Below are 102622 nucleotides of genomic sequence, written 5' to 3'. Positions count from 1 at the left end.
CAAACTGGGTTGTAATATCCCATCAATGTGATCTTTTCTTTCCTGTTAAAATTATTGTCTTTGCTTTCTCTCCTCCCTCTCTCATTCTCCCTGTTTCTGAACCCTCTTCCATTACTTTCTCCTTCCATACTAGGCAACCACCCTATGGTGATTAACATGTATAATCGTCTGTATGTGCTTGCAAAATGGGAATTGCTTTTTGTATATTTTAAATTTATATAAATGGTTTTCCCACACATGCATTCCATTTCTTACTATTTTCATTGGGTACTATATTTTTATGACTAAGCCATATGTCTGAAGTATATAGATCTAGTTTGTGGCTTGTTAAGTGTTGCAGAATACTTCATGGTGTACATCCATCACATTTTTACCTGTTTACCAGGGATGCATATCCAGATTGCCTACTACTCTATGACAGCACAAACAATGCCCAACAGTGAACCTGGATGCAAATATCTTTGGGCTATAACATCGCAGAGTGTAATGGCTAGGTCAGAGGATACATGAACACGTGCTTTTGCTCTCGAGACTAGCTGTATCTGTGTGTCTACACTCCCATCAGCAGTGCAGTAGGGTTCCTCTGTGCCCACGTGTCTCCAACATTTTGGTATCATTTAATTTCCTAATTTTTTTAATTCTAAAAGATATGATTAAGTCCAAAAAGGTTTTTAATTCTAAAAGGTGATTAAGTCTTCATTTTTCTGATTTCTAAGGAGTTTGACAATTTTTGTGGGTTTCATCTGAAATTTGCCTTTATATATTTATTGCTAATTTTTCCATTGGTATTTTCCCTTATTGATTTGCAGAATTCCTTCTATAGTCTACATTTAACCACTCACTGATTCCAAGTATCTTTTCTTCCATCTGTCATTTATCTATAGATCTTTTGTGACCAGAAATGCTTAGTTTTGATATAATAATATTTTTCTGCCTTATACTGTATACTTTTGAAGTTTAAGAAGCCATTTACCACCTCTAAATTAGAGCTAGTCTCATTTAAGATCATGGCATCTGGTCCTATCACTTCATGGAGAAAATGCAGCAACAGTGTCAGATTTCATTTTCTTGGGCTTCAAAATCAAGGCAGACAGTCCCAGCAGCCATGAAATTAAAAGACACTTGCTCCTTGAAAGAACAGCTATGACAAACCTAGACAGCGTATTAAGAAGCAGAGACATCACTTTGCCAGCAAAGTCCATATAGTCAAAGCTATGGTTTTTCCAGTAGTCATGCACAGATGTGAGTTGACCTGTAAAGGCTGAGTACCAAAGAATTGATGCTTTCAAACTGTGGTGTTAGAGAAGACTCTTGAAAGTCCCTTGGAGAGCAAGGAGATCAAACCTGTCAATCCTAAAGGAAATTGACCCTGAATATTCATTGGAAGGACTGATGCTAAATCTGAAGCTCCAATACCTTAGGCACCTGATGTAAAGAGCTGACTCATTGGAAAAGACCCTGATTCTGGGAAAGATTGAGGGCAAGTGGAGAAGGGGACAATAGAGGATGAGATGGTTGGATGGCAGCACTGACTCAATGGACATGAGTCTGAGCAAACTCAGAAAGATGGTGAAGGACAGGGAAGCCTGGCGTGCTGCAATTCAAGGGGGCCCCAAGAATTGGACAAGGATTATCAACTGAATGACATTTATCATTTAAGGAATCTAGTTTTGTTTTTCTCTATATAGTAAGCTGCTGCTGCTGCTAAGTTGCTTCAGTTGTGTCTGACTCTGTGTGACCCCATAGACAGCAGCCCACCAGGCTCCTCCATCCCTGGGATTCTCCAGGCAAGATCACTGGAGTGGGTTGCCATTTCCTTCTCCAACGCATGAAAGTGAAGTCGCTCAGTCGTGTCCGACTCTTCGCAACCCCATGGACTGTAGCCCACCAGGCTCCTCCATCCATGGGATTTTCCAGGCAAGAGTACTAGAGTGGGTTGTCATTTCCTTCTCAAATATAGTTAGCTAGTATCCTCTAAATAACTTAATGTAAACTTTCCTTTTTCATTATGTCACCTTTATAAAATATCAGTTCTGTTCAGTTCACTTCAGTCGCTCAGTCGTGTCTGACTCTTTGCAACCCCATGAATCGCAGCATGCCAGGCCTCCCTGTCCATCACCATCTCCCGGAGTTCACTCAGACTCACGTCCATCGAGTCAATGATGCCATCCAGCCATCTCATCCTCGGTCGTCCTCTTCTCCTCCTGCCCCCAATCCCTCTCAGCATCAGAGTCTTTTCCAAAGAGTCAACTCTTCTCATGAGGTGGCCAAAGTACTGGAGTTTCAGCTTTAGCATCATTCTTTCCAAAGAAATCCCAGGGCTGATTTCCTTTAGAATGGACTGGTTGGATCTCCTTGCAGTCCAAGGGACTCTCAAGAGTCTTCTCCAACACCACAGTTCAAAAGCATCAATTCTTTGGTGCTCAGCTTTCTTCACGGTCCAACTCTCACATCCATACATGACCACAGGAAAAACCATAGCCTTGACTAGATGGACCTTAGTCGGCAAAGTAATGTCTCTGCTTTTGAATATACTATCTAGGTTGGTCATAACTTTTCTTCCAAGGAGTAAGCGTCTTTTAATTTCATGGCTGCAGTCACCATCTGCAGTGATTTTGGAGCCCCCAAAAATAAAGTCTGACACTGTTTCCACTGTTTCCCCATCTACTTCCCATGAAGTGATGGGACCAGATGCCATGATCTTTGTTTTCTGAATGTTGAGCTTTAAGCCCACTTCTTCGCTCTCCTCTTTCACTTTCATCAAGAGGCTTTTTAGCTCTTCACTTTCTGCCATAAGGGTGGTGTCATCTGCATATCTGAGGTTATTGATATTTTATAAAATATTAAGTTGCCATATATCCATGCTTTATCTCTATTTATTTGCATTGTTCTCTGGCCATATAGTAGCTTCCCTGGTAGCTGATAAAGAATTCACCTACAATGCAGGAGACCCCGGTTCGATTCCTGGGTCAGGAAGATCCACTGGAGAAGGGATAGGCTACCCACTGCAGCATTCTTGGGCTTTCCTTGTGGCTCAGCTGGTAAAGAATCTGCCCACGATATGGGAGACCTGGGTTCGATCCTTGGGTTGGGAAGATTCCCCTGGAGAAGGGAAAGGCTACCCACTCCAGTATTCTCGCCTGGAAAATTTCATGGGGTCACAATGAGTTGGACACCACTGAGCGACCTTCACTTTCACTTTCACTTTCAAATAGATATCCTGTAATCTTGGTCAATTCTGGGATAGTTTTTAACTTTTGCTTTTGTTAAATGATGTTTGGATTTTTGTAGACTGACCGTCCTCTGGCAACTTCACTGAACCTCTTTATAGTTCAAATAGTTTGCTGACTGTTGGATTTTTCAGGTATTTTTTATTTGCAAAGGAGTTTTTTTCCCTCTTCTCTTCCAATCCTTATACACTATAGTTTTTTTTTTAATCGTTCCTTATAGTATTAGCCAGAATCTGTACTACTACAGTAGGCTTCCTCATTGCATTCTGGTCTCAATTTCTCAAAGAAAATATTTTAAACTAACATTTCTCCACTAAGAATAACATTTAATGCATATTTTTTATATATGAATTTTAACCAAGTTAAAATTATTCTATTGATAGCTTGCAGTTTAGATTTTTCATAAATAGGTATGAAGCCTTACCACGTGTTTTTCTATGCCACTCTTTGTCTATCACTCTGATAGATTTTCTGATGTTGAGTCACCCTAGCATCCCTGAGATAAACCCTATCTGTCATGTTTTTAAAAAATACACCATTAGATTTGGTAGCTAATATTTTAAACTGTGAATATATATTCATAACAAGCAAAATAAGCCTTTTCCTTCATTTTCATCTGATTTTGGAATCAATGCTACATTTGTCAATAATTACATTTGTAAATTCCATTTGTCAATAATTAAGATTGCCACCTAGCTTTTTGGTTCATATTTGTTTGGTGTATCTTTTTTTTTTTTTTTGGCAACAGCTTTATTCAGATGTACTTCACATATAATTCATTTATTTGAAGTGTACAATTTAATAGTTTTTAATATGCCCAGAGTTATGCAACCATAACCACAATCAATTTTTGAATATTTTCATCATCCCCAAAAGAAATCCTATCAGCAATCAGCCATCAACCCTTCCATTTTCCTCCCACCTCCCAGCCCCAGGCAAATACTGTATATATGTTCTCTTTACAGATTTGACTATTCTGAAAATTTGATGTAAATGGAATCATACATATGTAGTCTTTTGTGGCTATCTTTACTTAGTGTGTTTTCAAGATTCATCAGGGTTGTAGCATACATTAGTACATGGATGAATATTTCTTTCCTTTTCATGGATGAATAATATTCCACCATATGCGTACTTTTATCCATTCATCAACTGATGGACATTTGAATTTCCCACTTTTGGTTATTGTGAATAACTGTTATGAATATTCATATACAATTTTTTGTGTGGATTTGTTTTCAATTCTCTTCAGCATATACCTAGGAGGGAAACTGTAGCATCAAATAGCAACTGTTTGAAGAGCTGTCAGACTGCAGCTGTACCATTTTATATTCCTAATAGCAGTGTGTGAAGCTTTCTCTACACTCTCACCAATACTTTTTTTTTTAAATTATAGCCATCCTAGTGAGTGTGAAATGGTATCTCATTGTGGTTTCAATTTGCATTTCCCTACTGACTAATGATATTAAGCATCTTTTTTGTGTGTGTTTATTGACCACTTGTATATTTTCTTTGGAGAAATGTCTATTCAGATCCTTTGACCATTGAAAAAATTGGGCAGTCTTATTATTGTCATTACACTTGACACTCTTGTTGGGCCTTTCAACCTGAAGACAAGTTCTGGGATAGCCTCTTATTTCATATTAATAATTGAATTTTTTCCCACTTACAACATAGTCAGCATTACCTCATATCCTAAATATGTTAAAAACATGGCTTTTCATTTTTACATAGTCCTCTATCAAAAGATCTAAATGTATCAGAGATTTTAAGCAGCATGCTGCTGCTAAGTCACTTCAGTCGTGTCCGACTATGTGTGAACCCATAGACGGCAGCCCACCAGGCTCCCCCATCCCTGGGATTCTCCAGGCAAGAACACTGGAGTGGGTTGCCATTGCCTTCTCCAGTGCATGAAAGTGAAAAGTGAAAGTGAAGTCGCTCAGTCGTGTCCGACTCTTAGCGACCCCATGGACTGTAGCCTACCAGGCTCCTCTGTCCATGGGATATTCCAGGCAAGAGTACTGGAGTGGGTAACCATTGCCTTCTCCGTTAAGCAGCAAGAGGCATTATCAAACCTGTGTTTTTCATGTTCAGTCAAGAAGAGTACAGAAAATGAACTGGAGTAGATAAGAGTCTATAATCTTGGAGAGAAATGATGGAAGTCTTATCTAAGGCAGTAGTGGTAGGGGGTAAAGCAAAAAAAAAGATGACAAGTTTCTACTTCTATTAGGAAGTAGAATGGCACAGGATTTGGTGAGTGATTAAGAGAAAAAGGAAAACTACTAAGTTACCCTCAGGTGTATGGTTTGATAATACCAAGCATAGTTGAATTTCTTGAAATAAGAATCATGTATTTTTAATATGTTTAATAGTTACTTACCTATTGTTTGGGCTTCTCTTGTGGCTCAGCTGGTAAAGAATCTGCCTGCAATGCAGGAGATCTAGGTATGATCCCTGGGTTTGGAAGATTCCCTGGAGAAGGGAAAGGCTACCCACTCCAGTATTCTGACCCAGAGAATTCCATGGACTGTATAGTCCACGGGGTCGCAAAGAGTCAGACACGACTGAGAGACTTTCAGTTTCACTTATTGTTCAGTCTCACTTGAGTTAAGTGAGTAAGTAAGTGAAGTCGCTCAGTCATGTCCAACTCTTTGCAACCCGGTGGACTGTAGCCTACTACGCTTCTCTGTCCATGGGATTCTCCAGGGAAGAATACTGGAGTGGGTTACCATTTCCTTCTCCAGGGGATCTTCCCGACCCAGGGATCGAACCCAGGTCTCCTGCATTAGAGGCAGACACTTTAACCTCTGAGCCACCAGGGAAGATCTAAAACTACGTAAGTGAGTAAGTGAAGCTGCTCAGTCTAAGTTAGATCATATCTAAATGTAAGTTACAAATGTTCTATAAAAAAAAAATTTCCCCCAGTGCTACACTCTCATAGAAAAGGTACAAAACCTTTAGAAGGATCAACTTTTTAACTAAGATTCTTTGGAGAAATAGTTAAAAGGAAGCATGGAAAAATTAGCAGTAAACAAAAATTCAAGTTTAAAATTGTGGATGGAGGAAACACTTTAGAAGAAAATTTTATCACAAAATATTGGAATCTTTAGAAAATAAAAAGTTATTCTGCTATTATAAATACTTTCATTTTTGTATATTTACTTTGAGTTTCAAAACGAATTTTATAAGATATTTTCCTTTTCATCAGTGAAACAACTGTTTAACCAGTAATATTAAAAGTATTGATGAAAATTTACTCAATATATTTTTCTCAAAAGTGCGAATAGTATTAAAAGTATAACTGCAAATTTACTAAATATATTTTTCTCAAAAAATGAAAATCACTATTTCTGAAAAAGTTTAATTCTATTTAGAGTATTTATATTTAAATATGTCAGTGTATTTAAATATAAATAGGACAGAAAGAGTAAAGACCTAACAGAAGCAGAAGAGATTAAGAAGAGGTGGAAAGAATAGACAGAACTATACAAAAAGAGTCTTAATGACACGGATAACTACAATGTTGTGATTACTTATCTAGAGCCAAACATCCTGGAGTGTGAAGTCAAGTGGGCCTTAGGAAGCATTACTACAAACAAAGATAGTGGAGGTGATAGAATTCCAGCTGAGCTATTTAAAAACCTAAAAGATGATGCTGTTGAAGTGCTGCACTCAATATGTCAGCAAATTTGGAAAGCTCAGCAGTGGCCACCGTCCTGGAAAAGGTCAGTTTTCATTCCAATCCCAAAGAAAGGCAATGCCAAAGAATGTTCAAACTACTGTACAGCTGTGCTCATTTCCCATGCTAGTAAGGTTACGCTCAAATCCTTTAAGCTAGGCCTCAGCAGTACATGAACCAAAAACTTCCAGATGTACAAGTTGGGTTTAGAAAAGGCAGAGGAACCAGAGATCAAATTGCCAACATTCACTGGATCATAGAAAAAGCAACAGAATTCCAGAAAAGCATAAACTTTTGCTTCATTGACTACACTAAAGTCTTGACTTTTGTACTAAGTCACTTCAGTCGTGTCCGACTCTTTGTGACCCCATGAGCTGTAGCCTGCCAGGCTCCTCTGTCCATGGGATTTTCCAGGAAAAGATATCAAAGTGGGTTACCATTTCCTCCTCCAGGGGATCTTCCCAACCCACGGATCGAATCCACATCTCTTATGTCTCCTGCATTGGCAGGAGGGTTCTTTACTACTAGTGCCACCAGTCTGCTTTTTTTTGACTGTGGGGATCACAACAAATTGTGGAAAATGTTTCCCTGGTGGCTTAGACAGTAAAAGAATCTGCCCACAATGCGGAAGACCCAGGTTCAATCCCTGGGTTGGAAAGATCCCCTGGAGAAGGGAATGGCGCCCACATGCACTGGAGAAGGAAATGGCAACCCACTCCAGTGTTCTTGCCTGGAGAATCCCAGGGACGGGGGAGCCTGGTGGGCTGCCGTCTATGGGGTCGCATAGAGTCAGACACGACTGAAGCGACTCAGCAGCAGCAGCAGCCAGTACTCTTGCCTGGAGAATTCCATGGACAGAGGAGCCTGGTAAGCTATGGTCCATGGGATCTCAAACACATGTGAGACACAACTGAGTGACTCACACACACACTTAAAGAGATGGGAATACTAGACCACCTTGTTTCCTGAGAAATCTGTATGCAGGTCAAGAAGAAACAGCTAGAATCCTACATGGAACAAATGACTGGTTCAAAATTGGGAAAGGAGTAAGACGAGGCTGTATATTGTCACCCTTCTTATTTAACTTATATATAGAGTAAGTAAGTGTTAGTTGCTCAGTCGTGCCTGACTCATTGCTACCCCATGGACTGCAGCCTACCAGGCTCCTGTGTCCATGAGATTTCCAGGCAAGGATACTGGAGTGGGTTGCCATTTCCTTCTCCAGGGAATCTTCCCGACCCAGAAATTGAACCCAGGTCTCCTGCACTGCAGGCAGGTTCTTTACAGACTGAACTACAAGGGAAGCCCATATATAGAGTACATCATGTGAAATGCCAGGATGGAGGAAGGAGAGTTGAAAAAGCTGACTTAAAATTCAACATTCAAAAAACTAAGATCATGGCATCCAGTCCCATCACTTCAAGGCAAATAGAAGGGGCAAAAGTGGAAACAGTGACAGACTTTATTTTCTTGGGCTCCAAAATCAGTGCAGATGGTAACTGCAGCCATGAAATTAGAAGACACTTGCTTCTTGGAAGAAAAGCTATGACAAATCTAGACAGCATATTAAAAAGCAGAGATATCACTTTGCCAACAAAGCTCTGTATAGTCAAACCTATGGTTTTTCCAGTAGTCATGTATGGATGTGACAGTTGGATCATAAAGGAGGCTGAGTGCCAAAGAACTGACGCTTTTGATCTGTGCTCTTGGAGAAGACTGGAGAGTCCCTTGGACTACAGGGAGATCAAACCAGTCAACTCTAAGGAAAATCAACCTGAATAGTCACTGGAAGGACTGATGCTGAAGCTGAAATTCTAGTACTTTGGCTACCTGATGTAAAGAGCCGACTCACTGGAATAGACCCTGATGCTGGAAAGACTGAAGGCAAAAGGAGAAGAAGATGACAAAGGATGAGATGGTTGGATGGCATCACTGACTCAATGAACATGAATTTGAGCAAACCCTGGGAGACAGTGAAGGACAGAGAAGGCTGGAGTGCTGCAGTCTATGAGGTCACAGAGAGTTGAACATGATTTTGCGACTCAACTACAACGCTAGTGTAATCTACATGTATTAAGCAAGTAGGGGCTTCTCAAATAAAGAAAAAACAGTCTTATTTGGTTTTATAAATAATAAAGATGATTTAAAAAGTTAAAAATTGAGCTTAAAAAACACAACCCAAACCACCTGTTTTTAAAAGTCACACCAGCCGTCTACTTCTAAAAAACCCTTATCAAAGCTATTTCGTCAAACCCAACATTTACTAATTCAACAGATGGGTTTTTAAAATGAGGAATGTAATTTTACTTTCAACTCACTGATTATATACTCAACTGGCAGCTTTAAAAAAATAATTTTAGAATACACGAAGACTTGAATTAAACCATTCTCAGCATTTTCCCAGGATTGTTTGCTAACTGGCTTGTTTTTATTTATATATGAGCTTTTAACATGTCTACTACAGGTAGTACACAGAAATAATTATTTGCAACTATAAAACCTATCAAGTAAACGCCTAATGTAGCATCATTGCTTTTTCCTTCTCTTATAAGAATCATTACTGTGAACGCGAACTCGCTGGTATATAGAGGATGCTATTTTCATGCTGTCTTTCTTTGTAAATGTCTTCTCTACTGCTCCAGGTTTCCAAAGTAACAACTGTGCGTCTTCTCCTCCAGTTAGCAAAGAATCATCCTGCATATTCCAACAGAAGGACCGGACTATAGCAGCATGCCCTCCTTGAAGGCTGGTCACAGGGACCAATCCTGATGTCATACAGCTCATTATGTGAATGATTCCTGTGTTTGTCCCTCCAACAACAAACAATTTGTCTGTCTTTTCATGATATAGGCCACCAATCAAATAGTCCAAAATCCCTTCTTTCACGTTAATTACTTCTCTGACATCTGGAATGTTCAAACGTGTAATTGGTTCATCTGTATCCAGATGATTAAGATCCCACCAACAAAATCCCTCGTCATGTGTCATGCAGTAAATCTGTTTATAATCTTTCCCAGACCAACCAATAAAGCTTACTGATGAAACTGAGTTACAGGTTGTGACCAGTGCATCTTCTTCATTATCCGCGCTAATATCAAATACATTTACCAGGCCATCAGTTGAACCTGAGACTACCATGTTTGGATTACTGGGATGGAAACGTACTTGAGTGATATCATCACTATGTGCCTCTGAATATGCACCAAGTGGGTCTTTGGGAGTAGACAAGTCCTGAGAATTAATTCTTGCATCCCAAAATACCAACAAGACATCATCATCAACTTTTTCTGTACCAGCACAGATGACATGATCATTAGAACTGATATCAAAACTGATAAAAATGTTGGAAGGGTAACCCTTGAACAGCTGGACAGGCTTTCCACTGGCCAGTCGAGCATCCCAACACTTTACAGTGCCATCAGTGCATGAGGAATACACACTGTCATGGGAATTTGCAAACTTGACTCCATTAAGTCCAGGATATCCTCTAAATTCTCGTATTACATTTAACCTTTCTTTATCATATATTCTGATTGATCCATTAGAACATAAAACAGCAACCAAGTTTCCTTTTTCTGTTTGTACAGTCTTTGATGTGTCTATGCCAAGCAGGTAAGTAGGCTCTTTAGTTTCTGAGGAACGTTTAACAATGTTCAAGTTGGCAAATTGTTCTTCAATCTTCTCCATATCAGAAGTGCATCCAAGGGTAGTAAAAATCTGTAATAAAAACAAAAATTGAAATTAAACCCAAAGCATCTCTACATTGTAATTAAATCAAGAACATTTCCCTCTGAGAGCTGGCACAAGAAAACAGAAATAAAATCTAATATTTTAATCATTCCCCTACTATGATGTAACTAAAACTCAGATGCTTCCTTCTAATTCAACCACTTTTTATACACTGAATCTACTGCCAGTAAGAGATTATAAAAATGTATGTACATGTACATACATTGCTTAGTAATTCCTTTCAGCTCAAACCTAATTATTGGTCCTATTCATGGTCCTCAGCATTAGCCAGGATCTCTACTTTGGCATCATCTTCTCCTGGCCCCAGCTACCTTATACAGTTATAGAATCTAACACAGATGTGTTGGCAGAAAAATAGTCCCTCAAAGATGTTCATGCCTTCATCCCAGGAACCTATGAATATGTTAGGTTACATGGGCAAAGACGAATTGAGGTCGTAAATGGAATTAAGGTTGCTAATCAGTTGATATTAAAATAGATTATTGAGGATTATCTGGGTGAACCCAAAGTAATCACCAGTGCCCTTAAAAGTAGAAGCAGGCAGAATATGAGAATCAATGGGAGATGTTCCTGTGGAAGAAAGGTTCAGAGAGATACATTACTGATTTGGGAGAGGGAAGCCAATAATTGGGTGGCCTCTAGAGAGTGGAAGAGGCAAGGAAATAGCTTTCTTTAGAGCCTCCACATGAAAGTGCAACTCTGCTGATCCTTGATTTTAGCCCAGTGAGACCCACTTTGAACTTCTGACCTCCAAAGCTATAAAAAAATTTATGTCATTTCAAGCCACCAATTTTGCAGTAATTTGTTACAGCAGCAATAAAAAAAAAACTAATAGAGGTACCCAGTAGGAACTGCAGAGATGTGCTTCTCAGGCAGGAGCAGCTTGCAAATGGAGGAGCTGGAATTTGAACCCAGGCATTTTGGCTTCAGGAACGGTGATCTTTACCACCACACTAGATTGCTTCTCATTGGTAGGTTGTATATAGAACAAGTTTCAAGCCAGAAAAATATGCATTAAAGTCTAGTGACTTTATCCCAAGTTTTTCTATCTTGGTTTCACCAAATGAATATTCTTGCCAGCTTCACAAATTCACATTTTCATTCTTAAGATGAAATGCTTTTTTTTTTTTTCCTGTTGCTTTAGTGATAGCTTTTTAGCTGTCTTTTCATCTTTACAAGGAGAAATGAATATGAACTCAAGAGTGGTTAGAAAGATTAACTGAAATAATGTGTCTGGCAGATCATGGTGCACATTCAACAAATGTTACATAAAAATGACCAGGATTACCATTACCAATAACCCTAACACCACATGGTGGAGAATTCAAACCTATCAGAGTGGCTCCAAACAGCACAATTAAACCAACAGGCAAAGTATATTAAAAGTTGGATTGAGGTTCAAAAGAAGAATAAGCATCTTCTCCAACTTTAAATTTTGAATATTTTAAAACTTATAAAAGTTGAAAGAATAGTACAATGGACACCCACATACATACACACAGTCTTTCACCTCCGAGGATCACAAACTTGCTTTCTTCTATTTCTATAAACACAAACACACGCATTTTTGATGAGCTATGTGAAAGTGAGCTGCAGACAAAATATCATTTCACTTCTAAATACACTGACACGGAAAACCTCCCCAATCTTCTGTATTTCTTAACACTGAATTTTTTGAAAAGTCCGGCCAGTTGTCTTGTAAAATGTCCTATATTCTAGATTTTTCTAATTGTCTCCTCTTCGAGATGAGATTCCAGTTTAACATTGTTATCAGGGATACAATTTATGTGATGCTGCTGCTACTGCTGCTGCTAAGTCACTTCAGTCGTGTCTAACTCTGTGCGACCCCATAGACAGCAGCCCACCAGGCTCCCCCATCCCTGGGATTCTCCAGGCAAGAACACTGGAGTGGGTTGCCATTTCCTTCTCCAATGCATGAAAGTGAAGTCGCTCAGTCATGTCCAACTCTTCGCTCAGTCGTGTCCAACTCTTAGCGACCCCGTGGACTGTAGCCTACCAGGCTCCTCCGTCCATGGATTTCCCAGGCAAGAGTACAGGAGTGGGGTGCCATTGCCTTCTCCGTTACGTGATGCTGGGGACTTCTTATTGCATCACATCATAGAGGCTCATAATAACAACTTTGATCACTTCCTTAAGTTGTTGGTGCTCAAACTGTCTCTGACCTGACCACTGAGAAACTCCTCAGGCCAGCTTCTGTGTGCTTTTGATATGTCATTATCACAATTAGTCTGTAAGTCCCTATACGGAACAACTCTGTATAAAAATAAGCTAAGTCCGAAAATGGTGAGCTTCCTTTAAGTATTCAGAGACTAGAAGACCATTTACTTCCAGAGCATAACTGTTGATTTTAAAACCAGATAGGTTAAATGGCCTTCTCTCCTTGAACGCGTCATGCTTCTGTCTCAGGAGTGTGGCAGTAGCTGCTTCTCTGTCTGGAATACTATCTGTACATTTTTTGTGTGAGTAACTCCTGCCTGTTATTCAGGTCTCAATATGTTACCTCCCCAGAGAGAACTTCCCTGATCAACCAACCTAAAGCGGCTGGTCACTCCCTATCATATTGCCCATTTTGTTAAATAAAAAATTAAAAATGCTTTAATTATGAACTATTTCAAATGTACAAAGAAGTGTAGAAAAAAGGAAACATACTCAAATACTGTATTACCTAGATTTAACAGATGTTAACATTTTACCACATTTGCCTCAGTTTTTTATTTAAAGAAATGAAACGACAGATACAACTTCTATGATTAAGAAATTCTAAAAATGGCATCACATTGATATGTATCTTTGCTACAATTTGCTCTTTTCACTCAATGTTTTTGAAAAACTTGATTTTACCTGACTTTCTTGCTTTTTTGTTATCAATATGGTTGCTGGATAAATGAATGAATAATTGATTCAGCTTTCATGCATAAAGAGCTGAAGAGCTCCAGGAGAAGCAGAATAAACCTAAAATGATATGTCATATGTCTGTATGTTTGCAGGGAGAGCTCTGCTTATGGAAATTAGTAACATAATGGCATTCTTTAGCAGTACTTTAAATAAAGCACAAAAAGGAAATAAAAAGACTTTATATTTGTGAAAGAAACATTATTTAACATAATTTTTTTTTTTTACTACAAGCTATTAAAATACATCCTAAAATGTGTGTTCACTTTAAGACTATACTGCCTACACACTTCAAGTAAAAAATCCTTTTAAATTCCAGATAAAAAACAACTACTCATTCTTGAAATAATCAAAGTGTTAATAAGATTACAAAAGAAACAATTCTTTGCCACTGTTTCATATTGATCGCTGAATATGAAATATCAGATTGATGAGAATTTTAAACAATAAGGAAGTTGAATGCGACTTTTAAGTTAACAGTAAGTTATAGCACTATGGCTGTGCACTGCTACCCCCAAGCAATATAGCCATGCTGTACTCCTCCACCAAGAGTGTTGCCCAGAGTCTGTTTCGCATTGGAACAGTACCCTGCAAGGCTTTAATCCAAAGGATTCTGGGATCGATGCAGGCAGAGGGGGCCCCAGATGGAATGCTACAGCAAACCAACATTTTAAGACAGCAGTAATGGTAACAATCTCACTAGTGTTCCACCTGACACACTGTTTAAATGCAGTATAGTGCTTCCAAAAAAGAGAAAGATATTAGAAGATAAGTAGATCCCACAATGCTCTCAGTATTATAGAGTTTATATTCATTTGTCCACAGGTACAAATAGTAAAATATTACTTTAATCTCCTTGGGAAAAGATGAAAACCTCTGACTTACGTTTTAACACATTAATATGCCTATGCAAATGAGCCATATTTGAAATATAACTTCCAAGGTTACACAGTTAATCTTAATTTTACATACTAATGAATCATTGTAAAATGATAAATAAACCTTTTTACTTCTATGTATGCCCTTATCTGAAGGTTTTTTTTTTTGGCATGATCCTCTTCCCACTCTCGAGATAAGCCATAGTCTCTCTTTTCTTCTCACTCAGTAACCTCACTGAAATTCATGCTTTCAAGTGCCACCTACATGCCAATGAGCTCATCTATTTACAAGTCCATTTTTCTAAGTGTCAACTAGCCATCTCTCCTTGAATCCCACTACAACTCCAAGTTAAACTGATTATTTATGCTTCCCCTCCATGAAACATTCTCCTTAAAAATAAAACCAAATTATGCTTTTTGATGTTCTCCATGTTGGTTGATGGTATTGGCACCATGACAACACTCTCATCTACTCAGTTACCTAAGCCAGAATCTCTGGGGAATATCCAGTTCTCCTACTCAGGCTCTCATCCAATCCCTTTTCAAATCTTTTGCTGCAGGCTACTAACTGAAGTATAAGGTTCAATCTATTTCTGGAGATCAAAACAATATTGACAACTTCATATGGTTCAACCTAAAAAAAATGTATAAAGAGAACAAATAAGATTAACCATAATTTTAATATTTTCTCTATTTGTTTCTGTTAGATACATAAAAGGAAGCTAAGTTAGCATTTTAGATCTCAACAGGCTAGTGGGAGCTGAGGACGTCTTTCTTATACTAATGCACACACACAAATGAAAAAGAGCACAAATAGAAAACAACAGAAAAGAATACTGAAGCAAAGAATAGGGAGGGGAAAAGAAGAGAAATGAAGATAAGCCCAAAGAGAACAGAACAGAAAAGAGAAGGGAAGGCAGTTACTGCCATCACCTCTTAATTCACACTGCACTTTGTACTTTCCCAATACTGAGATGAGACAAGGAGGAAAAGTCCAGATAAAGGAAGTTCAGTAGAGTCTAAGGCCGTGTTGGCTAAAAGTTTTCATTAAGCCATCTTGAAACACATTAGATAGAAAATGCTCATTAATCTCTAATCTGAGGAACAGTCCTTATATAATAGAGAGCTGATTCACTTGGTAACAACATCCTTAAATATTAAGTATTTCTTCTGGGGCTTTTGTCTTAGTAAGATTTGTTATCTTGATCAATCAAAATGTTCTTTTATTTTACTTCCTATTAAAGTAAACCCAATAAAGTGTTATTTCTATATATAAAGTACATTCGAAATACATCTAACTGCAACTAGGCATTCGTCTTATTCTTGAATTGACCGAGTTTGAATATGAAATCTGAAGGACAGCCTCAGTTCAGTTCAGTTCAGTACAGTCGCTCAGTCGTGTCTGACTCTTTGCGACCCCATGAATCGCAGCACGCCAGGCCTCCCTGTCCATCACCATCTCCCAGAGTTCACTCAGACTCACGTCCATCGAGTCCGTGATGCCATCCAGTCATCTCATCCTCGGTCGTCCTCTTCTCCTCCTGCCCCAATCTCTCCCAGCATCAGGGTCTTTTCCAATGAGTCAACTCTTTGCATGAGGTGGCCAAAGTACTGGAGTTTCAGCTTTAGCATCATTCCCTCCAAAGAACACCCAGGGCTGATCTCCTTCAGAATGGACTGGCTGGATCTCCTTGCAGTCCAAGGGACTCTCAAGAGTCTTCTCCAACACCACAGTTCAAAAGCATCAATTCTTCGGTGCTCAGCCTTCTTCACAGTCCAGCTCTCACATCCATACATGACCACTGGAAAAACCATAGCCTTGACTAGACAGACCTTAGTCGGCAATGTCTCTGCTTTTGAATATACTATCTAGGTTGGTCATAACTTTTCTTCCAAGGAGTAAGCGTCTTTTAATTTCATGGCTGCAGTCACCATCTGCAGTGATTTTAGAGCCCCAAAAAATAAAGTCTGACACTGTTTCCACTGTTTCCCCATCTATTTCCCATGAAGTGATGGGACCAGATGCCATGATCTTCGTTTTCTGAATGTTGAGCTTTAAGCCAACTTCTTCACTCTCCTCTTTCACTTTCATCAAGAGGCTTTTTAGCTCTTCTTCACTTTCTGCCATAAGGGTGGTGTCATCTGCAAATCTGAGGTGATTGATATTTCTCCCGGCAATCTTGATTCCAGCTTGTGTTTCTTCCAGTCCAGCGTTTCTCATGATGTACTCTGCATAGAAGTTAAATAAGCAGGGTGACAATATACAGCCCTGACGTACTCCTTTTCCTATTTGGAACTAGTCTGTTGTTCCATGTCCAGTTCTAATTGTTGCTTCCTTACCTGCATACAGATTTCTCAAGAGGCAGGTTAGGTGGTCTGGTATTCCTATCTCTTTCAGAATTTTCCACAGTTTATTGTGATCCACACAGTCAAAGGCTTTGGCATCATCAATAAAGCAGAAATAGATGTTTTTCTGGAACACTCTTGCTTTTTCCATGATCCAGCAGATGTTGGCAATTTGATCTCTGGTTCCTCTGCCTTTTCTAAAACCAGCTTGAACATCAGGAAGTTCACGGTTCATGTATTGCTGAAGCCTGGCTTGGAGAATTTTGAGCGTTACTTTATTAGCATGTGAGATGAGTGCAGTTTTGCAGTAGTTTGAGCATTCTTTGGCATTGCCTTTCTTTGGAATTGGAACAAAAACTGACCTTTTCCAGTCCTGTGGCCACGGCTGAGTTTTCCAAATTTGCTGGCATATTGAGTGCAGCACTTTCACAGCATCATCTTTCAGGATTTGAAACAGCTCCACTGGAATTCCATCACCTCCACTAGCTTTATTCGTAGTGATGCTTTCTAAGGCCCACTTGACTTCACATTCCAAGATGTCTGGCTCTAGATTAGTGATCACATCATCGTGATTATCTGGGTCATGAAGATCTTTTTTGTGCAGTTCTTCTGTGTATTCTTGCCAACTCTTCTTAATATCTTCTGCTTCTGTTAGGTCCATACCATTTCTGTTCTTTATAGAGCCCATCTTTGCATGAAATGTTCCCTTGGTATCTCTGATTTTCTTGAAGAGATCTCTAGTCTTTCCCATTCTGTTGTTTTCCTCTATTTCTTTGCATTGATTGCTGAAGAAGGCTATCTTATCTCTTCTTGCTATTTTTTGGAACTCTGCATTCAGATGCTTGTATCTTTCCTTTTCTCCTTTGCTTTTCGCTTCTCTTCTTTTCACAGCTATTTGTAAGGCCTCCCTAGACAGCCATTTTGCTTTTTTGCATTTGTTTGCCATGGGGATGGTCTTGATCCCTGTCTCCTGATCAGGCACTCTATCAGATCTAGGCTCGTAAATCTACTTCTCACTTCCACTGTATAATCATAAGGGATTTGATTTAGGTCATCCTTGAATGGTCTAGTGGTTTTCCCTATTTTCTTCAATTTCAGTCTGAATTTGGTAATAAGGAGTTCATGATCTGAGACACAGTCAGCTCCAGGTCTTGTTTTTGTTGACTGTATAGAGCTTCTCCATCTTTGGCTGCAAAGAATATAATCAATCTGATTTTGGTGTTGACCATCTGGTGATGTCCATGTGTAGAGTCTTTTCTTGTGTTGTTGGAAGAGGGTGTTTGCTATGACCAGTGCATTTTCTTGGCAAAACTCTATTAGTCTTTGCCCTGCTTCATTTTGCATTCCAAGGCCAAATTTGCCTGTTACTCCAGGTGTTTCTTGACTTCTTACTTTTGCATTCCAGTCCCCCATAATGAAAAGGACATCTTTTTGGGTGTTAGTTCTAAAAGGTCTTGTAGGTCTTCATAAAACCATTCAACTTCAGCTTCTTCAGCATTACTGGTTGGGGCATAGACTTGGATAACTGTGATATTGAATGGTCTGCCTTGGAGATGAACAGAGACCATTCTGTCATTTTTGAGAATGCATCCAAGTACTGCATTTTGAACTCTTTTGTTGACCATGATGGCTACTCCATTTCTTCTGAGGGATTCCTGCCCGCAGTAGTAGATATAATGGTCATCTGAGTTAAATTCACCTATTCTGGTCCATTTTAGTTCGCTGATTCCTAGAATGTTGACATTCACCCTTGCCATCTCTTGTTTGACCACTTCCAATTTGCCTTGATTCATGGACCTGACATTCCAGGTTCCTATGCAATATTGCTCTTTATAGCATCGGATCTTGCTTCTATCACCAGTCACATGCACAACTGGGTATTGTTTTTGCTTTGGCTCCATCCCTTCATTCTTTCTGGAGTTATTTCTCCACTGATCTCCAGTAGCATATTGGGCACCTAATGACCTGGGGAGTTCCTCTTTTGGTATCCTATCATTTTGCCTTTTCTAAATAATTCCATAATGGAAATGAAGGTCGCTCAGTTGTGTCCAACTCTTTGCGACCCCATGGACTATAGAGTCCATGAAATTCTTCAGGCCAGAATATTGGAGTGGGTAGCCTTTCCCTTCTCCAGGGGATCTTCCCAACCCAGGGATCGAACCCAGGTCTCCTGCATCACAGGCGTATTCTTTACCAGCGGAGTCACAAGGGAAGCTGATAATGGAAGAGGAAGTAGCTTTCTTTCCCATTTAAACAAGATGAAAAAAGTATTAAAAGAAAACACACATTTTATACCTATTTAGAAACTATTACAAAAGGCTCTATACTAAAAATCTTTGGCCATGTATTATTGTGTAGGAAGTCAGAAATGAGCAGTATGTTTAGAAATAGATGCATTTCTATATTTCTGGTATGAATGTTCATCATACTTGAAAGATTTGACAACATACGCAACAAATACTACTACATTTTTCTACTAAAGAATAACAGTTGTATTTAAACTATATGTTGGATAAAGGACTAGTTTTCTTTTGAAACAATTTATCAGACCTGGGTCAGAAAACCAAATTTCCCACAGCTGATACTTAATATTTCCCATTGACCAAAAGGAACTCTGATGACGGTAAAATGCAGAGATTCAGCTAATGTCATAAATGCAGGGAGAAGCTAAATGAGAAAAGTCATTCAGGGATGGTCTTTAACAACAACACAGTCCACATTAATAATGTAACTACAATAATACTGAAACAACTAGCAAGGTGGGCTAGGACGATAGAGGCTTGTAGAAAGGAAAACAATCATAACTGCAGTTCAACAAATGCTAGACTGTGTGCTGGAAACTTACATCTAGTATTTTTTTTTAATCTTAATCATTTAACCCTACGAAATAGGCATTATTATTACCATTTTCCAGAAGAAACTGAAGCTCAGAAAAACTGAGTAACTTGCCAATGCTCTCACAGGTAATAAGCAGAAAATACAGGGAGAGTTTGATCTGAAACTCAAATTGTAACTTCAAAACCTGTGAACCTACGTTCATTTCAATTCTATGCTATTCTTCTGTGTAAGTACTAAAATATTAGTGTTGACTTTAATTAAAGAATATGCCTATTAGGCTTTGAGAGGAGGAATTACACATCAGCATAAGCAGATGGAGAAAAAAAGAGAGCAGGATGATTGCAAACACACACACCAACATGGAAAAAGGCTATAGTAAGTGAAAGTGAAAGTGAAGTCGCTCAGTTGTGTCCGACTCATTGCAACCCCATGGACTGTAGCCCACCAGGCTCCTCCGTCCATGGGATTCTCCAGGCAAGAATACTGGAGTGGGTTGCCATTTCCTTCTCCAGGGGATCTTCCTGACCCAGGGATCGAACCCAGGTCTCTTGCATTGCAGGCAGATGGTCTAACCTCTGAGCCACCAGGGAAGCCTGATACTGAACCACTGGCTAAAATCCATGAGCCTTATTCTTCCATCATGAAAATCAAGAGTGGACAAAGTGCTTCTCTGAGCTTAGAAGGGGACAAATTTACTCTTTTCCATCCCAGCTGGACACACATCAGAATCCTCTGGAGCTCAAATACACAAAACTGGCCATTCTCCCCCACCCCTAACTACCAAATTAGAATTCCTGTTTAAGAGGGAGTGGACCTTTATTTTAAAGAGATTTGTATAGATTTTGCTGAGAACTGCAGATTGAGTCATTCATTAGCTCACGCTAAGAACTTTGGCAGGTATTTCACATACATTATTCTATGTTTTATGACTGAATTCAGACAGGTTTAGTCACAGAAACTATATGATGGACAGGAGAGAGGAGGAGTTCACCACAGGGAGATTCTAAAAGCCTGCCTTTCCAGTGTTCTTGCCCATCCTGATGTCTTCTCACCTTGCCACTCTTCCTAGTGGGCCCTCTGACTGTTCCAAATTAAGTTACATGTGAATCCTCCATTAGCCAAGCACAGAGCAACACAGACACGTGCACAGAACCTCACTGGAGCCCCCCCTCCCCCCAAAAAAGATATTTATTTTTCCATTTTTGTCACTGCAAATTCCTTGTAAACATAAAAATTTTGTAATTTAAACAAAAACCAAACCCATAATTCTCTCCTAGGATGAATTTGATTCCATAAGGATAATACTAAGTAAGTGCACAAATGACACAGATGCAAAATTAACTGAAAACGGTCATTCTTCCTGAAATTTCTCTTAAAACAGCAGAGACGTAAAAGCAATGCTGCCACCTAGTAACCATCACTTTTTATTTTTTCGGGTCCCATTTTTAATCACGGACTTTGTATGGACTAGAGAATAGTAAAAGAACCGCTATGCAACCTGTTATCCACCACAATTACACTCCTCAAAAGTTATTATTAGGGGCAGAGGGGTCATTTATATATCATATTTTATTTGAAGGGCAATTAGGAAAGTCTAGAGGCCATCTAGTATGAGGGAAACCCTCCAACCACCCCTCTTCCCTCTCCATGTGGCATCAACATGGTTTCGGGGTTGACCACAGGCCCAGAATTGAATTCTGATCAACCTAATCATTGCAATGCCATTCCTTTAAACCTGTAATTGGTAAAGAAATCTTACACTGTTGCCAATTCACACATGTATCCCCCTCTCAACTATAATCTGTTCACATGTGAAACATAAATTCTAAACTACACCCAATCCAACCAATGGAAAGAACTTTTATTCCATGTTTATGAGATTCAGCATTTCCTGACTAATTAAGTCAATTTGCAGTAGAGTATTTGTTAATGCAGTCAGAACCACCCAAACTAATTAGAGATAAAATCTTGGGTTTTATTACCAAGACTTCATTGTTCATTATTCTGACTTAGTGTAAGAGGCTTCTAAAAGAAAGACTTAGGAAACATATTTTAAAAAGTCAAATGTCACTCATTTTAAAGAGAGGGATTTTGATCATTTGTTCCCTTTAGAACATTCTATCCTCTCCCTTTCCTACCCTTTTACTTGTTTGTTTGTTATTTTTTCCCAAAAATAAAAGGGAAAAAATAGGATACAAAAAGGAATTGTCAGAAGACTATAAAAATCTATGCCAAGTAATACTGGTAGGACCCTTGATTCTAAAGACATCAACAACAACAACAAAAAATGAACCACTGAAATGATACAATATTTTAAAACTTAATATAAAACTCTATCTGCTAAGTTTCTGTGTATTTTTAAATTAATCTATTTTTGAATATCTAAAATAGCCCCACAGTTCAAAATTCAAAAGGTTCCAAAACTAATGTCTTTCCAGAACATTTCTGTACTTAAGCCCCTTTCCTCTTGCAGGAGGTATCAAATGTTACATTTCTTATGAATACTTTCAGAGATTGTCGACTTGGAAATAATGCAGTGAATTAATTTCCAGCATGTCAATAGTCTGTCAATGTGGTACAATAAAAAAGCAATATGTTTAAGAATAAAACATCCTAAGTTCAAGTCCTTGTTTACCACAAACTAGCAAAGTCATCATTGTACAAATTAACCTAACCTCTGTAAGCCTCATTTTCATCTTTAAAATGGGGATAGAAATGGATATACTTGATATTGAGTGCCTTTTATAGCCAAGTAAAATGCTAAATGATGGAGATTCAGATGAGAAACACACTTGCTGTCTTCAAAAGGTTGGGAGAAAGACCAGGAAACAATTACAATATATAGTGATGATACAAGGACATAAGAAATCACGGAACACAGAAGGATGTAGTGGACATAATTCTTGGCATAAAAAAAAAGCAAATATTGATTTCCTTTCTAATAAATTTTCATTTGATTGCCTTATTTCATTTCACATTCACGTTTTAAAAACTACCATTGTACAGCTTTTTAAAAAAATGAAAGCAGTCTGTTACTTTTATGTTAAAACTATTCTTTAAAAAGTGAATCAATATGCAAAATTTCATGAACACAAATATCAAACCAATAACTCTCAATTCTGAACAAACCATTGACGTATCAAATTAAGTGAGTGTTTTTTTAAGATTTTTTCATTTCATAATGAAAAATACATTTCTAAACAGCAAATGAACTTCAATATGTTTTAGAAGAAAATATACTTTCACTGAAGTGAAACTCAAGTTCTCAGTCAACTTCTCCAAGATTCTTTAAGTTAGGTACCAATTAGAGAGGCTTAATATCTATCCTATTAAAAATATCCTTTGATCTCCTTGGAAAAACGGCCTGAATCTAGGTCTCAGACAGGGAAACTAGAAGATGAGCCTAAAGCAACAAATAGTGCCCAAAAGTAAAGAAGTGATTAAAAAAAAAAGACGCAAGAGCTATGATCTCCCACTGGTCACTCTAGACCAATTTGAGCAGCAAAATAACACTGGGTTATAACCTAAAGAATAAGATAAAAAAGAATAAATAGCCATGAATCGTATAGGGTGGACTTAATTATTTGCTTCCAAAGAACAGAGTAAGGAAAGAGTAAAAAGAGACTAACTATAGAAAACCAGAAGATACCGCCTTAAAAAACCAATCAAGGTTAACATCACTGGTGGTAAATTATGTTGCCCCCTGATGTGATGTGATGACATTCTGTGACATTCTTCTCAAAACTTCACATGTGTCTGAGTGCTCAGTCACTTCAGCTGTGTCCGACTCTTTGCAACCCTATGGACTGTAGCCCACCGGTTTTCTCTGTCTATGGGATTCTCCAGGCAAGAATACTGGGGTAGGCTGCCATGCCCTCCTTCAGGGGATCTTCCCAACCCCGGGGTCGAACTTGTGTCTCCTGTGGCTCCTGCACTGCAGGCAGATTCTTTTTTTTTTTTTAAATTGGAGGCTAATTACTTCGCAGTATTGTAGTGGTTTTGCCAGACATTGACATGCAGGCAGATTCTTTATTGCTGAGCCACTGGGGAAGCCTCCAAAATTCATAAGCTCAGCCTATTCTTGGGAAAACATCAAACTCAACTGAGGGACAACCTACAAATATGTGGCTAGTACTCTTCAAGTTTCAAAGTCATGAAAAAGAAGGAAGGTCTGAGAGATTGATGGTATTCTTGATTAGATTAGTGGTATTCTTGATTAGATTCTTAACCAAAAATAGAAATCAGTGGGAAAACCAGTTAAATCCAGGTAAATTCTGTACTTTAGTTAATAGTATTATACCAGTGTTAATTCTGGTTTTGACAAATGTATCATGGCTATGTGAAGGGTACAGAATGGTGAAGGAGGGCTGCCTACTATATTTCTAAGGTCTCCACACTGAGTTTAGGACATGAGAAGCAGCCCACAGCAATAGATATATCTGGGATTTGGTACAGGACATTCACGGGATCCCAGAAGGGAAAAGAGTCTAGGTCCCCCAGCAAAGATTGCCTCAGCCCTAGCCTGTGATGACTTTTTGCCAGTAGTAGTGAAGCAATGGTTGTATTTGGGTCAGGTGATCAAAAGGTGATGGCTTCTTCACCTTCTCTTCACCCACATGCTGGCTGGATGCAGAGGATTCCAAGGCCCTGAAGAATGATTGAGTCAAGCTTCCCTGGTGGTGCAGTGGATAGGAATCCACTTGCCAGTGCAGGAATCACGGGTTCGATCCCTGGTCCAGGAGGATCCCACGAGCCACAGAGAAACTAAGCCTGAGTGCCACAACTACTGAAGCCCGCACACTGAGAGTCTGTGCTCTGCAACAAGAGATGCCACCGCCATGGGAAACCCGAGAGTCTGTGCTCTGCAACAAGAGATGCCACCGCCATGGGAAACCCGAGCACTACACGGAAGGCTCAGCGCAACCAAAGAAAAAGAATGGTTGAGTCATAAAATGAAAGGAGTCTGATTCTGCCAATCACCACAGAAAAACCTACATCTGACTGCATCAATTAATCAGCAACATGGATGCTACCTGAAAGATGCAGTTTAAAAAACTCCACAGCATAATGACTCCAACTTTTTAATATCATTCATCTTTTCTTTGGGTTAACTCAAAGGGAATTTGCAAAGGAACTCATATTAAAGAAACACCTAAATGCTAGCTATTTCTTTCATGTTTTTGTTAATTAAACCCAAGTTAAATGCAATACTATTCAGAGAAAATATATACTAATAAATATTATATAAAATATATAAATATTATGTTTAATAAAATTATTCCTATTCATGCATGCTTCTGTTCAGCTTATCTGTATTTACACAAGAAAGGTCTTGGAATAATGTTCATAAAATGTATTTCAAGTATCTGGAGTGTGTGTGTGTATGTATGTGTGTGTGTGTGGAGGGAATATGTTGCCTTCTTTTCAGTACTTTTTCTATATTGTTAAAATTTTTAATGATGATATAATCCCATAAGTACTATTATGTTCATTAAACTCATAAGAAAAGCACAGCTAACATGCAGCTAACCTAGAGGGTGGGATGGGGTGGGAGGTGGGAGGGAGGTTCTGAAAAAGCTGCCTTCTGAACTCAAGTATTCTTGTTCCAGAGCCCTACTACTACTACTACTACTACTAAGTCGCTTCAGTCGTGTCTGACTCTGTGCGACCCCATAGACGGCAGCCCACCAGGCTCCCCCGTCCCTGGGATTCTCCAGGCAAGAACACTGGAGTGGGTTGCCATTTCCTTCTCCAATGCATGAAAGTGAAAAGTGAAAGGGAAGTCGCTCAGTCGTGTCCAACCCTCAGTGGCCCCATGGACTGCAGCCTTCCAGGCTCCTCCATCCATGGGATTTTCCAGGCAAGAGTACTGGAGTGGGGAACTCCTATACTATACTATCTTTATCGTAAGCGCTTAGCATTTTAGAAATAGGTGTAGGCTATGTTGCTGCTGCTGCTGCTAAGTTGCTTCAGTCATGTCCGACTCTGTGTGACTCCACAGACGGCAGCCCACCAGGCTCCTCGGTTCACAGGATTCCCTAGGCAAGAATACCGGACTGGGTTGCCATTTCCTTCTCCGTAGGCTATGTTATCTGTATAATAAACATACACTATACTTATTTTTTAAGGGAAGAGGTGTTAGCAGAGAATTTGGAAGAAGTAACTGCTGATATCTCATGACATGTGCTACTGGCAAGGTCGATGGCAAATGGGAAAAATCTAATAGTAGTTACAAAAGTTCTATACTGGACATTAAAGAACAGTCAATCATATGCATTACCAATATGTCCTAGAGAATTTCTTGGGATAAAAAGCAAGCACTGGTTTAATGTCAGGTGAACGTTTCTCAGAAAACTTTCATATAACAAATGTAGAGAAATTTGTGTGTATGTTTTAAACTAACAGAGAATTGGCTTTAAAACAATTTATCAAGAAACCATTTATTTTATTTTTTTAATTTTTTAAAAATTTATTTTTAATTGAAGGCTAATTGCTTTACAATACTGGTTTCTGCCACATGTCAACATGAATCAGCCATAGACATACATACGTCCCTCCCTCTTGAACCTCCCTCCCTCCTAACTCTCACCCCATCCAACCCTTTGGGTTGTCAAAGAACCATTTGTTTTTAATTGGGCAGAAGTGCTACATATTTAATGGAAGGTATGCTAAACTGACATCTGCTACAATTTCAGTGTAATTTCAAATATCACATTCATTAATGACAGAGACTTAATGTCTTGGTAAATTAATCCTGCTTAGTGAGACTGAATATGCTATTCTTACTCACACGAATGTTCAAGATACTGGTTGCAGCAACATATGGTACTACATGCATTAAATACACTAAAATTCTGAGGGAGAGCACAGTTTTTAAAGTGCAGGAATTTGTTACCAAGGGAAAGAGGGGAGGAGGTAGGAAGGAATGACACACATACACTCTCTCAAGCAGTATGAGATTATCCTTCAGCTCCCAGATATAACATTCAAAGTATCTTTTAAAAAAACAGATATTTTTCTCAGTAACATCTTGAGGTATGCAGCTTCTCAAGTAAATCTTCCACCCCAAATCCATCCTTTATAGTAAGTCTATGAACACCGAGCTTCTTTCAAGAACAACAATAAATTGCTTTTGCCTTTCCAGAACAACCAGCTGGTGAACCAAACAGAGAGGAACCAAACTTCCCCAATCACCAGGTGTCTTAACTTGGAACAGACAGTAGCAATGTGGAAGAGTTCAAATCTTGAATTGGTACTCTATGTTTACTACTTCTTTTTATAATTCTCAATAGATGCTTTTAAAAATTAAGTAAACGTTCTCTCTAATAACTGTGAAAAGAAAAAGGAAGATAGGAGGGAGAACAAAAAGAATCATGGCTTATAATAGAATGATGTTAACATCAAAGAATCAGTCATTTGAATACTGTTACAGTTAGAAACCAATAAGCAATATCATTAAATCCTTATTCAGTAATTCAGAAATAATTCTCGAAAGGTTGACATGACAGGCCTAAAACATAATGGATTTAGCAAAGAACACAGGCAAAGTCCCTGCTCTCAAAAGAGCATGGTGAAGAGACAGATATATATAGATATATCAGTTCAGTTCAGTTCAGTTGCTCAGTCGTGTCCAACTCTTTGCAACCCCATGAATTGCAGCACGCCAGGCCTCCCTGTCCATCACCAACTCCCGGAGTTCACACAGACTCACGTCTATCGAGTCCGTGATGCCATCCAGCCATCTCATCCTCTGTCGTCCCCTTCTCCTCCTGCCCCCAGTCCCTCCCAGAATCAGAGTCTTTTCCAATGAGTCAACTCTTCACATGAGGTGGCCAGAGTGTTGGAGTTTCAGCTTTAGCATCATTCCTTCCAAAGAAATCCCAGGGCTGATCTCCTTCAGAATGGACTGGTTGGATCTTCTTGCAGTCCAAGGGACTCTCAAGAGTCTTCTCCAACACCACAGTTCAAAAGCATCAATTCTTCGGCGCTCAGCCTTCTTCACAGTCCAACTCTCACATCCATACATGACCACTGGAAAAACCATAGCCTTGACTAGATGGACCTTAGTCGGCAAAGTAATGTCTCTGCTTTTGAATATGCTATCTAGATTGCTCATAACTTTTCTTCCAAGGACTAAGCGTCTTTTAATTTCATGGCTGCAGTCACCATCTGCAGTGATTTTGGAGCCCAAAAAAATAAAGTCTGACACTGTTTCCACTGTTTCCCCATCTATTTGCCATGAAGTGATGGGACCAGATGCCATGATCTTCGTTTTCTGAACATTGAGCTTTAAGCCAACTTTTTCAGTCTCCTCTTTCACTTTCAACAAGAGGCTTTTTAGCTCCTCTTCACTTTCTGCCATAAGGGTGGTGTCATCTGCATATCTGAGGTTATATATGATTATAACAGAAACTGTGCATGTGTACTAAGGCACCTCAGTCGTGTCTGACTCTGTGAGACTCTGTGAGACCCTGGGGACTATACCCTGCCAGGCTCCCCTGTCCATGGGATTTCCCAGGCAAGAATATTGGAGTGGGTTGCCATTTCCCTCTCCAGGGGATCTTCCCAACCCAGGTATGGAACCCTCATCTCTTATGTCTCCTGCATTGGCAGGTGGGTTCTTTACCACTAGCGCCACCTGGGAAGTCCTAATGGAAACAGTGATAAGTATTATAAAAAATAATGTGTAAGTCAAGACATGAGACAGGAAGTGCCTTTTATTTTAGATTTTTTTTTGATGTGGACGATTTTTGAAGTCTTTATTGAACTTGTTACAGTATTGCTTCTGTTTTACGTTTTGTTTTTTTGGCCACATGGCACAGGGGATCTTAACTTCCTGACCAGGGATGGAACCTGAACCCCTTGCCTTAGAAGGTGAAGTCCTAATCCCTGGACTGTGAGGGGAGTCCCAGAAAGAGCCTTTTATTTTTTATTTTATTTTATTTTTTTAGGAAGAGCCTTTTAGATTTGATCATTAGAGGTAAGCCCCTCTCATGAAGTGACATTTGAGCTGAGACCAGAATAAAATTTGGAAGCAAAGTATTGGACCATGTGAGCCAAGAGCCTCCTGGGCAAAGAAAAACAGTGGGTGCACCGGAGCAGCTAAAGCTGTGTCAGGGAAAGAAAGTGGTATAGAAATTATGGTTGAAGAGGTAGCTGGAGTCAGAGAAGAGCTTTGCAGGCCATGGTAAGGACTTCAGCTTTTACTCTCAGGTAAGGAAGCAAGCCACTGCAGGTTGACAGCAGGTGAGAAACGTTTGTGACTGATTCCTTGGCTGGCTCAGCCTGAAGAACACACCTTTGGGTAAGAATGAGGCAGTGAAAAGCCTTGTTGCACAACTGTGGGCAAGAGATACGAAAATAGGGAGAAGTGGCTGGATTGTGGCTGTAATTATGAAAGAGGAATCAACAGAATTTTCTCATTAGACTTCAAGAGGAGTATGAGAAGAGTCAAAGATGGCTCTTAGGTTTCTGACCTCAGGGACAAGGCGGATAGACCGTTGGCATGTTACTTTTAGGATAATTATAAGCATTTAGGACAATTAAAAGATGATTAATTAGATAATTAATCATCCAATTGTTTAAATAGTCTTTATAAACTGTGGAGCCTATGTGCGTGCTAAGTTGCTTCAGTAGTGTCAAACTCTTTGTGACCCTATGGACGGTAGCCCACCAGGCTCCTCTGTCCATGGGATTCTCCAGGCGAGAATACTGGAGCAGGTTGCCATGCCCTCCTCCAGGGGATCTTCCTGACCCAGGGAAATCTGCACCTCTTATGTTTCCTGCATTCGCAGGCACGTTCTTTATCACGTCCTTTATCACTGCGCCACCTGGGAAGTTCATAAATTGTGGTATTGATATATCAATATAATAGAATTATACACAGCAAAGAAACCAGAAAGCCACAAACCACCAGTACATGCAACAAGGTGGATGAACCTCAGAACTGTTTAATGATTGAAGCCTGGCACAACAGGTTGCTACAGGATTTCACTGATAGAAAGTTTAAGAACAGAAAAAACAAATCTGTAATGCTAGCAACTGGAATACTGCTTATCTTTTGGTGGGATCCAGACTGAGAAAGAGAGCAAGAGGACTTTTGAGTGGTGATTATACACAGATGTGTACAAATTTGAAAAAACAAGCCATCATGGAGGAGAATGACCTTCGGCCTTCATCAAGATTCTCATTCTGAGTAAAAAGGAACAAGTCTACTGCTGGTGGAGGAAGGGTGAGGTGAGAAATCCCCTATCTGGCACAGCACAGCAGTGCCTGCCTAAAGTTATGAGTGGAGGAGGGACAATGAGGAAAGCCCTCCAGCATCCCAACACTGCAGGCTCAGTCCCTAAGTCGTGTCTGACTCTTTGCAACCCCATGGACTGTAGCCTACCAGGTTCCTCTGTCCATAGCATTTTTCAGGCAGGAATACTGGAGTGGATTGTCACACCCTCCTTCAGGGGATCTTTCTACCCTAGGGATTGAAGCTGCATGTCCAACCTTGGCAGGCGGATTCTTTACCACTGAGCCACCTGGGAAATCCCATGGACAGAGAAGCCTAGTGGGCTACATCAGTGGGGTTGCGAAAGAGTTGGACAAGACTTAGCAACTAAACAACAACAACATACTAACTTACAACCCAACACTGCGGTGGCTTATTAATATCAGATAAAGGAGAGGTCTGAATAAGGACTATTAATTCATTTAAAATTGTCATAAACCTAAATGTGAGGGCAAGAACTACAAAACTTCTAGGAAAGAAGTAGGGAAGTGATGACCCTGGGTTAGGTGAAGATTTCTTAGAATACAAAAGCACAAACCAGCAAAGAAAAGCTTGACTTAATTAAAATTTAAAACTTTTGTTTTCTGAAAACTGGTTAAGAAAATAAAATGTCAATCTAAAAGAAGTGAAGCTCAAGTTACCAGAAATCAAGTTTATTTGGGAACAGTAGAAAAACTACAATTCGGGACACCAAGCTGTAGCAAATTACAGACAAGCCTGTTAAGGTTTAGGGTGGGTTGCTTTTATGAACAAAGTGCAAAAGGGGACAGTCCAGCTGGGAGATATGCTGAGAGTTCACTGGCTCAAGGATGGGAAGAAAGTTTTGGAGGATGCTCATTGGTCACAAGTTAAGTAAGTGTTAGTCACTCAGTCATGCCCTACTCTTTGTGACCCCATGGACTGTAGCCCATCAGGCTCTTCTGTCCCTGAGATTTTCCAGGCAAGGATACTGGTGTGGGTTGCCATTTCCTTCTCCAGGGGATCTTCCCAACCCAGGGATCGAACCCAGGTCTCCTGCACTACAGGCAGATTCTTTACCTACTGAACTACAAGGGAAGGTCGCAGGTTAAGTTTCAATAAATCTGTAAATCTGATAATCCTCTATACAGCTCTATACAGTCAGCAAAAACAAGACTGAGAGCTGACTGTGGCTCAGATCATGAACTCCTTATTGCAAAATTCAGACTTATATTGAAGAAAGTAAGGAAAACCACTAGACCATTCAGGCATGACCTAACTCAAATCCCTTACAATTATACAGTGGAAGTGACAAACAGATTCAAGGGATTAGATCTGATAGACAGAGTGCCTGAAGAACTATGGATAGAGGTTCATGACACTATAGGAGGCAGTGATCCAGACCATTACCAAGAAAAAGAAATGCAAAAAGGCAAAATGGTTGTCTGAGGAGGCCTTACAAATAGCTGAGAGAAGAAGAGAAGCTAAAGGCAAAGGAGAAAAGGAAAGATATACCCATCTGAATGCAGAGGTTCAAAGAATAGCAAAGAGAGATAAGAAAGCCTTCCTTAGTGATCAGTGCAAAGAAATACAGGAAAACAATAGAATGAGAAAGTCTAGAGATGTCTTCAAGAAAATTAGAGATACCAAGGGAACATTTCATGTAAAGATGGGCACAATAAAGGACAGAAATGGTCCTTTGGACAGAAACGGACCTAACAGAAGCAGATGATACTAAGAAGAGGTGGTAACAACACACAGAAGAAATATAGAAAAATGATCTTCATGACCCAGATAACACGATGCTGTGATCACTCACCTAGAGCCAGACATCCTGGAATGCGAAGTCAAGTGGGCCTTAGGAAGCATCACTACAAACAAAGCTAGTGGGGGTGATGGAATTCCAGCTGAGCTATTTCAAATCCTAAAAGATGATGCTGTGAAAGTGCTGCACTCAAGATGCCAGCAAATTTGGAAAACTCAGCAGTGGCCACAGGACTGGAAAAGGTCAGTTTTCATTCCAATCCCAAAGAAAGGCAATGTCAAAAAATGTTCAAACTACCACACAACTGCAGTCATCTCACACGCTAGCAAAGGAATGCTCAAAATTCTCCAAGCCAGGCTTCAACAGTATGTGAACCATGAACTTCCTGATGTTCAAGCTGCTTTTAGAAAAGGCAGAGGAACCAGAGATCAAATTGCCAACATCTGCTGGATCATTGAAAAAGCAAGAGAGTTCCAGAAAAACATCTATTTCTGCTTTATTGACTATGCCAAAGCCTTTGATTGTGTGGATCACAACAAACTGTGGAAAATTCTTTTAGTATGTGCTGCTGAAGCGAGCACTGGAAAATTCTTAAAGAGAAGAGAATACTAGACCACCTGACCTGCCTCCTGAGAAATGTGTATGCAGATTAAAAGCAGCAGTTAAAATTGGACATGGAACAACAGACTGGTTCCAAATAGGAAAAGGAGTAAGTCAAGGCTGTATACTGTCACCCTGCTTATTTAACTTATATGCAGAGTAGTACATCATGCAAAATGCTGGGCTGGATTAAGCATAAGCTGGAATCAAGATTGCCGGGGGAAATATCAATAACCTCAGATATACAGATGACACCATCCTAATGGCAGAAAGCAAAGAAGAACTAAAGAGCCTCTTGATGAAGGTGAAAGAGGAGAGTGAAAAAACTGGCTTAAAACTCAACAGTCAGAAAACGAAGATCATGGCATCTGGTCCCATCACTTCATGGCAAAAAAAACAGTGACAGACTTTATATTTTGGGCTCTAAGATCACTGCAGATGGTGACTGCAGCCATGAAATTAAAAGACGCTTGCTCCTTGGAAGAAAAGCTATGACCAACCTAGACAGCATATTAAAAAGCAGAGACATTACTTTGCCAACAAAAGTCCGTCTAGTCAAAGTTATAGTTTTTCACGTAGTCATGTATGGTTGTAAGAGTTGGACTATAAAGAAAGCTGAGCTCCAAAGAATTGATGCTTTTGAACTGTAGTGTTGGAGAAGACTCTTGAGAGTCCCTTGGACTGCAAGAGATCCAACCAGTCAATCCTAAAGGAAATCAGTCCTAAACATTCACTGGAAGAACTGATGCTGAAGCTGAAGCTCCAATACTTTGGCCACCTGATGTGAAGAACTGACTCACTGGAAAAGACCCTGATACTGGGAAAGACTGAAAGCAGGAGGAGAAGGAGACGACAGAGGATGAGATGGTTGGATGGCATCACAGACTTGATGGACATGAGTTTGAGCAAACTCCGGGAGTTGGTGATGGAAAGGGAAGCCTGGCATGCTGCACTCTGTGGGGTCACAAAGAGTCAGGACATGACTGAGTGACTGAACTGAACTGATAATTCTCTAAGTCAGGTATTTATGAGAAATTAGTCTCTCAGTCTTTTAAGTTTTGCTTTCCTGAGGACACATGCATGGGTCTCCATTTCATATCCTCTGGTTCCATTTTAGATTAAAATCCTTTTACTTTTTCCTCATTTGAGCAAGATCTTTCATAGAAAAGTATTGGTGATCAACCTTGGGTATCTGTTTAGCCTGAGATGTTGCTAGATGTTGGGCAGTGTATCCCTTGAAGCTGCAAAGGACCAACCTAGGATGCTCTGTCCCACAGAAGAGGGCATGACAAGTAGATTTTTTGCCTCATTTAAACATGGAGAATTTCAGTCACACTCCTATAAGGGAGTCAATTTGGTTTCATGGTCAATTAAGCCTCAGGATAAGCCTGAACTTTATTTTGTACATATATCTGAGAGAAAGGCATTTGCCTATTGAAACAAGACAGTAGAAATTTCATTAGAAGGATTATACCCAGGGTTAGAAGTCCAACTATAGCTATTGACTGGAACAAATTTCTCAACTAGTTTCCCCAGCTACCTATACTTAATAGCTTGAAAACGTCTTAAGTCCTAGGGCTTGGCCTATTTCAGTTAAGAGACTGATACTATCCATCAGTTTTAGTTCATGCACTGTGTTTCCCTATTTGTTAACATAAAAATAGCATTCTTCCCAGAGCAAGGCACAGGTTCCTCCCTACTGTGCAGTAAGGAGATTTAGGGCTCTGTGGTTTTGTAAGACTACTTTTGCTAGGCTGTCTATCTGGGTTTGCTGCTATTCAAAAGCTCTAAGAGAAGCACTGAAGGTAGTTCCCATGACTATGGAGAAGTTTCGACTTGCTTTTTCACAGTCTATTACTCTAACCCAAGGGGGAAAAGACCACCAAAGACACACGCAAATCCTTTTCTAACTACTACAGGGTTATTAGAGGGCATCCATCCAAAATTATATCCATCCTAGTTTTTTTGTTTGTTTTCACATTGATTTTCACATTGATTTTTTAGTTTTCACATTTTATTAAAATTAAACCCCTATGACAAAGATAATATGGTGTATTAATTTTTTTGCATTGTGAATTACTCAAAGCTTTGCAGATTAAAACAATAAGCATTCGTTATTTCACACAGTTTCCGAGAGTAAGAGAGGGGCTTAGTCGAGTGTTTCTGACCCAGGGTCTCACATGAAGCTACAGTCAAGATGGTAGCGAAGACTGTGGTCAGTGGAAGGCCAGATTGACGCTGGAGGACTTTCTTCCCCAGAATGCTTCCTCACTGTGAATGCTTCCTCACCTCTTTACTGGTTATTGGCAGGATGCCTAAATTCCAGATCAGATGGACCTCTGCACAGAACTGCTTGAGTGTCCTCAAGTTGTGGCAACTGACTTTCCCCAGAAGATGTGATCCAAGAGAGAGACAGAGATAAAGCACACACATACACACACGCAAAGCCACTATGCCTTTCAAGATCTGATCCTGAAAATCACACTGTCACTTTTGACACATTTTACTTGATAGATGAGAGTCACTAACTACAGCCCACTTAAGGTAGGACAATTAGGTTCCACCTATTGAAAGGAAGAATATCTAAGAATTTATGGATATATTTTAAACCCACAACAACTGCTTTACAACTTTAACTGAACAAAAGGTTCACATGCTCCTTTAAGTTGTGAGGAGAAAGAACTCTTGTGGGTTCTTACAGTGGAAGGGAGGGTTTTCCTGACTCTGGCATCAGGAGTGAGGAAAACAACTCTGCAGTGTCCCTTCCATTCAAGGGGGAATGTGGAACGTGTATTCCTTCCACACAGAAAGAAAGAACCACTGTTTTCTGAATAAAGGGCAAAAGTGGGCCCTTTAGCCCAGGTATTTTTTTTTCCTCTGATAAAAGCAGAGCTCTCATGGCCAAAAACAGTCATTTACATATAGCTCATGATAGTCAGCATGGTGGAAATGGCTATAAGAACATCTTAAATTTCTATATATTTGGAATAATGGGAGAGTTGGATTGTTGTGGGTGAGGTTCTGATGGAGGTCTGGGGAATCTCCAGGGAAGAGGTACATTCCTACCACTTACTAGATTTCATATCAACCAAATTACCATTGAATGGAAGGACATCCGCTGTCCATCCCCCAGTACCATTATAATTTTTGTTACCCCACCACAAAGTTTTTACCAGTCCCATTAACGTTTCTGAAACACAAAGGAATATTATGGGTAAGAGTCCAGACTTGAGTGAGGGGTATTCCTTTGTGGGTGGGGGGCACCCAATGGAATGTTGTAATGTCTGGTGTCAATTTGCCAGAAGGAAGAATGTGTAACAGTTCAAAGGGATCAAAGGAAAATACTACATCTCTGCCAGAGAGACATTGCCATCCTTCTAAGGATAATAGCCAGGCTACCAGTTCAGGTTCATCATGAGAGTTATTAGCGCTGGCACAAATCAAACTATCAGTAAGGTTGGTAGAATCTGGGAGTTTTTCTAAGCAGGGACCCAAAGGATGTGCTAAAGCTAAATGTGGGGGCAGCAAAAAATCCAGAGAAAGGACCATTAGAACTTTAAGCAGCATGACACAGGCCTGGTCTGGTTATCTCAGGAAAGCTGTCTATTTCTGATGACATTGGCTTCAGTCATTAGAAAATTTTACCTTTGAATCACCAGTTAGGTTGCAGATCCACTTTTTATAGAAGAGACGCACGAATTCAGGAGTCCACCCCTCGGAGCTTAGTAACACAGGCGTTAGTCAGCAACACCTGCGAGGGGCCCTTCCAACAAAGTTGGAAGGAAACTTTATGGAGATGCCTTTTCCAATAGACCAGGCTGCAAATGTGGTATCTGACATCTTTGTCTCCTGGGAGCATGCCATAGAAAGATGATTTTTCCAAAGCATTATTATTCTCAGTGGATTTAATTATACCTTTGCAAAACTGAAGTATGTCCCCTATTTATTATTTGTAGGTCAAAGTAAGCAGGGACTGACCTGTGATTATTTCAAAGGGTAAGAGCTTATGAATCTTGTAAGTCATCTTACATCTTTCTTCTTACATCTTTCTTGTAAGTCATCATGAGGGGTCAAGAGGTGATCCATCAAAGTCAAAGAGACATGGGGAATTTCATCATTGCAAGAGGGAAGAAGGAGAGCAGGGTTGAGACTGTTAGAGTGAATAAGAGTGACACAAGGAGAGGTAAGTAAGAGGATTTCATAGATGGTAAGATGGCTCGCTGAAAGATGTTGAGTGTGGCATGAAATTTAAGAGAGGCTCAACAGGCTAAGGTACAAAGATGATTAAAGAGGATCCTATAACGATTTCTTCAGTAGCCTTTGCTAAAGGAGTGGAAGCAGGCATAGCTCTCAGGGATGGGCGGGAGGGAGGTATCCTCAGGTCACTGCATCTAATTGTTGGCTGCACAACCTAGAGGTTGGTGATAGCCCCATGGTTTTGGTAACTAATCTGAGGGTATTCCCTTCTTTCTCATATACAAAAAGGGAAAAGGGTAGCTGACAATTTAGGTGTCCAACGGCAGGTAGACTTATTAAGCTTTCCTTCAAGAGCTTAAAGGCCAAGCTATCTTGATCATCCCAAACTATGGGGTCAGGCTGGTGTTCTTTAGCAGGGTATACAGGGGCTGAACCAACAAAAAGAAATTTGGGATCCAATTATGACAATGGCCAGCTAGCCCAAGAAAACCTCACAATTAACATTTGCTTTTGGGAGTTCCCTGGTGGCCTCGTGGTTAGGATTCTGGGCTTTCCCTGCCAAGGTTCAGATTCAGCCCCTGGTCGGGGAACTGATATCCCACAAACTGCATGGCATGGCCAAAAAACCAAAACCAAGAAACATTTGCTTTTATGGTTTGAAAAGTTTAAAAAGTCTTGAAGCCTATCAGCATCTAGGTATAGCACCTGTTTTGAGATGAAATGTCCTCAAGATTGAACCTGAGTTTGGACAAACTGTAATTTCTCCTTCAAGACTGTGTGTCCCTTAAGGGCTGAGATTTTCAGCAAATTCCAAGAAGTATTAGGAGGGCAAACAAAAAAGAAGCTCATCCAAATGTAGTAGTAAGGTGGAGCCCCTAGAGAATTTTATGTCATTTAAATTAGCCTGTCAAAATTGTGAGAAGTAAGAAGGCCTTATTAGAGCCTTGAGGCATGACTGTCCAGACGTACTGTTGTCCTTCTCAGGTAAAGGCAAAGAGACGCTGACTATCCCTTTCAACAGGGATACTAAAAACTCACTGCCTAAACTGATTAAAATGTAAAAGGTGCTTCCAGCATGGATGGATACTAATAGCACGCAGGGATTAGAAAAGACAGGAAGGCAGAGAATTACAATGCTATTTATTGCCCTGTGGTCTTGCACAAATGTCCATTCTCAGCCACTGGTGTTTTTTTTTTACAGGCAAATAAGGGTATTATTAACACAAGGATAGTACAAAGGATAGTAAAGTGCCTGGGCCTTATAGTCCTCTATAATTTGCCTTATGCCCTGTAAGCTTCCTTATTCATAGGGTATTTGTTTATTCTTAGGAGAGGTTTTGCAGGGTCCACCTGGATCATAATGGGAGGGGCACTATGAATTGTGCCTATTTCAGTTAAGGATTTTACCTAAAGATCAGGGAATTCCAGGTTTAATAGAGCAGATGAGCACAAAGTTTGGACTGCCTTGGTTTGCAGAGTGCAAATAATGGCAGTGGGGGTTGAATTTTCCTGAGTGTTGAACTTAAACTCAAGAGATACTTCCACCTTTTTTTTTTTTTAACTTTACACCTTTTGAGAGAAAAAAATGGCAGCATTGTGCTTCTCCAGAAAATCTCATCCCAATAAATGTCTGGGACCCAAATCACTGAGAAGAAGCAGACATTTGCCTTACAAAAGGTCCAGACCAACAAATATGGGCTGAGAAATAGAGACACATTGCAGTTTACATTGCAGTTCACTTAAGACTCCTACTATCTGAACATATGGACTACTCCAGGGAAGGGACTGTTCAATTGTAGTGGGATGCAGCACTGGCAGGAGCAGCCCCTGTGCCAGTGAACACTGCAAGGAATTTGTCCCTGATCTGGAGAGTAGTTTTCCCCACTCTATTTAATGGCAGAACAGGAACAGTCCCCGTGTGTCCCTGAAGCCCCATCATTGTAGTGGATTTGGCCATGGTTCTGAGGTTGTAACTATTTGGAGTTCAATTTGTAGCAATCCTTTCTCCTGGTCAGGTTTTCCACAATGACACATTCTTGTAGGATGGATTTGCTTTGGAGTTTCCATCTATTGGTGCTGTAGATTCAAAATCTTAGTTATCTTTTTTTTTTCTTTCTGGAGTCATCTTATATGGTGTGAGCTAATTTATTAGCCAGATTGACAAGGTCAAGGGTGAACACTCTCTCCCCTTTGATACAGGTTCTTTTGACAAACAAGAATAAGTCCTTATGTAGGCCATTTATACATATGGAATTAAAACCTACCTGAGAGGACTCAACAGCTATAGGGAGTCCAGAATTTCCTTTGGAAATAGTTTGGAGTTTGCTGTAATGGTCATGGAAGGATTCAGCAGGCTTTTGGATGCATACCTGACTTTAATTCCAGTCCACAGGTTTGGGGAAGGCTCCAGGGATGGCTTTGTATAGCCGTTTGGCTCTGTCCTGAGGTTAACCATATAAAAGGACTAATGGTTGGTTTAACTTAAACCCTAGAAATTGTTCAGGGTTTCCCCAAGCTGCAGTTTTAATCTACTGTGGGGCTTGACCTTCTCCAACAAGCAAGTAGACTAATTAACAGAGATTAGAGAGATGAGGTTGGTGGGTTTGGGTTATAGCACTGAATTCTTCAGCAAATACATTGGGATCTTCAGTTACTGAGGAGAAATTCTTTATTATAGCCCTTATGTTGCCTTTTGTCCATGGGGTGTAGGCAATCTAGGGCAGTTTTTAGTAGCATCCTCAGAAGGTCTAATTTTGAAAAAGAAGGTCTTAATGGGTTCTGTTTGGTAAGGAAAGTAAATTCAGAGAAGAGACTCAGGAAGGGTAAAGGGAGATATGGAGGAGGTGGAACAGTGGGGTTAGAAAGGACCTTAGTTAGCCCTGAGGAAGAGACCTGGGATTTTTTAAATCTATCTTTGGTTGTTTATTTGTTTCAGTTAATTTAGAAGAAATAAGGAGGCAATTTTAGAATCATGAACATTTAGTAGCCTCTAGATACCAATTAAAATAACTATCCTACTCAGATTGCTTAATATTGTAGCCATGGTCTTCTAACTAGTTCAAAGAAAACAAGTTTGCAGTGATCAAAGTTTCCACATAATGGCCATTGGAGTTCTGTGTCATCCTTAGTAAAATTGGTCTATTTAGTCAAACATGCACATGAGGAAAGACCATAAATTTTTTTAACATAAAACTGGCTAGGATCCCTCAAGGCGGTGGTTGTGAGGGGATACTTTAGTACCTTCAGTACTAAATGTACCTTTAGTACATTCAGATGACTAGATACAATCATCAGAAACAAGAGTACTTACCAGAAGGGCAATCTGTCTCTATCTAGATCCTGAATAAAATAGGAGAGCTCAAACAAAAGAAGGCAGCTTGAGCTCTGAGGAGACTTACCAAAGTTAGAATGGCTCACAGAAGCTAACAGTGCAAAGACTCAAGTACAGGAAACTCACTTGATTCCAGAGGTTCAAGTGGTTGGTGCCTTCAGATCCCACTTATGACACCATGTAAGGTCAACCTAAAAGAAAAGAGGTAAGCTGAGGCAAACTCAAGATATCAAATGTGTGTGTATGTATGTTAGTCGCTCAGTCATCTCTGATTCTTTACGATCCCAGGGATTGTAGCCTGCCAGGCTCCCCCGTTCAAGGAATTCTCCAGGCCAGAACACGAGTGGATTGCCATTCCCTTCTTCATGAGATACCAAAATCCAGTTTATTCTGGAGTAGCAGAGATATTCGGAGAAGGCAATAGCAACCCACTCCAGTGTTCTTGCCTGGAGAATTCCAGGGATGGGGGAGCCTGGTGGGCTGCCGTCTATGGGGTCGCACAGAGTCGGACATGACTGAAGAGACTTAGCAGCAGCAGCAGCGGAGATATTGTAATTCAGGACACACAGCTGCAGTGATCTATAGATGAGTCCACTGAAGAAGGTTAAGAATGGGTTGCATTCATGGGCAAGGAGTGTGAAAGGGGAGAGCCCAATTAGGGGCCATGCAGAGTTAACTGGTTCAAAGATGGGGAGCAATTCATTGGTCAGAGGTTAAGTTTCAATCTTCTATAAATCAGGCATTTATGGAAAATCAGTCTCTTAGTCTTCAAGTTTCGCTGTTCTGAGAGCTGAAGTGTGAGATTCTCCATTTCATATCCTTTGCTAAGTCACTTCAGCCGTGTCCAACCTTGTGTGACCCCATAGACGGCAGCCCACCAGGCTCCCCCGTCCCTGGGATTCTCCAGGCAAGAACATTGGAGTGGGTTGCCATTTCCTTCTCCAATGCATGAAAGTGAAAAGTGAAAGGGAAGTTGCCCAGTCATGTCTGACTCTTAGCGACCTCATGGACTGCAGCCTACCAGGCTCCTCTGTCCATGGGATTTTCCAGGCAAGAGTACTGGAGTGGGGTGCCACTGCCTTCTCCATCCTTTAGTTTCATTTTAGGTTAAAACCTTTTACAGTTTTATCCACGTCAAGCTGGAGGGACAGGTGGGGGTAGGCAAAGGAGGATGTACAGCAGACATTTGGATACATTAGCTTACACTCAGGAGGAAAGCAGAGAATTGGATCATTGACCTATAGGAAGTAGGCAGTAGTCAAAAACTAGGGAAGTGGATGAACCTCCTGAAGGGGAATTATACGGAATGATATACAACAGCAGGTCAAGAATGGAACCCTGAAACACCAGTTAAAAGAAATGGGCAGAGGAAAAATAAAAACTCTAAAGTTCAGTTCAGTTCAGTCGCTCAGTTATGTCCGACTCTTTGCAACCCCACGAATCACAGCACGCCAGGCCTCCCTGTCCATCACCATCTCCCAGAGTTCACTCAGATTCACGTCCATCGAGTCAGTGATGCCATCCAGCCATCTCATCCTCTGTCGTCCCCTTCTCCTCCTGCCCCCAATCCCTCCCAGCATCAGGGCCTTTTACAATGAGTCAACTCTTTGCATGAGGTGGCCAAAGTACTGGAGTTTCAGCTTTAGCATCATTCCTTCCAAAGAAATCCCAGGGCTGATCTCCTTCAGAATGGATTGGTTGGATCTCCTTGCAGTCCAAGGGACTCGCAAGAGTCTTCTCCAACACCACAGTTCAAAAGCATCAATTCTTTGGCGCTCAGCATTCTTCACAGTCCAACTCTCACATCCATACATGACCACAGGAAAAACCATAGCCTTGATTAACGGACCTTAGTCGGCAAAGTAATGTCTCTGCTTTTGAACATACTATCTAAGTTGGTCATAACTTTTGTTCCAAGGAGTAAGCATCTTTTAAGTGCATGGCTGCAGTCACCATCTGCAGTGATCTTGGAGTCCAAAAAGATAAAGTCTGGCACTGTTTCCACTGTTTCCCCATCTATTTCCCATGAAATGATGGGACCAGATGCCATGATCTTTGTTTTCTGAATGTTGAGCTTTAGGCCAACTTTTTCACTCTCCTCTTTCACTTTCATCAAGAGGCTTTTTAGCTCCTCTTCACTTTCTGCCATAACGGTGGTATTATCTGCATATCTGAGGTTATTGATATTTCTCCCGGCAATTTTGATTCCAGCTTGTGTTTCTTCCAGTCCAGCGTTTCTCATGATGTACTCTGCATAGAAGTTCAATAAGCAGGGTGACAATATACAGCCCTGACGTACTCCTTTTCCTGTTTGGAACCAGTCTGTTGTTCCATGTCCAGTTCTAACTGTTGCTTCCTGACCTGCATACAGATTTCTCAAGAGGCAGGTCAAGTGGTCTGGTATTCCCATCTCTTGAAGAATTTTCCACAGTTTATTGTGATCCACACAGTCAAAGGCTTTGGCTTAGTCAATAAAGCAGAAATAGATGTTTTTCTGGAACTCTCTTGCTTTTTCCATGATCCAGCGGATGTTGGCAATTTGATCTCTGGTTCCTCTGCTTTTTCTAAAACCAGCTTGAACATCTGGAAGTTCACGGTTCACATATTGCTGAAGCCTGGCTTGGAGAATTTTGAGCATTACTTGACTAGCATGTGAGATGAGTGCAATTAAGTGGTAGTTTGAGCATTCTTTGGCATTGCCTTTCTTTGGGATTGGAATGAAAACTGACCTTTTCCAGTCCTGTGGCCACTGCTGAGTTTTCCAAATTTGCTGGCATATTGAGTGCAGCACTTTCACAGCATCATCTTTCAGGATTTGAAACAGCTCCACTGGAATTCCATCACCTCCACTAGCTTTGTTCGTAGTGATGCTTTCTAAGGCCCACTTGACTTCACATTCCAAGATGTCTGGCTCTAGATTACTGATCATACCATCATGATTATCTGGGTCATGAAGATCTTTTTTGTACAGTTCTTCTGTGTATTCTTGCCACCTCTTCTTAATATCTTCTGCTTCTGTTAGGTCCAGACCATTTCTGTCGTTTATCGAGCCCATCTTTGCATGAAATGTTCCCTTGGTATCTCTAATTTTCTTAAAGAGATCTCTAGTCTTTCCCATTCTGTTGTTTTCCTCTATTTCTTTGCATTGATCGCTGAAGAAGGCTTTCTTATCTCTTCTTGCTATTCTTTGGAACTCTGCATTCAGATGCTTATATCTTTCCTTTTCTCCTTGGCTTTTCGCCTCTCTTCTTTTCACAGCTATTTGTAAGGCCTCCCCAGACAGCCATTTTGCTTTTTTGCATTTGTTTTCCATGGGGATGGTCTTGATCCCTGTCTCCTGCACAATGTCACGAACCTCATTCCATAGTTCATCAGGCACTCTATCAGATCTAGGCCCTTAAATCTATTTCTCACTTCTACTGTATAATCATAAGGGATTTGATTTAGGTCATACCTGAATGGTCTAGAGGTTTTCCCTATTTTCTTCAATTTGAGTCTGAATTTGGTAATAAGGAGTTCATGATCTGAGACACAGTCAGCTCCTGGTCTTGTTTTTGTTGACTATATAGAGCTTCTCCATCTTTGGCTGCAAAGAATATAATCAATCTGATTTTGGTGTTGACCATCTGGTGATGTCCATGTGTAGAGTCTTCTCTTGTGTTGTTGGAAGAGGGTGTTTGCTATGACTAGTCAATCTAATCACACTAGGACCACAGCCTTGTCTAACTCAATGAAACCAAGCCATGCCTGTGGGGCAACCCAAGACGGGTGGGTCGTGGAGGAGAGGTCTGACAGAATGCGGTCCACTGGAGAAGGGAATGGCAAGCCACTTCAGTATTCTTGCCTTGAGAACCCCATGAACAGTATGAAAAGGCAAAATGATAGGATACCGAAAGAGGAACTCTCCAGGTCATTAGGTGCCCAATATGCTACTGGAGATCAGAAGAGAAATAACTCCAGAAAGAACGAAGGGATGGAGCCAAAACAAAAACAATACCCAGTTGTGGATGTGACTGGTGATAGAAGCAAGGTTCGATGCTGTAAAGAGCAATATTGCATAGGAACCTGGCATGTCAGGTCCATGAATCAAGGCAAATTGGAAGTGGTCAAACAGGAGATGGCAAGGGTGAACGTCGACATTCTAGGAATCAGCGAACTAAAATGGACTGGAATGAGTGAATTTAACTCAGATGACCATTATATCTACTACTGCGGGCAGGAATCCCTCAGAAGAAATGGAGTAGCCATTATGGTCAACAAGAGAGTCCGAAATGCAGTACTTGGATGCAATCTCAAAAACGACAGAATGATCTCTGTTCGTCTCCAAGGCAAACCATTCAATACCACAGTTATCCAAGTCTATGCCCCAACCAGTAACACTGAAGAAACTGAAGTTGAACGGTTTTATGAAGACCTACAAGACCTTTTAGAACTAACACCCAAAAAGATGTCCTTTTCATTATAGGGGACTGGAATGCAAAAGTAGGAAGCCAAGAAACACCTGGAGTAACAGGCAAATTTGGCCTTGGAATGCAGAATGAAGCAGGGCAAAGACTAATAGAGTTTTGCCAAGAAAATGCACTGGTCATAGCAAACACCCTCTTCCAACAACACAAAAACTCTAAAGGAGACAAAGAAAAAAGAAACAGATGAACTCAAAAAAAGTAGCCAAATAAGTATTAACTGATCATTAATATCTAGGATCCTGAATCAGTCTCTCGACAAACATTGCTTTATTTAGTCCTACCAATCAGTAACTCTAAAAAATAATCTTTTTATTACTGCCCTTTAGGTGAGGAAACTAAGACTTACAGAAATAGGTACTGTACAATAGTTAAGAGGATGAGTACACTGCTAGAATGTCAAGGTTCAAATTCTGGCTTCACTAGCTATGTGTTTCAGCTTCTATTCTTTAAATAGGGGTTAACAGTTCCAACCTATTAGGGTTATTATAAGACAACCTATTAGGGTTGTTATAAGATACAAATTAAGTACTACATATTAAGTGATCAAAATGATAGCTGGCCCATAAGACTAGTGTCAGCATAGAAAATTTCAAAGAAATCCAAGTGTCAAATGATAAACTTGCAGAATAACTTATTAGACTTTACACACATATATAAACACACACACACACACACACACACACACACCTATGCTGTTAACAATGTGTTTGTGCTAAGTCAGTTCAGTCACGTTTGACTCTTTGTGACCCAATGGACCATACACAGCCTGCCAGGTTCCTCTGTCTGTGGGATTCTACAGGCAAGCATACTGGAGTGGGTTGCCATGCCCTCCTCCAGGGGATCTTCCAGACCCAGGGATCGAACCTGTGTCTCTCATCTCCTGCATTGGCAGGCAGGTTCTTTACCACTAGCAGCATGTGGGAAGCCCATGATTAACCATGACAACTGACGTCAAATTGAATATACATACTGTGTGAAGAACACCTTAACATTCTTTTAATTTCCACTGTTAATCAGTACTTAAAATAAGATTAAGCCAGAATGAGGCTTCCTGATACTGGAGAGCTTATAATCATGTCACCACATCTCTCATACAAAAGGCTATGTATTATAAATATTTATAAATTGATAGTTAAAGACATCTTTTACATTTCAAAGTCTAGGTGAATAACCAAAAGGGATCTGTTGAAATAGAAATCAAAAGAGTGGTAAAAACCCTTAAACATAAATATTTATAGTTTTATGTTTGTGTAAAGATTCAATAGGATAGACCATTGTTCTTAATCACTCTGTGCCATATCACAGGAAGATAAGAACGTAGTTAAGTTCTAAATTCATTTCCTTTTCTCTGAACACAGTGAAAGATCCTGATATCAGAGAAATAACCAACAAAAGGCCTAATTCTTGAACCATCCTGCAAAAGCCAGATATTAAGAGAAAAAAAAATTCCACATTTACTATATAGATCTGATGTGAAGAATAAAAAGGACTGAAAATAATGTACTGTCAATTTTAACTTTACTAAACATGAAGACATTTAGCTTGGACTTAAACTATCAAATTCTTTTTTAATACTTGCCTACTTTGCTCTTGGCACCAATGACTAGTGCCATTAAGCAACAGGTGCACAAAGAAAGCAGAATTGAAAGAGACACATGAACCCCAATGTTCACTGTAGCACAGTTTACAATAGCTAGGACACAGAAGCAACCTAGATGTCCATCAGTACATGAATGGGTAAGAAGTTGTGGTACATATACACAATGGAATACTACTCAGCTATAAAAAAAAAGAATGCATTTGAGTCAGTTCTGAAGAGGTAGATGAAACTGGAGCCTATTATACAGAGTGAAGTAAGTCAGAAAGGGAAATACCAATACAGTATATTAATGCATATATATGGAATTTAGAAAGACAATAATGATGACCCTATATGCAAGACAGCAAAAGAGACGCAAATGTAAAGAGCAGACTTTTGGACTATGTGGGAGAAGATGAGGGTGGGATGATTTGAGAGAATAGCATTGAAACATGTATATTACCATATTTAAAATAGATGACCAGTGCAGGTTCAATGCGTGAAGCAGGGTACTCAAAGTTGGTGTTCTGGGAGAACCCAAAGGGATGGGGTGGGGAGGGAGGTGGGAGGGGGGTTCAGGATGGGGGGGGACACATGTGCGCCTGTGGCTAATTCATGTTGATGTATGGCAAAACCCATCACAATATTGTAAAGTAATTAGCCTCCAATTAAAGTAATGAGGAGGGAAAAAAAGCAACAGCTGCCAAAATTAGAGAATGACAAAAAACATCATTCAGGACTTAACTACAAAGTCTCTAAACAGAAGAAATTTAAACTGTTCCCAGGACAACTAAGACTTTCTTAGTTGTTCTTTTCCTCTCTTCCCCTGGCAATATAAATTACTACCTCTATGTGAACTCCTAGCTTTTATCCTCAACACTGATCTCTCTTTAAAATGCTAATCCTGTTTTTCTAATGTCTGCCTAGACCTCTACCCCTGAAGATGCTGCTAAAACTTGAAATTAAATATACTGAAAATGTAACTCAAACATATATTCTTCATCTCTGTTAACTGCACAGTCTTCTCAGTCAATAAGACTCAAAATCTCAGAACAACCTATGATTAAAGGGAGGCCAAGGACAAGATTCCACCAGCTAATAAAGTCTACCTTGAAAATCGCCCTTCACATCCACCTCCTCATTGTTTGTCCTGCCACTGTCTTCCTGTTTTCCATTACCTCTCGTCTGCAACTATAATAACTTCCTCCGTGCCTGATACAGAGCACGACAGGAAACACTTGATTCAACAGCTGACTGACTCCTGAACAAAGATGGCAAGAATGGGAAAATTTCTTACTTCTCACAGGAGAAACAGCATGTAAGCGTTTTATTCTTAGATGCCAACTTCATCTTGTAAAAAATATTGACATTCAGTATATCAGAAATAAAAGCAAATATATGATTTCACGAACATTTCTTAAGTTCATAAAACTAAATAACTTTCATAAAGTGTGACATATATTCTATTGTTGTTTCACATGGGCTGCAGACATTTGAACATGTGAATTACACAATGTATTTTATAGCAAGCCTAGACTCAACATTTTAATAGGCAAAATATTTTCTCCACAATACAACTGCTAAAAGAGTTGCTACTCTTCCCAAGAATCCTACATCATTTTGAGTTACCTAGATAATACCCATGCTTTAAGATCTAGCTAAAAGTTCACCAGTACTACAAAATCCTTCTTAACTGAACCTAAAGTGTTTCTACTTACTCTGAATGCCAAAATATCAACTGTTACTCATTTAGCAATCACATACTAAATATACTAAAATGTTATTTATCCCTAGTTGTATGTGTTATATATTTATATTTGCTTCTTTCCCCAATATAAATTTCTTAAGGACAGTAACTATATTTTTCAGTTCTCTAATATCAATCTTTTATCAGCTGGATACTAACTCTACAGCATGCCTCAGGAAATCCTACTTCCCATGAGAGGTGTGTAAAAATACAAACACATATGAAATACACTCAAGAGAGGCAGACAAGGTGGCAAAGATAAGGAACTACCCACAGATGTAAAACAATGATAGCCAAAGACGGGAAACACACACACACACAGACCAACCTTTAGAAGTAGCTATCCCCTTTCTAGAGAAATTAAATAGTAATAATCTTATCAATATTGATTAAAAAACAACAACAACCCATAACCACAGTTTTGAGGTCAATTCACTCGACCTCCTAGAAAGCACCATGAAAGCACAACTGAAGAATGGGCTAGGATTTAGCAACAACACCCTATATGTAGAAAGTATTTAGCAAACAAACACCTGATGATTTGAATGTAATTTAATAACTAGTCCTACACACCCAAATTTGGAGCAAAAATGTTCAAAATGCAACTCTTCCTTCACAAAACATGTTACAGGATCAAAAAAATTCAAAATTCCAGTATAGAGCACTAAATACTACTTGGTTTGCTCATATGATATAAACATGTTTTTGATGCCAAAAAAATACATCCAAATTATAATCTTTCAAAATTTTAAAAAATAAACTGATGATTCACAAATTGTATCCTTCCTATTTTTAGAATGGCTCAGGGTATTTGTGTGATTTTCAAGCTCCTTTCTTAGTTCCTAAGAAATAACTTCAGTTCGACTTTATAATTGCAGGGCAGGGTGGGGGAGGGTAAGTTTAGAAAGAACAAAATAGCTCTGCAAAAATAATTCAGTGCTACATGAAATACAAATTAATGATAGGCTAATGAAGTCAAATGTTTTAAAATAAACTAACCACTATGAAAAATTTAGTTTCAATATCTATTCTCCTTTCTTGAAAATAGATGCCTGTCATGCATGCTGCAGGACTGAAGGATTCATGGAGAAAGAGAGGCAGTCTGACAGAATTAGAACCAAGATAAAAATACTCTAACAAGCAGCCAAGAGTTGGAAACACAATGGAAAATGAACATGTCTCTTGGATGTACCTAGTCATTATGTGTGAGCAAAAAGGTGATAATGGTAGAAAAGGAGACACTCTTTTCATGGGAAAACACCTGCACTAGAAGTGAGGGGCCTTACTTGTTTCTTTTTGCATGTGATCATCAGTAAATCACAGATCCGGTCTGAATCTTAGTTTCCTCACATTTCTACTTGCTGTGTTTACCAATTCTTCTTTATACATCAGTGACATTAACAGTAACTAAGGATAGACTGAACTCATGCTATAATCCAGGCACTGTTCTAAATGCCTTATATGCATATCTCATTTACCCTCCCAGACACCCTACAATGTAGATATGCTTACTTTCCCTATTTCATAATTAGGAAGTAAAGCTTGAAAGGGTAGGTGACATGCCAAAGGTCACTCCGCTCACAAATGTAGAACAGGGACTGGAACTCAAATATGGCTTCAGAGTCCACAGTCTTAAATATTTCCTTATACTACCTCTCAAATGATATAAAGAACATATTTCACAAAGCATTTTAAAATGGCCATTCAGGATTTCCCTGGTAGTCCAGTGGCTAAGACTCAGTGCTCCCAATGCAGGGGGCCTGGATTCAATCCCTGGTCAGGGAACTGGATCCCACATGCTGCAACTAAAAGATCTTGCATGCTGCAATGAAGACCCAGCGTAGCCAAATTAAAAATAAACAGTTTAATATAAAGTGGTGCTATTATAATTCTTACTGGCACTAACAAAAATGAATTCATATAACCAAGTGACATACAGTTAAAATATTTAAAGCATATATATGTGGAAAGTCTTCATACTAAGGAAGTTTTTAAAAAGACGGTGGTAATATCAATGATGTGAAATCCAGTGCCAATTTTAGATGCCTAGATGTGCAAATTTCCAAGTATTTATAGGCTTAAAGAAAGATTTAAAATAATGTCAGGTACAAGATATAATTTAAAATATAAGCCATCATCTAGCACTTCTTCTCTTCTTGCTATTATTTCACATTAATACTTAGTGAATGATATATGAATAAAATCATCAAGGAAGGAATTTACTTAATAGTGTGTGTCAGCCAATATAGTACACTAATGCATATATATGGAATTTAGAAAGATGGTAATGATAACCCTATATGCTAGACAGCAAAAGAGACACAGATGTATAGAACAGTCTTTTGGACTCTGTGGGAGAAGGTGAGGGTGGGATGATTTGAGAGAATAGCATTGAAACATGTATATTATCATATGTGAAACAGATTGCCACTCCAGGTGGAGACAGGGTGCTCAGGGCTGGTGCACTGGGATGACTCTGAGGGATGGGAAGGTGAGGGACGTGGGAGGGGGGTTCAGGATGGGGAACACATGTATATCCATGGCTGATTCATGTCAATGTATGGCAAAACCACTACAATATTGTAAAGTAATTAGCCTCCAATTAAAATAAGTAAATTAAAAAAAAATAGTGTATGTCAGGCACTGTTTCAAGCACTTCACAAATATTTACTCATTTAACTCTCCTAACAGCCTAAAAAGTAGTTATAATTGGAGCCAGTATTCAACTCAGGTAGTTTGGTTTAAGAATCTGTGCTCTTAACCTCACTAGCTCTGTTGAAATTTAAGAAACGGTGTTATTTGCAGATGACATGATACTATATGTAAAAAACCCTAAAGATGCCACCAGAAAATTACTAGAGCTAATCAATGAATACAGTAAAGTCACAGGATATAAATATAATACACAGAAATCCTTTGCATTCCTATACCTAACAATGAAAAATCAGAAAGAGAAATTAAGGAAACAATCCCATTCACCAGTGCAACAAAAAGAATACTTAGGAATAAACCTACCCAGAGACAAAAGACCTGTATGCAGAAAACTATGACAGTGTTGAAAGAAATAAAAGATGACACAAGCAGATGAAGAGATATACCATGTTCTTGGATGGAAGAATCAATATTGTCAAAATGACTATACTACTCAAATCAACCTACATATTCAATACAATCCCTGTCAAACTACCAACAGAATTTTTCACAGAACTAGAACAAACAATTTCACAATTTGTACGGAAACACAAAACACCCCAGATAGCCAAAGCAATCTTGAGAAAGAAAAAGAGCTGGAGGACTCAAACTTCCTGACTTCAGACTATATTACAAAGCTATAGTCATCAAGACAGTATGGTACTGGGACAAAAACAGAAACATAGACCCAAATATAGACCAACAGAACAAGATAGAAAGCCCAGAGATAAACCCACACACCTATGGGCACCCTGTCTTTGACAAAGGAGGCAAGAAAATATAATGGAGAAAAGATAGCCTCTTCAATAAGTGGTCCTAAGAAAACCGGACAACTACATGTGAAAGAATGAAACTAGAACACTTCCAAACACCATACACAAAAATAAACTCAAAATGGATTAGACTTAAATGTAAAACCAGAAACAATAAAGCTCTTAGAGAAAAACATAGGCAGTACCCTCTGACATAAATCACAGCAAGATCCTCTTTGCCTCACTTTCTACAATAATTCTGCTTTATTGACTATGCCAAAGCCTTTGCCTGTGGGGATCACAATCAACTGTGGAAAATTCTGAAAGAGATGGGAATACCAGACCACCTGACATGTCTCTTGGGAAACCGGTATGCAGGTCAGGAAGCAACAGTTAGAACTGGACATGGAACATCAGACTGGTTCCAAACAGGAATAGGAGTATGTCAAGGCTGTATATTGTCACCCTGCTTATTTAACTTATATGCAGAGTACATCATGAGAAACTCTGGGTTGGAAGAAGCATAAGCTGTAATCAAGATTGCCAGGAGAAATATCAATAACCTCAGATATGCAGATGACACCACCCTTATGGCAGAAAGTGAAGAAGAACTAAAGAGCCTCTTGATGAAAGTGAAAGAGGAGAGTGAAAAAGTTGGCTTAAAGTTCAACATTCAGAAAACTAAGATCTTGACATCCAGTCCCATCACTTTATGGCAAATAGATGTAGAAACAGTGGAAACAGTGGCTGACTTTATTTTTCTGGGCTCCAAAATCATTGCAGATGGTGATGGCTGCTGCTGCAGTTGCTGCTAAGTCACTTCAGTTGTGTCCGACTCTGTGCGACCCCAGAGACGGTAGCCCACCAGACTCCCCCATCCCTGGGATTCTCCAGGCAAGAACACTGGAGTGGGTTGCTATTTCCTTCTCCAATGCATGAAAATGAAAAGTGAGAGTGAAGTCATTCAGTCGTGTCTGACTCTTAGCGACCCCATGGACTGAAGCCTACCAGGCTCCTCCATCCATGGGATTTTCCAGGCAAGAGTACTGGAGTGGGGTGTCATCGCCTTCTGGCAGATGGTGATTGCATCCATGAAATTAAAAGATGCTTACTCCTTGGAAGGAAAGCTATGACCAACCTAGACAGCATGTTAAAAAGCAGAGACATTACTTTGTCAACAAAGATCTGTCTAGTCAAGGCTATGGTTTTTCCAGTGGTCATGTATGGATGTGAGAAATGGACTATAAAGAAAGCTGAGCGCTGAAGAATTGATGCTTTTGAACTGTGGTGTTGGAGAAGACTCTTGAGAGTCCCTTGGACTGCAAGGAGATCCAAACAGTCCATCCTAAAGGAGATCAGCCCTGTGTGTTCACTGGAGGGACTGATGGTGAAGCTGAAACTCCAATACTTTGGCCACCTGATGCAAAGGGCTGACTCATTTGAAAAGACCCTAATGCTGGGAAAGATTGAGGGCGGGAGGAGAACGGGACGACAGACGATGAGATGGTTGGATGGCATCACCAACTCAATGGACATGGGTATGGGTGAACTCTGGGAGTTGGTGATGGACAGGGAAGCCTGGCGTGCTGAGGTTCATGAGGTCGCAAAGAGTCGGACACAACTGAGGGACTGAACTGAACTGAACTACAATAATGGAAATAAAAATAAACAAATGAAACCTAATTAAACTTGAAAGCATTTGCACAGCAAAGGAAACAATAAGCAAGATTAAAAGACAACCCTCAGGATGGGAGAAAATAATTGCAAGTGAAACAACTGACAAAGGATTAATCTCCAAAATACATAAGCAGCTCATACAGCTCAATATCAGAAAAATTAACAGCCCAATCAAAAAATGAGCAAAAGACCTAAACAGACACTTCTACAAAGAGATATACAAATGGCCAATAAAACATGAAAAGATGCTCAACATCACTATTAGAGAAATGCAAATCAAAACTACAATGAGGTATCACCTCACACCAGTCAGAATGACCATCATCAAAAAATCTACAAAGAATAAATGCTGGAGAAGATTTGGAGAAAAGGAAATTCTCTTGCACTGTTGGTAGGAATGTAAATCGATACAGTCACGATGTAGAACAGTATGGAGAGTCCTTAGAAAACTAGGAACAGAACTATACATGTGCATACGTGCTCAGTCGTGTCCAATGCTATACCACCCCATCAACTGCAGCCCTCCAGCCTCCTCTGTCCATGGAATTTTCCAGGAAAGAATACTGGAGTAGGTTCTCACTTCCTTCTCTAGGGGATCTTTCCTGTACAGGAAAAGAGTCTCTTGAGTCTCCTGCACTGAAGGTGGATTCTTTAACAACTGCATCACCCAAGAAGCCCCAAACTACCATATGACCCACTGATCCCACTACTGGGCATATACCCTGAGAAAATAATTGAAAAACACACATGTACCCCAACATTCATGGCAGCACTATTTACAATAGCTAGGACATGGAAGCAAACCAGATGTTCATCAAAGGGTGAATGGATAAAGAAGTTGTGGTACATATATAAATGGAATATTATTCAGCCATAAAAAGGAACACATTTGAGTCAGTTCTAGTGAGGTGGATGAACCTAGAGCTTGTTATACAGAGTAAAGTAAGTCAGAAAGAGAAAAAAATATATTGTATATTAACTCATATACATAGAATCTACAAAAATGGTATTGATGAACCTATTTGCAGTGAAGGAACGGTGATGCAGATATAGAGAATGGACTTGTGGACACAGTGTGGAAAGGAGAGGGTGGGATGAATGGAGAATGTTAACATCAACATACACAGATGACCGTATGTGAAAGATAGCTGGTGAGAAGCTGCTATGTAATACAGGGAGCCCAGCCTGCTGCTCTGTGATGACCTGCAGAGCTGGGATGGGGGTGGACGGGAGGGAGGCTCAAGGAGGAGGTGATATATATATATAGTTATGGCTATATTGCATTGTTGTACGGCAGAAAGCAACACAACATTGTAAAGCTATTTTCCTCCAATTAAATAATAATAAAAAAGAAATAGTGAAACTTTTTTTAAAAAGCCAATAAAAAGTAAGAATGATCAGAATGAACGTCCACAGAGAGAATGGCACCATCACTTACCTCTGTATATATACCAATACAAAGGACCATGTAAAAGAAATATATTAACTGATATGAGAAACTAATCTACTACCAGAGAAATAATTTTAACTATAATGGCACAGAGGTTGCTCTTAGTTTTCCTACAAAATTCTATTGTTAGCAAGACAATGAAATTTGGAGACAAATATTAACTAACACTAATATTAACTTAAAAGACTTGACAGACAGCATTTTTATTGTATTTTGGTCCAGTCAACTTATGAAACAGCAAAATTTCAAAGATCACATGAACTAGTGGAGTTCACAATAGAATTAGTGTTATATTTGAACTCTTTTAAGGCACTACTGATACTTAATATAACCTATTTTATGAAAGAACCACATTTTTCTAAGGACTACAGTATTTGTCATTTCATCTACTTCTCACAACCCTGAAATAGGACAAATACTATTATCCTTATTTTAATAAGCAAACGGAAGCTCAGAGAAGTTAAATAGTTAACACTGTCTAGATAGATCTGACTCCAGGTGCTTCTTTTATCACATTATGCTGCCAAAATTTTAAGCTTTATACTTTTCAAGTTGCTTTATAGCCAAGAAAAGTTAGAAAATGTACAGTAGAAAACATAATGAAGTTTTATGGTCTATTTGCTAAAAATCTCATTATTGTATGATGTACAAGTTATCTAACTGAGATGATGAACTAGTTAATTCAGCTAAAATAAACTTGGAACCCAAGAAAAATCTGCATTTAAAGCTAAGTGAGGACTTCCCTGGTGACCTAGTGGTTAAGACTCTACGCTTCTAATGCAGGGGAACTAAGATCTCATATACTGCGTGGCATGGCCACAAAATAAAAAATAAAATAAAGCTAAATAAATCCAATTTTAAATGCATAAATGTGAAATAATGTAACTCTACAATAATACTATTTTCTAGGATTAAAAAAAAATAACACTTCTATCATTCATCTCAATCACTTAAATGTTAGCTTCCCAGAGATTATCAGTTTCAAAGACAGTTTCAAAAATATTCATTCCTCTATATTTATTTCATATGAATTACTATAGGGCAAAGAAACAGAAGACTAGTGAACCAAAGAGAAACATTTAGTAAGTGAAATACGTTGCATGCATGCTAAGTTGCGTCATTCATTTCTAACTCTGTGCGACCCTACAGACAGCAGCCCACCAGGCTCCTCTGTCCACAGGATTCTCTAGGCAAGGGCACTGGAGTGGGTTGCCATTTCCTTCTCCCAAGTGAAATACCTTAGGTTTGGATTTTTTTTTTTTAATTCAAACTACTGGGAGATTTTTTTTTTTAAGTTAAAATTACCAAGAAAATACCCAATAAACTGTACCTTAAGTGTACAAAAATATATTAGAGTCTAAGACTGTGTACTATACCCTCACAGTCCTAAGTTAGGAAGCAGATCACTCACACTGGACTTGCGAAGAAGGTAGCCTAAAACTAATTTTGTAATCAGTAGTATGACATGCATTTTAAGGAATAAAAGCACAGAAGAAGCTGAAAAATAATATTTTGGAATAAGTTATTTGTGGAAAAATACCATGGAAGTTTTTCTTCATGCCTACTTTTATGAGAGTAGCTCAGACCTTGATCTGGTACCCTGCTAACTGTTGATACAAGAGCCATCTCTGGAAAGGTCCAAGAGACTGTGGCTGGATACCTGCTCAAACAAAACAAGGATAAATGGCTGTACTGCAATGCATTATTTTCAGGGCAAAGGATGTGAGATTTTTTCCTATGGAGTTGATGATGGCACAGGAAGGGAGCCAACTTAAAAAGGACTTGGGCTTCCCTGGTGGTTCAGACGGTAACAAATATGCCTGCAATGCAGGAGATAGAGTTTCGATCCCTGGGTCAGGAAGATCCCTTGAAGAAGGGAATCGGTGTTGGTGATGGACAGGGAAGCCTGGTATGCTATAGTCCCTGGGGTCCACGACTGAGCGACTAAACTGAACTGAACTGAGTTCTTTCATATATTATCTTATTTCAATATATCTATACTTGGATGGTAACACACTCATCAGATTCTGTCTCTTGAGAATTATTAATTCCAACCAGACATGAGGGCAACAGATTGTTACCTTCTGAAGATACAAGTAAAAACTGAAGTCATCAGAGCTACTGTCTCCTTGCTGGGGGGACTGGAGGGTATTAATGATGAGGGACTATCAGTCCAGTTCTCCATGAAGACTCATGCATATTCTAGCCTTAGGAGGAATGAGACTGTCTTTACTGACTTCCTTATAATACATCTCCATCTTCTGAGGTCATGCTTCTTAAACTAGGGGACACACCTATGACTACAGTAAACTGGCTATTATAAGAAGCTACAAAATAAACTCTATTCTCCCTAGAACAGCAAGGTTATGATATGGCAACAGTTCAAAACAGTATCAAACACAAATATTACGAAACTGAATGCAAAACTCACATTAACTTTTATGGCAGACTAGAATTCAAAGAAATTTCACTTTTCTAAGGGATTAATTCAGGCTTTGTATTCACATTATCACAGGAATACTCATCTACCTCTTCTATTCCCCAGTAGAAAAGCTGAAGCACCAAACTATGCTAACTAAGGATCTTTTCATAGCAATCCAGAAGTAACTTAATATTTTTTCTTTCAGCATACCCTACTAGTCTTTACGCTGCACTAGTATAGAACCTATTTTCCCCTTCTTTATACTCTTTGTGGCAAGCAAAATAATGCACCCCCAGAACATCCTTTCTCTAATTCCTGGAACCTATGAATGTTTCTTTACAAGTTAAAGGGATTTTGTAATTAAACTAAGGATCTTGAGATTGACAGATCACTCTGGATTCTCTAGGTGGATTATCTGCCTACAAGATCTAGAACTAACACCCAGAAAAGATGTCCTTTTCATCATCAGTTCAGTTCAGTCGCTTAGTCGTGTCCGACTCTTTGCGACCCTATGAATCGCAGCACGCCAGGCCTCCCTGTCCATCACCAACTCCTGGAGTTTACTCAAACTCATGTGCATCAAGTCGGTGATGCCATCCAGCCATCTCATCCTCTGTCGTCCCCTTCTCCTCCTGCCCCCAATCCCTCCCAGCATCAGAGTCTTTTCCAATGAGTCAGCTCTTTGCATCAGGTGGCCAAAGTATTGGAGTTTCAGCTTCAACATCAGTCCTTCCAATGAACACCCAGGACTGATCTCCTTTAGGATGGACTAGTTGGATCTCCTTGCAGTCCAAGGGATTCTCAAGAGTCTTCTCCAACACCACAGTTCAAAAGCATCAATTCTTCGGTGCTCAGCTTTCTTCACAGTCCAACTCTCACATCCATACATGACCACTGGAAAAACGATAGCCTTGACTAGATGGACCTTTGTTGACAAACCATAGGGGACTGGAATGCAAAAGTAGGAAGTCAAGACATACCTGGAATAACAGCAAATTTGGCCTTGGAGTACAAACTGAAGCAGGGCAAAGGCTAACAGAATTTTGCCAAGAGCATGAACTGGTCATAGCAAACACCCTCTTCAAACAACACAAGACTCTACACATGGACATTATCAGATGGTCAATCTGAAATGAGATTGATTATTTCTTTGTAGCCAAAGATGGAGAAGCTCTATACAGTCAGAAAAAATAAGACTGGGAGCTGACTGTGGCTCAGACCATGAACTCCTTATTGCAAAATTCAGACTTAAATTGAAGAAAGTGGGAAACCACTAGACCATTCAGGTATGAACTAAATCAAATCCCTTATGACTATACAGTGGAAGTGACAAATAGATTCAAGGGATTAGATCTGAGAGAGTACCTGAAGAACTATGGATGGAGGTTCGTGACATTGTACAGGAGGTAGTGATCAAGACCATTCCCGACAAAAAGAAATGCAAAAAGGCAAAACGGTTGTCTGAGGAGGCCTTACAAATATCTAGGAAAAGAAGAGAAGCTAAAGGCAAAGGAGAAAAGGAAAGATATACCCATTTGAATGCAGAGTTCCAAAGAATAGCAAGGAGAGATAAGAAAGGCTTCCACAGTGATCAATGCAAAGAAATAGAGGAAAAACAAAGAACAGGAAATTCTACAGATCTCTTCAAGAAAGTTAGAGATACCAAAGGAACATTTCATGCAAAGATGGGCACAATAAAGGACAAAAATGCTATGGACCTAACAGAAGCAAAAGATATTAAGAAGAGGTGGCAGCATCACACAGAACAACTATACAAAAACGATCTTCATGACCTAGATAACCACGATGCTGTGATCACTCACCTAGAGCCAGACATCCTAGAATACAAAGTGAAGTGGGCCTTAGGAAGCATCACTATGAACAAAGCTAGTAGAGGTGATGGAATTCCAGTTGAGCTATTTCAAATCCTGAAAGATGATGCTGTGAAAGTGCTGCACTCAATATGCCAGCAAATTTGGAAAACTCAGCAGTGGTCTGGACTGGAAAAGGTTAGTTTTCATTCCAATCCCAAAGAAAGGCAATGCCAAAGAATATTCAAACTACTGCACAATTGCACTCATCTCACATACTAGTGAAGGAATGCTCAAAATTCTCTGAGCCAGGTTTCAACTGTATATGAACTGTGAACTTCCTTCCTCTACTTCTGCTTTATTGAATATGCCAAAGTCTTTGATTGTGTAGATCACAACAAACTGTGGAAAATTCTAAAAGAGATGGGAATACCAGACAACCTGACCTGCCTCCTGAGAAATCTAGGTCAAGAAGCAACAGTTAGAACTGCACAAGGAACAACAGACTGGTTCCAAACTGGGAAAGAAGTACACCAAGGCTGTACACTGTCACTCTGCTTATTTAACTTATACGCAGAGTATATCATGCGAAATGCTGGGGTGAATGAAGCACAAGCTGTAATCAAGATTGCCAGGGGAAACATCAATAACCTCAGATACACAGATGACACCACCCTTATGGCAGAAAGCAAAGAACTAAAGAGCCTCAATGAAAGTGAAAGAGGAGAGTGAAAATGTTGGCTTAACACTCAACATTCAAAAAACTAAGATCATGGCATCACAAATAGATGGGGAAACAATGGAAACAGTGACAGACTTTATTTTGGGGGGCTCCAAAATTACTGCACATGGTGACTGCAGCCATGAAATTAAAAGACACTTGCTCCTCGGAAGAAAAGCTATGACCAACCTAGACAGCATATTAAAAAGCAGAGACATTACTTTGCCAACAAAGGTCCATCTAGTCAAGGCTATGGTTTTTCCAGTAGTCATGTATGGATGTAAGAGTTGGACTATAAAGAAAGCTGAGTGTCAAAGAATTGACACTTTTGAACTGTGTTGTTGGAAAGACTCTTGAGAGTCCCTTAGACTGCAAGGAGATCCAACCAGTCCATCCTAAAGGAAATCAGTCCTGAATATTCACTGGAAGGACTGATGCTGAAACTCCAATTCTTTGGCTAGTTGATGTGAAGAACTTTCTCCTTGGAAAAGACCTTGATGGTGGGCAACAATGAAGATGGGAGAAGGGGACGACAGAGGATGAGATGGTTGGATGGCATCACCGATTCGATGGACATGAGTTTGAGCAAGTTCTAGGAGTTGGTAATGGACAGGGAAGCCTGGTGTGCTGCAGTCCATGGGGTTGCAAAGAGTTGGACATGACTGAGTGACTGAACTGACTGATCTAGGTGGGACCTATTTGTAAACACAAGTGGCCCATTAAGAGGAAAGCAGAGGGTGATAAGATCATGGAAACACAGATTTCAGAGATGTGCTTTTAAAATATAGGGGCCACAAGTCAAGGAATATAAGTGGCTACGAGAAGCTGAAAAAAAGGAAAGAAATGGGACTTCCTCTCAGAGTCTCCAGAAGTAATCAGAACTCAGAAAAGCAGTTAAATGAGTTGAACTATTTTTGCTTTATGCTGTCTACAGCAGTGCAAGATAAGAATACAAACCAGACAAGTACCATTTCTGCATTCATAGGGAATGAGATCCTGAACCCTGGCTGGATAAGCAGCTAAGTGGGCCCCATAGGCTTAAGAGGTATTTCAACTCAAGTGGTAATAGGCTGCATGTTATCCTCTGTATGTGTGTGTGTGTATAATATTTTAAGTATATTATATATTGCATATTAAAAGTAGTCTAGCTTCTACCGCAAAGAAATTGAAAATCAGAGAGTCCTATGTAGTTAACATCAATAATTTATATTCATTATCTCATTTGATCCTCACAACTCTAGGAAGCAGTCAAGTCTGGTACTGAATTCAATTCTGCAGTGGAAAAAGCAGCGGCTGAGATGTTGTCTTGCCAGTTAAAGGTTAGTAAATGGCTCCTACTCCGATGTCTTTCTACTAGATTATTTTACCTGGACAACAGCAATCGACCTACGTCTAGGTATGTTGTATTAACTTCTAGAATAACTTCAAATTAGAAAAGAAAACAAGACCAACATTTTACAAGCAATATCATAATTTAATTTTACGTGCATAGAAACCGAATGTCACACTCAAGTGGTTAGAAAGAAGCTAAAGAGAACACGTAGACGAGTAATGTGTTTCTCCGCATGAAAATGAGTATCTACCCTTCTAGGTGTTGCTGTGTGGATTAAATGACATAATACACGTAAAGTGCTTATCAGAGCAGCTAGTCTCACAGTTAGTACTACATACTCCAGGACATCTCTTCCCAGAGGAGAATCTGCTTTTCTGATCCCGAAAATTAACCAACCCAGGAGGTGGGTAGGAAAATATGCGAGGGGAGGGAGTGCGGGTAGGGGAAAAATAGGTCCCAGCTACCCCTCCTTGAACACTTGACAAACAGGCGCTTACTTTTTACCCAAACAGGACGGCTTCGGGGACACCAACCTAACCCTCAGAAGATTGGCGGAGCAGTGACAGCATGGGTATGACCCAGGGGCTCGGATCACTGCACCAGAAGTCCCAACACGTGGCTCCCTCCTCTCACCGCCTCCCCTAATTTCCTTCTGCCCCTAGTGCTACAGGCTCAGCGATTTCGGCTTTTTAGAGTCAACTGGCACTGTCGCCGACCGTCAAGATAGCTGCCCATCCCAAGAACGTTACCCACCCCAGGCCTGGAAAATATACCTGACCAAGAAGCCCACGACTGGTGCGAGAACGAACTCGAGCACAGACTCCTAGCCGAGCTGACGACCGGAACTCCACCCTCCAACTCTCTGATTGGGTAAACGTGTAAAGGAGCCCGCAGAGGATTGGTCAACAACAGAGAGGCGGGCCATTGCCTAGGGGAGGGGAAAGAGGCGGGGCGGGGAAGTGAGGAGAAATGACGGGAGTTGGCCTCTTTCCGGATTGGAAGAACGCTAGACATCTGCGCAGACGTAGACCCAGCTTCCGTATAGGGACGGGCAGCATCTCCCTTTACGTTACGGAAGTACGTTACGTTAACGGAAGTTTTAATGACTCATTGGTTGTAACGAAGACGTAAGTCTCCTGGCAGCGTGTCCAAGAAAGGGCAAGAAGAAAGCGAGTTCCGCCTCTTCCTTGGGCGACTGGGTCCTTCCGTTGACAGAAGGCGACGTGAGTTCCTTTCAGCGTTTAGACGCTAGAACTACCACCGAGCCAGACTCGGGTAGACAGTTGGTACGTTGACCATTAAGTTTCTGCGGGTGAGAAATACTTAGTACTTAGAATCGGGCCCCGAAACACCCATATACACTCAGAACTTTTAAATAATGACTTCAGTGTTGGAACGCAGAGGAGTCTGGCCTTTTCGCGGTCTTTGACTTGGCTGTGTCATTGGCTGAAAAAGTTATCAATTTGAACGTAGCTCCGCGTCCACCCCAGGCAATCCTGGGATTTGTGGTCCTGGGGGCAAGTGTCCCATAGCTTTGAATGTGATTGTTGTTGCTACTTCTCCCCTGTTAACAGCCTCTGATAGTTACTGTGGTTTTCTTGTTTTCCGTTGTGCTTTCTTATCCTTTCGCTTATCAGCCGTATTAAAGCCAAAGGACACTTAGGAAAACTAAAAGGTCTTCATGTATGTAAAGGTAAATACTAGTATTTAAAACATTTCACTACTGTGCCTCTGCTGATGCTGCTTAGTTGCTTCAGTCGTGTCTGACTCTTTGCGACCCTATGGGCTGTAACCCGCCAGGCTTCTCTGTCCATGGGATTCTCCAGGCAAGAATACTGGAGTGGGTTGCCGTGCCCTAATCCAGGGATCGAACCCGGGTCTCTTGCATTGCAGGCTGATTCTTTACCACTGAGCCACCAGCGAAGCCCTCTGCGAGATGTTCGAGATTAACATACAAAGTGGATGGTAAAAGTCTTGGTTTTTTTGCTTTTACAGCAAAATGGTATTGATTTTCATGTTCGTGTTCACTCGACAATATTTGAAAAGTGCTTTAAACTTGACAGTTATATATACTGTTTCGTCTGTTTACGTAAATCAAGTGTTACGATAAAAAGCAGAACTGGCTACTGTGTTGATAAGAAAATAATGCTGTAGTTAAAATGTCAAATATGACCAATTTCAGGAGGCACACACAAACTGTATATTATTCAACACTGTATTATGAAGTCCGTTTTCAATCTTATTGGAAACATGCTGGTTTAAGGCAGTTTCCCTGGTTTTAAGACTTCCCTGGTGGCCCAGATGGTAGAGCATCTGCCTACAATGTGGGAGACCCAGGTTCGATCCCTGGCTTGGGAAGATCCTCTGGCAAAGGAAATGACAACCCACTCCAGTACTCTTGCCTGGAAAATCCCATGGATGGAGGAGCGTGGTAGGCTACAGTCTATGGGGTCACAAAGAGTCAAACACGACTGAGTGACTTCACTTCACTTCAGTTCCTTCGTTTTATTGAATCATGAACTCCTTTCACGTCTGTGAGCACATTTAGTAATATTTCTTTGCTTTGTGTTTAGCAAAAGTGAAAATCTGTAAATACCAAAAGTTTTTCTGAGTGGCCCTTTACAACTTTTTTTTCCTATTTAATATGTAATACAAACATTGATATGTGTAAGAAAAAACAGGGCTTGTTGCTGACAAAAAATTAAGTACAGTTTAGAGGATTTAAGCCAAACAGAAACTGCTTTTATGACTGATACTTGGAATAATTGCTTTTACAATTTTTTGTGTCTTGTAAATGATGACAGAAGGTCTCAGGTTTTCTTTGTAAATGAAACATGAGAAACATAAGTGTTTTTTTTTCTATAATTCTCTGTACATAAAGAGCCAAACAGAGTGTAACCACCCCTATATTTCTCCTTTAAATATTTGATATGATGTACTCAGTGAAATATATTGGTATGAAAATCACCATCAGACAAAAATGTAAATTTGTTAGTTTTAATGCTTTCCGTTAACTAACATTTTGAAAATATTTTTCCTTTTGCCCCCTATTTTAAATCAGTGATACATTTGGGATATTAATTAAGTTTGTATTACTAAGAATAAAAATTGCAGATATCAAGACTGCTACTATGATTAGCATGGCTCAGCAGAGTGACAAATCAACTGAATAACTGAATCCTGGGTGCATTTGGCTGATCACTAAGTTCACTCTTTTGGAGTATTTCGGAAGCTCTCAAAGTATTCCATTTAAAGAGAAACATCTTGAATAGTTTTTTTTTTTTAACTGAGAATTTAAAAATAGAAATTGCAGCAGTCACCACTACTGCCCTTTAACCCAGGAATCATCTTTGTACACCATCTGTTGGGAAATGGTTTTAAGAAGTGACCTCAAAGTGAGAGAAATGCAAGATGACTTTTGAGATACAGGAAATGAATATTACAATCCCTAGTTGTGTTTACTTTTTGAAACTATTTATTTACTTATTTATTTATTTTGCTGCCCCAGGTCTTAGTCATGACAGGAGGGACCTTTCAGTTGCAGCGCACAGGATCTATTGCCCTGACCAGGTCAAACTGGGGCCCCTGCATCGGGAGCATGGACTCCAGCCACTGGACCACCAGGGAAAGTTCCTGTGTTTACTTTTTAATATCAACACTTTTTAAAAAAATCTTTTTTTGTTTTTCCTGTTTTCCTTTTTTCAGACCCTTGTGTCGAGGACTGACTTTCAATAGATCATAGCAAGGGAGCTGCTCTGCTGCCTATGAAACCCCAACCCAGAAGCAGGTCATCTACCAATGGTTTAGCACTAGGTTCCCCACAAACCTGCGGTGGTGACAGGCGAGGGGGCAGCCGCCTTTCTGGCTGTGGCCCGTGTCTTAGGACGAAAGGCTTTCTGCACCAGACCCGGTCCTAATGCATGACCTGGTCCCAACACGCAGCAGGGCACGCCATGCTGTGCACAGAGGGACATGGGCGGCAGGCTGTCGGCAGGGATGGTGGGGGACTGGCTGTCCGAGGCCAACCAAGGATTCCCAGCGCTGCCATGTTGTTCTGCCTGGATGGGATTCTGACTTGGAGGCATTCAGTCACAATCCCACAGATGGTAGCTTTGACCCATTGACTCCTCAGCCAAGCACATACACCAAATGTCTGAACCCGCAGTTCCTCTCCTACTGAGTAGGATTACCATGGCAACAACACATCATCAGTAGGGTAAAACTAATCTCTCTCACCACAGTCTAGTCCCAGCTCACATTCCCAATTAGTGGGTGAACCCCCCAACGCTTGGTGAATTCTGCTTCAAAATGATAGAAAGAGCCGACGTCAAAGGATCAAAAAGCAACATCACTATGAACATTTGGCCACCACAAGCCAATTATCCCTGTGGTAACTTTTCTGACACCTCCTACTTAAAACTCCAAAGGTCAGAAGGATCGTGAGGATCCGCTTTCACGGTCTGTATTTGTACTAAAAATCAAGATCAAGCGAGCTTTTGCCCTTCTGCTCCATGGGGGGTTTCTGTTCTCTCCGAGCTCGCCTTAGGACACCATTTGCAGGTGTACAGCCTCAGTCAAGTTCCCCACGTGGCACTGGCCCCGGTGGGGCACTTGGCACCAGAAATGAGAGCCTGTTAGGGCTTGCCACTGCCACATACCCGCCCCCTCCCCTCCCCTGCGCCTCACTCGGTCAGTGAAAAAATGATCAGAATACTTCACTGGTGGCCTGCAAGGGCGGTGCACCCCACCCCGCTCCCTCGCAGGGACAGGAGTCGTGGGGCGCCAGGGGCCTCCCACTTATTCTACACCTCTCATTTCTCTTCACCATGCTAGAATAGAATCAGTCTCAACAGGGTTTTCTCTCCCTGCTGATTCGGCCAAGCCCATTCCCTTGGCTGTGGTTTCACTGGATAGTAGGTAGGGACAGTGGGAATCTTATAACACTTTTCTTTATATATATGTGTGTGTATATATATATGTATTTTTAAAAATTGTGAACATGATATAGCAGGATAAACTTTGAAACCTAATCACATATATGTATATGTTTACATATGTATGAGTGGTAAAAAAAATTATTGAGAAATACATGATCAAAAAAGCCTGAAATGTTAAAGAAAAAAATTATTCATGACACTTTTTAAGAAGGTAAGGCAGACTTTCTTCAAGGTAGGTACTGTTGTAGGGTTCTGTAAAAAGGGAGAGAGATTAGAGTCAATTCTGAGTCCAACAGGGAAAGCAGGAATTTATAGCCAGGGGATAGGGGGGCAGTGGGTGGAAGTTTACTCTGAGGAAATATCAGGGTTAGGGGGGATTATTGCTACATTACTCAACAGTTCTTACTAAAAGTTGGTAGGTATAATCAGACATCACCCGGGGGATAATGAAGGATGAGGCACTCAATCAGATATTGAGAGAGGGCGATTCTGGTTTAACTGCCTTAGCAGGATTCTTGCTATAGGATTCTTGAACACTACAAGGAAGGACATGGGGCTGAAGGTCAAGCCTAGTTAAAAGAGCACACATATATATACACTCCACACATACTGTCACTCCTGTTGTCATTTAGTCACTAAGTCGTGTCCAGCTCTTTGTGGCTCCATTGATTGTGGCGTGCCAGGCTCCTCTGTCCTCCACTATCTCCTGGAGTTTGCTCAGATTTATGTCCATTGAGTTGGTGATGCTATCTAACCATCTCAGGCTCTGCTGCCTCCTTCTTCCTTTGCCTTCAATCTTTCCCAGCATCAGGATCTTTTCCAGTGAGTTGGCTCTTTGTATCAGGTGGTCAAAGTATAGGAGCTTCAGCTTCAGCATCAGTCCTTCAGATGAATATTCAAGGTTGATTTCCTTTAGGATTGACTAGTTTGATTTCCTTATAGTCTAAGTGACTGTCAAGAGTATTCTCCAGCACCAGAGTTTGAAAACATCAGTTCCTGGGCTCAGCCTTCTTTATGGTCCAACTCTCACATCTGTGCTAACTACTGAAAAAAACATAGCTTTGACTGTATGGATTTTTGTTGGTGAAGTGGTGTCTCTGCTTTTTAACACACTTTCTAGGTTTATTATAGCTTTCCTTCCAAGGAGCAAGCATCTTTTAATTTCATGGCTGCAGTCACCATCAGCAGTGACTTTGGAACCCAAGAAAATAAAATCTATCACTGCTATATATACACAAAAGTATTTTTATTTGCTGTTGTTAAAATGTGAAGTCTTAATTACACATAATACTATTTGGAAATATTCAGGCTCAATCACTGTACCAAGGCTCAATGAGAGAAACAGAACCAGTTGGAGATCTATATTAAGGATATTTTTTTTTTTTTTGCAAGGAATTGACTTAGACAATTATGGGGGCTGGCTAGAAGATGAGTCTGAAATCTGTAGAGCAGTGTGTCAGAAGGAGTCTGGAAATCTCAGGCATGCGCTGAAGTTGCAATCCTCAGGCAGAATTTCTTCCTACTAACCTCGGTTCTACTCTGAAAGCCCTTCAGCTAATGGAACTGGGCCTGGCCAGATTATCTAGGATAACCTTTATTTAAAGTCTACTGATAATGAACAGTAATTACATCTACAAAATACCTTTATGGCAGCACACAAATAAAGAACTTCAGATCTTTGAGAGTTGAGGTTCAGGCTTGCAACTCATTCCCAGAAACTATGTTTGTCATTGTGTCTTGTATTTTGGGAAGAGGGTTAGTATAAGCACACAGGATGTACAAACCAATTCCATTTCCACTCTCTGGTAAAATGTGTCTAAAAGGAACGGCTCTACCTTCAAACTCCATTCCAGCCTGTTTCTCTAACTTTCTGCCTCTTTGGCTATTCCTTGAGATGTTGGCCTGACAGCCTACATTTGAAGCCTTTGGCTTGATTCCCTATCACCCAGAATATGTTGCCCAACTCTTGAATCACAGAGGTTTCCCAGTATAAGGTCCGCCTGTAGGCATGTCTGCCTTTGTATGAGAAGGACTTCCTGGCAAGCTACCAGCTCTGGAGCTTTTGAAAGTGTCAACAACATTGCCCTTGAAGCCACAGGGTGGAGTGGTGGCTAGAACATCCTGTAACAGGTGCCAGTTGGCTTACTCCACTCATCATGCCGATTTTTCAAGATAGTGGCAGTATTTTAATTCCTTCAGTTTTTAAGATGGACTTGCCTATAACCCCTTTAGACAGCTGAGAGTTTAAGAAGAGGCAGAGCTGGTACTGCAACTGATAATTATATTGACCAAAAACACCATCTACCTCCAGAAAACCTCTCCACAGAGCTGCTCAAAAGTGGTGAATTGAATGGTTTAAGCTGTTTGTTCTCTTCCTGCTATTTTGAAGTTGAAAAGAATGAACAAATAGTAAAATAGCACACTAAATGGAGTCAAGAGGAGAAGAAAGAAAGACTAGAGTATTTGACAAATGGCTCATCCTTGGGTCTTCTATTTAAGTAAGAATTAGGACCATAGTTTACTATATAAGTGTGTTTAGGATCAACAGGAGCAGCTTAGAATCTTAATAATTACTTTGAAAAAAATTATTTTTTCTTTTTTGACTGTGTTGCCAGGCTTGCAGGATCTTAGTTTCCAAACCAGAGATCGAACCTGGGCCAGCAGTGAAAGTGCCAAGTACTAACCACTGGACTGCCAGGGAATTCTCATCACTTCTTTATTAAATAAGTTATGGAAGTACCCATTTACCCATGCACGTTAAAGTTGATCCAGGGCTCTTCCTCCAGATCAGCTCTAAAAGCATACAGCTGAAAGAGTTCTTGAATTGCTAAGGTGAACACTACTACAGATTTGTTGTTGTTCAGTCGCTAAGTTGTGTCTGTCAACTCTTTGTGACCCCATGAACTGCAGTACCCTTCACTGTCTCCCGGAGTTTGCTCAAAGTCATGTCCATTGAGTCAGTCATGCCATCCAACCATCTCATCCTCTGTCGCCCCCATCTCCTCCTGTCCTCCATCTTTCCCAGCATCAGGGTCTTTTCCGGTGAGTTGGCTCTTCACATTAGTTGGGCAAAGTATTGGAGCTTCAGCATCAGCATCAGTTCTTCCAATGAATATTCAAGGTTGATTTCTTTTAGAATTGAGTGGTTTGATTTCCTTGCAGTCAAAGGGACTCTCAAGAGTCTCCTCCAGCACCACAATTTAAAAGCATCATTTCTTCAGCGCTCAGCCTTCTTTGTGGTCCAACTACACATTTACACTTTCTTTTTTATTGTAATTCTACATTCCAGGCTACTTACTGTTAAAAACTTCAGTTTGGGAAAGTTCCATCTTATACAAAAGTAGAAAAAAATGGTATCATGAACCATTATGTATATGACCCTATCACCCAACTTAACTGATGGCTAAGCTTGTATCTATGCTCTCACCCACTTTCCCACCACATCTCCTATCAGATTATTTATAAGCAAGTCATTTTATTTGTAAATAGGACTCTTTGTATCTCTAAATGATGACTCCCCCACCAAAAATAACTAAAATAAACAAATATTTTAATAAGGACTATTACTCAAAACTGTATGATTTTGAAGAAGTTATTTAATCTCTCTAAACTTCAAATTATTCACCAGGTGACAATATATTCCTTTCATTGAGATTATGAAAATTAACACAATGTAAATAAAATACTCTCCACAGTGCTTGCCACAGTATAGACATTCAGGAGCTACTGGTTCAAATTCCAGCAGTTGGTCAATTTATACCACTTGCTCTGAGTGATTCTAGGAAGGCTGATAAAAAAAGATGTTTGCTGAGCCCTTTAGTTGTTAAAAATTATCCTTGAAAAAAAAAATTTAATGATAACACTAGGAGAAAAAACAGCCAAGAAGTGAAATCAAGGTTTAAATGATGAAGTAGATCAAAGTTACAGGCAGAGTAGAGTGCGGTAGTAAAGAGACAAGATACGAACTTATATGAAATACAGACTCATTGGCTCATATCATATCCTTGGGATTTTTCTTTTTTTATGTGATTTCCAATTGGTTTATATAATGATATAATACAAAATTATTCATCTGAGGTGTAAAAGAAATATGAACACCATCTGTTTTCTTTTGAAAGATTTATGGAACTTTTGGTTCTCAGACTCAGATACCACTGGTAACCCCACTCATTCTCTACCCATTGTTGGATTTACATATAGTTTGATTCTCTCTCATTGCTATCCTATAAAAATATTTAGTAGGAAGTTGGATTTAGTTTTCTAAGCATTGTATTACAATAAATAAATTTCCATACCAGATGACACAAAATCCTAAGCTGTGCCAAGAATTGTAAAGATGGATCTCATCATGATTGCCAGCATCTTAATATCAGAGTTAATAATATCACATTGAAGCAAAATCAAGTTTTCTTTCCTTTAAAGAAATTCGTTGTGATAATGGTGATAAAATACAGAGTCACAGTGAGAGTTAGAAGCTTGACTTGAGAGTCATCAGTTTGTAATCAGATGATTATAAGTGATTACAGATGATTGCTCTCAGGCTAATGAAGTGAAAGGTTAAAAGAGGAACATTAAATAAAGTCTCAGTCATGAATATATTTATCTAATTAATTAGTATTTTCTCACCCTTAAATTCCCAAATTGAAAATCCATTCAGGGTAATTGTGATCCATACAGTCAAAGGTTTTAGTGTAGTCAATGAAGCAGAAGTAGATGTTTTTCTGGATGTCCTTTGCTTTCTACACGATCCAAAGAATGTTAGCAATTTGATTTCTGGTTTCTCTGCCTTTGCTAAACCCAGCTTGTATGTCTGGAAGTTCTTGGTTCATATACGGTGAAAGCCTAGCGTGAAGGATTTTAAGCATAACCTTCCTAGCATGTGAAATGACACAGTTGCATGGTACTTGGAACATTCTTTGGCATTGCCTTTCTTTGGGAAACTGGAAAATTCCTAAAGAGATGGGAGTACCAAACTACCTTACCTGTCTCCTGAGAAACCTGTATATGAGCCAAGAGGCAACAGTTAGAACCAGACTTAGAACAACTGACTAGTTCAAGATTGGGAAAGGAATACAACAAGGCTATATATTGACACTCTGCTTATTTAACTTATATGCAGAGTACATTTTGCAAAATGCTAGGCTGTTGGAATCAAGATTACTGGGAGAAATATCAACAACCTCAGATATGCAGACAATACCACTCTTATGGCAGAAGGTGAAGGGGAATTAATGAGCCTCTTGGTGAGAGTAAAAGAAGAGAGTGAAAAAGCTGGCTTAAAATTCAACATTAAAAAACGAAAGACCATGGCATCTGGTCCCATCACTTCATGGCAACTAGAAAGGGGAAAAGTGGAAACAGTGACAGACTTTATTTACTTGGGCTCCAAAATCACTGCAGATGGTGATTGCAACCATGAAATTAGAAGATGCTTGCTCCTTGGAGGGAAAGCTATGTATGGCAAACTTAGACAGCTATGACAAACCTCTGTATTCAAAAACAGAAACATCACTTTGCCAACAAAGGTCCATATGGTCAGTTCAGTCGCTCAGTCATGTCCAACTCTTTGCGACCCCATGGACTGCAGCACTCCAGGCCTCCCTGTCCATCACCAACTCCCAGAGTTTACTCAAACTCATGTCCATTGACCCAGTGATACCATCCAACCATCTCATCTTCTGTCTTCCCCTTCTCCTGCCCTCAATCTTTCCCAGCATCAGGGTCTTTTCAAATGAGTCAGTTCTTTGCATCAGGAGGCCTAAGTATTGGAGTTTCAGCTTCAGCATCAGTCCTTCCAATGAACACCCAGGATTGATCTCCTTTAGGATGGACTGGTTGGATCTCCTTCCAATCCAAGGGACTCGCAAGAGTCTTCTCCAACACCACAGTTCAAAAGCATCAATTCTTCGACACTCAGCTTTCTTTATAGTCCAACTGTCACATCCATACATGACTACTGGAAAAACCATAGCTTTGACTAGATGGACCTTTGTTGGCAAAGTAATGTCTCTGCTTATTAATATGCTCTCTAGATTGGTCATAAGTTTTCTTCCAAGGAGTAACCATCTTTTAATTTCATGGGTGCAGTTACCATCTGCAGTGATTTTTGGAGCCCAAAAAAGTAAAGTCAGCGACTGTTTCCACTGTTTCCCCATCTGTTTACCATGAGGTGATCAGACCACATGTCATGATCTTAGTTTTCTGAATGTTGAGCTTTAAGCCAAGTTTTTCACTCTCCTCTTTCATTTTCATCAAGAGGCTTTTTAGTTCTTCACTTTCTGCCATAAGGGTGGTGTCATCTGCATATCTGAGGTTATTGGTATTTCTCCCGGCAGTCTTGATTCCAGCTTGTGCTTCCTCCAGCTTAGCGTTTCTCATGATGTACCCTACATATAAGTTAAGTAAGCAGGGTGACAATGTACAGCCTTGATGTACTGCTTTCCTGATTTGGAACCAGTCTGTTGTTCCATGTCCAGTTCAAACTTGCTTCCTGACCTGTGTGCAGATTTCTCAAGAGACAGGTCAGGTGGTCTGGTATTCTCATATCTTTCGGAATTTTCCACAGTTGATTGTGATCCACTTGGTCAAAGGCTTTGGCATAGGCAATAAAGCAGATATACGTGTTTTTCTCAGAGAAGGTGATGGCACCCCACTCCAGTACTCTTGCCTGGAAAATCCCATGGACAGAGGAGCGTGGTGGGCTGCAGTCCATGGTGTCACGAAGAGTCAGACACGACTGAGCAACTTCCCTTTCACTTTTCACTTTCATACATTGGAGAAGGAAATGGCAACCCACTCCAGTGTTCCTGCCTGGAGAATCCCAGGGACGGTGGAGCCTGGTGGGCTGCCGTCTATCGGATCACAGAGTCGGACACGACTGAAGTGACTTAGCAGCAGCAGCAAATGTTTTTCTGGAATTCTCTTGCTTTTCCTATGATCCAGCTGATGTTGGCAATTTGATCTCTGGTTCCTCTGCCTTTTCTAAAACCAACTTGAACATCTGGAAGTTCATGGTTCACGTATTGCTGAAGCCTGGCTTGGAGAATTTTGAGCATTACTTTACTAGCGTGTGAGATGAGTGCAATTTTGTGGTAGTTTGAGCATTCATTGGCATTGCCTTTCTTTGGGATTGGAATGAAAACTGACCTTTTCCAGTCCTGTGGCCACTGCTGAGTTTTCCAAATTTGCTGGCATATTGAGTGCAGCATTTTCACAGTCTCATCTTGTGGGATTTGAAATAGCTCAACTGAAATTCCATCACCTCCACTAGCTTTGTTCATAGTGATGCTCCCTAAGGCCTACTTAACTTCACATTCCAGGGTGTCTGACTCTAGGTGAGTGATCACACCATCATGATTATCTGGGTCGTGAAGATCTTTTTTGTACAGCTCTTCTGTGTATTCTTGCCACCTCTTCTTAATATCTTCTGCTTCTGTTAGGTCCTTACCATTTCTGTCCTTTATCGAGCCCATCTTTGCATGAAATGTTCCCCTGGTATCTCTAATTTTCTTGAAGAGATCTCTAATCTTTCCCATTCTATTATTTTCCTCTATTTCTTTGCGCTGATCACTGAAGAAGGCTTTCTTATCTCTCCTTGCTATTCTTTGGAACTCTGCATTCAAATGGATATGTCTTTCCTTTTGCATATAGTTAAAGCTATGGTTTTTCCAGTAGTCATGTAGATGTGAGAGTTGGACCATAGAGAAAGATAAGTACCAAAGAAGTGATGCCTTCAAACTGTGATGCTGGAGAAGACTCTTTAACAGTCCTTTGGACAGCAAAGAGGTCAAAGCAGTCAATCCTAAAGGAAATCAATCCTGAAGATTCATTGGAAGGACTTATGTTGAAGCTCCAATATGTCAGCCACCTGATTCAAAGAGCTTATTCACTGGAAAAGATCCTGATGCTGAGAAAGATTGAAGGCAAAGGAGAAAGGGGCGGCAGAGGATGAGATGGTTAGATAGCATCACCAACTCAGAGTACATGAATTTGAGCAAACTCCAGTAGATAGTGGAGAACAGAGGAGCCTGGCATGCTGCAGACCATGGGGTTGCAAAGAGTTGGACACAACTTAGCAGCTGAAGAGTAGCATGGTAGTTGTTGGCTGTACTACAGAACTGATGACTTTGGTAATTATTTCCCACTTAGGCTTGTAGCAAGTATTAATTTTTCCTATAAATCTTCCATACTAAGAAAATACATATTTCAAAACATGTATTTGACTATACTTAGAGCAGCATGAACAGTGAAGGGAGGCAAATGGTTTCTTTCAAAGTTATAAATAGCAAGACTAAGTGATCTCGATTATATTTTTTGTCCCCCACCTCTGAGAGAGTGCTTTGTGCAGGAGAAAACAAATCTCCCTCTTTGTAAATGCCTTGACTGCCTATTTGATCAGCTAAGATAAGGAAGAGTGGGCTTCCCTGGTGCCTCAGTGGTGAAGAATCCACCTGCCAATGTAGGAGACACAGGTTCAACCCCCGATCCAGAAAGATCCCACATGCCGGGGAGCAAGTAAGTCTAGAGTACAACTAATGAGTCTGTGCTCTAGAGCCTGGGAGCTGCAACTACTGAGCCCTGTGCCTCAACTACCAAAACCTGAGTGTCCTAGAGCCCACACTCTGCAACAAGAGAAGCCACCACAATGAGAAGCCCATGCACTATAACTGGAGACGAGCCCTGCTTGCTGGAACTAGAGAAAAGCCCAAGCAGCAAAGAAGACCAAGCACAGCCATGCCGCCTACCCACACACACACACACAGACAGACACACACACAGATAAAAGAGAGAAGGAAAAGCAAGGACTTCAAACTTTTGTCTGATCTTTAAGTAGATACATGGTGAAATAGAGGTAAATGACTATAACATGAAATGTTTGCCATTATGATCCTTTCTTCTGTACAAAGAAGCCTCTGGGCATAATTAGGAAACTGGAGAATAAAAAGTGAGAAATGGAAACCACTCTGCAAAAGCAATATAGAGAACTACACCTATGATGGCCAGGAATTTACAAAAAATGTGCTTTATTTAGAAAATGTTTCTCCTTAATGTGAGTTGATTCATTCATTTAACAAATATTATAGATCACCTGTTATGTACTCAGTATATTTTACCTCCTGGAGTTGTAGTGTTAAAATAAGGTGCCTGTCTTCACACAGTTTACTTTCTGGTGGGATGACACTAGAAGTATAATTTATATTTTAAAAGTACATAGTGTAATTTCAGCTAATGACAAGTACTATGAGATTCCAATACTTTGGCTACCTCATGCAAAGAGTTGACACATTTGAAAAGACCCTGATGCTGGGAAGGATTGAGGGCAGGAGGAGAAGGGGACAACAGAGGATGCGATGGTTGGATGGCATCACCGACTCGATGGACATGAGTTTGGGTGAACTGTGGGAGTTGGTGATGGACAGGGAGGCCTGGTGTGCTGCAGTTCATGGGGTTACAAAGAGTCGGACATGACTGAGCAGCTAAACTGAACTGATGCAGGGTGAACATGCATTCACAATAATGAGGGAGTGGACCATGCCAGAAAGAGTCCTCATCCACCATGCTGGGAAGTCAGTGTCTAAAATTAATTTAAAAAATAGCCATTTAAGAACATTGATTAGAAATATGGCTGTAAATTCGAGTAAACAAGAATTGAGGATATTTGCCTAGTGAACAGAACTGGGAGAAGAGCGGGAAACTACTCTTTTAATTGTAAAAGAGTTTTAGTGCTATTTCTTGTTTTGGTACTGTTTTTTTTAAAATTGTAGTTGATTTGCAATGTTCTAGGTGAACAATAAAGTGATTCAATTATATATATACAATATATACATATTATATATAGCACATATTATTTTCCAGATTCTTTTCCATATAGCTTATTATAAGATACTGAATATAGTTCTCTGTGCTATACAGTGGGTCCTTTCTGTTTATAGATAAATTTTATATATAATCATGTATATCTGTTAATCCTAGTTTATCCCTCCCCTCTTTTTCCCTTTGGTAAACATAAGTTTGTTTTCAGTGTCTGTACATATATTTCTGTTTTGTAAATAAGTTCATCAGTATCATTTTCTTAGACTCTATAAGTAATATGTATTTATCTTTCTCTGACTTACTTCATTTGGTATGATAATCTCTAGGTCCACGCACGTTGCTGCAAATGGCATTATTTCATTCTTTTTTAAAGGCAATGCCAAACAATGCTCAAACTACCACACAGTAGTACTCATCTCACATGCTAGCAAAGTAATGCTCAAAATTCTCCAAGCCAGGCTTCAGCAATACGTGAACCGTGAGCTTCCAGATTTTCAAACTGGTTTTAGAAAAGGCAGAGGAACCAGAGATCAAATTGCCAACATCAGCTGGATCATGGAAAAAGCAAGAGAGTTCCAGAAAAACATCTATTTCTGCTTTATTGACTATGCCAAAGCCTTTGATTGTGTGGATCACAATAAACTGGAAAATTCTGAAAGAGATGGGAGACCACCTGACCTACCTCTTGAGAAATCTGTATGCAGGTCAGGAAGCAACAGTTAGAACTGCACATGGAACAACAGACTGGTTCCAAATAGGAAAAGGAGTATGTCAAGGCTGTATATTGTCACCCTGCTTATTGAACTTCTATGCAGAGTACATCATGAGAAATGCTGGGCTGGAAGAAACACAAGCTGGAATCAAGATTGCCGAGAGAAATATCAATCACCTCAGATATGCAGATGACACCACCTTCATGGCAGAAAGCGAAGAGGAACTAAAAAGCCTCTTGATGAAAGTGAAAGAGGAGAGTGAAAAAGCTGGCTTAAAGCTCAACATTCAGAAAACGATCATGGCATCCAGTCCCATCACTTCATGGGAAATAGGTGGGGAAACAGTGGAAACAGTGTCAGACTTTATTTTGGGGGGCTCCAAAATCACTGCAGATGGTGACTGCAGCCATGAAATTAAAAGATGCTTAGTCCTTGGAAGAAAAGTTATGACCAACTTAGATAGCATATTGAAAAGCAGAGACATTACTTTGCCAACAAAGGTCCATCTAGTCAAGGCTATGGTTTTTCCAGTAGTCATGTATGGATGTGAGAGTTGGGCTGTGAAGAAGGCTGAGCACCGAAAAATTGATGCTTTTGAACTGTGGTGTTGAAGAAGCCTCTTGCGAGTCCCTTGGACTGCAAGGAGATCCAACCAGTCCATTCTGAAGGATATCAACCCTGGGATTTCTTTGGAAGGAATGATGCTAAAGCTGAAACTCCAGTACTTTGGCCACCTCATGCGAAGAGTTGACTCATTGGAAAAGACTCTGATGCTGGGAGGGATTGGGGGCAAGAGAAAAAGGGGATGACAGAGGATGAGATGGCTGGATGGCATCACTGACTCGATGGACGCAAGTCTGAGTGAATTCCGGGAGTTGGTGATGGACAGGGAGGCCTGGCGTGCTGTGATTCATGGGGTCGCAAAGAGTTGGACACGACTGAGCGACTGAAGTGAACTGAACTGATGGCAGTACTATGTCTTTTTAAAACTATAGACTTGTATTACTTTGGGAAAGTGTATGTACTGTTAACAAAAAACCTTCTTTGCTTCCATGGTTCCTATTACCTACAAATAAGCCTTAAATCCCAGAGCATGCTTTTTAAAATCAAGCACCACCTACCTTCTGATTTCATTTACCACCCCTTTCTCCCCAGCCTTACACATCCTGCACTCCAGTCTCTCACTCCTTTAAGAGCATGTATTGAGCACCTACTGTGAGCAAGTGGGTATAAAAAGGTGAATATGATACCTTCCTCATCCTCACTGTACTGTCTAATGGTAGAAACAGATGCATAAAAAATAAACTCACTTCAGTGAGTTTGATGTGTCAATGAAAGTATAGACAGTGACCTATTCTATGAGAATCTAAGAGAAGTAGAAACAACTTGCCCAAGTTTGTGCCTTATTCATAGCTTCATGCCCTTGGTGATGCTTGTTTGTCTGTTTGGGCTCTTTGTGACCATATGGAAGGACACCATGTAACTCTTTCTTACAGTTCCTACCCAACCGTTCCTCCCAGAAAAAAAGGCTTTTTCTTCTTTGCTCCCCAACCACTTTGCCCTTAACACTCTGATTCTGTTTCACTCAGGAAGTATCATAAGATAATAACTAAAAACTCCAATGCTGGGAGTCGAAGACTCTAGCACTTGCTGGATACATGACAGAACAGGTGACACATCCATTTAGCATCCACTTGCTTCATTTCTTAGACAAGAAAGTAAGAAGTAAGGCAGCTGACATATAGAGTTGTGTTGAGCATTACATGAGATAACACATTTTACAACACACATGCTTAGAACATAGTATTTATTATGGTCATGTCAGTCTTCCCTGTTGGATACAGGGATTGTGTTTAATTTGACTTTTGTCACCAGTGTCTAGTCCAGAGCTTGACACTTGGCCAGGTACATGTTTGTTATGATGATATAGGAAGAAAAGAAGGTATTTGCAGATTTGATGGAGAGTACTCTTGCCTGGCAAATTTCATGGACGGAGGAGCCTGGTGGGCTGCAGTCCATGGGGTCACTAGGAGTCGGAACACAACTGAGTGACTTCACTTTCACTTTTCACTAGTGTTCTTACCTGGAGAATCCCAGGGACAGTGGAGCCTGGTGGGCTGCTGTCTCTGGGGTTGCACAGAGTCAAACACGACTGAAGTTACTTAGCAGCAGCAGCATGGAAACTAAACTGGGGTTAAAATAAGAGTAATATCTAGCTAGGCAGTGAGATTAGCCAGGACAAAAAATCTGTCATTGGGAGAGAGCATGTGGAAGCCTGTCTGAAGAGAGAGGGTATGTTCTGAATTCATGGGAGATAAGGTTGGTAAGTGGGATAAAGTTGTGAGCATGAACACAAACAAAGGTGCTTCCACCTGAGCTGGTAAACAGAGATTCTGCAGGCTCTTGAGCAAGAATAATATAACACTACCAATACCCAAGGAAGCTTGGTATATAAGTCAGCAAGAGGCAAGACTGAATTCCTGGCCTATTTTATTTTCATACTGTCACCCATAGAAGTCACCACACTTGGCATGGAGCTTGCTGAAGTGAAAAGAGAAGTGAAGAGCTTGCTTAGAAGCTCTTAATCTGAGAAGGTAATGAAAGGAAAAAGAGAGATAAGTCAATGGCTACCTATAATGAAAAGGAGAATCAAATAAAGACAAATTTGAAAAGGAGAGCAGATTTAGAAGAAATGTGGGAGACCAACATTTGTTTTTTAATTCAGCAAAGTACTTATTGGAAAAATACTCATTGAACTTCCGTTACATTGCAAAGCACTGCTGAGTACTGTAGTGAATACGAAGAGTTCCATCTCTTCAAGTAGAGGGATTAACACAAATCTCTGTGTACTAGCAGGAATATGATAATGCTGAAGGAGAGAGGAGAGAGAAAAGGTGGATGAAGAAGACAGCATTCTCTAGACAGTTGTAGACCTTCTAGACAGTTCTCAAACATTTTGGCCTTAGGACCTCTCTATAGTCTTAACAATTATCTAAGACCCCAAAAAGTGTTTGTGTATGTGCATTATTCATTGACATCTATGCTATATTTGAAATTAAAAATTTTAAATATTTACTTATTTTAAGTAACAGTATCATTAAACACATTACATGGTAACATAAATAATATTTTATGAAAAATATATTTTCCAAAACGAAAGGGTGGTAAGAAGAGTTGCTCTGTTTTACATATTTGCAAATCCACATATGCATATATATCCTTGTTCATGCCTCTTTATGCACGTACACAGGTATATCTTTTGCATAAATTAGAAACAATTGTTGGGTCAAAGGATATGCATTTTACATTTTGATTGGTACTGCCAAACTTGATCTCCATGAAGTATCTATAAGTGTGTTTACATTTCAGTGAACTATTTCATGCTCATTTTCTTGTTGGATCATTGTTTTTTTTCATTTATAGAAACTTTTTATTTAGAAAGCCTGTGCTAAAATAGAAAGAAAGGCTGTGCTGAGAATGAGAGTTTCTGGCAATCCTGAAGATATACAATATGAAAACAGCAGGCAAACATAGGACAGGGCATACACATAAGAAAAAAGACACTGAAAGGGGAGGTAAAAGGATGTAGAATACCAGATTTTTCTATCATGCATTTCATAGGTCTCATGTCCTTATTTTATCAGCCTGGGCATTAAGAGTCTGGCACAGTGATCTCCAAGGTAGAGTTTGCAAGGTGACTTACTGAGGTTCAGAAAAAAAAAAATATTAGAACTTGTATTTGTCTCTTTTTTGTCTGAAAATAGGTTAATTTTTACTCATCTGTGGAATGTCACTTTCATCATTACTCAGTCTGAAGGTCAGATGGTCACATAAGGTAGTGGGTATCCACCAACACAAGCAGGAATTCTGCAACTGTCACCCTCTTGTGTTTATTATTCCTTTTCAGGACATTGTGACACATTGTACAGTAGCAGAGTAAAAGATTTACCAATTGTGACACCTAGTTTTAGCTAAACTAACCTCACAAAATGGATATTGGTACCCTGCCAAGATCCTCCTTACTGATCATTGCATTCTTCATATGTTGTGAGTCTTGGCTGCTAACAGCTCATAGCTATACGCTCCTGCTTGGCAGGATTGTTCTTAAATGATGGGAGTTACCTAATCAGGGAGATTAGAAATTACCACCAATCTCTAACCCTCAACTCCAGGTGGCCTATAGCCAATGACTCAATGATAAGGGGATATAAAAGTCTTGCTGCCTTTCTTGGAGGTGACACACACAACTCCATGGTGCCATCCATGCACTGGAGCTTTTTGTAGATCAGATTGAGGATAAACTTCAGTAAACCCACAGCTTTGCCAAGCTCCTTCCCCTGCGCTGTTCTGTTTCCTGCACTGCCTTATAGGTTTCATCTGACATCCCTCAGTTTCTCCAAAATTGACTGGCACAAGAATCCTTATCTCAGACTCTGCTTCTTGAGAACCTGACACGAGATGGTAAAACATTTGATGTTAAAACAGTTATGCGAAGAATACTAGACGAAAAGATCAACAATAAAAGCAAAAACAATAACCAAATGGAAGGACTAGATTTTTCCTCCTTTCAGGACAACCTCTTCTTATCCAAAACATGTGATAAAAATGACAGCTTTTTAAATGAGATCTAACAAGTCAGCCAAAAGAATTAGAAACTCAAAGGAAGACTATTTGGGACTTCCCTGGTGGTACAACTGTACCAACTTCCAGTGCAGGGGACATGTCTAATCCCTGGTCCGGGAAGATTACATGTACTGTGGAGCCACTAAGCCTGTACACCACAACTACTGAGCCCGTGCTCCAGAGCCTACGAGTCTCAACTACTGAGCCTATACTCCAGAGCTACTAAAGCCCGTGCACCCAGAGCCTGTGCTCAACAAGAGAAGCCACTGCAATGAGAAGCCCATGCCCTGCAATGAAGAATGGCCTCTGCTTGCCACAACTAGAGAAAGCCTGCACACAGCAGTGAATACCCAGTGCAACCAAAAATAAATAAATAATTTGAAATACAGATTTCTATCCACTTTTCTAGCAAATGAATCTTGCCTTAGTGGCTATAATGGATTGAGGTATTAGCTGATGGTAATATAAAAACACTATTTGCAAGGTATTTAAAATTGATACATCCAGAATATGAAGTTAAATCTCAACAATCTTTTGAATGATATTTAAAATTATGTGACATGTAATACTTTATACAATTGCACTAAACTAAGTGGTAAATGTTTAGGTTTCTAAGTTTTCTTAACTTCTGAGGTTTCTTACTTAAAAGTAGAAGACAAAACAAGACAAAAATGGCAGTAACTAAAAAGAAATCAATTCATACACCACTGGAGAAGTATATCTTTCCTGCAATAGTTAAAATAGCAAAAATAAAAAAATTTTTAAGAGACAAACTAAAATACATTATTCAGATAACATATACTAAAGTGTATATGTATAGAAAATATTGTGCAAAGTTGAAGATTCAAGTATTATGCAGTATGGGGGGGCTCCTGTTAATGTGGATGAAAGTGTTTCTTATCTGATTCAGCTTATGGTGTTTGTTAAATTCTGAGTTAAGGATGAAATATAGGAAGAACTATTTCTCTTGAGTCATTAAAAAAAAGATATTCCAAAGAGGTTATGTTTTCAATAATAAATGACTTTGCTAATAAAAACAATTTTACGTGGGAAAACAAAACTGATTTTCTTAGTGGAGAAACTGATTTCACCAGGATAAATTAATTCTCTGGAACCTGGTTACAGTGCTAATGACACATGTGAAATCAAATTGTTGGATTCTTCGTTGGTAAGTTAAACGACAGGTAAGTTGGCACCAGACTGAACTTCTATAGGATATCGTCTATTTTAATAAAAAATAAGACATAAAATTTTCAGTGTAAGGTCTTTACAGTAGTTTTAAATTATCTGTAGAGTGAGCATAAAAATATTTACTACAACAGAGAGATGTTTACTGATATTTGTGGCAGAATCCTTAAAAGAGTGGCCAAAGTGAAGATGAGTTTCACATTTTCCTTTTACTAAAAGGAAAGTTTCAAATTTCCTGTCCATTCCTGTGCTGACAAGTGACTCTGTGTAAAATGCAATGTTGGCAGATATTTTGGGGAATAGGAAAAAGGAACACTTTATCTGTTCTTTCAAGGTAACAGTGACCTTTTAACAATGAATGGGAAAGTAACTGCTTATCAAAAACAAGTACAATTTGAAAACATGTTTGGCAGTGTTTCTAACATTCTCTGACTTTATTGCTGAAAATGATTTGTCGTCTGTAAAAATTCAAGTATGCTGATATTGGGAAACAGAACTGTCAAACTTGTTTGAAAATTTTCCAAATGAGGAGTGACAGTAGATACTTAATCCATAGGTCAGATACAAATATATAACATCTGACTGATATTAGGGAAGATAGATATTTCTAGTGGAATTTCAACAAAAACGTTTCCATAATTAGGATATATGTAAGAAAAATGAGAATCCTGAGTTTGTACCACTTCCTTTTAAATCTTAGTAGCTTTTTGGGGTATTTTTTTTTATACATTCAGTTCAATTGCTCAGTCGTGTCCAACTCTTTGCGACCCCATGGACTGCAGTACACCATGCGTCCCTGTCCATCACCAACACCCAGGGTTTACCCAACTCATGTTTGAACTTCCCTGGTGGCTCAGACGGTAAAGCGTCTGCCTGCAATGTGGGAGACCTGGGTGCAATGCCTGGGTCAGGAAGATCCCCTGGAGAAAGAAACGGCAACCCACTCCAGTACTCTTGCCTGGAAAATACTATGGACAGAGGAGCCTGGTAGGCTGCAGTCCATGGGGTCCCAAAGAGTCGGACATGACTGAGTGACTTCACTTTCTTTCTTTTTTTCATGTCCATTGAGTCAGTGATGCCATACAACCATTTCATCCTTCTCCTCCTTGTCCCTCCTTGTTGTCCCCTTCTCCTCCTGACCTCAATCTTTGCCAGCATCAGGGTCTTTTCAAATGAGTTTTTATACATTCGGTTCGGTTCAGTTCAGTTCAGTCGTTCAGTGGTGTCCAACTCTGTGACCCCATGAACTGCAGCAGGTCAAGCCTTCCTGTCCATCACCAACTCCTGGAGTTAACTCAAACTCATGTCCATCGAGTCGGTGATGCCATCCAGCCATCTCATCCTCTGTCGTCCCCTTCTCCTCCTGCCCCCAATCGCTCCCAGCATCAGGGTCTTTTCCAATAAGTCAACTCTTCGAATGAGGTGGCCAAAGTACTGGAGTTTCAGCTTCACCATCAGTCCTTCCAATGAACGCCTGGGATTGATCTCCTTTAGGATGGACTGGTTGGATCTCCTTGCAGTCCAGGGGACTCGCAAGAGTCTTCTCCAACACCACAGTTCAAAAGCATCAATTCTTCGGCACTCAGCTTCCTTCACAGTCCAACTCTCACATCCATACATGACCACTGGAAAAACCATAGCCTTGACTAGACGGACCTTTGTTGGCAAAGTAATGTCTCTGCTTTTTAATATGCTGTCTAGGTTGGTCATAACTTTCCTTCCAAGGAGTAAGCATCTTTTGATTTCATGGCTGCAATCACCATCTGCAGTGATTTTGGAGCCCAGAAAAATAAAGTCTGACACTGTTTCCACTGTTTCCCCATCTATTTCCCATAAAGTGATGGGACCGGATGCCATGATCTTAGTTTTCTGAATATTGAGTTTTAAGCCAACTTTTTCACTCTCCTCTTTCACTTTCATCAAGAGGTTGTTTAGTTCTTCACTTTCTGCCATAAGGGTGGTGGTATCTGCATATCTGAGGTTATTGATATTTCTCCTAGCAATCTTGATTCCAGCTTGTGCTTCTTCCAGCCCAGCATTTCTCGTGATGTACTCTGCATATAAGTTACATTATAGACATTAAAACCAAGAAGTGAAATAAATTGAGAGTATTACACAACTTTCAAGATGCTTTATATTCAAAATGTTAAACTAAGATTTTTAAAAAATGGAATTATAATTATTACTGACAGCAAAATATTTGAGAATCATTAATATGTAAAGTAAAAATTATTTTAGAAATCTCATCTTTTAGCAATTTCAATTCCATGTGTATATTGTAATATAAAGGACATTATAATACTACATATAACAATATATGTATAATTAATATATATAAGTACATATAATTATATAATAGTACATATAATAGTGGATAATTAAGTAAAGTTTAGCAATAGATACTTAAATTTTTTTATGATGAATGTGCAATCAATGAAGTTTGGTGACTGTTGGATCTGGTGAGTAATAAGTACTTCATGGACAGAATGCTCTTTAATCAAACTCTCCAGGCTGACACCATTAAGTATTTTATTTTCCATTAAGTATTTAATTTCATTTTAAAATAGGTGAAAATACAAGATATAAGATATCCAATTTTTTTCTTGGCCTAACAGTTTCACACAGTGAAGTTACACAGTGTGTGGAACTCAAGCATCCTGTTTATAGCAGGAGAGCTGTGTCAACAAAGCAAACATGTGAAACAGTCCTGCTGCAGAGTGGACTGGGATCTGCCTTTCTCGTTGACTATCAAGAGCCAAGAGAGATGGGTTACCTTTCACTTGTTAATTCTATTCAATGCAGATGTCATATTCTCACCATCTCACCAAATAGATAAATCACTCTTACATTCACAGAGGTGAATGTAAAACTTCCCGAAGAATGAAAGTTTTGGCAGACATTGCTATCTTACTAGCTGAGGCAAAATGTACAAGAAAAAGAGGATGAGTTGCCTCAAAAACAGTTGAAAATCCCAAAGGCAGCTATTTACAAATTTAATATACAAGTTCAATAGCTTTCCCATAAATAGAAAAGACCCAGTTAGAAAGTAACTTCGTTATACAGCAGAAACTTACACAACATTGTAAAGAATTACACTCCAATTAAAAAAAAGAAAAGAAAATGAAGATACCATAGTAATATTCTTTAAGAGACTTTATACTCAGGGGAAAACCTAATGTTAGGCGAGTGTATGCTCCTTAGTTTTTGTCTCTTCACAGTTCAGCAGGAAGTAGCCAGAAAGACTTCGACGCCCCTATTCCCAAAGAATTGGGCCTCCCATTTCTTGAGGGGGGAATGTTAGGTAGGTAGAATAGGGAAAACGAGTCCAAAATGGCAGTGGCTAAAAGACAAGGAAGGGAAAAGCCCGCGAAAATAGAACAAAGGAAGGTCAAAGAAAGGTTCGAGGACCGGAGTGAGGACTTCAGGTAGAACAGCACTCCTGGCTGAGCCCAATTTGCATAGGACAGGCCCGGGGGTAAGAAAACATATAAAAGGAGGAGCCAAGCGCCCCCCCTCCCCCCCCCCGTGTGCCTGCGCTCTTTCTATCAACCCCCACCCCCACCCTGCGCATGCATGGCCTTGTGCTCTTCCACTCTCTTCTTTGAGGATGGATTCTCCTGCTATCTTCTAAATAAAATAGAGCTGTAACACTGATTTGTCTAAGAGCTATGACATGGTTTGTTCAAGACCTGAGAGCTATGAGGTGCTGAGGGCTTTAATGTCCGTTGCTCCAAATCATCGTTGTGACGAGACAAGAACCGAGAAGCATACATTCGCCTGACACTAAGAAATGTGCTGGGCTTATTTGAAGCCAGTTGGAGGATATTGAAGGTGATTTGAGTATATTTGAGTATGATCTGAGTGAGCTTGATTGTCACGTCTTCAGGGAAGACAGCCCAGACCCCCAAGTTGAGATCAAATCACTTAATATAGGCCCACTATGTATCTCTCCCTTAAAGCTTAAAATTGCACAATTTTACATGTGCAATTGTTTGCTTAGTCTCTCTCCTACTGGATTTAACCCCCTTGACAGAGGAGCCTGAAGGACTACAGTCCATGGGGTTGAAAGAGTCAGACACGACTTAGTCATTCAACCAACCAACCAACGTGATAACAGATACAGTATTGTAGTTATATTTGTATCTCTAGTGCCTAGTAGAATTACTGGTGTAATAGGCACTCCATAGATGTTTAAGTTTGTGTTTAATGAGTGAATGAGATGGAAAAACATTGTGCTTAGTTAGAAAGACTTAATGTTGTAAAAATAGTGTTTCTATGTAAATGAATCTATACATTTAGTATAATAACAACCAGAATATCAACAGCATTATGTTTTGGAACTTGAACAAGTATTATTAAAATGTGCCTAGATTCCAAGGATGAATGGTGTTGATGGTTGCACAACAATGTGAATATGCACAGCAAAACCATACACTTAGAAACAGTTAAAATGGTAAATTCCATATATAGCTTACCACAATAAAAAGATCTGCCTGCCTCCCAAAATTATTCTAGAAATATGAGGGTAGATGGAAAAAAAATTTTTTTAAGAACTAATAAAGGATTAGTTTCACAAGAATTTTAAACTGTTATAACCAGAGTACTTGAAACTCTTAGCAATCAGATAAATCAATGAAGCTGAATAAAGAATCCAGAAAGAGACAAATATTTATAAGGGAATCTAGTATATGACAAAGATGACGTTTCCAAATAATGAATAAAAGATGGTGGATTCAGCAATAGTTTTAGAAAAACAGTATAGCCATAAAAGAAAAGGACTGAATTTAAATTATCTCACTTCTTTAGAAAAATTATGAACTTTGAAAAGGTGATTCACATTTGTGATAAAAAAATATTGAAACAGAACAAAAGTATATACATTATAAAGTGAATATGAAGCAGGTACTTGCATATACTATTGGTGCTATAAATTTATATAACCTATCTGAAGGGCAGTTTGATAATAACAAAAAAATTCATGGAAACTTTGACTTGTCAGTTATACTTTGCATAAAAGGATTAAAATGTGTATACAAGGATAGTCACTGTATCCGTGTAATTTTTAAAAATCTAACAATATCTTATATTTGTAAATATAACACTGGTTAAACTATGCTACAAGAATACAATAATATATATGGGACTTTGTCCTGATGGTCCAGTGGTTAAGAATTCTTCCAGTGCTGAGGACATGAGTTCCATCCCTGGTCTGGGAACGATGACCGCACATGCCACCAAGAAACTATGCCTGCACACCACAACTAGAGAGCATGTGTATTGCAATGGAAGATCCTGCCTGCTGCAACTAATTATTTGTAGCCAAATAAATAAATACTTTTTAAAGACGAGTACTGTAATATGTAGCTATTAGGTAGATCCTTCATACACATTTTCAAATGAAGAAACTGTACAGAACCATATATAGAGCTCATTTTTATTTAATTGTCAAAGGGATTTTTATGCTATTGTATACACTTTAAAAAAGTTTACAGGGTCAACAATGGTTATTTCTGAGAAGTGAAATTATTTGACCGGGAGGAAGACTTCTATTCTTCTCTTTGTATCTGTTATATTTTAATTTTTCATGAAACTAAGAGTGACTGTTGTACCCATGTGTTCTGGGAAACAAACTCACTCAGAAGGACAATGCAGATAGTGAAGTGCAGTTTATTACACCGGCCAGCCCAAGGCAGGGTCTCCTCTTAGCCAAGGACCCCAATGATTTTTTGTGAAAATCTTATATACCATAAGTGTACGTGCCCAAACCCACCTCCCCAAATTCCCTGAAACTAGTCTGAACAAAGGAAGAGAAAGATACAATCAAAGTTAACCTGTGATTCATATGCCTTAAGCCTAGGTAGTTAACAGTGGACAGTTATCAATAGGCCTGTGGTCATACCCCAATAAGCATAATAGAATTTATGATTCTATTTGGTTACACAGATAAGTAGGGTATTTTTTTTAGGCAATGGAAAGTCTAGGTATGAGCCCTGGGGTTCTTCCATCCGGGGGGCCTGGTTTTCCAGTTGGTATGTCATTTCCATAGATACTGGGCATATAGCTCAAAGTCCACAGTCCAGCCCAAGATGGAGTCCTATTTTCAAGATGGAGCCTGTTCTGTCTCCTCCTTCATAAGTTTTATTAAGTTGTGATAAACTTAAAAAAAAAAATCAATGTACCAAAATGGCCACCTAAAATGGCTACATTAAAATGTCTTGTACCCATTCAGAAATCTTTGCTGCAATCCCTGTTTTAGAAAAAAGCAGCCTTTAAGCTCCAAGAACAGTGTCTGTATTGACAGCGATAGCACATGAAAACTTGCTCTTCCAGATATTGGCTGTAGGAGGAAGTTATGCCTCCTACAGCGTTGTTAAAGGAAAATTTAAATGTAGTTACAAAGTCATAGAAGTAGTTTATGTGTAAATTTTAAAACTTGCATCAAAAAGGACTTTCTTTTAAACATCCAACTAATTTTTAAAAAATTAAATTGTTCATCTGAAAGCATTAAGGTGAATTTTGTTTAATTGACATTTAGGTGTAAAATAATACTCTAATATATTGTTTTGAATAGCAACAAGAAATAGGGAACTTCTTTCTCTTGAAACAACTACTGTTCCTCTCTTCTGTGGTTCTAAATTTTACTAAATTTTGAAATATAAATGTAATTTTAATTCTAATGGGAGCACTCTCTATCACATAAAAATACTTTGAATACTGTTCTTGAAATAACCACATACAGAAGTAGAATCTTTTTAAGAAATGCCAACCTATATCATCAGAATTTATATTGAATACTTACTTGAAACATTTATATATTGAGAACATTGAAAAATGTAGCATATGTAGGTTAATAATATTCCTGACAATATTAATGATACATTAATAGGTATATAATATTGGAAATCACTATGTTACTCTCCTTTGAATATGCACAGGAAGATCTGTGTAAGTCTGGCAATAAGGATTTCCAAGCTGGTAATAATACATATTAGCCTTTTATAGTTGGAATTGGTAATTGTTACCAACTGGGAACTTTTCACCTTCTTGTTGATTTGCTTTAGACCTGGAAAAACATTCCTCACCTCTACTCCAATAGCAAAAGAGGTATGGATTTCTTTCCAGCTGTTTTTACACTTTTATAATCATTATGGTACTAATTTATGGGTTTTCTCCCCTGCAATAGAAATGTCTTTAAGTGAAGTATTTCAAATTTAGGATTTTATGGAAAGTTTGCATAACAGAAAATAAAATGTTAATTTCAAAATCTGGATAAACTTAAGGCAGTAGTCAGAAATTTCAGTTCAACTTACTCTTGAAGAAACTGAGTTTATTAAATACACTTTATAGAATGTACTAGATGTATCTTTATATGAACTTTCATAAATGTTCTTCCTTTTTCCTTTCAAACCAAAGCATGATTTATAAGGAATATTATTTTTGAGGCAGGAGAAATTATTTTCATTTCAACAGTTTTTCAACAAAATATTGTCAATTTAAATGCTGACAAATGTTTCAAAGGTATTTGAAACATGGTCGTTAATACTATTGCATGATTATTAATAAACAGTGATTTGGGATTTTTCATTGCACTAATTGAAATGTGGATTAATAGAGGATAATAATGGACCTGCATTTATTTGGTAGTAATGAATTAAAAATTTGGAAAACTTTTCAATGAATTACAAAGATGCTGAATATGTGAATTTAAAACAATCATAAACATGATCAGTCATTTCAAGGTAACGTGATAATTCTGAAGCAAAGATTGTTGGAGATTTGTCTAGTTACGAGATAAACTAAGGACAAAGTTCAGACGGAGAAACAAAGATGTCACTCTTAAGGTTATTGGTAAAAAAAAAGTGCTTTGAGGGCTTCCCTGATGGCTCAGAGATTAAGGATCCGCCTGCCAATGCAAGAGACACGAATTCGATCCCTGGTCTGGGAAGATCCCACATGCTGCAGAGCAACTAAGCCTGTGCACCACCACCACAACTATTGAGCCTGTGCTCTAAAGCCTGGGAGCTGCAACTATCGAACATAAACACTGCAATTACTGAAGCCCGTGCACCCTGGAGCCCATGTGTGCAATAAGAGAAGCCATCACAATGTGAGTCCTCTGCACCACAACTAGAGAGTAGCTCCAGCAGCAACAAAGACCCAGCACAGTCAAATAAATAAAATTATTTTAAAAATGCTTTGAAACTGATGATGCAGATATCTATTAAACTCATGCTATAAGTTTTGCTATAAACAAAATTAGTAAAGGTCATTTACAATTTATTTAAAAAAAACACTGAAAATCAATGTTCTTGGCCAGTTTTTACAAATATGAGACACACAATTATTGATCTAAATGGTGGGGTTTGGTCTTAGACCTTCCCTGGCATACACAGGGCTGGCAAACGTGAGGCTGCCACTTCAAGCCTCATGCCCATAGTACACATTGACCAGTGGAGGTAATCAGGACCAAACCACAGTAAGAAAGTAAGAGGGCCTTGAGTAGTGAGCACAAGTTCAGCAGAGTCAACACTGCCTATAAATACTGGCTAGATAATCGATTTTCAGACACTGGGTTGATATTATACAAAGAAGCCAGGTTTTAATTACCTTAGGAAAGACCTTCAATAATTACAAGCCAGAACTCAGAAGGAGAAGCACACTTTCTAGAAGAAGGGATCTTTTTAAAGGATCTGATTTTTTTGAAATGCAGTATAAAATTATACTATTATATAAAATTATATGTAACACAGCAATGTAATAGATATACAAATAAACTTGCAAAAAAAAAAGGGGGTGGGGAGGGGAGGGAAAGGTGGCCCAGTGGTTAAGAATCTGCTAAGGATCTTCGTTCAACCTCTTTGGCAGGGAACTGGGATCTCACATGCTGCAGGGTAACTAAGCCCAGGCACCACAGCTACTGAGCCCACACGCCACTACTAGGGATTTGTGCGCTGCAACAAAAGATCCCACGTACCACAAATAAGACTAAGTGCAGCTAAACAAAAACAAACCAAAAAAAAAAAAAACTTGCCACATCCTTTTCCACATAGAATATATCAAACTTTAAAAAAAAGGCGAGGAAGGAGGGGAGGTGGGGAGAATTTTTGCAGGGCACATGTTACAAATGGGTGAGTCAGTTAGTTCAGTCGCTCAGTCGTGTCCGACTCTCTGTGACCCCATGAATCGCAGCACGCCAGGCCTCCCTGTCCATCACCAACTCCCGGAGTTCACTCAGACTCACGTCCATCGAGTCAATGATGCCATCCAGCCATCTCATCCTCCGTCGTCCCCTTCTCCTCCTGCCCCCAATCCCTCCCAGCATCAGAGTCTTTTCCAATGAGTCAACTCTTCCCATGAGGTGGCCAAAGTACTGGAGTTTCATCTTTAGCATCATTCCTTCCAAAGAAATCCCAGGGCTGATCTCCTTTAGAATGGATTGGTTGGATCTCTTGCAGTCCAAGGGACTCTCAAGACTTCTCCAACACCACAGTTCAAAAGCATCAATTCTTCAGCGCTCAGGTTTCTTCACAGTCCAACTCTCACATCCATACATGACCACAGGAAAAACCATAGCCTTGACTAGACGGACCTTAGTCAGCAAAGTAATGTCTCTGCTTTTGAATATGCTATCTAGGTTGGTCATAACTTTTCTTCCAAGGAGTAAACGTCGTTTAATTTCATGGCTGCAGTCACCATCTGCAGTGAATTTGGAGCCCCCAAAATAAAGTCTTCCACTGTTTCCCCATCTATTTCCCATGAAGTGATGGGACCGGATGCCATGATCTTCATTTTTTGAATGGGTAGTGAGGCAAAAATTCAATAAAGAGCATGTTCTTCATAGACAAATAGGTCAAAAATGACTGTATGTAGTTTTGAGGTGTTAGGAATTGGCTCTGGGTACCTAAGACTTCTGCTTAAGCTCCAGGGAGTTTAAGGAGAGGCTCTTCTCCCACTTGTAGGATCACTGGTGCCCAATGTGAGTGAGCATCTTTTCTTCAGTTCTGAGCTTTCTTACTATATCACGTCTAGCCAATAGACCACAATATCCTTAAAAGACTTTCAGTTGACTCTAACCCCTAGAAAGGGTTTGGCAGTACAGAATCTAGGTCAAGCCCACCAAGTAGATTAGTAACTTAATAACTATGTGTCTTATTTAAGAAGAAAGTGCCATTATAATACAATAACTCAAGTGTGCAACCAAGTTACCTTGTTAAACAGATGGCTGGGTTCAGGCTCCCAAGCTTTTTTGATTCAGTAAGTCTGAGATGGGGCCTGGGACTTTGCATTTATAATAAGTTGCCAGGTGATGTTGAAACTACTGGTCAGGGTATTGAACACTGAGAAATCACTGTTCCAGGTGGTTTAGGTAATCCCCTAACATGGTTCCCTCATGTCTCTCTGTTTGACAAATATGAGATAAAAGCTAGATTAATGGTACTAAAACTTACTGCTTAAAATCAGGTGCTACAAAGTCACTTGATGGATAGCCTTAGCTTTAGGTTTTATATTGATTCAGATGCAGTCTAATCTTAGATTTAATGTAGATTTTAAAACTATATCTAATAAAATCAGTTCTAGCATGTAGTACCTAACAATTTCACAAATCAAAAAAACTTTAGAAATATACTTACTGCCTCATTCTTTAATCCCCCCCAACTCACTATAATTTGACCACTAACCTTATCACCAGAGAAGGCAATGGCACCCCTCCAGTACTCTTGCCTGGAAAATCCCATGGACGGAGGAGCCTGGTAGGCTGCAATCCATGGGGTCGCTGAGAGTTGGACACAACTCAGTGACTTCACTTTCACTTTTCACTTTCATGCATTGGAGAAGGAAATGGCAACCCACTCCAGTGTTCTTGCCTGGAGAATCCCAGGGATGGCAGAGCCTGGTGGGCTGCCGTCTTTGGGGTCGCACAGAGTCGGACACGACTGAAGCGACTTAGCAGCAGCAGCAGCAGCAACCTTATCACATATATTATTTAATTTGCTTTCTTAAATGTTAAACAAGAAACGCATGGGTTCTCTTTACCCTCATCCTGACTCCTTCCACTAGCGTTTGACACTGTGGATCTCTTTGTTTTTCTGGGGATACTCTCCTCCCTTTTTAGTGTCCTTTTCATTGACTTCTCATCTTCCACCCCTTCTCCTATCAGTAATTGATTGTAGCACTCCTTTCAAGGGCTTTCCTCATAGCTCAGTTGGTAAAGAATCTGCCTGCAATGCAAGAGACCCAGGTTCAATTCCTGCATTGGGAAGATCTCTTGGAGAAGGGAATGGCTACCCACTCCAGTATTCTTGCCTGGAGAATCCCACGGGCAGAGGAGCCTGGCAGGCTACAGTCCATGGGGTCGAAAAGAGTTGGACATGACTTAGCGACTAAACCAACCAACTCCTATCAAAAGAATTTGAATAATTCTTCACAACACAGCCCATAAACACTCTTAGTTGATTGGTTTTTGTCCTTGAGGTGAAACATGTTGTGAACACTCCCTCCAGAAGCAGATTTTAACCTCTAATTTTCTTAAATTATACATATTTGTTTACTTCAATATACCAAGTTATTGAATATAAAATGCATACTAATACCAATAAATATCTTTAGTATTGGACTTTTTAACATTTTAGTATAATTTGTTGAAGACCTGTACAGGCAGGGAGCCAACAGAGATGAATAAGGTGTTGAGATGACAAAAGATCAAACTGAAAATTATTTGCAGAGGTAATTGTAAGGGTCTCATTCTATCTTCTTTTAATCCCATGCTGATTTCTGAGTTAAAAGAGAATGTTAAATCTAACTAGACTGGGACGGAGAATACAATCTTGATGATAAACCAGAAACTTTCTCTTTAAATCTGAGCTACTAAAAGAAACAAGCTTTCTTTCTGTTTGAAAATTACTTTGTGTACAGGGGTACTTTAAATCTCAGTGGGAAAAGGAAATAGAAATGCTGTAAGGAAAAAGGACAGGATATAGTCTTATTTATTCATTTCTTGTTGGCTCCCTGCCTATTCACAGTCACATGCAATGACAAAAAATATAGACACATGCAAGAATCCTTAGAATAGCATTTTTATAGCAAAAAACAATCTGAAAGTCCATTAAAAGGGTAGTCTTTAAGTAAATTGTGATAGATTTATGTAATTATACCATGCAGCAGTATAATTTAAAAGGCATATCCATTCAGTCATTCATAGGACCAATATTCGGTTCAGTTCAGTCGCTCAGTCATGTCCGACTCTTTGTGACCCCATGAATCGCAGCACACCAGGCCTCCCTGTCCATCAACATCTCCCGGAGTTCACTCAGATTCACATCCATCAAGTCTGTGATGCCATCCAGCCATCTTATCCTGGGTCGTCCCCTTCTCCTCCTGCCCCCAATCTCTCCCAGCATCAGAGTCTTTTCCAATGAATCAACTCTTCGCATGAGGTGTCCAATGTCTTTTCCAATGAATCAACTCTTCGCATGAGGTGGAGCTTCAGCTTTAGCATCATTCCTTCCAAAGAAATTCCGGGTTGATCTCCTTCAGAATGGACTGGTTGGATCTCCTTGCAGTCCAAGGGACTCTCAAGAGTCTTCTCCAACACCACAGTTCAAACGCATCAGTTCTTCGGTGCTCAGCCTTCTTCACAGTCCAACTCTCACATCCATACATGACCACAGGAAAAACCATAGCCTTGACTAGACGGACCTTTGTTGGCAAAGTAATATCTCTGCTTTTGAATATACTGTCTAGGTTGGTCATAACTTTTCTTCCAAGGAGTAAGCGTCTTTTAATTTCATGGCTGCAGGACCAATATTAAGTCTCTACTAATCCTAGGTGCTGAGAATAATGTGGAGAATATGATAGAGGGTCTCTGCCCTCATGGAGCTTCCAGGCTAGTGAATTTTTTTTTTCAAATTATATACCATATAGGTTATTACAAGATATTGGATATAATTTCCTGTGCTATACAGTAAATCCTTGTTGCTTCTTTATTTTATGTATAATAGATATCTGTTAATATCATACTCCTAATTTGTCCCTCTCTTCCTCCCTATCCCATTTTGTAACCATAAGTTTGCTTTCTGTACAGAAATAAACTCTCACACAATGGACATATGTTTTTAATTCTCTTGGGTAAATACCCAAGAGTAAAATTGCAGGACCTTATAGAATATACAGAAGAACTGTACAAAAAAGAGCTTCATGACCAAGATAATCACGATGGTGTGATCACTCACCTAGAGGCAGACATCCTGGAATGTGAAGTCAAGTGGGCCCTAGAAAGCATCACTACGAACAAAGCTGGTGGAGGTGATGGAATTCCAGATGAGCTATTTCAAATCCTGAAAGATGATGCTGTCAAAGTGCTGCACTCAATATGCCAGCAAATTTGGAAAACTCAGCAGTGGCCACAGGACTGGAAAAGGTCAGTTTTCATTCCAATCCCTAAGAAAGGCAATGCCAAAGAATGCTCAAACTACCACACAATTGTACTCATCTCACATGCTAGTAAAGTAATGTTCAAAATTCTCCAAGCCAGGCTTCAGTAATACGTGAACCATGAACTTCTTGATATTCAAGCTGGTTTTAGAAAAGGCAGAGGAACTAGAGATCAAATTGCCAACATCCGCTGGATCATCCAAAAAGCAAGAGAGTTCCAGAAAAACATCTATTTCTGCTTTATTGACTATGCCAAAGCCTTTGACTGTGTGGATCACAATAAACTGTGGAAAATTCTGAAAGAGATGGGAATACCAGACCACCTGACCTGCCTCTTGAGAAACCTATATGCAGGTCAGGAAGCAACAGTTAGAATTTGACATGGAACAATAGACTGGTTCCAAATAAGAAAAGGAGTATGTCAAGGCTGTATACTGTCACCCTGCTTATTTAATTTCTATGCAGAGTACATCATGAGAAACACTGGGCTGGAAGAAACACAAGCTGGAATCAAGATTGCCGGGAGAAATATCAATCACCTCAGATAGGCAGACGACATCACCCTTATGGCAAAAAGTGAAGAGGAACTAAAAAGCCTCTTGATGAAAGTGAAAATGTTGGCTTAAAGCTCAACATTCAGAAAACGAAGATCATGGCATCTGGTCCCATCACTTCATGGGAAATAGATGGGGAAACAGTGGAAACAGTGTCAGACTTTATTTTTTTGGGATTCCAAAATCACCGCAGATGGTGATTGGAGCCATGAAATTAAAAGACCCTTACTCCTTGGAAGAAAAGTTATGACCAACCTAGATAGCATATTCAAAAGCAGAGACATTACTTTGCCAACAAAGGTCTGTCTCGTCAAGGCTATGGTTTTTCCAGTGGTCATGTATGGATGTGAGAGTTGGACTGTGAAGAAGGCTGAGCACCAAAGAATTGATGCTTTTGAACTGTGGTGTTGGAGAAGACTCTTGCGAGTCCCTTGGACTGCAAGGAGATCCAACCAGTCCATTCTGAAGGAGATCAGCCCTGTGATTTCTTTGGAAGGAATGATGCTGAAGCTGAAACTCCAGTACTTTGGCCACCTCATGGGAAGAGTTGACTCATTGGAAAAGACCCTGATGCCTGGAGGGATTGGAGAAAGGAGGAAAAGTGGATGACAGAGGATGAGATGACTGGATGGCATCACCGACTCGATGGACGTGAGTTTGAGTGAACTCCGGGAGTTGGTTGGACAGGGAGGCCTGTCGTGCTGCAATTCATGGGTTTGCAAAGAGCCAGACACGACTGAGCGACTTAACTGAACTGAACTGATAATAACTCTGCTTATATTTTGAAGAAGTGCCAAACTGTTTTCCAAAGTCACTGCACCATTTTATATTCCCATCAGCAATGTTTGAGAACTCCAATTTCTCCATATCCTGGCCAATACTTGCTACCGTGCATCTCTTTTTATTATAGTCATCCTAGTGTGTGAAATGATATCTCATTGTGGTTTTGATTTGCTGTTCTCTGATGACAGATGATGTTGAGCATCTTTTCATGTGCTTCTAGGTCACTTGTATATCTTCTTTGCAGAAATGTCATTCAAATCCTTTGCCTATTTTAAAACTTGGGCTCTTAATCTTTGGTTATTAAGTTACAAGATGGCTACATAATCTAGATACTTGATCCTTACCAGATATATCACACAAATATTTTCACTCCATTCTGCAGATTGTCTTTTTTTCTTTTTTGATGGTATATCCTTTGAGGCATAAAAGTTTTTGATTTTGATGAAGTCCATTTTCTCTTTTTTCTTTTATTGTTTGTGCTTTTGGTGTCATATATAAGAAATTATTGCCTAATCCTTTAGCATATACCCTGAGGAGACCAAAATTGAAAAAGACACATGTACCCCAATGTTCATTGCAGCACTATTTACAATAGCTAGAACATGGAAACAACCTAGATGTCCATTGACAGATGAATGGATAAAGAAGCTGTGGAATAAAATGGAATATTACTGAGCCGTAAAAAGAAATGCATTTGAGTCATTTCTAATGAGGTGGCTGAACCTAGAACCAATTGTGTGAAGTAAGTCAGGAAGAGAAAAACATCATATACTAACACATACATATGCAATCTAGAAAGATGGTTCTGATGAAATTATTTTGCAGGGCAGCAATGGAGACACACAGAGAACAGACTTAATAACACAGGGTAGGGGGAGGAAAAAGAGGGTGGGATGCATGGAGAGAGTACCATGGAAACTTATATTACCATATGTAAAATAGATAGCCAATGGGAGTTTGCTGTATGACTCAGGGAACTCAAACCAGGGCTCTGTAACAACCTAGAGGGGTGGGATGAGGAGGGAGTTAGGAGGGGTGTTCAAGAGGGAGGGGACATATGTGTACCTATGGCTGATTCATGTTGTCTGGCTGAAACCAGTGCAATTCTGTAAAACAATTATCCTTCAATTAAAAAATAAATTTAAACAAGAAATTATTGCCTAATCCAAAGTCAGAAATATTTATTTTTTATTTCTGTTTCCTTCTAAGAATTTTATATTTTTAACTCTTAATTTGATCCATTTTGAGTTAATATTTATAAGCCTATTTTTTTAACTTGAGATTTTTTTTTGAGCAGTTTGGGTTTACAGAAAAACTGGAGGAAAAATACCCATATGCCCTCTAGTCCCCTACCCAACTTCGATTAATTTTTGCATCAGTGTGATCTGTTTGTTACAGTTGACAAGCCAACACTGATGCATTATTATGAACAAAAACTTCATAGTTTACATTAGAGCCCACTCTTTGTGTTGTACATCAAAGTACATAATTTTAATATAAAATTGCATATTAATATATGAAAAAAGCTAATCTGAAAAGTCTATTATTGTATGATTCCAACTATATGACATTCTGGAAAAGACAAAACTGTGGGGAAAGTGAAAAGATCAGTGGTTGCCAAAGCTTTAAGGGAAGGTATAGGTGGAGCACGGAAAAGGCAAAGGCACCCCACTCCAGCACTCTTGCCTGGAAAATCCCATGGACGGAGGAGCCTGGTGGGCCGCAGTCCACGGGGTCGCTAAGAGTCGGACACGACTGAGAGACTTCACTCTCACTTTTCACTTTCATGCATTGGAGAAGGAAATGGCAACCCACTCCAGTGTTCTTGCCTGGAGAATCCCAGGGACGGCAGAGCCTCATGGGCTGCCGTCTCTGGGGTCGCACAGAGTCGGACACGACTGAAGCGACTTAGCAGCATAGGTGGAGCAAGGGGATTTTTAGGGCAATGAAATTATTTTGTATGATGCTCTAATTGTGGATATACGTCAAGTCCATAGAGTATACAACACAAAGAGTGAACCCTAATGTAAACTATGGGCTTTGGTTAATAATGATGTATCAGTGTTGTTTCCTCTACTGTAACAAATGTACTGCACAGGTGCAGGCCGTTGATGGTGGTGGAGGCTGTGAGCTGCAGGTGGTAGAATGTCAGAACTCTCTATACTTTTCACTCAATTTTACTATGAAATTAAAACTGCCCTTAAGAAGTCTATTATATTTTGAATGAAACATTGATAATTTAACTATCCATTCTAGAGGAATAAATATATCAATTGTGGTATAGTTAAGAATACTGGAGTGGGTAGCCAGTCCCTTCTCCAGCGCATCTTCTCGACCAACTGAGCTATCAGGGAAGCCCCTAAATACCATACAGTAGGTAACAAATGAATTAAATCTATAAATTATAAACATGGATATATTTCAAAAATGTAATGCTGAATCAAAGAAAAGCAACTGTTGAATGATACCATTGATGTACATTTAAAATAACACATAAAATATTGTATATTTGGTTACAGATGTACAAGTAAGTGCATGAAAGTAAAAAAATGAACTGGAAGGACTCATTACAATCATTGCCTCTGCAAATCATGAGATGGGAATATGGCAATAATTAAAACATGTTTTCGCTTCATCTGTAACATTTTACGTCTTTAAAAATAGACTGAATTACTAATCATCAGTTCATTTCAGTTCAATCAGTGAAATGCAAATCAAAATTACAATGAAATATCATCTCACAAATAGTGACTCAAAAGTCTTCCCTAGTGGCTCAGACGGTAAAGAGTCTGCCTGCAATGCAGGAGACCCTGGTTTGATTCCTTCGTCGGGAAGATTTCCTGGAGAAGGGAATGGCAACACACTCCTGTATTCTTGCCTGGAAAATCCCATGGACAGAAGAGGCTGGTGGGCCCCAATCCATGGAGTAGCAGAGTGGGACGTGACTGAGCAACTAATCCATCACCTCACACCTGTTAGAATCGCTATTATCAAAAAAGACAAAGATGTACGGAAAAGGGGATCGTTGTATAATGTAGGTGGGCATGTAAATTGGGTAAATTTACATTGTAGTAATTTGTAAATTGTAGTAGCCACTACAGAAAAAAAGTATGTTAGTTGTACAAAGGGCTTTCCTGGTGGCTCAGATGGTAAAGAATCTGCCTGCACAGTAGGAGACCCACGTTCAAACCCTGGGTCAGAAAGATCCCCTGGAGAAGGAACTGGCAACCCACTCCAGTTGTTCAAAAGTTTTAAAAAGGAATACTATATGATCTAGCAGTTCTGTGTCTGGATATTTCTCTGAAGAAAACAAAAACATTTACTTGAAAAGGTGTCTGCACTTCCATGTTCACTGTAGCATTATTTGTAAGTCAAGACATGAAGCAACTTAAGAGCCCATCAGTGGATGAATGGATAGAGAAAATGTGGTGTGTGTATATATACACACAATTAAATATTATCAATATTACCCATATAAAAGAATGAAATGTTGCCAGTTGCAACAACATGCTTGGAGTTAAAAGGCATTATGCTAAGTGAAATAAGTCAGACAGAGAAGGGTGAATACCATATGATCTCACTTACATATGGAATCTAAAAAACAAACAAACAAAAAAACCTCTTAAATACAGAGAAAAGATTGGTGGTTGCCAGAGGTGGAGAGTGAAGAGTGAGCAAAATGGGTGAAGGGGACAAAAGATACAAACTTCCAGTTATAAAATAAATAGGTCATGGGACGTAATGTGCAGTATAGTGACAATGGTTAATAATGCTGTATTATATACTTGAAAGTTGCTGAGAGTAAATCTTAAAAGATATTATCATAAGAAAAAAATTGTGACTGTGTAGTGATGGATGTTAACTAGGCATATTGGGGTGATCCTTCCATAATATATACATAGATCAAATCAACTGTACACACAAGACCAATATAACGGGAATACAGCTATTAACTTTTCTGTAACTCTTAAATTCTAAAGTAAAACAGGGAATAGGTGGTGAGAAAGTAGAGACAGAATATACAATCAGTTCTTAAGAAGTAGAGAACAGAGACATGGGACAGCATGTTTGTGCATGCTCTTGGCAGAGATTTAATAGTAGTCAGGAAAATGTTCGTGTTTCAGGATGAAAAAGATAACTCTAGGAGAGAAATTCTATATGAATTCCAACATATGTCATTAATTGGAAGGAAAAGAGGGGAGCAATTTTCAGAACAATATGTACAACATCCTGTTTTTCATAGAAAATTCAACCTTTATCAAATGCTATTATGGAAAAAAAAAACCCACACAATTTTATATTTCATTGTATGTGAATGTATGCATACAAAGGAAAAAAATCCTCCAAATGGCAACAGTGATTATTTCTGGGAGGAGAATGCAGTTGTTATCATGACACTAATGGTAAGGAATTTGCCTATGATGCATGAGATGCTAGTTTGATCCCTGGATTGGGAATATCACCTTAAGAAGGAAATGGCAACCCACACCGTTATTCTTGCTGGAAAGTCTCATGGACAAAGGAGCCTTGTGGTCTAGTCCATAAGGTCATAAAGAATTGGACATGCCTGAGCACATAACCTCAGATATGCAGATGACACCATTCTTATGGCAGAAAGTAAAGAGGAAATAAAAAGCCTCTTGATGAAAGTGAAAGAGGAGAGTGAAAAAGTTGGCTTAAAGCTCAACGTTCAGAAAATGAAGATCATGGCATCCGGTCCCATCACTTCATGGGAAATAGATGGGGAAACAGTGGAGACAATGTCAGACTTTATTTTTTTGGGCTCCAAAATCACTGCAGATGGTGATTGCAGCCATGAAATTAGAAGATCCTTACTCCTTGGAAGGAAAGTTATGACCAACCTAGATAGCATATTCAAAAGCAGAGACATTACTTTGCCAACAAAGATCCATCTAGTCAAGGCTATGGTTTTTCCAGTGGTCATGTATGGATGTGAGAGTTGGACTGTGAAGGAAGCTGAGTGCCGAAGAATTGATGCTTTTGAAGTGTGGTGTTGGAGAAGACTCTTGCAAGTCCCTTGGACTGCAAGGAGGTCAACCAGTCCATCCTAAGGGAGATCAGTCCTGGGTGTTCATTGGAAGGACTGATGCTGAAGCTGAAACTCCAGTACTTTGGCCACCTCATGCGAAGAGTTGACTCATTGGAAAAGACCCTGATGCTGGGAGGGATTGGGGGCAGGAGGAGAAGGGGATGACAGAGAATGAGATGGCTGGATGGCATCACCAAATTGATGCACATGAGTCTGAGTGAACTCTGGGAGTTGGTGATGGCCAGGCATGCGGTCGCAAAGAGTCAGACACGACTGAGCCACTGAACTGAGCTGAACCGAGCACATTACGTTGCATCACGTTATAACGGTCAAAATAGGACTTCTGCTTTTCTTGTATTTGAGGTTGTTTTCACAACACGAATGTATCGATATATATCTCATGTAATTTTTTGTGGCAAGTAACTTCTCTTTTCCGTGAAAAAATTTCACTGTAAGAGAACAGCTGACGGATGTTTGTTAATCTTGTTTTCTAACATAACTTTTGAAATATTTTAAAAAATGCCTTACGGCAGTGAGCACTGTTAAATTTTAGAAATGTTCTAATGAACAAAGGTAGTGTTTTATGTTCTGCTTACTCTATTTTTTAAAAATTTAAGTTGATAATGCACTCTGCAATTTTTAAATGGCTTGAATTTATTACAAGGGTCTTATTTTCTAAGGTTCTATGCTTGTAATGAGCTCTATGTTTGAAATGAGGTAGTTTTACATTAAAAAAAAAAAATCTCTTGTTTTTTGTTTCAGTTCTGATTGAGCATCCCAGAGGGGATTTTCTTTTTCTTTCTCTTTTTCATTTATATGTTCATCTTGATAGCTAGCAAAATATGTTGAATGAATTATGGAACTACATAGGTAATTTGGCGTCTACCCTGTCCCGGCCTCCAACCCACCCCACTTTATTTTTTAAACAAAGAACTATCTCTTTTAGGTGATTTCAGTTTAGAACTATTTGGATAGTAGGTTGAATTGGGTAACACCTAGCAGTCACTTTAAACCTGTGATTCAAACAAAAATTATGACTGAGACTTACAACCTATTATGGCTCTTCTAAAGCTATGAACTCATTATTTCTCTTTGGAGAAACTTAAAACTTTCTTAG

At 39.6% G+C, this 102622-nt stretch overlaps 1 protein-coding gene and 1 long non-coding RNA gene across 6 annotated transcripts; both read right to left on the bottom strand.

Annotated features, from left to right (window-relative positions):
• Positions 1–9282: 9282 nt before the first annotated feature.
• On the bottom strand, positions 9283–61281 carry WDR89 (WD repeat domain 89). 5 transcript variants are annotated; one of them, XM_040226302.1, is made up of 4 exons: positions 61187–61277; positions 39828–39955; positions 34526–34617; positions 9283–10626 (listed from the first exon to the last, which is right to left on the bottom strand). In XM_040226302.1, the coding sequence occupies exon 4, from the start codon at positions 10594–10596 to the stop codon at positions 9436–9438; it is 1161 nt and encodes a 386-aa protein (XP_040082236.1). In that variant the 5' UTR covers positions 10597–10626; positions 34526–34617; positions 39828–39955; positions 61187–61277; the 3' UTR covers positions 9283–9435. The 5 variants fall into 5 exon arrangements, with proteins under 5 accessions (XP_040082236.1, XP_040082235.1, XP_040082237.1 ...); XM_040226301.1 differs by lacking the exon at positions 34526–34617 and having other exon boundaries at positions 39832–39955; positions 61187–61281; XM_040226303.1 differs by lacking the exon at positions 34526–34617 and having other exon boundaries at positions 39891–39955; positions 61187–61263.
• A 3257-nt stretch (positions 61282–64538) lies between these two features.
• Positions 64539–71317, bottom strand: LOC120852830. The gene is made up of 3 exons (XR_005718661.1): positions 71292–71317; positions 66878–66884; positions 64539–65347 (listed from the first exon to the last, which is right to left on the bottom strand). It is a non-coding gene; the product is annotated as an uncharacterized LOC120852830 (long non-coding RNA).
• Positions 71318–102622: the final 31305 nt, after the last annotated feature.

This window comes from Oryx dammah, unplaced genomic scaffold (assembly GCF_014754425.2).
Source record: "Oryx dammah isolate SB20612 unplaced genomic scaffold, SCBI_Odam_1.1 HiC_scaffold_26, whole genome shotgun sequence".
Taxonomy (NCBI): domain Eukaryota; kingdom Metazoa; phylum Chordata; class Mammalia; order Artiodactyla; family Bovidae; genus Oryx; species Oryx dammah.
Note: the sequence above shows the minus strand (reverse complement) of the source record. Positions and strands in the feature narration are given on the sequence as shown.

Bases quoted from the DNA above. Each gene is read 5' to 3' on its own strand.
- WDR89 (XM_040226301.1), bottom strand. From the start codon at position 10,596: ATGGAGAAGATTGAAGAACAATTTGCCAACTTGAACATTGTTAAACGT.